At 39.8% G+C, this 144,179-nt stretch overlaps 2 protein-coding genes and 1 long non-coding RNA gene across 5 annotated transcripts; 2 read left to right on the top strand and 1 right to left on the bottom strand.

Annotated features, from left to right (window-relative positions):
• Positions 1-12,718: 12,718 nt before the first annotated feature.
• ALAS1 (5'-aminolevulinate synthase 1) lies at positions 12,719-24,394 on the bottom strand. Its single transcript, XM_081956348.1, has 11 exons — positions 24,240-24,394; positions 21,916-22,163; positions 20,435-20,647; positions 19,674-19,823; positions 19,341-19,563; positions 18,618-18,802; positions 17,167-17,346; positions 16,916-17,080; positions 15,277-15,545; positions 13,994-14,156; positions 12,719-13,085 (listed from the first exon to the last, which is right to left on the bottom strand). Exons 2-11 carry the CDS (start codon positions 22,136-22,138, stop codon positions 12,925-12,927), a joined length of 1,932 nt encoding a protein of 643 aa, XP_081812474.1. The 5' UTR covers positions 22,139-22,163; positions 24,240-24,394; the 3' UTR covers positions 12,719-12,924.
• Positions 24,395-64,379: 39,985 nt separating this feature from the next.
• POC1A (POC1 centriolar protein A) lies at positions 64,380-90,273 on the top strand. 2 transcript variants are annotated; one of them, XM_081957562.1, is made up of 13 exons: positions 64,402-64,538; positions 66,540-66,649; positions 67,067-67,151; positions 67,753-67,924; positions 68,828-69,007; positions 70,052-70,159; positions 73,786-73,901; positions 75,059-75,192; positions 77,962-78,030; positions 79,781-79,939; positions 82,785-82,844; positions 84,101-84,256; positions 89,105-90,273. In XM_081957562.1, exons 2-13 carry the CDS (start codon positions 66,647-66,649, stop codon positions 89,201-89,203), a joined length of 1,341 nt encoding a protein of 446 aa, XP_081813688.1. In that variant the 5' UTR covers positions 64,402-64,538; positions 66,540-66,646; the 3' UTR covers positions 89,204-90,273. The 2 variants fall into 2 exon arrangements, with proteins under 2 accessions (XP_081813687.1, XP_081813688.1); XM_081957561.1 differs by lacking the exon at positions 66,540-66,649 and having other exon boundaries at positions 64,380-64,538.
• An 11,330-nt stretch (positions 90,274-101,603) lies between these two features.
• Positions 101,604-116,076, top strand: LOC309385316. Of its 2 annotated transcripts, none has more exons than XR_014174204.1 (3): positions 101,604-101,689; positions 103,987-104,135; positions 116,001-116,076. It is a non-coding gene; the product is annotated as an uncharacterized lncRNA (long non-coding RNA). The 2 variants fall into 2 exon arrangements; XR_014174205.1 differs by having other exon boundaries at positions 115,994-116,075.
• Positions 116,077-144,179: the final 28,103 nt, after the last annotated feature.

The raw sequence follows: 144,179 nt of genomic DNA on the forward strand, positions 1-144,179 counted from the left end.
TGGAGACACCTGGGATCGATGGGGCAGGATGGGAGGGGCAGGGTGGGCATGGCCAGTCAGGGATGGCATTTGGGGGTTCGCTGAACTGGGCAGAATCCTAGCTAGAGGATTGCCCGAACCCGTGCAAACTCCCAGCAGCACACCCCTGGTTTGCAGAATGCATTGGAGCTAAAAAGATTCTAGTCTCCAACCTTGACAACTTCAACTCCCAGAATTCCTCAGCCAGGGAACTCTGGGAGTTGATGTCCACAAGTTGCCAAAGTTGGAGACACCTGTTCTAGGCAACACACTGTAGGAATGTAACCGGTGGTTTCTTATGTATCCAACACATTGCAGGCACTCCTCAATTTACAATCCCAATTTGGGAACAGAATTTTCATTGCTAAGCAAGGCAGTTGTTAAATGAATCATGCGGCCATTAAGTGAATTCGGCTTCCCTAGTTGACCTTGCTTGTTAGAAGCCAGCTGGAAAGGTCCCAAATGGCAATCGCAAGACCCCCGGGATGCTGCAACTGTTGTAAATACAGGCAGGTTGCCAAGCGCTCCAATGTTGATCATGTGACTGTGGGGATGCTGCCTTAGTTATAACTGTGAGAACTGGCCATAAGTCACTTTTGTCCGCGTACTTGTAACTTCAAACAGTTGCTAAGCAAATGGTTGTAAGTTAAGGACTACCTGTTCTGGGTTTGTACACTGTATTGGTCCTTATTGTAACATTCTTAGTTTCAGCTTAGCAGCCTTTAAATCCAGCATTGTGTCTTCAGGAGAACCCGGTTAAAACAAGCCATAGCTTAGTGTCGTGGGTAAATTCAAGCAGTACATGTAATTCAAAGGCAATCAGAGTTATTAATCTTTATAAACTCACAAGACTCTAGAAAGAGTGCAGAGAAGAGCAACAAAGATGATTAGGGGACTGGAGACTAAAACATATGAAGAACGGTTGCAGGAACTGGGTATGTCTAGCTTAAGAGAAAGAAGGACCAGGGGAGACATGATAGCAGTGTTCCAATATCTCAGGGGTTGCCACAAAGAAGAGGGAGTCAAACTATTCTCCAAGGCACCTGAGGGTAGAACAAGAAGCAATGGGTGGAAACTAATCAAGGAGAGAAGGAAATTAGAACTGAGGAGAAATTTCCTGACAGTTAGAACAATTGATCAGTGGAACAGCTTGCCTCCAGAGGTTGTGAATGCCCCAACACTGGAAGTCTTTAAGAAGATGTTGGATAGCCATTTGTCTGAAACGGTATAGGGTTTCCTGCCTAGGCAGGGGGTTGGACTAGAAGACCTCCAAGGTCCCTTCCAACTCTGCTATTGTATTATTGTATAAATGTGCCTGGTTGTTCTTATATTTCATGTGACATAAGCCAAACAATGTTGGGGCCGTGGTTACACAAATGCCATACAGATAGTCCTTGACTTACGACCTCAACTGAACCCAAAATTTCTGTCATTAAGCAAGACATCTGTTAAGTGAATTTTGCTCTGTTTTATGATCTTTCCTGCCACAATTGTTAAGTGAATCATGCAGATGCTAAGTTAGTAACCCAGTTGTTAAATGAATCTGGTTTTCCCATTGATTGCTTGTCAGATGGTCACAAAAAGGGATCACATGACCCCAAGACACTGCCACTGTCATAAATATGAGTCAGTTGCCAAGCATCTGAATTCTGGTCACGTGACCATGGGGATCCTGCAATGGTCGTAAGTATGAAAAAAGGTCATAAGTCACTATTTTCAGTGCCGCTGTAACTTTGAATTGTCACTAAACAAACTGTTGTAGATCGAGGGCTACCTGTATAGCCTGTTTTAACATTTCATTGGTTAAGAATAAATAAAGTAACACCTATATAGGCATATAAACTATAGAAACTGTTTTTCAGGTCTGGTATAAGGTGCTATATTTTGTGGCAAGAAAGTGTTGGAAGAAATGTCCTTCTGGGTTCAGTTCCAAGTGGGGAAAAAGACACTGGAAACATGGAGGCTGCTTGGAAAGATGGTTTTAATGGTGGACAGGACCACACGGCTTTAATTCCTGAACACAAAAGGAGGATCGCATGCTTCCAGATGTTGGGTGAAGAAAAGAAAAAGAGTGAGATGCTGAAAGTCTCTGGTTTTATGTCCTCTCTGGCTTTTGATCTTGATCTTGTATTCTGATTGGTTGTCAGACTCCCATGGGGCCATGCAGGGACAACTCTTTAGGCTGTGCTTTGAGTCCAAGTTTGGTTGCCTTGCTGGCTGATGTAATTTTCCCAGGTGCCTTGTGGTGAGTTTCTATAGGAGGCTAATCATACCTTTGTTATGTAGGATAGACTAGCTCAGGCTTTAATGGCTCATTGAGAAAGTGGGGAGGAGCAGGAAGCTGCAGGGAGCTAAGCAGGTAAAGACACCTTTACTGTCAAAGGACATGGTTTCTCTGATCAATTCAGTCTTTTTAGTGCCTGGCAAAGAGAAGCTCCCAAGAATCTCCCCCAACCCCCCATGCAACTCAAGAGAGCAGTTAGGCAAATAAATAATTCTTTACTGAATTGCCTTGTACACCCCCCACACACATACATACACCCCGCAATTCATCTCCCTTAAAAAACGGCTTTGATGGGCCTCAAGGCAGGAGCCATATTTTGCAAACCGATGTTTCTTTTCAGGAAGTCAAAACAAGGAAATAACATTAAGAGGATAAGCATGCAGAGAGTAGAGGGGGAATTCCCCTGCTATCATTTGGCAGGATGTGCTTATCACAGAGGTTTATGGACCTTTGTTGTAGGGCACATCTACCTATTGCTCAGGGAAAGGATGGGTGCCCGTAAGTGCAGTCAGCAAACAGTCCTTCCAGGCTGCTTTTAGGAAGCCATTAATTTAATGGATTTAGTTTAATGGATTTAAAGAGCCGTGATGGTGCAGTGGTTAGAATGCATACAGGCTAACTCTGCTGACTGCTAAGAGATCGATCCTAGCCAGCTCGAGGTTGATTCAGCCTTTCATCCTTCCAAGGTCAGTAAAATGAGGACCAGATTGTTGGGGGCAATATGCTGACTCATAGTACTGTAATGCACTATGAAGAGGTATATACAGTAAGTCTACGTCCTATTGCTATTAGGGTTTTGCAAATATGCCTGTATATATTTCTATATTTGCGTAGACGCTTCTATATGTGCCCATTGCGCTAATGGTTAAAGTGCATTGAAACCAGGAAGAAAAGATTAAAGACTGTTATTCAGGCACAGGTTTCACTGATAATTTTGAACCACTCAGTCTCAGCCTAATCTATTTTACTGGATTGCTATTTTGAAGAAAATATGAAGAGAAATTCTTGCCTCTGCCCTGACATACACTCTCCCCGTACAACACTTGAGTGAGAAATGAAAGGATAAAAATGCAGCAATAGGTAATTTGCAGACTCCCATTCCTCATCACTTAGATCTCTGTAGACTTGGTAGGATGTGGAGTGAATTTAATCTCTTGAATTGAAGGGCTGGATCCAGAGCTCTGCAAATGATTCAATCTATTCCAGTTTGTTCTGGAGACTAGATAAGCTGACTCTATCTTTGAATCTAGAAAATTTCTAGAGGAAGGACTGTTGATTTCAAAAATGCAATACTATTATTTCTGATCAAGACTCTCTCTGAAATTAAACTGAGTTCAAAACTATATCAGAAATTATATTTTTTTTTAATTTAAATTAATGATTTTTATGAATTAGAGAATAAAGAATTGAAATAGCTGTTAATGGAACAATAGATAATGAATAAATACAAGGTTTTTTTAATGTTACTTCTTTGAAGCTAATACATGAAGATTTTTATTTTCAACCTATTGGATTCCTCATGGAATTTATCAGAAGGGATTTTTTCTATTGTTGGTATAAGACAGTGGTGGGCAACCTTTTTTTTCAACTGAGCCAAATCTCGCCAAAACCACGATTGAAATTTACTTTGAGAGCCACATTTTTAAAACCGAAAATACATAGGATGGTACACTGTTTTTAGTTTCAATAAGTTTTTATTGAGAATATTCTGCATGCAAGTATCCACATAGGTCGGGAGGATACAAATAACACAACTAATAAAACAAAAACTTTAGAACGATATTATTTATCGATAACGTTAAATTCCGTAAAATTTGCCTTACAATGTAGAGAAAATTACATCCTGACATTGACTGACAAAGTCACAACCACTAATGTGAACATTGGCCTTGCATTTCCTTGGATAGTTTGAGTAAGTCAGGTTTGTATGTTGTTGTTTTTAATTTCATCTCTCTCTCCCACTTTCTTTCTTTTTTTCTTTTTCTCTCTCTCTCTCTCTCTGGCTCTTTGTCTCTCTCTCCCTCCCTCCCCCATCTCTGTCACTCTGTGTGTGTGTGTGTGTGTGTCTGTCTCTCACTCACTCTGTGTTTGTGTGTGTGTGTCTCTGTCTCTCCCTCTGTCTCTCTCCCCTCCCTTCCTCTCTCTCTGTCACTCTGTGTATGTGGGTGTGTCTGTCTCTCACTCATTCACTTAATCACTCACTCTCTGTGTGTCTCTCTGTCCGTCTATCTTTCTCTCCCTCCCTCCCCCTCTCTGTCTCTCTCTGTCTCTGTGTGTGTGTGTGTCTGTCTGTCAGTCTCTCTCTGATTCACTCCCTCACTCCCTCTCTCTGTTCCTCTCTCTGTCTGTCTTTCTCACTCACACACACACACACACACACACACACACACACACTGTGGTCACCTTGTTGAGTGTTCCAATCACATTTGAAACACTCAACAACTGGCCTGCATTTATGGTATTTTGCAGCATTCTGCAGTCATAGGACCAAAATTAGTTGTCACTCGCCCGGGCTTTTGCAGAAGCTTCCCTCCGAAGCCCGAGAGGAGGGAGGGGAGCGGGCACCCGGCACACAGAAGAGCCGCATTAAAGGGTGTAAAGAGCCGCATGTGGCTCCCGAGCCGCGGGTTGCCCACCACTGGTATAAGAAACCTGAAGGTATATTAACGTATATGATTGGTTATGTTTGGTTTTGGTTTATTTTAGAAGAATGTTGTAATATATATAAATAGAAGTCTGGATAATTATTTTCAAGTTATAATTATGTTATATTAAATTATATTCCAAAACAGTGGAACCCGTTTTTTGAGAAGCTTTAGTTTCATTGAATATAGAATAATTATACTGAAGGTGAAATAATGTTACTATAGGGAATTATACTGAAGGTGAAATAATGTTACTATAGGGAAGGAGGAGCTTCCAGGGAAATGGCTGCTGACTTCTGAGCTCCGTATGTCTACGGAGCTCTCTGATGGGGGAGGGGATGCCCCCGGCCCTCTTTCCATCCTGAGGGTCGGGAATTAGGGCAGCGACCACCCTGGCTTTCCGTAGGGCCTAAATTGGCCCTCCAGGGTGGTCGAACAGCCAGAGGAGAAAAGGAGAAAGCACCGGCTGGAGCCGAAATGGGAAGCTGGAGGCGGAGTCGGAGTCGGAGCTTGAGTTGGAGGCCGAACTGGAGGGTGAGGATCGTCTGAAGGCCGTTCGGGGGCTGAACGTGGCTCGAGACGCTGGAGGCCGATAGAAGGCCTGCGGGAGGGCCGTAGGCCAGCCGGAGCAGCGCCCGGGCCAGGACCAGCAGCGGGGGGGTCGCCGAAGCAGGGGAAGGCAGGCTACGACGGGCTAGTTCCTAAAGGTCTGTGCTGGAGCCTGGCAGAAGGAGGGAGACCTGTGGCACGAGGGGCAGGGTGGGTTTTTGCCCTGGAGACTGGCAGGAGGCTTAGTGCCAGGCAGGCAAAGGATTCATTGGCCCCTGCCATCTGCCTGCCATGGCTGTGCCCAGGTGCCCCTCGTTGACCATCTGTAACCATCTGTAACTACCTGCCCACCTGTTATTTTGACTATTTATAACTGCTTCCAGCTGACTGTTGTGCGTGCCTGCTTGATTACCCCCCACCATCTCTCACCCCTGCCATCCTATTGTTCATCTACCCACCCCGCTTATCATCAAATATCATCAAGTATTTATTTAGACTGTCTGCCTGTACCCACACCACAGACTGCCTCCTGGCCTCCATCTACTTACCATCTACTTACCATCTACTTACCATCCACTTACCATCCACTTACCATCTACTTACCATCTATTTATTACTTGACTTACCATCTGACGTGGAACCTGGCTTGTTTACTCAATTTAACACCGATAGCACCCTGGCCCTGTTACAGCTCTCTCCAGCATATATTCGAGGTCAGACTTGCTCCTACTGCGGGAGTCCCCCCTCTCGCAGGTATGGCCCTTTGCCCACTCAAGGGCCCACCTTAATGACGGGTTCGTTAACCCAGAGAGGTGGAGGAAGCGAAGACTCAGGGGGTTTTTAACTAAATGTTTTTTATCCATTTTAGGGGGTTCCAGGGTGGGTGGGAGGGATAATCAGGCCAGGAGGGGGACTTTTGCCAGGCAAACAGGTGAGGTCAAGGGGGGAGTGAGCGGATTGGGGGGGGGAAGGGAGAATGATATTCCAATAGAGGGTTGTTTTATTCCAACGGTCGTGGGGAGGGGTGGGTGCGAGGATGGAAGAAAATCTCGTAGTCGGTTGGGAGACCGTGGCTGTTGGACACGCCCGGTCGCTTGTACCAACCCCCGCAGTCTAGGTGGCCAGGACCTACAGAGCCAGGGCCTGAGGCTGATGCTCTGCAATGCAAGGTCCGCTGTCAACAAGGCCCCCCTCATCAATGAGTTGATCTCGGAGGGGGAGCTGGACCTTGCAGGGATTACGGAGACCTGGTTGGACCACGAGGGTGGTTTACCCCTCGTGGAGATGTGCCCACCAGGCTACTGTGCATTTCATCAGCCGCGGGCCCTGGGTAAGGGTGGTGGGGTGGCGGTAATTATACGGGAGACTCTGGAACCGAGAGAGTTCACTGTGCCACAGATACCCGGGTGTGAGTCCCTTGGTGTGAAATGGGGCCCAGGGAGGCAGTTGGGCTTGCTGATTGTATACTTGGCTCTTTGCTATGCATCAGCGGCCCTGCTCGAGCTCCTCGAGCTGATCGCAGAGACGGCGGTTGATACCCCCAAACTTGTGGTTATGGGGGATTTCAACCTGCCGTCGACGGGTGAAGCATCTGAGGCGGCTCGGGAGTTCATGGCTTCCATGACAGCCATGGACCTGACCCAATTAATTCAGGGCCCCACACACGAAGGTGGTCACACACTGGACCTGGTTTTTGTCTCTGGACAGTGGACGAGTGATCTGGGAATAGGGGATCTGGTTATTACACCCCTGTCATGGTCAGATCACTCATCTCTCCGGCTCGACTTCCCTGGCGCTACCCCCCACCGCGGGGAGGCGGAACCAGACTGTCCCAGATGGTTCCGCCCCAGGCGACTGATGGAACCGGATAGGTTCCAGACGGAGCTTGGGCCACTTTCTGTAGCCCTGACCCGCTCCCGGATGGAGGACCTAGTAGCCGCATGGAATAGGGCGGCTGCTGGGGCCTTGGACCGGGTAGCGCCTTTGCGGCCTCTCCTGCGGCAACGAACCACCCTGGCTCCTTGGTTTACCGAGGAGCTGAGGGTGATGAAACACCACAAGAGACACCTAGAAAGCAGGTGGAGGTCCTCGCGCTCCGAATCTGACCGAACACAGGTAAGAGCCTATTTATGGACCTATCTTGTGGCACTGAGAGCGGCCAAACGCAGACACTGTGCCGCTCTTATTGCGTCCGCAGATAACTGCCCTGCCGCCCTGTTTCGGGTGACCTGCTCCCTCCTATCACAGAGGCCGCAGGAAGCCCCTTTGCAGGGTAGAGCAGAGGAGTTTGGGGAATATCTGCAGGACAAAATCGCTCAGATCCGGAGTGGATGGGCCCCCTTCAGTGGACCAGGGGAGACGTCGGAGGCAAATCTTGAGGCACCACGCTGGGAGGAGTTTGACTCTGTTGCCCCTGAGGATTTGGACAGGTTACGTGGGCGACTGCGAGCCACTACATGTTTATTGGACCCGTGTCCCTCCTGGCTTGTACTGGCATCCTGGGAGGTTACACGAGACTGGCTCCTGGGTCTTGTGAACGCTTCATTGGAGGAGGGGTCCTTACCGGCCGCCTTGAAAGAGGCGGTGGTGGGGCCCCTACTCAAGAAGCCTTCCCTGGACCCGGTGGAGCTAGCTAATTATTGTCCCGTCTCCAACCTTCCCTTTTTAGCGAAGGTTGTAGAGAGTGTGGTGGCACAACAGTTCCCACGTCACCTGGAGGAAACCGACTATCTAGACCCGCGCCAGTCCGGCTTCCGGCCCGGTCACAGCACGGAGACGGCCTTGGTCGCGTTGGTGGATGATCTCTGGAGGGCCAGAGATAGGGGCTGTTCCTCTATCCTGGTCCTATTAGACCTATCAGCGGCCTTCGATACCATCGAACATGGTATCCTATTGCGCCGGCTGGAGGGGGTGGGAGTAGGGGGCACCGTTTTGCAGTGGTTCTGCTCCTACCTCTCCGACCAGACGCAATGTGTGTTGGCAGGGGAGCAGAGGTCGACCCTGAGGCCGCTCACTTGTGGGGTGCCGCAGGGGTCGGTCCTCTCGCCCCTCCTGTTCAACACATACGTGAAGCCGCTAGGTGAAATCATCTGTGGTTTTGGGGTTGGATACCATCTGTACGCTGATGACACACAGCTGTACATTTCCACCCCAAACCACCCCAACGAGGCCGTTGAAATGATGTCCCGGTGCTTGGAAGCCGTTTGGGTCTGGATGGGGGACAACAGACTCAGACTCACCCTTCCAAGACGGAGTGGCTGTGGATACCAGCGCCCCGGTTCAACCAGTGGACTCCATTGTTGGCCATAGGGGGCGAACAATTGACCCCCGTGGAGCGGGCATGCAATTTGGGCGTCGTCCTTGATGCCCGGCTGTCGATGGATGACCATGTGGCAGCCGTGGCAAGGGGGGCGTTCCGCCAGGTTCGCCTGGTGCACCAATTGCACCCCCTATTGGACCGGGACGCCTTACGCAGTCACTCATGCGCTGGTGACGTCTCGCCTGGACTACTGCAATGCTCTCTACATGGGGCTCCCCTTGAGATGCACCCGAAGACTACAGCTAGTTCAGAATGCGGCTGCGCGGGCTATCATGGGGAGGACCAGATACTCCCATATAACACCACTCCTACGCGAGCTGCACTGGCTGCCTGTGGTTTTTCGGGTGCGTTTCAAGGTGTTGGTTACCATCTTCAAAGCGCTTCATGGCACGGGACCTAGTTACCTGCGGGATCGCATCTCACCTCATACATCCCTGCGACCAATCCGCTCCCACAGGGAGGGACTCCTCCGGGTGTCGTCCACCAAGCAGTGTCAACGGACGGCGCCCAGGAGTAGAGCCTTCTCTGTGATGGGCCCAACCCTCTGGAATGACCTCCCCCCCGATATCAGAACTACTACCGACCTCCACTCCTTCCGACAGAAACTTAAGACCCACCTGTTCCAATTAGCTGGCTTAGCTGATTTATAGTCCCACTTTCAACCTCCTGGCAAACATCTTATTTTGGGGTGGTTTTTAAGGGTATTTTTAATTTTTTATTCGAATTTTAATCTATTATTGTACAGTGCATATCCTACCTCCTCCGTCTACTTATCTATGTATATCTATATTTTTGTATTCACATTGTTTTTAATATGACTGTACACCACCCCGAGTCCTGTTTAGGAAAGGGTGCGGTCTATAAATTAAAGTATTATTATTATTATTATTATTATTATTATTATTATTATTATTATTATTATTATTATTATTATTATTACTACTACTACTACTACTACTATTCAAAAAAATTGGATTCCCAAAATGTATAATTTATTCATTCTTTAAAAGGTTACTATATCTGCTAATAAAAAAATAACTACCACCCCCTTGGCATACATTTCATATTAAATAAGAATAAACCACATTTTTAAAAGTATTTAAAACAAGTTTATTTTTATTTTTTGTTTTAGATTACAATTTTATAACTAATGAATATGTAAATATTACTCATAATTTGTTTTTTATGTTTTGCAATAATTCCTTAAAAAGCTTTACCATTTTCTCTGGACTTTGACAGAATTAAAGTGGTGATAAAGGCATCTGATTCACTTTATTAGAATTTTGAACAAGTAAGATTTTGTGTGGAAGAGAGATTAATTATTAATCATTATTTAATTAATGTTTAGAAAGTACATGTATTATGTTGTAGATGCTGCTAGTGCTCTAAACATGAATTCCTTGCAAAGAGTATAAAAAAGTACTGTACAGAAAAGCCTATTGTCGCAGTTTCCACTAGGGGGAACTTTTATATGAAACAAAGCTACAGATAATTATAGAGTTCTGAAAAATTCTGAAGTGCAGCTACAGGGCATTCCTGTAGCATGGCCTGATGGCTGGGGAATGCTGAAATTCAAGTCCACACATCTTAAAATTGCTAAGTTTGAAAAATAAAGGTTTAATTGTTATAAAACTATCAATAGCGGAACATACTGGATTCCCTGACTTTTACCATCAGCAACTTTGCATCGTTGCTACTAGCCTGTAATACCTTCTAACAGTAATAGAAAAAGTAGAACAGTAGTAGAGAAGGTAGAAATCAAATATATTCCAGCTTTTTCAAAGTCTTTGTTCCACCTTTGTGTAATATAATATCATGGATATTAACATATCAATGATTTAGAGTGGAAGGAGAAATAGAACTTTTGAGGAAGGGAGGGATGGAACCAAACACGTCTGAGAGGCAGAGGACCCATGCCCCACCCACCCTTAGTGGAGAGCTGTAGAGTGAGCAAAGATACAGTATATGCCTATAGCCCACCATGCTTTTTAGAAGAAGGAAAGTCCCTGAAGAACATAGCAAACTGTACTAAGTCAAGGTTTCTTCCTCAGAATTGAGTTATGGTGCTGTTGATGAGGGGGAAGGGGAGCAAGAACAAAGTTAACTTTGGATCCCCTCTCCCCTTGTTTGAAAAATTTGAATCCACAAAAATTGGATAACATTGAAGTTCTTTGATAAGAAACCCCAATTGGTAATTGGACATCAACAGGTGAGGCAGATATGACATTTGCATTCCAGGGCTGCTGTGGAAGCAGACATTAATGAAAGGATATAAAAGGGATGTTTCAAATCAGAAGGTTAGTCCCATTTACCCAAAAATGCTAGCAAGAAAATATGTCCTCAGTGTACTGTAAAAAGGATGAAGCGCCATGCCAATAATGGCTTCTTTTTCTACTCAATTCTGCCAAGGGCAGCGGGCCAAACTATTTCAGCTGCAGGTGAAAGCTGTATGTGCCAGCTATTTTTCCTTTTGTTTAGCTGCAGCAGCAGGTGCCAAAAAGGCTGAAGAAAGAATTTAAAAAAGGATTGTGTAAGCATACAAAACATATGTTAATATGTACTCTAGTAATTCAAAATAAAGTTCAAGGTCCTAAGAGTTGCCAGATTAGATTAATAGTTATTATGGATGCATCACAACATACTTAAGTCTGTAGTCGTTTGCACAAGCTCACACACATTCACACACTTTACTTATATGGATGTAATTCCACTGAACTCATTGAAGCTTATGTTTAAATAGATATGGAAGTCCATCAACTTTCCTTGGGAGACTGGTAATCTAACAGGCAACCTACAGGACTATCAGATAATATGCTTCTTCCGCCTTGTTCAAGTATATGAAGTTTGGGCATTTTACTAGATTTTAATAAGGATCTAACTGGTGAAAAAACCAAGTAAGTATTACTGAAAGGAACAACAGTCTACCCTATGTTCTAACAACCTAATACCTAATTAAACTTAAGTTTGCTCCTTTACTATTCTTATTAAAATACCTTTATACCTTTCACCTCTATTTCCTTTTCTTCAAACTTTTTCCCTTAGAAATACCAAGTTTGTACACTTTTGATGGCTTGTAATAAAGGCATTGTCCAAATATAGATTTTGGAATTGCAATAAATAATCACAGATAAAATAAACAAGGTGTGAATGTTTTTGCCAAATAGAAGCAAGCACAGCATGCCAAGCCATAAGCCTGGCTTAGCAATCAAGATAGAGCCCTCTTGGAATCTAACTATGGCTTCATTATCTTACTTCATCTGTGTAAAGTAAGACTGTTATGTACAGACTTCACTCTATCCATGTCTTGATTAAGGGACTAATTAGCTGCATCTAGTCAGAGACAAAACAAGATCATGAGGAACCTGTGGAATGTTAAGAGGGATGGAGCTAACCTAATGTCCAGGGGGAGAAAATTCCACAAGTGGAGGGGCACCCTGGCAGAGAAAGCCTACCTTCTGGGACTTGCCAAATGCAATTCCCTGACAGACCAGGATCAGTGGTATGCCTTCTCTGCCAGATCATACATATATTTGTAGTGTTTTGGACTTGAAGTACAAAAAAAAGTCCTCTAGTCCTTAATAACTAGCCAATGTTTCTCTTTTGTTTTTCTCCTTTCAAAGCACTAAATATGTGGTATTTCGTCTGCACTCTGTTTTACCTCTTGCTGTAAGTTGGCACATGTCCCCCTCAAAGTGTGGCTGCATACAGCTAAAATGTACAATGAAAACGAACAAGTTCTCTCATCTCATTTACTTTACATCATGGCACCATGTTACTAAAAAATGAAAGGACGAATGTATTAATTAACATGGATCTGTTATATATTTCAAAATTAATAAAAACATGTTTTATATCTATTTAGACATTACAATGGGAAATGTGATTATAAAATAAAGAATTGGCAAACATCATCTTAAACTTTATTTTCCACAAATTTATTCAAACCATAGAGTAAGATGCACATAATAAGCTATAACATGCACTATATTGCCAAAAGTATTCGCTCACAACTGCTTCTGATCATGTGGATGGGTGAGCGAATACTTTTGGCAATATAGTATATATCTTGAATATCTGACTTCTAAACATAGATGAAGCTGCAATTTGTTTCAAGCAGTAGCTGACACAAGTTTACTCATTCCACTGAAGTAGGATCTTTCTCTTTCACTCATAACTTCAAAGTGCAAGGGTCGACTACAGAAGTTACACTCCGCTGTGGAGTGGGGTTTCAATTCTAGGCCCACTTCCTTCCAGGTATTTAGCAGGTTGTCTACAAGAAAAGAAAAACATAGTTGACAATTTAAAGAAGTTTACTTTCTTCCTCAATTGTAAGCTTTAATTGGTGAAAATATATTAATGAGAAAAATCCAGCAAAACCTAAAACACTGGTTTTGTTCTTTCAGTAATAGATTCACTATTGTCTTAATACTGAATGAGTTAATTGCACATAAAGATTACTTTTAAAGAGTTAAGTCCTATTACCATTTAAGCATGTATGTTTGTGTGTGTGTATGTGTGTCTTAGTTTTCTCCTAATAAAATCTTAAAATAATTCCAAAATCTATCATCTCTTTACCAAACTCTTTCTCTAGAAATTGAAAGATTAAAACATGCTAACATGTTTTGCCCCCTTCAAATGCTTTATACAGCCCTAAAACACAAATATGTGCTTTGGACACTTGTGGCTTACTTTACAGAGGCAGGAGATCCATAGCCTACCATCACAAGGAGGCATATTTGATTGAAGGCCCTTCTAAAATGAAACCAAGCAGTATTGATGATAATTTGTCTTAATCACAGAAAGAGGAAATTATTTAAACAAGTGCAGCTAAGCTAGATCCTTATTACTAGTCATAAAAAGTACTTGGTTAACAAAATCATTGATTGATTTTTCTTGTTGCTGTATATGTTATTTATAATTTTATGTGGTTTTTTCCCCTTGTTTTTCAGTACTTTTAGCTTGCTAGAGTTATGACATTTGAGACAGGCAACTATATCAATTGAATGACTAAATAAATTCAGCTTAGAAATTGAATGGTTGATACTGATCTCTTTTTACAGCTGAGAAATTGCATATACAGGCCGGCAACATAGCACTTCCTTTTTCTATATGAAGATGTCTTCAGCAATGCATATTCTGGTCAAGGATAACATCTTAAAGCTGGGTTTTTTCACTCACCTAAAAAATAATTCATCATTTGTGGAGTATGATGTGGTGTGGGGGCAATACGTAGTAACTCTTCTCCACGTGGCACAGTGGGATAATTTATTGCCTGGACATAGATGCTATGTTTGTTCATCATTTTATCACAGATCTCAGTATTTTTAGCAGCATCTGCAACCTGAAGTTAATAAAAGATCAGATGAGTTTCTAGGCTGAAGGCACAATTTCTTTTGACCAACTATAACTGTTCCTGAAAAAAAGTCAACCATTACATGGAACAAGTTTACTTCTCATAACTGTATCTAATCTTTGCTAATGAGATATAAACTATATAGAGACAAAAGAAAAGTGGTTATGGAAAAATGACAAAGAAGGCAAGAGCCAGAGGGAATTGGAAGAAAAGAATGGAACTTGTCTTGCCATCATCATAGAGGGAGTTCTTTCAGTTATGCAGCCCCAATATATAATTCACTGTAAGGAAATTTACAGCCTTGATGCCCTCCCTGTATTTTTATGGTATAAACTCTTGGGAAGAAATATTTTGTGGCAAACTGCTAAATATTAGATGCATGATTTTTGGTGGGGAAAAAGGGTATGCCCCCAAAATGACAGGAGAAAAAAGTGGCCCCATTCTATTTTGGTATCATTTCGGCATGCTATTGAGCCTCAGTTGACAAAGTGATGTGTTGTTTTTTTTTACAAAGTACAGCTCTCAGCTCCCCATGTTCAAGTGGACAAAGATGCAACTACCAACAAAAAGCTTTCTATTCTCTCAAAATGTCAGTTAATCTTCACCATGCTAGGCATTTTCCCCAAGCTCTGTTATTGGAATAATCCATTTGCTCTGGAAACAAAACAATTCTTCATTAACAAAAACAGTTTGGAAATCAAATAAACTTCCATCAAAAACTGTTATCACCTAATGATTCTTGAAAAGGTTTATTTATTCAGTCACCATCAGCTATTTAATGAATCCTCCCCCATCCTTCTATCATTTCTTCCTCGATATACCTGTCTGTCTCCCGTTCATATATCAATAAATAGTTATACACAAATACACACACATCTATATATGCATATATATCCTATATATGTCTGGACATCTTTCCCACTTCACTCTGCCTACGTACTCCTATTTATTTTTGCAACAGAACTAGCTACACGTGTATTAGGTTTAATACACAAAGTTTAACAAAAAGCAAAAAATTATGATCTTTAAAGATATGTCTTTCCTCTATGCTACAAATTGCCGATGCTTCCAAACTTTATTGTAAAATGATAGTATGCTAAATATTTACCCTGATAGGAATGATATGACTGGGACAATGCACTACAGGAAGCCCAGCATCCATCAGCATTTGTCTCATGAGTTTAACATTACGTTGGTGTTGTCGGCGGAGGACTTGCCCCTCTGTACTTTTGAGTGTTCTCACAGATTCTAATGCACCAGCTAAAAGCATGGGTGGTAAGGAAGTGGTAAAAATGAAGCCAGCGGCATAGGAACGGACAGTATCTATTAAAGAACTCGTACTGGCAATATAGCCTCCCACACAACCAAAGGCTTTACCTGGAAGAAAAAAAAGTAAAGTCTCAGTTCTTGGCATCTCTCAATCAACACAAATAATACAAAAACTGTTATCTTAAGCAGTACTCTTCTAGTATCAAATCTTCTTGCAGGAGGTACCTTTATCATACTGCCATCAAGTACCCGAAAATAAGACCTCCCCGGATAATAAGCCCAATTGGACATTTGAGCACATGCGCTAAAATAAGCCCTCCCCTAAAATATTTAAATGCATGCGCAGCCGGTTCCTGCCATTTCCTGGGGGGGGGGAAAGGGGGAACATGCCCCACATGCCCCTGCCATCCATGCAGAATGACCTTACAGAGGTCGTTCCCACAAACCCTAGTTACTACGCCCCTTCTCTTAGTGGCAGCCACAAAAAGAGTGGCAGGCCAAGCAATGCTAGGGCTGGCAAGAGTGTGCCAGAAACAGAAACAGAACCTCTGGCCCTCTCTGGATCAGCTGATCCGTGGGCCGAAGTTAAGGGGTCTCCTGCACCTCAAAAATAATAAAACCTCCCCAAAAATAAGACCAAGCACTTATTTCGGGGGTCAAAAGAAAATAAGACCATGTCTTATTTTCAGGGAAACACGGTATTTCTGAACTTATTTTCTATACCATAAAGTAACACCTTTAATAAACCTTACTACATTCAAAATAAAGTAATTTAAAGCTTTCACTTGAAGTTTTGGTACAGGATGAATTCTCCATACAAAGATAGCAATTGTTCACTAAGTAAATTGCATGGAATCTTAGATTTTGTCATCTATAACCAAAATTAGGAAATTGTTGTATAATGTTTTGTCATCTCTAAAACATGTTCTCATTTGCTTACTGTCTTTTGTGCAAGATCCCAAGAATGCAAACATACCAAACTCCACTTGTAAAGCAATCTACTGGGAAAGCATACTTAGGGTAAACCAATATCTCTCAATTGCAAAATAAGAGCAGATGGAGTTGATTACAGTCCTTTCTCTCTCTTGCATAATACTGTCAATTCACAGTTCCTTTAAATTTAAACGAATTAAATTAGTTTCCCTTAGTTCAAACCATGCTTTGTTTGCATTAAAGATTTGCAATATATTTTACCTGTAGAAAATACCGCTTTCTACTATATGGAATTACCAGTTCTGTTCCTACCAAGTGCCCTTACATAATTCCCTCCTCAAATAAAGACCAAACCTGTCTTTAAAGATCTAAAATGAAAAGCAGATTTTTGTAAAGTTAATTTTCAAAAACATTGATCAGAAGATAGGGTCGTTAGATTTAACCCAAAATCAATTATCTCTGAAGATTTAATGATTATCCATCACTGTTTTGACTCATTTTACTTATCCTTCAAACTAGATTTCAGCACATATGAATATACTTACCAAGTGTTCCAGAAATAATATCCATCTTATGCATTATTCCATCTCTGTCTCCAATGCCACCACCATGTGTTCCATAGAGTCCAACAGCATGTACTTCATCTACAAATGTAATTGCTCCGTACTCATGAGCCACATCACAAAGCTCTTCCAATGGACAAACTGCACCTAAAACAAGGTTATATTTATATTTTGGTTTTTATAATCATCATTTCCAAAGTTTCAGTAACATGTGCCTCAGACATCAAACATACCATCCATTGAATGAACAGTTTCAAATGCAACAATTTTTGGAATAGATGGATTAGATTTTTTCAGGAGCTCTCTAAGGTGACCAACATCGTTATGCCGAAATATATGCTTTGGCACTCTACTGTTTCGAATCCCCTGAATCATGGAAGCATGGTTTCCTGAATCAGAGTAAATTTCACAATCTGAGGAAAGGAAAAAAAGAAAAAAAAAGAATAAATGCAACCCAACAGTGTAAAACATTACATACTGATCTTCTTAACTTGGATACTTATTGATTTTACAAAATAGAACTGGGGCAACTGGTTAAGCCAGTTGGAAACCAGATGATTCCAAGTGGCAACTAATACCTCATCCCCAGTAACAACATGAATCCCTCTAGCTATGTATGCAATAAAAATCATGAGGCAAGAAAACTCTTTCAACTCCCTCAAATATTGGAGCTACAAGCAGATACTAGTAAATTGCTCTTACCTAACATGGATTTCAATTTTTGTTTTTGGGCAACAATTACACAAATCCAAGTTGTCATTTAAAAAAAAGGTGGAGGCTGATAGCTAGGGTAGGTATATATCAATGAAAAGATAAAATTTATGCTATTATTCTTATGATAACAATGCTTTGGAGTTAAACTGCTGCTGCTATGACATGTTTCCTTGTTTTATGAAATGTTTTAGAAATCTAACTCAGCATGATGGATTCCATCAAAATTAAGTTTTTCTTGATTGTACGGATTTTAGGAGATTCTTACAAGAAAAATACTCTATTTTATTAAAGGTAGTCATAAGCATGTAGTCAGGTAAGCATACATCTTGTTTTTTAAAAATAGCTCCTTATGAAGAGTTAGCAAAAAATACAGATAAGGAATTACCATCTACCCTTGATGAACTGTTAAAATGACCAGTTATGGTTTTGAACCAGCAACTATTCTTATTTGCAACAACTGCATTTAAAAGGAAATCAATGCAATTACCAATATCAATTACCAATACAGGTAATCCTTAACTTACCACCATTCATTTTGTGACTTGTTAGAACTTACAATGGAACTGAAAAAAGTGACTTATGATCATTTTTCACATTTAGCACCATTGTAACATCCCTTGTAGTCATATGATCAAAATTTAGATGCTTAGCAACTGCATGTATTTATGACGGTTGCAATGTCCTGGGATCATACGATCATCCTTTGCGACTTTTGACAAGCAAAGTCAATACGGAAACCAGATTCACTTAACAACTGTGTTGCTAACTTAATATCTGCAGTGATTCACCAAACTGTGGGACTCAAGGTTGTAAAATGGTCAAAATTTACTTAATAACTGTCCCCCTAGCAATGGAAATTTTGGGTTTGATTGCGGTCCTAAGGTGAGAACTTACCTGTAGAAGAAAATGCTATGGAATTGTTAGGTTAAAATATTTACCTTGTAAAATAATAGGAAAAATTGGATCTTACCTGGTAGCATTTTAGCTAATGTGAAGAGTGTTGAATCATTTGCTACAAAGCAAGAAGAGAACAAAAGAGCAGCATCTTTTCCATGAAGATCAGCCAATTCTTTTTCAAGATCAACATGAAATTTGCTGGTTCCCGAAATATTTCTTGTGCCTCCTGCTCCTGCACCATGTTGTTTCAGTGTTTCCCTGTGAGAAAATTCCATCAGTGGCACCACTTGGGATAACATTATACTTGCAATTTAGGTTTATGCTATTTCATATAATTATTTCTAGAGTACTTAATTATCAGATTTTATCCAAGATTCCAAAATATTAACGAACAAGTAATCAATTTGATGAGTTTAATGAATAAGCCTCAAAAATAGGTTCTGTCTCAAAAAAAGGTTTTACTGCTTTTGGGACCCACAGAAACTTGGGTTTAGGATGACTGGTCATACAAAACTTTTACATAAATAAATATAGCTATTCTATTTTCCACTGGACCTTCGAAAACCAAGGGGGGAAAGGGTTGCCTTGAGGCAAGATGGGTTACAATGAATTTAATAATAATAAATAAGACAGTATTAGGTACGAGAGGGATCCTCAAGATTTATCTGACACAGTACTTCATAACCAAAGAGGATCTTCTAGAAAGTAAGTCATCTAGTCACCTTCTTAAAAATGTTTGTGCAAAATTCTACACAACACTAATTAAAAACATGTTATTTTTACTTAAAATACTTACATAACAGCTCCACAAACTCTAGGGTGGCGACTCATCCCAAGATAATCATTGCTACACCAGACAGACACTTCTTTCTTGTTGATTAAGGATTCTGAATAATCATCTGCCAGGGGAAAAATCTGGGCTCTTCGATTCACAGTTTTAAACACACGATATGTATGATCTTTTTTCTTCTCATCAATCTTCTTCTCAAAAAACTGATCATATTGAAAAGTCGATACAGCTAAAAATGAAAATACTAAAGTGAAATATTATTTCTATTTAGATTTAGCAAAACATTGAAAGTTGCAAGTTTTGATTAATATTAGTCAGTTCAACAAAGCTAATCCTTACACTTTGGCAAGTTTTCCTGCAGCAGATGAGATACCCTTTCTGGCCTCTGCTTCAACATTATGTCCTGGAATTTCTTCAACAAGCCATTTTTCTTTTCACCATCCATCTGAGCATTAACCTCAACAGTACTTTCTGGTGTTTGGGTAAATTCTATACAATAAAATATAGTAACATTAACAACTTAAGAAGCCATTCCGGAATAGTTGAATTGTTCAAAAAGATTTCAAATACAGTATTACCGAACAGTTCTATGTTACATTTTCTATGTGTAAAGCCTGTTTGATAAGTATACGCTATTACAGGGTCTTTCATGGGCAACAACTATTTTATGTGCCTTTCATTTAGGATATGGTAGATGATAACATTCTATCCTATGCCATATGTAATTCATTCTGATTGTAACCTATTGCCATTCAATAGTGCCATAAAGAAGCTTTGTTAATTAATCCAGGTGAATATTAAATTTCAGCTAACAAAAAATCTAAGCCAAACAGAAAAAAGAGCTCAATGATATTTTAAAATCTGAGTTAAAAGCCCTCCCTTTGTCAAATCAAAGTTTGCTGCAATTATTAGCCAAGGGAAGGTATGTAGAATGAATAGATGAACAACATGGGATATTAGCAGAATTACTATTTGAAAAGTGTTGCAAATTTGTATCTGATTTTAAAAGTTTAATAATTTCTTCTCTTTAAAGCTGGTTACTACAACTATCTTTTTGTATGTTGTATAAACAAACAAACACTTAGACTTTCACTACACACCTTTTCTTACAGCTTGCATTTCTTCCACATCCTCCTGGAGTTCCCTGCTGGCTTCACAGAAAACATTGTTTCCTTCACTCACCTGAGCTGCCAAGAATGGGCATTTACTCACAGGAGCTTGATTAGCACTTGGGCTACCAGCAGATGGTTCACTTCCAGAAATCTGGGGTCTGCTTTGGTTTTGCTTAGTCACATCTGTAGAGTTTTTGTTCTCTGAATGGAAGAAAAAACCATTACAGAACAAAATATGTGAAGCAGTCGTTGAACATATTTCTTATGCCTCTGTAGTTTGTGTAATACTGCTTACCATCAGGAAGAACGTTCTAATGGGAACATTATGTATGTTTTTAGTGTCTTAAATACAGCTTGTGTGCACTGCATTATTTAAGGTCCCTTAAGTATCAAAAAGTAAAGATGGATTTCCTTCAAAACTATTAGCACTGAAGGTATTTTCTACTCAAAGCCTTCCAAAGAGCAGGTTTAAGTTATCCAGAAAAACTCTATATCTTAGACTATGCTGTCCGCTATTTTGCTTCCCTACAAAAATATGTTTATATTTATTGTCTAACAGCACGTTTATTGAAAACACAACTTCATTTCACTATTTGCATTTTAATAACTTGAAAAATTCAGATCAGCTAGACTTCCCATTAGCTGTTTCGACAATGCATGCATATAATTGTAGCCAACAAATACGCAGAATCCTTTGCATGCTCTGTGTTTGCTCTGAAGAAAATTGTTAGATAATTATATCTACCAGAACTTATGAGAACTATGAAGTTCAAACAATGCAATGCTGAATTTATAGCTTCTAGAAGTTTCCTTCCTATCAGCAGGTTTAGAAGTCTTATTGCATAATGCACTAAAAGTATACTGTAGTAGTGCTTAAAACAGTTATTGAAAATATTTTCTACAATAAAAACAAAAGCTTATAAACAATTCTTTTTCCATTTGGGGTAGCTACAGCATACTGCTGTACACAAGGTCAACTTTCTTTACACGCTATTTTCCTAGCTTTATGTTTTTCTTCACCTCTGTTCCTAGTTTCTGCTGGATGCAAAGTACAATATACTTTGGCCTTTAACTCATGGAATGATGTTCAAAGTTTAAATAGGCTGCCACCTTTTCCAAAAATTGTCAGATAGTCTTAACATATGAAATGTTATTTTCAGAATTATTATCATCAATTTATAGATTAAGAAATAAAGTATAGCATGCTTCAATGCAGTGCTTATGTCCCAGATTACTTCTAAATGGAATAAATTATTAAACAATGTATACAAGCACATTTTCCCCATATGAGGCAAAAGATTTTTGCAAGATCGAATCTGGGTTGGTTACTGGGATCAGAGGCTTACTCTTCTTCAGACCCAGATTTGATCTTACAATATTATCCTGGGACATGTATAGTTGCCTTCATTCGTCAAAAGATTTTTGTTCATGGCAGATCAAATTAGTCAATTTAATAGGTCTAGACTTACTCTCCTTGGCAGAAGTGGATTCTTCGGTTTGCTGGCAGTGAGTTGCTGAAGTGCTTATAGCTCTTGAAGCAGGCTTGGTCGCAACTTCCATCATTTTGGGGCAATTTTGAGCATAGAATAGAAGGGATTTTCCAGCTTTCTGCAAGAAAGCCTGGGATACTCTTGACAGGAATGGGCAACGACGGACAATGGTTTCCATTTTCAGAGGTTTGGTTGAAAGCATAAAATAAATCTGCACCTCATATACCCTAAAATGCAAACAAAAAATGTACACAATTGTTTATTTTTAAGTGAAATGCTTGTTTTTTTCATATGCAGTTTATCATATTTAGAAGGTACTGTAACAAAATAATTCACTCACAGAGCTTTGGGTCCATTTGAAGCTTTTATGCATACATGAGATACATTACAGCCTACACTACATATCTACAGTTAAGTCTTGGGGAAAAGCCTTTCTTTTGCAATAACGTCTATGTGTGGAGCAATCTTTTCACAACTGCAGCAAGTTAGCAAATTTAGTATCACCACATAAAATTATACCACACTGAGTATACGAATATCTGGAAATATTGATATACAAATTTAGAATTATGTACCTCTTGTATTCCTCTAAATACAAATATGTGGTATACTGAAAAATATATTGCAACATAAAGTTTTTGCTAAGTAGGTTGTTCTGCACCAAGTTATTGGACTACAGCTTAAACCTTGAAAATAACCTTTCATCTATTGGCAGGGGCAGGCTTTGTATACCTAAAGTTACGCTACAATATAAGACTTTGAAGTGTTAATATGATCTTGGAAGCAGAGTTTCTGAGATCATGAAACATTGCAAGGGGTTAATTTATAACATAAGATAAAGGTAAAGGTTCCCCTCGCACATATGTGTTAGTCATTCCCGACTCTAGGGGATGGTGCTCATCTCCATTTCAAAGCTGAAGAGCCAACGCTGTCCAAAGACGTCTCCATGGTCATGTTGCCGGCATGACTAACGCTGAAGGCGGCCGGAACGCTGTTACCTTCCCACCAAAGATGGTCCCTATTTTTCTACTTGCATTTTTACATGCTTTCAAACTGCTAGGTTGGCAAAAGCTGGGACAAGTAACGGGAGCTCACTCCGTTATGCGGTGCTAGGGATTCGAACTACCGAACTGTTGACCTTCCTGATCGACAAGCTCAACGTCTTAGCCACTGAGCCACCACGTCCCTGCATTATACAATTATATAATATAATTTATATGCATTATATAATTTAGGTTATGTTTAATAAATTCACTAAAGGAAGAAAAAAATTATATCTGCAGAAGAACTGGACTGCTGACTTTTTTGATCGACAAGTCTTAGCCACTGAGCCACCGCATCCCTTATAGCATAACCTATGGTTATTTAACAGCATAACCTATGGTTATTTAACAGCATAACCTATGGTTATTTAACAGCATAACCTATGGTTATTTAACAGCATAACCTATGGTTATTTAACAGCATAACCTATGGTTATTTAACAGCATAACCTATGGTTATTTAACAGCATAACCTATGGTTATTTAATAGCATAACCTATGTTAAATAAAAAAATGGAAGTAAAGAAAATTAGAGGCGGGAATGATCCAAAACTAAACTCAGGTACCCTACACTGACTGTGTGAGTGCCTTCAAGTCAACCTTGACTCCTGATTACTGCCTGTCCAAGTCCCTACAGTTTTCTTGGCAAGGTTGTCAGAAGCCATCTATCATTGCCTCCTTCCCAGCGCTGAGAGAAAGTGACTGGCCCAAGCCACCCAAGCTGCCTCAAGGCAGGACTAGAGCCGGCGTTTTCTAGGTTCTAGCTAGCGCCTGCTGCCTTTAACCACGATCCCAAACTGGTCCCCAACTGCTCCATGAGTGCTTGAAAACCCCTAAAGAGGCTTCAACCCAGCAGACCCCGAGATGTCCCTTCTCCCTGGGACGCAGCCAGGCCGGATCGTTTGGGATTCCTGGCCAAGAAGAGAGCGCCGATCTCTGTGGCGCCTCTTTCCTTTCAACCGAGAGACAAGGGCGGGGAGGGCGAGGTTTCCTCCCGGGGACGAAGCCCCCTCCGCCCGTCTTCTGCCGCCGCCCCGGCGATTCAAAGACGCTGTCCGCCAGTTCCCGGTTAAACCCCTCCGGCGCCTCCGCTGGGCGGCCTCGCACAAGGTCAAAGCGAGGAGAAGCCGCCCCCGAGCCGCCGCCCGCCGCTTCCCTCCTCCCGCGGCTACCGGACCCCCAGCCTCCCCGAACTCCAGGCTGTCCTCGCGCTGGCGGTCGCGCGCGCGCGCGCTCCTCCCTACCCCCGCCGGCCCTCACCTGCCAAACCTTTCCCGTTCTGAGAGGTTCGCTCGGAAAGCTTATGTATATAAGTTGAGCGCAAGGGCGAATTGCGCAGGCGCGGGCGAAGATGCGTCCGGCTGGATCTTGGCAGCTGCGCAACTTGGAGCAATCTGGCAAGAGAGACGGAAGTAATTCGTCCCTCTGTGAATGTATCGCTCCGCGGCGGTAAACAAAAAAGAAGACCTTTGGGTCTCCCACCGCGCTCTTAGCTCGAGATGGTGGCGGGTGTGCGGCGTCGCGGGGGGAAAGAAGGAGAGGGTTAAACCCCTCCGGCGCCTCCACTGGGCGGCCTCGCACAAGGTCAAAGCGAGGAGAAGCCGCCCTCGAGCCGCCGCCCGCCGCTTCCCTCCTCCCGCGGCTACCGGACCCCCCAGCCTCCCCGAACTCTAGGCTGTCCTCGCGCTGGCGATGAGGGAGAGGGAACGCATCGCGTTTCGTGGATAGGTGGAACTACTGCAGCCCATAAATAATGTAGAGTCGGAGGTGCTGATCTCTCCAAGAGAGTGATTTTGAAGGGAGAAAGGCAATTAGGTTCTATGTCTGATTATCTCTCTTATTTTCCAAGCTCAGAATATGTGGATTTCGTACATATAAAACAAGTTGCTGCTTTAATGGTCGCTTTGCGACCTCTTTACGCCTCCCCTCCCTTTTTCGGAAAGTTGCTCCCAAAATAGGCAGGGGTAATCACGCGACTGCACCGAACCGTAGCACTGAAGCCAAACTAAGACACGGAGCAGCCCCGACCGGTTGCGTGGAGAGGTTGCGCAAGTTCCTGGGATGAGTTGTGTGCGTGGGGGATTTCCCCTCCTTGTCGGCGTCAGTAGCGGGAAGGAAGGAAGATCTTGGAATGATGCAGTTTAGGCCCATGTAGGAAACTTAGAAAACTCACATGAGTAGTATTTCTTTTCTAAACAATAATTTCTCTTATTTAAAAAAAAGGTCCGTTGGATTCAAGCTAACGCGCTTGGAGGCAAACAGGCTTATTTTAACCTTTATTCCAGTGGTTCCCAACCTTTTTTTGCCCATGTCCCACCTAAGCATCTCTAAAATCCTGATGCTCCCCCTGTGACATATAATTCTTATTTTACTCCAAAAGTGAACTCTATTCACACGGAGGAGGCCATTAACCTGATTTAAACAAGGCTCAAATTTCCCATATTAAAAATCAACCCCCCCCCCTCTGGGAACCACTGCTGCTTTATTCCTAGGAGTGTGAGTTCTGTTGTCTTTCAAGTTTGGGGGGCGGGGGCGGGATTCCGTCTTTCCAAAGGGCAAAATAGTTCCCTAGAATCTTCCTCCTTTCTGTTAATGAGGATAACAGCCTCGGAGAAAGAGGTGAAAAGCGCAGCAGATAGTCAGGATGATCTAGATCGAGTTTGACCTGTTGGTACTCATCCTAGGTTGGGAAGGAGGAGCGATCAGAGCTGCCAATCTTCTCTGCCTTTCTGGAAAACCTGTTCTGCAATCTCAACTCTGCAGTAGTTTGCATGGGAAAATCTGCGTTCCTACCAATGCCTGCTGGGGAGGAAAGGTTGTGGCTTAAGATACTCCGTGAACCCCTAGATCATTAAAGTGATCATTAAAATAATTTAGCATGACCTGTGAACCCAGCCAATTGCATATTTAGTGAAAGGCTTAAGATAATAGAAAGCCAACCTACACATATTCAAATGTGTGTGTGCTGTTTCATTAATTGTTTCAACTTTTCAGAAAGAGATTGGTTGTTGTGAATGGGTTAATGGGTTCGTATCTCAAACTCTGTATCTTAGGCATTTCTGAAAAATTACAGAAAAGCTGTTTTCTCAGCTTGCCAGGGTGCAAATAAAGGTGATCTCCAGGGCTGAGAAGCAGGGCTCTGTGGTCAAATCTCCAAGCCTGACAGATGATAGGGCAGCAATCCACAAAAACTCTGATACTGTTTGTGAGTGGCAGTGGTGAGAGGTATTCATTACCTGTGCTTGTTGTGTTGCTTATATTTTTACATTATACATTAGCCTTTGATCACCAAATGAAACTTAATCAAGGTTTGCCCCAGGGCAGCAGAGGCAGACTTCATTTTATTCTTGTAGGCCTGATAATTTAAGTTTAAAACGTGAAAGTATACTGTATTGGGAAGCCCTATCTCTTCGTTTTAAGGAAAGCAGTTTTAAAATTTGAGCCTGAATGTTTTGGTCTTGGTTTTCAATAGCTGAAAGTAAAGTAATTTAAAAGTTTAGCTAAAAATTTATTTTGGCAGCTGTTGAACTTCCTTTCAGAAGCAAGAGGGGCAAAACAACTTGAAAGCTAGCAAGTTTCAAATATTTCTTATAACAAGGTATTTTTGTAAAGCAAAGAGAAATCCTTAAAAGGAACTATAATATATAATTATTTTTGAATTACTGTGGTAAGCAAGACAATATTGAGAAGTCCGAGCTCTGAAAGGTATTCGCTTTCTAACCATGGCCATATTTATTTTATGCTAATAGTGGTAACCTTTCCCTTCCTCTATTTGGTTCAGAGTTAAAATGTGGCTGTCTGTCTTCTAATAAAAGAAAGTGGGCAGGGAACAAACAGGAGTAGGCGTGGCTTATTTCCTGGTTATTGCATGTGAAAGATGCATGATCTCAGTGCTATGATTCAACAATTCTGAAGTTTAATAATTCACAACAATAAATATATACAATATAACCAATGAAAACAAAATGACTCAGGATATTGGAAGAGTTCCTGTTTCTTAAACTGTCTGCAACTGCATTGCTTTTTTCTACATTCCGAGGTATACGTATTGTATTTTTATTGTTTATTTTTATCCTGCCTTTATCATTTTTATAAATAACTCATGATGGTGAGTGTATCTAATGCTCCTTCCTCCTCCTATTTCTCCCACAACAAACGACAAAACACTGTGAGGGGAGTTGAGTTGAAAGTGAGGGAAAGAGAGTCAGCCAGCCTGCTTTCATGCCTAAGGCGGGAACTAGAACTCACTGTCTCCTGGTTTCTAGCTTTGTGCCTTAGTTTGCTACATCCAGTATGATTTTAAAAATAGTTTCAAATTGGTTTTTATGTCTTAATTAATAATGTGCACTGGACTCAATTAATTCTGAGTTGAAATGCACTTTTTTGTGTTGCAGAAAGGCAGATACGTTTGCACAAACACGAAAAAGCAACAACTCAAATTCATTTGCTTGCATTTACTTTTCTTACCCAAGTGAGGAGAGGAGTTGAGTGGTTTGACAGCCCTCAAAGGCATTCCTTGTATATAAAAGGTAGACTTCTGTCAGTCACAGTGTTTTTTGGGAGGGATGTTGAGATTTGGGCTCTGGATTGTGTTCTTTGTTAGGTTTGTAGAAAGATTTGATGAACTTTGATGGAGCCAGGAATGATGTATGGCTTATGTACTTTTCTGATATTTTATTTCTCTATTCAAGCTTCTCAATCATTTACAAGAATTTCTCCTACCATTTTATAGCACATTAAGCAATTTTACCCTGCATTTCATATGCTGCCTGGCTATCTAATCACAGGACTTGCATACAAATTTACAGTTTGCCTTTCTTCCTGGAGGTCAAGCCAGAGCACATAGCAATACCACTTGAAACTTTGAGGGAGGGGGGAGTTATTTTGGATGCTTTTGATAAAGTTGCACAAGATGTTGCTATTTTATTGTGGATTGAATTCTGCCTCAGTTATAGATTTTACCTATTGTCGTTTTTCTGATGTTCGTTTTGCATTGTGGTTTTATGTGGTGTTTGTTATCCAGCATTGCTAGGGCAAGATGTAATAAATAAGGAACATTTTGTACAAAATGATATATGAAATCTAAAACATGAAACATGGTCATGCTTTTACTAGAAGGAAATACTGTACTGAGTTTTCTCTGTAGGGATGTGTGTTTTTAACAAATGCTCTGTTCTGCCTTCAGACTTTGGCATATCTCTGGATTATCATGTTTAGCCAAAAATAAAACAGGTTCTTATTTTCTTTTGACCCCCAAAATAAGTGCTTGGCCTTATTTTCGGGAAGGTCTTATTATTTTTGTGGTGTTGGAGGCGGCGACCGTGATCACCTCATGGCGGCTGCTGTGTTGCACTGCAATGGCAGCACAACACAACCGCTCATCAGATGGATGCTTTTCAATCAAAGCACCACTCAGCTGCAGGAGTAAACGGCGGTAGGTAAGGAGTGGGGCACGAGGCATGTTGCTGGGCCTGCCTCTCTTTGAAGCGGCTTTAGTGTGACAGAAGGGCCGCTGTGGCTAGGGTTGCAGGAGTGGCCATTAGGTAAGGGTGCGTGGGGCATATTCCCCCCTCCCTTCCCTCTCCCCCCAGCCTTGCCTCCTCACCTTGTGTTATTTGCGTGGCAAGCAACCAGGGGAAATGGCGGGGACCGGCTGCGCATGCATTTAAATATTTTTGGGGAGGGCTTATTTTTGGGGAAACGGGGTATGCTTGTTCTGGGGTTGGATAGGCAACTTTGGGAAGAATCTCCTCCAGTAGGAAGCCATTCAAGATGTTCTGGACATCATAGTCATGATAGAACAGGACTATTTTATCTTTGGACTATGTCAGGGAATCCTTAAACTGCTTTCAGTATGAAGGATGAGCTTATGAAAACTGATGAACTGCCATACAATGGCATGGTGCAGAGGCAGTTCAGCATGATTGACACAGATTTCTCTGGAAAATTCCTGTTGTGATTCAGTGATTCCCCTCCCCCCCGCCACATTCCTAGCTCTTGAGAACTCTCCAACAAGCCAGATGATACCAAGGGGACTGTGGCATTATTTGGAGAAGATGTGGGTTGCAATACTGTCCTCTTTAGTTTGTAACAGTTCTAAGCTAAAATACAGTAGAGCTCTCTAATGAATTTGTTTCATACAATTTCTGTGCTGATCCAATCCTAAGAAAGAGAGTGGGCAGCTCACATGGCTTGAATGTTCCCCTAGGGCAGGGGTGTCCAAACTTGGCAACTTTAAGACTTGTGGACTTCAACTCCCAGAATTCCCCAGCCAGCTGGCTGGGGAATTCTGGGAGTTGAAGTCCACAAGTCTTAAAGTTGCCAAGTTTGGACACCCCTGCCCTAGGGTCAGAACTAAGCAAGTCCTAAATTTTATTGTTGGTCATTTGACACAATTATATTCAGCAATCCTTCATAAAGAGAATTCATTTATACTTGCACAGCTACAGCGCTCCATTTTAAAGGTTACAAATTGCAGAGTTGGGGTTAGCTTGCTATCCCCCGTTTTTCTCCAACTAGATGTTGCATCCTGGGGGCTCCAAAAGATTGGATTTACCATTGTGCATTTACTTTTTATAGGGGTCAGGGTTGGATTGTTTTCCTCTTAAAACTTCAACATGGCTATTTACAATTCTTGGATGTAATCAGAAAGATAAGAAAAATATGCTTCTTTCAAATAAATGGCCTGTGCAAGTCCCTTTTCCTAGAGAGGTCAATTAATTAATAGAATGGCCATGCTCAGTGGCCTACCAGCCATCCTCTCATGTTTCCCATGGTATTGAAAGACATGGGACCTCTTAACAATAGTCATAATATCTATTAATCCCAATTAGTAATTTTATTCCATTGTTAAAACATAAAAGTGTATTGTGGTTATTGCACATGTACTGTATGCATTCCCTCTTCTTCCCTATCCTTCCAAATTCATATAAAATAATATCTCATTTCATAGATTATTTTGACACTAGGATAGGTAATAACATCAGCAAGATGGGATATTATTAGCATGCTGTAATTGAGTAGCGGCAGCTACAGTGCTCTGTAGTTAAGCTTCTCTTTCAGTAAATATACTATTCATTTTATCAGAGACATAGATCTACTTCATGAAGAAACAAACTCTAGGCAGATCCTTTCATTTCTACTTTATGAGCTCCGGTGATGAAAGGATGGTGCAGTATAGCTTAATTGGTTTAATGAGGCGTACCTTGTTGAATGACTAGTTTGAATCAGAAACAAAGCATATAGGCCGCACTTTGTGGCAAAGAAGCCAGGCTAATGTAAGACCAATAGTGAAAAAAGGCAGAAAAAAGGCTAATTAATTTAAGTTACTTTAAGACAGACATGGTTGGCTATGTGCCCTAGATTCTTAGCTGTGCATTTAATGGAAGTCTTTTAAAATCTGTTTTAGTTTTACCATTGATATAATCTGAAGGTAGCAGAATTATAAACTTGGACATCATAATTATAGAAAAACCTTTGTATGTTGCTACTACTATTATTTATTAGATTTAATATAGCATATATTTTATTGAAAGAAAATTTAACATTTTAATTGTTTGTTATTCCAATTTACTGTTAAAAACTACTTTTACCTGTTCCCCTTTTTCTATGTTCTAAGGGTTGGAGGTTGACTGTTAAAAATTGCACAGATATTTAGGACGTTATTGAACCAATGTTAGGAAACTTGCAGTCATCAGCACATTCATTTGAGAATTAAACTCACTGAATTTCATTTCATTTCATTTCATTTTCATTTCATTTATTGGATTTGTCAACCGCTCCCTCTCCCCAAGGGGACTCGGGGCGGTGTACAGACAGAATAAAATACATTATATACAACAATTACAAAACCCCATAAAAATAAATTAAACACAAGTCTGTACAATAGTGCAAAGATTAATCAGATTAAAACCAAATTAAAATACCCCAAAATTTACAAATGATGTCATCATCATCATCATTTTAGCCATTGTCTATCCACTGTGGGATGAAGGCCTCTTCAGCATGTTTCCAACCTATACAGTCCTGAGCTCTCTTTTGCCAATTGGGGCCACAAGACTTGCTGATGTTGTCGTTTAGGTCTCTTTCATGGATACTTTTTATCAAGTGGGATCAATTCTGTGACTCCCTTGGTCCACCTGCCATCAGTTCTTTTTGCTATGTAACCAGACCATTTCCATTTCAATTCTTTTACTCTCTTGATGGTGCCGGGCAAGTATCTTTCCATGGCTTGTTGGGGCACTTGTAGCTTTTGTATCGATTGTGAGGTTAGTGTTCATGATTCACGGGCATATGTTAGGACAGGTAGTACACAGATGAAAAACTTTTCAGGCATTGGGGGAGGTTGCTCTTGAAAAGTATGTTTAGCTTGTCGAATGCCTACCAATCACTTTTAACAATGCTGTTCAATTTTCTTTATTGTATCATCTTCCATTGAGATCCATTGGCCATGGTATTTGTAGTGGTCTACTATGTATAGTTCTTCTGCAGATATAATTTTTTTCTTCCTTTAGTGAATTTATTAAACATAACCTAAATTATATAATGTATATAAATTATATTATATAATTATATAATGCAGGGACGTGGTGGCTCAGTGGCTAAGACGTTCAGCTTGTTGATCAGGAAGGTCAGCAGTTTGGTGGTTTGAATCCTTAGCACCACATAACAGAGTAAACTCCTGTTACTTGTCCAAGCTTCTGCCAACCTAGCAGTTCAAAAGCATGTAAAAATGCAAGTAGAAAAATAGGGACCATCTTTGGTGGGAAGGTAACAGTGTTCCATGCGCCTTTGGTGTTTAGTCATGCCAGCCACATGATCACGGAGACATCTTCAGATAGTGCTGGCTCTTTGGCTTTGAAACGGAGATGAGCACTGCCCCCCTAGAGTCAGAAACAACTAGCACATATGTGCGAGGGGAACCTTTACCTTTTAAAATTGCATAAATGATCACAAGTGATGTAATATCAACATAAAATTAAGTTGAACTGCCTCAGCCAGGCTACATCAGATGCAATGGAGGTGTCTAAAATTTAAGGGATGACTCTGGAGAAAAATTGTTTTGTGGCATCCATAATCTGCTAGACATTCTAAAATAGATTTTCATTGAATTTAAATTACCTTAGATTTTATCCAAAGTTACAGTACTATTTCATATATGTGTGTGTGTGTATGTATGTATGTATGTATGCATGCATGCATGTATGTATGTATGTTGCATTTGTGATTATAAATAAATAAAGGGAGACTAGTATAGATCTATTTCAAGCTACTTAGCTCTCATCAGCTAGCCATATCCTTACTGGGAATTGAACCTGGGCCAATTCTCAGTAAGGGTATGGCTAGCTGATGAGAGCTAAATAGCTTGAAATAGATCTATACTACCTTTATTTATTTATAAGCACAAATGCAGCACAAATGTAACAAGGCAACATAAAAAATGGCTTTCTGCCTGGATGGCTCCTAGGGTGAGCCAGTAGACAGAAAAGGGAAGCAGTATGCTCCTTCCCATATTTGGGCATACCAGGGGTTGGGACACCATACATACATACATACATACATACATACATACATACATACATACATACCTACATATGCATATATATATAGTGCATCCAGATTAAAAAGGAAAAGAAAATACAGACGTTTCAAATAAGGTAAAAATTCCATGATGAAAAATCTTGTTACTGCAGTATTAACACCATAATGAGCAGTAAAGGTGTAATTATAGCAATACTGGTGAGACACACCTGTTTTCTACCATCACACATATCCCTGATAGTTAAATGTTCCTAAAATACACAACTTTTCTAGGCATTTCTGAAAGGATTCCAGTCACTTTAGTGGTTTTTGTAACAGAAAATAGTTTACTTGTCTCAAAGGTCCATGGTAATAATCCGCATGTGAATTCTTTAGTGAATTAAAGGAAGTGCTAATTGTTTCATAATGCTGCTTACAAAACAAATTCCTTGCCTTAGAGATTTCTAATAGCATTGAAAAGAAAAACCGTTGACACTGTTGCAAATGATTGAAATTCATATGTATTGTATGGATACAGTGAAAGAAACAAATATTCAGTGGTTACCACGTCAAGAAAAACAGAATCATAACTACACTACTAGATGTTTAATTAGTTATTCTCTTCCCAGAAATGGACATCTTTTGGGTGGCCGGGATTAAATTTATAATAATTTTGTCTGGGGAAAGGAGGTTTGTAGTCATTGGGAAATCGTGCAGGATGGCAAGGTTGCATAGCACATATGGATGGAACTTGGAAAAGAGATTTAAAATACACTATTTGTGCACAACTCTCACTTCTGCTTGATGAAAGATCACGCCACTACTGATTTTTGATGCTTGTACTAATGAAATGTAATGATGCAATCATACTTGGACTTTAGGGAGCTCAGAAATAGGATTCTGAAGAAAAATAGGGCCTTGAAGCAATAGACTGACTACTCATCGAAATTGCTAATTGAAATAAATAGCTTCTGACTCCATTTTGCAATTTATTTGACCGCCTATCTCCACCATGTTTTATTTTCTAGCTCAATCGTTGCACAACAAGATATAATTAATATAATCTATGGTTTTCTGGATGAAGAACACAGACCTTTATCTGCTTAATTATCACTCTGGATTCATAAAGAGCAGGCTTGAAGGGTTGAGTCATCTTTGAGCACTAATGCCTGAGCAGCAAAATAATCAAATGTTACTACATCCTTCACATCAGATCCCAAATGAAAAGTGGTTAGACATGTTTGCTCAGTTTGGATGGTTTGCCTGCAGTATCAATTATATTGTCTTTTGACTGAAGATGCTGTAAGATGCTGTCAAGTTGGAATCCACTTACTGCATTTTTCGATCTGCATTAGAAATTACAGAAGGCCTTTAATCCAGACTCAGTCATTCCTGTTGTCCTTTTTTGGGGCTGGGCAACACTGCAGATTCAGCATGTGGGGCATCTCATACAGTATAGCATCGTTCTGTGACTTTTTAAACCAATTGTGACTTTCCTGGAACTGCATGGCTATTATGGAAAAAAATGTGCTACACAACCCTGTCAAAGTTATTAAAAAAGAATGTTTCCATATTCATTAATAGTTCTTTCTTAACACCTTTCCTTTAAAATACTGCAGTACAAAATTAAACTCAGTATTCATGATACAATTGTTTTTGAAATGTGCAAATTTCGTGCACATTTTGTTTTATCTCCCCAACAATACTAAGGATATCTTTGTTTTTACATTTATGGTTTTGGTTTTGCACAATCCAGTTTACTTTGTACAGTATACTCCCCAAATTCAGAAGAGCCTTATGTTTAGCTGGATTCAATGATTTCCCCTCAGCTGTCCTGGCAGGGAAATATAGGAAAACTCCATATAAAAGACACTGTGATACGGGTACCATAGAAACCACAGCTCAAGCTCTTCTGTATTGTCAGTTCTACAGGGACATTTGCCATCAGTGGATTACCCCTCTTTATTTAAATTTCTGGGTCAGTCTATGATTTTTATTTGCACTGTCTGTTAAACAATCAAGACAAATTTATTTCTCTAAAAGTAGCCAAATTTTACTAAATTATATGTAATTGTCTCCCACAATTGTTCTTGTTAGGGGATAGTTTTGTGTTGTTCGTTTTTGTTGAATGTACTTTCATTGGTCAATGACCAAAAGAAAGGTTTTCTTTTCTACTGTTTGCTGATATGAATTGTGAAGGAAATAAAATGTTTTATTTGACAAAATAACCTAATGTATATTGAGAGGAAGAAATATGTATCTGAAACAAATGGAACATGGCAAGAATGAAGAAAACAACAAATTTGTTTGGATTATCTGTCTTGCTGGATGCTAAACATCCCTGAATTCTAAGCAATAAGCAAGCAATCATAAAGTAATAATAAATCATCAATGCCTATCTCTCAATACTATAGTATTGATAATTAGTCCCTAGTAAAAGATTCTTCACAATTTCAACCCTTACTCAGCTGGGTGAATTTTGTCCAGTCACTCTGGACAAACTCACTTCACAGGGTTGTTTTGTAAAGAAAACAGGGAAAAAAAAGAAATATTGGATATTGGGTATTGCTTTCAAAGGGCTAGAAATAATTCCAAAAGTCATTCTCTGCAAGCTCCCCTTATCATTTTTAAATGCTTATAGTATTTAATTAAGTAAGCAGGTAAATAGATGAAGTTCTATGATGGGGAAATTAAATCTGCTATTTCATCATCAACTTTATTCACTCATCTATTGCCAGGAGAACAGGCAGATCAAAGCAACACAAGATAATGGATATGCTAGCAGAGTTTAAAATAAGGACACATGATTTAAAATTGACCTATTAAGAAATTGTCCCATTGCAATTATTGTAGTTGCATAAGTGCACAATCCTCCAGCCACTCCTTTTTAGTCCATGCATGATGTCCCTAAGATGCTAGAGTAATGGTAGTGTTTGCACTTTTTAAACTTTCAGGAATGCCATTTGCTTAAGAACACTGATATTTTTGTCAAGGGAACCAGGTTAGCCGGTACCAATAATCGGCTGTTTTGTTAATTCACAGTACAAATGTATATATATGCTTCAGTGCCCTCACCTTTGACGCATTTCACATAGACCTTAACCTTTAAGTGCCCTGAGAGTGGTTCTTTCAAATTCCTGGTGACCCATGGATCAAAACAAAACAATTTCTTCCCAGGATATTTATTTTGAATATGGCATAATTCATTTTTACGAAGTTCCATGAGGGATTGTTTTCTAAGTCCCTGTGTTCAAATAATTATAAAGTGTTGCACCGGCTTCATTGTTTTTCTTACTAATGTTTCTTACTTGTTTTCAACACATAGTTTTTTTAATTAGAAGTCATTTCTCTAAGGCATTATGTGTTGACCATAATTACAGTTTCTCAGCCTTGCAAGAAATGGTTGAAGTCCTTATTAATGCTTAAAATCCCTCTTAAATGCAAGGGAAAGATCCCTTAGATATGTCTGCTGCCGGAATGAAAGCACTGCCTGTGGTTAGATAGAGCTGGATCAAAAGTTTTAAATCAAAACAACTCAACATTGCTGTTCCTGGAGTGTAGATGACACACTATATTTCTCTATTAAATTCTTCAGTTTATGACTTCTCTTAGCTAAAAGACTTATGTGAGAAGAGGAAACCCCAGTGTAGTCGTATGTTAATCCTGGGCCTTTGATTTATTGATTGCATTTATAGTTCACTTTTCCTCTGAAAGCACAGGGTAGCACAAATTAAGAATTCTCCCCACATTTTATCCCCAGAGCAATAATTGTGTGAGAAAGACTGAGATACAAACTCCTAACTGTTTCAAAATTATCCAGTGTACTTGTGTGGCCCATTATGGACTTGGATCTTGGTTTCTTAAGTCTAATGCCAACATTTCAACCTAAAATGAAACCTGAAGTGCCTACACTTCAGGTTACATTCCTGTGCGTGAATGGAATGATGATTTCATTCTGTCACACACAGAATGAAGAGTTAGATACAGTATTATTACCAAACTATTGTAAAATTTAAATTTACAAAACAACAACAATTGAACACTTTAAACACCATGATATGTTAGTACTGTAACTGTTTCCTTCTGCTTCCTGAATATGCTATAGCTGTCCTGAGATTTCAGAGCAGAAGCAAGTAGGAGCAAAACACATAGGCTTCCTTGTAACTAAGGGACAAATTAAACCCCACACTTGCCAGAAAGGAGAAGACCAGATAAGCCTCCAGAGGAGAAGAACTGCAGGGGACTTTCCTCTTCTGTCCTGCCAAAAAAAAAAAAAGTTTCTCCAACTGCGAGTTGCTTTGGGACTGTGAAATCAAAGCCATCAGCCAGAAGAAGAAAAATTCTCGATTTAGTTGTAGCACCCTGTTTTTTAAATAGGGCTGAACAGTTAAGAAGAGTTAAGACAAGAATTCTGTTGTGCTCAGCAATACTTTGTGACCAAGCAATAATGCTAAGTCAATTAGGCTACACATTTTGTTTAGATAAATATTAATTCAGGAAAAGAACATTATTCAAACATTGAGTAAATTAGTAACACATGTCTGAATTCTTAAGTTCTCTAAATAAAGCAACTGGAGCAAGTAATGTTCTACATAACAGTGTTGCTCTAGAGCAGGGGTGTCCAAACTTGGCAACTTTAAGACTTGTGGACTTCAACTCCCAGAATTCCCCAGCCAGCTGCTGGCTGGGGAATTCTGGGAGTTGAAGTCCACAAGTCTTAAAGTTGCCAAGTTTGGACACCCCTGCTCTAGAAAATACAAGAAAGCAACATTTGATGAGCCCCATGGCAGAAGGGTTTGAACCTTCCCTCAATTTGATTGCATATTGTAGTCACTCCAGAGGTTGACATTTTCTGTCTCACAAAACATTTGATTTGACAGGCATGCCTAGTCACAAGCCTACTATTTAACAGCAAGTAAAAGTTACTCCTCCTTGTAGCTATTTTTATTTCTAAAGAATATTTTGAAAGTTTTAAAAAACCTCCAAGCATTTTAAATTCAACCCTCAAGTGACACAATGAGTCTTGCTAGTGACAAAGAGGAAGTACGAGTTGGAAGGTCAGAAATATACTGGTTAGGCACTATTGAAACAGACTATCAGCCATGCAGGACTCTGTGTAAAAATGTGTAAAATGATTGTACTGTGGAGCAAAGGCACAGCTAAGACTTCTTGAACTAGAATTTGTCCTCTTTTTTGTTAGAAACTCTGCTTAGGGCATCCTGCCTGTCTTTGTCGCTGAAGATCAGCAATCTTTGTAGTATCTGAACTGAGCCAGCAGTCCTGTTTACAGACCATCTTGGTTGTGGCTTTCAAAGAAAACTGTGTTCTCGGAGCAAGAAAGGAAAGCCCCAAATAATTTTCAATTACATCGAGATAAAGTTGGATTCTTTTTGCTGAAGTCTTACATGCATGTGGAAACGTAGCTATGGTTAAATCTCCTTTGTTTTTGCATCCTGTTTGAATAAGCAACAAGAAATTTTAACTACAGTATACTACAGTTCTTCATGCTTCCTTATCACTTGTCCTTGCTTTTCTCTCTTGCCCAGCTACAGTCCCCCCACCCCCACCCCTAGTGGGAGCAACTACAGCTGCCCTTGGAAGGAGACAAGGGAAAGGGAAGGGAGATGCATGGCCTTGCTCAGACTAACTGCAGCCATTCCTCCTCCCCCACTTTGGACCTCAGAATGTCTTGTGCCTTGGTCTTAGATACAAGGTCTTCTCTGTGATATACAGCACATTCTGCCAAACTCTTTCGTCAATGTTCCTGTTTCCTCCTTACTGCAAAAGCCTTAAACACAAATGCTTCCCACATTGGAACACCAGGTAGAAAATCATTATTTCTCCCAAGATCACCAGAATTCTCTGCAAAATCACGTACCCCAACAAAGGACTGGGTAACCAGGAAATTCGCCACATCTTTACATGGGCCTTTCAGGCCTGCCACGAAGACCAATCCCATTGTTTGGATAAGCTATTCAGACACAAACACACACACCATCCTTGCAGATGATCAGTATGGTGTGCTTAATACTTTGAGCCTCTTGTTCAGTTTTACTGTTCATATACTGTAGAGGTGGCAAGGTAGGCTGATCCATGACAAATACTGCAACTTCTGAGCTATGATCAAGAGATGTATGGCATAATATTTCAGACAATGAGACAACTCACCTTTAAGATCTTAAATAAAACTGATGCTGGTCTTAAAGATTATCTGTAGTTCATCTGAAATATGACACCTAGGTCAACCGAAAACAAACCTTAGCTATGAAACAGCAAAAAAATGCTAATAAAATAATCATTTGCTTTATGTGGATGATCTGAAGTTTTCTGGAAAGTCAGAGATCAAAATCCTGTCATTGACAAACACAGAGAATTTTTAGCACAGACACAGCAATGGAATTTAGGCCTAGAGAAATATGCTACAGTAGTAATAAGTTGGAATAAAATCATAAACAAATGAAATTAAAATATGAAGTGGCAAAACCATCAGGCACCATCAGGATAAAGCCTACACGTGATCTCTCTGAGTCAATCTGAGAGCGAAACGGGCAGTGTTTACTTTTTGATAAATAAATCTGGGCATTTTAACAGTTGGATAACATCAACCATGGACAAGTTAAAAATGTGACTAGTAAAGAATACATCCAAAGAGTGAGAAAATTACTAAAGCTAAAGCACCATCAATACTGGGGTCATACCTGTAATTAATACACTGTTAGAATTATTAACTGGGCACAAACTGAACTGGACAGTTTGGACTATAAAATAAGAAAACTCATGACTATTCACTGTGCACTACATCCTCATAGTGATATTAAGATGTGGCTTGTATATGCTTCACAGAAATGGAGGCAGAGGTTTATTTTGAATCAAACAATTTGTTGAAGAAGTAAAATATGCATTGGATGTAAAAGAGAGCCAAGCACAAAATTGGAATTTACTAAAGGTACAGGAAACAAAAAGTGAGTATCAAAATAATGTTCTTTTGAAAAGCATTACATGGTCAGTTTCTACAAAAGGGTGACAATAGATAAAGATAAAAACCTGGCAATGGCATTAAAAACCTGGCAACTGGAACATTTAAAAAAAAAACCCTGAAAGCTTGATTTTGGCTGCGCAAGACCAAGCTATTTCAACCAATGAAATCAAGGCCTGAATTGAGAAATTGTCTAATAATTCAAGTACAGAATGTGCAAAGGAACAGTATGCCTCATACTCAGCTCATGCAAGATGGCACAAGCTGATTATAAACCACCTAACACAGTTGCCAAAACAATTCACTGGAACATCTGTAAAAAATATGATGTGCCAGAAATGAAAAATTGGTGGGAACCTAAAGTTGAAAAGTCCAGGTAGTCCTCAATTTACGACCACAATTGAGCCCAAAATTTCTGTTGTTAAGTGAGGCATTTGTTCAGTGAATTTTGATGATTTTACAACCTTTGTCACCACAGTTGTTAAGTGAATCACTGTAGTTAAGTTAGTAACACGGTTGTTAAGTGAATCTGGCTTCCCCATTGACTTTGCTTGTCAGAAGGTCACAAAAAGTGATCACATGATTCCAGCATACTGCAATGGCCGTAACCATCTGAATTTTGATCACATGACCCTGGGGACACTACAATGGTCATAAGTGTGAAAAATGGTCATAAGTCACTTTTTTCAGTGCTGTTGTAACTTCAAACAGTAATAAATTAACTGTTGTAAATCAAGGTCTAGCTGTAGTAGAAAATGAGCAGGTTAAAATATTGTGGAATTTCTGAATACAAACAAAGTCTTGGCTCACAACACACCAGATTTAACTGTCACCATTTGTCAATTGCAAAAGGGAACTCTATTTGGATTAGTTTAAGTACTTTAACACAATCAAACATCAACATCTGCCTATCCTAAGTTCTTGGGAAGGATTCAATAGGACCACAAGAATGCCAAATCAAGTCTAAGGATTTGGCCGAATCTGCAGTCAACCATAATACCGTAATATATAAAATTAGCTTGGGAAAGAGTGCATATAGGTAAAATTCTCACAACTATCAGGAGGCACATATGTATAAGATAATGTATATACATATTTTGCCTTTCTAGGTTGAACTTGCAAACTGATAAAAATAAGTAGGAATTTGAGCTTATGAATGTGAATGAAACTGAAATGGGCAGATTTGCTTTGCTATTTTGAAATACCTGGAATGATCTTATTACTAAAACAGTCCATCTGTTTTAACAAATGCACTTCCTTGTCTAAACAGTGTTACTAATCACCCATTGTACTGTAGCTTATTCCACAAGCTACAGTGAAGTTCCGGATGGCCTCCACCTCTAGTAAAATAATTTTATTCACTGAGCATATGTGTTTCTGTACTTATTGCCTTAGCACACGGAAATAAAAATATATGCCAAAATTACTTGCTGCGTGGTATTTCTCAGAATAAAACACCCAATAAATTTAACCCATTCCTGAATATTTTAAAATTGTACATAGGACAAAGTTCCCATTTATTTGATGTAGTAATTAAATATTTACCTACTGTGGAGGTAATTTACAAAATAATCATTAGATGAGCTGTGATTACATATTTTCTTGAAAAAAAGGACAAAACTGATAAAAGGGAAAATGTGAAGGACGTTTATAAGGATAAAAAAGTGTTCTTTATGATTATAACTCTGCTTTACAACAGAAAATTCAAGAACAAAACCAAGGAAATGTAACATAATTCAGTTTCCATATTTTTCACATTGATGTGAAAGATTAGTATTGTACTATTTCAGGGGTGGGTTAAGTTCTAACCTCTTCTATAGAAATCTTCCATGTCGTTTAGAACCGGTTCCAGCTTCCTCCCCCCGCCCGTCCGCACCACACTTGCCTCGCCCGCTGCTCACTGATTGGCTGGCTCACCAATCGCCCCACCCGCCTCTAATAGGCCTATCTAAACCTTAAAAGTCTTAAAGCTGTCAAGTTTGAACACCTCTGAGCCTTTTTTCCCTAAAGGGTTGCAAGGGTCTTGTAACTTGACAGCTTTAAGACTTTATTTATTTTATTCATTTATTCTTCATATTTCTAAACCGCCCCCTCTCCCAAAAAGGGACTCGGGGCGGTGTACAGTCCACACAACAAATAAAAATAAAATACAAATATAAATATAACTATAAAAATACATATATATGTAGAGGAGGTTAAAATTAACAGTACTGTACTGAAGAATAAATATGGGTCTAAAAGCCCTAAAAACAATTAGAAATTAAAACATTACCCTTAAAATAACCAGGTGAGAGTATGCTACCAGGAGTTCACAGTTGTAACATTTATAATTATAATTATGCCAGGCCGGCTAATCGGAACAGGTGAGTCTTCAATTTTTGTCGGAAGGAGCGGAGATCCAAGGTGGTTCTAATGTCGGGGGGGAGGTCATTCCAGAGGGTTGGGCCCATCACAGAGAAGGCTCTACTCCTTGGCGCCACCCACTGGCATTGCCTAGTGGACGGCACCTGGAGAAGGCCCTCCCTGTGAGAGCGGATTGGCCACAGGGATGTATGTGGGAGGATGCGATCCCGCAAGTAACTGGGTCCTGAGCCATGGAGCGCTTTAAAGATAGTAATCAGGACCTTGAAAAGCACCCGAAAAACCACAGGTAGCCAGTGCAGCTCGCGCAGGAGCGGTGTTACATAGGAGAATCTAGATCTTCCCATAATAACCCGCGCGGCCGCGTTCTGGACTAGCTGCAGTCTCCGGGCGCGTCCCAAGGGAAGCCCCATGTAGAGAGCATTACAGTAGTCTAGGCGAGACGTCACCAGTGCGTGAGTGACTGTGTGTAGGGCATCCCGGTCCAGTAGGGGGCGCAATTGGCGCACCAGGCGAACCTGGTGGAATGTCCCCCTTGCCACGGCTGCCACATGGTCATCCATTGACAGCCGGGCATCAAGGAGGACGCCCAAATTGCGCGCCCGTTCCACAGGGGGCAGTAACTCGTCCCCTATGGCCAGCGATGGGATCAGCTGGCTGAACCGAGGTGCCGGAAGCCACAGCCACTCAGTCTTGGAGGGGTTGAGTTTGAGTCTGTTGTCCCCCATCCAGACCCCGACGGCTTCCAAACACCGGGACATCACCGCGACAGCCTCATTGGGGTGGTTTGAACTTGCACACTTCAATGCCAGAGTTCCTGAGCCAACATGACTGGAGGAGGAATTCTGGGAGTTGAAGTCCACAAGTTTTAAAGCTATCATGTTTGAACACCCCTGGGGTTTTTTTCTAAAGGGTTAGGGGTGCAAGGGTCTTGTAACCTGACAGCTTTAAGACTTGCACACTTCAATGCCAGAGTTCCTGAGCCAACATGACTGGAGGAGGAATTATGGGAGTTGAAGTAAACAAGTCTTAAAGCTGTCAAATTTGAACACCCATGGGGTTTTTTTCCCTAAAGGGTTATGGGTACAAAGGTCTTGTAACTTGACAGCTTTAAGACTTGCGTGCTTCAAATGCCAGAGTTTCTGAGTCAACATTTTGGTTGCTAAGCAAGAGCGTTGTTAAGTGACTTTCACCACATTTTACAAGTTGGCCATGCCCACCAAGTCACATGACTGCCAAGCCACTTCCACTCAGTCACATGGCCGGCAAGCCACTCCTACCCAGTCACGTGCCCGGCAGGCCACCCCCACAAAGCAGGCCACACCTACAGAAGAGGTTCTAAATTTTTTTGAAACCCACCACTGTACTATTTGTATGGTAAATTGTCAAAATAAAGGATAAAAGTGGGCTTTTAATCTAAAAGACAGCTTTCTGAAATAAATGTCTGTCCTTTATAATAAAAGATTTGTGGTCGTGGTAGCTATAATGCTTTTTCAGTATTGGCCAGGTGGAATTCCCATGGCAGCTAGTATGTTGAATTAAAGCAGCTAAAAGAAAAACAAACCTAAACCCAAACCAAATTGTTAAGCAATATACAGCTATTAAAATATTATAAAATAAATAAAAAATGCAAAATAGTAGCATTGCAGCATCTGTATGATGCTAGAATATTGGGGATTCAGACATAAAGCAGTTGAGTCTCAAAGCAATAACATAGCAGTTTGATATCCACCTTGCATGGTGTCTGTGTTATGTTACAATTCCAGCTAGACTTGATTTTAGGAGCAATTCATAAATGTGACAGTAATTTGATACCTGAGACCTCTACATTATATTTTGTTTGGTATTTTCATTATCTGTTCATGTAGGTATGCATTAGATTGGGGTGTCAAACTTAAGGTCCAGGTGCCACAGGCAGCCCTCATGAGCTCCATTTTAGCTGGTGGAGGATTGCAGGAGGCTGTCGCAGCTGAAAATGGAGCTTGGGAGACCATTTTTGCTGACAGAGGGCTCGAGCACCACAGGCACCCCCTGACACGCGTGATGTCAAGCTGGCCATGCCCACCCTGTCCTCCCGAGGTCAAATACAACCCTGATGCGGCCCTCAGTGAAATTGAGTTTGACACCCCTGCATTAGATGCATATACGGTATCCTTCCTTTTCCCCCCGGAGACCAACATGGGATTTCCCTTTATTTCTAGAAAAAGAACTTGAAAAAAATGGTTTGACTTCAGAGAAAGTAACCAGAGAGGAAACAGGTCTACAAAAATATTCCCATGAATCAATGAGTAATTACAGTTTAAATACAGTGCATGTCACTAGAATGGTCCAATGATCTTTGTGCCTGTTCAGTGATCTGCCTGTTACTGTTTAATGATCTGCTACTTTAAAACCACACCTGGACCAGGCAGCTCTTCCTGGTTGCCTTTCCACAGAGGGTGGTTCTCTGACTGCCCTTCTAGAGAACTGTCCTCTGTAAAAAAAAAAAAAAAACCCCACCTAAGGCAGGTGGTTTCCTGGTCTGATTTGTAAGGCTATGCCTCTGGAGTTGTTTTTGTTTGGCCATATACATGCAAACACCGATTTGAGATATGTAAAACCTAAGCTGCATTAAAAAAAATACATCTTCCAAAGCTCCCAAACTCCATACTGAAAAGTCAGAAGCTTTAATTTCTTACTTGAAACGTGGCATGTTTCTGTAGATCACATTTTTTTCCCTCCATATGAATTTGGAACTAGTCACCCACCTTTATCTAAATCCTGCTTTTGTTCTGATATAGCAGGTGGTACCCCAAGTTCTATTTTTGGAAATCTCTCCTAGTACCGATGCTGAAAATTAGGGGTGTACTTTACCCATTTCTCTACTTGTAGAATGTCCTCCTGCTGTTCTCCATTAAAACCCATTCTTGTAGGACTTCAGTTGGGCCTATAATTTAGGATTGTAGCAGGTCTGTGGTTTATATGGTGCATCTGTTTTTAATTTATTATTTATTTATTTATTTGATTTGATTTCTAGACCGCCCCCTCTCCCCGAAGGGACTCGGGGCGGTGTACAGGTACCAAATTAAAAACCATACAAATAATCATAAATATAGTTAAAATCGAATTAAACTTTAAACCCCTGTACAAATTTATAAAAATTAAAAACTCAGCCTAAGACCACCCACGAAATTTAAAAATACAGACTGAGGTGGGAGAGCTAGAATTAGGCCAAGCCGGCTAGATTAAACATGTGGGTTTTTAGCTTCTTATGGAAGGAGCGGAGGTCCGTGGTTGTTCTAATATCAGGGGGAAGGTCATTCCAGAGGGTCGGGCCCATCACAGAGAAGGCCCTTCCCCTGGGCGCCACCCGCTGGCACAGCCTAGTTACTCATTTTCATTCAATTATTTTTTTCTTTTATTGTGTACTTCCTTGGAAAGTACCTTATACTAAAATGCAAACATAATATTTAAATTAATCAACATCTTGTTATCTTCCTGCATACATTTTCATAAAGTTTCATTGAGCACTATATTGTCTACATATCTCAAATCTAAAATGCTACATTCCTTTTTATTAATATTTATGAGAAGTAAACATTATGAAAATAAATTGACTTTTTTTTTTTTAGCTTACTTCCTTTATATATTGTTCACTGATATTTTTGTTTTTGTCACTTACGGTATTTGTTTAACTTCTGTCTTTGTTAGTTTAGCCACATAGGAAGGTATAACAAAGAACCAAATCTGTCGTGCATGGTGGGGGGTGGGGGTGGGGATTCCAGTTAAGGAAATAATGGTTGTTTGGTATTTCTCATACTAAGGAACTTCCGTATAGAATAGGATTATGATTCTGTTTCCAAGCTGCAGAGGCTGCTACCCAGAGTGGTCATATTTCTGAGAATTACAATCCCAAAGCTTACAAAATCCAAAGTCACTTCTACTTTGTATTTCTGCTTTCAGGCTGAAATTCAGCTGAGAAGGTATCTCCTTGGGCATTTGTAGTAGAAACAGTTTTAATACCAAGCAGTCCATTTTTGGTATAGATAGGCCTGGGTTGGCCATCCAGGTCCCATCAATGAATCAATCATATCTCTGTTGGTGTGCCTCCTCTTTTCAATAGCAACCCTCCTCCCACTCTGATATTAGTATGGTCCAAACTCTGCTGTCCCTTAGGAGGTCCCTGATGGCCTTATTTTTCCTACAGATAGTGGGCTGGAATATGGTGTGTATGGTTGTCAGTCCTGCCCTGGCTTGGTTGCTTTTATTGTGATTCTTGTCTGTTTCTACTTTGTTATATATTTTTTATCCTTTTGTAGACTGCATAGAATCATTTGGCAGGTGGAAATTGAATAAATAAAAGAAATGTACTAAGTACTATAGAGCGCATTTGAAAATCTGGTGAGCTAGGTTTCTCAATGTCAAAATTATCACATTAAAATAAAAAAATGATACATTCCAACAGTAAGGTTTTGTTGGCTAGTTCCCAAACAAGTTTGGCAATGCTTGACTAGACTTTTAGGCTCAAACTGAGATGAAGGCTAAATGTAGACTTTTTTAAATTGAGGGCTAAGTTGAAGCCCCTGAAAGACTTGAGCTGTGTTCTGTCAACATGACCATGTAATCTCTCCTTACAATTTAATAATAGAAGTTCTTTCTTCTACCCTTCCACAGTTTGGATGAGGGAATAAATGGGGAACTCATCAAATTTGCAGATGACACCAAGCTGGCAGGAATAGCCAACACTCCAGAAGATAGGCTTAAGATTCAGAAGGATCTTGACAAACTTGAACATTGGGCACTATCTAATAAAATGAAATTCAATGGTGAAAAGAGTAAGGTTCTACATTTAGGCAATAAAAATGGAATGCACAGGTACAGTATAGATGATACCTTGCTCAGTAGTAGTAACTGTGAAAGGGATCTTGGAGTCCTAGTGGACAACCATTTAAATATGAGCCAGCAGTATGCAGCAGCTGCCAAAAAAGCCAACACAGTTCTAGGCTGCATCAACAGAGGGATAGAATCAAGATCACGTGAAGTGTTAATACCACTTTATAATACCTTGGTAAGGCCACACTTGGAATACTGCATTCAGTTCTGGTCGCCACGATGTAAAAAAGATGTGGGGACTGGAGACTAAAACATATGAAGAACGGTTGCAGGAACTGGGTATGTTTAGTTTAAGAGAAAGAAGGACTAGGGGAGACATGATAGCATTGTTCCAATATCTCAGGGGTTGCCACAAAGAAGAGGGAGTCAAACTATTCTCCAAGGCACCTGAGGGTAGAACAAGAAGCAATGGGTGGAAACTAATCAAGGAGAGAAGCAACCTAGAGCTAAGGAGAAATTTCCTGACAGTTAGAACAATTAATCAGTGGAACAGCTTGTCTCCAGAAGTTGTGAATGCCCCAACACTGGAAGTCTTCAAGAAGATGTTGGATAGCCATTTGTCCGAAACGGTATAGAGTTTCCTGCCTAGGCAGGGGGTTGGACTAGAAGACCTCCAAGGTCCCTTCCAACTCTACTATTGTATTAGTTTGATGGACATTTTGTGGCCTTGAAGATGATTGACTCCTTGTGGTTGACAAAACTGTCATCTCTGGTCTAAAAAGCAGTTAGGTTTTCAACTATCCTGTTCTGCATTCTACAATGCTTCCCATTGGTGTGTGTCTGGAAGAAGCAGGAATCCCTGTTCCTTTTTGACCCAACAATATGACACAAAAGGGACTTTTCCCCTCCTGGCTCTATAATCGTGCTGATTGGGACCCTTTCTTTCCCTCTTCTTCCTCTTCCTCCTCTTCTTTGGTAATAGCTGGCCAGTCAGCCTCAATTTCAGATCTCTCCCACCCCTCCACACACAGTTTTTTTTTTTCATCTTAGAGGTTGTGAGGCAATAGAAAAATCTGTTTCTACACTTCTCTCCTTGGTCATCAAACTGTCCATTGCTCCTCTATACCGGACCAAGTTGCCTTATTTATCTGTGTTAGAATTGCTGACAGCTCAGTAGTTTTATTATACAACCAGTTAAAAGCAAAGAACCTGAAACCAGGTTCTTGTAATAACAGTAATTATACCAATTTCTCTTCTTAGTTTCTCCATTCATGTAGAGCAGTGTTTCTCAAACTTGGCGACTTTAAGTCCTGTGGACTTCAACTCCCAGAATCCCCCAGCCAGCATAGCTGGCTGGGGAATTCTGGGAGTTGAAGTCCACAGGACTTAAAGTCGCCAAGTTTGAGAAACACTGATGTAGAGCTTAATAATCAATAGCTGAAGCTGAGCTCTCCAGAAGCATATTGTGAATTCTAGACCTCTGTTGAAAATCATATAGTTAGTAAATCACCTGAAAAACCTGTTGGATTGAACAGGTTGATCTTGACAGCCAAAAGCAAAAACTGCATTCTTGCTGATTGAAGGGTATTGTTACAGAAGGGTATTGTTGCAGTAACTGGATTATTTTTATTTTTGAATTTCAGTTTCTTTAGAGCAGAGACGGCTTCTATTTCCTTCAACTGTGATTTCTCCGAAACCCCAGGTTTCCTCTGTATTTCTCGGACAACTGAAGAATATGCTTTCCCAACCATCTCTTAAATCCTTGCCAGATCAGGGACAATCTATCAGAGATAGTCTGTTTCAAGGTGGAAGTGAAGCCTTGAGAGGGAATAAAGTTGGGCTATGTTAATGAAAACTTTAGCCACTACAGTACTGTGATGACATTTGCGATCCTTGACATATGGTAGATTGGTGATAAAATTCAGAACAAACATATATCAAGGCCTTCATATGCATATGCAAGTACTATATGAATGTACATGATGTAAGATTTTTGTGCATTTGAGGAAGTAGATTCTAGTCCATATTTGTTTATGCCACAATCATAACGTTTTAGTTTTAAGGTACCTAAAAACTCTTTATGGATTCCAGTTTTCAAGAAGCTGCCGGTAAACATGGAAACAGGGTTTGTACGTGAGGGAAGGATTAATGCTGGAATTATTCAGTAGAAAAATAGAAGGCAAGAGAAAGATTAACTTCATAAAATCCACCTTTACTTGAGATACAGATATGGTAGTGGACTCTTTTCTACTGCTCCCTAGAAATGGCTGCAGCCGATGTTCAAGAGAACAAAGCATAGTACATAAAAGTTCATGTAGGCCTACTGCAATTTATTATTTACAAAATGGTTTTGTTGAGTATGGTTGCTGCACGACACATCCGGCTCATACTGTGAAAAGATTCTCCTATTAAGTTGTAGCTTGCTGTTTTTGACAAGGAAGCTTTCTTGTTGTGTTCTTTTCATATACTTCGCCTGTGCCAGCAGGTGGTTTTGACATTTCTTCTGTCACACTCCAGGATTTTACTTCAAGTGCCCATCAAACTGAAGCAAAGGTTAAGCAAGCATAGCTAAAATCTTGGTATGGCAGCAGCAGATGGATAGTATAAAGCAGTGACGTGCAGTCAGGTGAGGCAGGGGAGGCACCACTGTCATCATGAAAAGAAAAAAAATGTAAAAGGAAAAAGGCGAGAGCTGAGGTCAGGAAAGATAGTCCAATCCAACTTGTGTGTGTGTGTGTGTGTGTGTGTCTGAGACAGGGGGGAGGGAAGGAGAGAGGGAGGAAGGAGGAGAAGGGAGAAGAAAAAGAAAAAGAAAGAAGGAAAACAAATGCTGTCACTTTAAATTGGAACTGAGCGTGCCTGGCTGTGGATTTGTGGGAGTTGAAGTCCAAAAGTCTAAAAAAAATTTGAAACCCACCACTGTGTCAGTGCCTCACCAGCCATAAACCTCACCGCACGTCACTGGTATAAAGCCTGCAGGGTAAGGATTCTTACTTTGAATCCAAGGTAACTCATTGACAATGTAAAATGGCTTTCTTCCTTTTAGGTCAAACTTCTATATGAGTATGAAGAAGTGTACTGAGGACATATTTTAATTACTAGGCTCTACTGTGATATGTCATAATTACCAACATGAAAGTAGCTGCTTGGGAATGATGAATGTTGTGATTTGCTTGTATTAGGTAACAGGTATAATGTTTACTTATATAACATAGTGATGATAGTTTACAACTAGAGGCATGAAAACCAGAATACTTAATCCAGGCTTCTAATGCCATTCAGGTGCATAATACTTTAATTCCCCTAACACCCAGAAAGCATGAATTTGGGCTGAAAAACATTGACAGTTAATCCTAAACACCTGGAGGACAATAAATATGGGAAGGTGAATTAATTATTTCACTTTTTCTTTCTTTGCGTTCAGGTGGAAATGCTGCTTCTCCATCCAAAAGCGCACAATCTATGCATAGGGAGGGAAATATCAACAAGATTACAGGCATTCCAAGGTTATGAAACTACAACGATCCTTTGGTAGGAGAAAAAAGCTTTTCATTTAAAAAGACTGCAAGCAAAGTTTATTGATGCTGTGTATGCATGGAGGCCATGAATACTGGCTGACTGTTAGAGAAGGGACAGAAACCTACGTGAAAGGAAACTAAGTTTCCTGAAGAAAGGCATGGATGACTGGAAGTATAAAAACTGATTTCCTTATGAAGTGTTTTGTTATAGGTCTCATTGATCAGGGGCAAGTGACTTTCTTCATTGTAATATCAAGTAAAAAAAAAGAAAATGGATTTAACTCGTTTGTTGCATAATTACTTGGAAGTAGAATGATTTTTAAAGAGCAAATATGCTAGTTGCTCTATTATGTTTCCTTAACAAGCCCAATAAAAGATGGATAGAGAAATCTGTCTACTGTTTATAAATTTAAATATATTTTTTCTTTAAAATGTTGGTTTCTATCATCAATGTTGCTAGCCTCTGAAGCCATCGGCCTCATGCAGAGATTAAAAATTTGAAATAGGTTATGTTTATTTGTAATTATTACTTTATTATGCTAAAGTACTGTATTTTTCGGTCTATAAGGCGCACACACCCCTGCCCAAACTGAGTGGAAATGTCTGTGCGTCTTATAGAGCGAATATTGCTGAATCCCCGCCCACCCACCAGCCTGGTCAGCCTCAGCACAGCCTGATTTAGCATGAGCAACTGATTGGCGGTTGGATCGGCATCCCAGAATACCACTGATCAGCTGTTCCAGGCTGCAGGGATCACCGCTGCCCATTGCTGCAGTCACAGCTCATCGCCGCTGCCAATCGCCGCCTCTGCACTCCACATTTTCGTCCTCCATGTGCCCCCTTTTTTACCACCATGTGCACTGTTTTTGGCCCATTCCAAGCAGCAGAGATTGCCACTGCTGCCTATTGCCGCTGAATGGCGGCACTGGCGATCGGCAGTGATGGGGATTCCTGCTGCCTGGAATGGGCTGAAAATGGGATGTGCGGAGGCAGAAAATGAAGTGTGCAGAGGCCAAAAATGGGGCGCACGGAGGTGGTGATAGATAGTGGCAGCAATGGGCGGTGATGGCAGCAATGGGCAGCGGTGATCCCTGCAGCCTAGATCAGATGATCAACAGTATTCTGGGATGCCGATCCAACCGCCGATCAGTTGCTCATGCTAAATCAGGCTGTGCTGAGGCTGACCAGGCTGTTTGCTCTTTGCTGCATGGAGGCAAACTGCTGGGAGGCAGAGGCAGATTTTTATTTTTCTTGTTTTTCTCCCCAAAAGCTAGGTGCGTCTTATGGTCTGGAGCATCTTATAGTGCAAAAAGTACAGATAATCAACAAAACAGCATTGAAGAGATAGCCTAAGCTCAAAATTGGAATTAAAACAATTCCAAAATGTTGACCACATTCTTTTTTGTTGCCATGTTCTGTTCCCCATATCCTCAATCATCTTTTTCCTTGCTCCCCTTTCTTGAAGAAAGATATTAGCAAACAACACATACCAATAGTCCAGACAAGCAGCTTATTGTCTTCCATTTACCAAAGCTCAAGGCTTCACTTTCATCTATAGCTTTCTGTAGTCATTCCTCAGCGGATTAAGGCACAGTGATAAGCAGAAATGCCATTATTGTATTCCAAAGATGCTTATTTTTATTTTCCTCATCCTAGGTGAGAAATGGTGTTGAACTGGGAGCAGGGGGCACATCTGTGTCCACAAACGTACAGTGAAATTTGTTCGAGAATACTGAAGTGATTGAAAGTGATTTAAAAAAGAAACAAAGGTCTGGAGGAAAGGCTTAGTAAAGGCTTGGAAAAGTCAGTTTTAGGACCTTGCATGAAAATAAAGTACATTTCACTTTGATCATTTGACATAATGGAAAAAATAAACCCTTCATTTTGAAATGAGGTTCTAGAATATATTATTATTATTATTATTTATTTTATTAAATTTATAAACCGCTCCCTCTCCCCGAAGGATCTAATATTAGATTAATTTTTAATTCCTTATTTGTGGTAAGGTGAACATATTGGGTTTTTAAAAAAAACGTTGAATCTGGACTTTTGCCATGTGTATGAAGGCATAATTTACTTTTCTTCTTATAATCATGCAAATCTTACTGCAGGAAGTAAATAAGACGAACAAGATAAAGTAGGTTATAAGCTATTTTATATTTGAAAATATGAAATATTTTAGTAATCAAATACTTATATTAAATCAAATATCTTTTATTTTTAAAAAACAATCAGTATGGCTCACACATTTTAGTGCTATCTCCTAGGAGAAGATGGCTACTAACAGTGCTCTTCTGAAGGTATTGTATAAACAAAGATTCTGTATTTTTTATCAAACCGTATATGCCACTTTTTCAGTCAGGATATGTACTACCTGCCAGCAATATATGTTAGATATTCAAACTATCTACCATGGTTTCCACCAAGGTCCTCTGTTCCGGCGGGAACAGAGGTCCAATCCTATTGGTTGAGAGGTCTGACAGCTCCCTATAAAAGGGCTGCTCTCAGACCAAGCAGTTGCTGGATTGTATATAGTTGTTCTGTTACAATAAAGAGCTGTTGTTGCCATAAGCCTGTGTCTGCCTCCTCAATACCCAATCTAACAATATATTTCCCTTGAATCTTTCCTTGTACAATTAATTGAAGTAGTTAATATTCTAATTCCAAAATATAGAAAATAACTGAAAAAATATAGAAACGTTTCAAAGACCAAGCATTTCTAAGCCCCAAAAGTAAAGAAACAGAGGAAAGAAAACACTCTTAAGCATATCAACAATCTCAAGATAATCTGCATGAGTATGGCTACCAAAAAGGCCATACTCCCATTACCACCCACTAAGCCTCAAATGGCCACAAAATCTGGAGCAGTAGTTGATTAGATAATGCATTGTGTCTTTTAAATAATAAACTTTAGCACCAAACAAGGCATGATTGCATCAAATCCCTATTATATCATAGTGGATAGTTCTATTTGTAGAACAAACTAGACAACCCATGCCCCATTGGGTCATCATTTCAGCGATATTTCCTTACCTAATCAGAGACAGAATGACCAAGAATGGGCAAAAAAGAAGTGGGAGCAGGAGCTTCTACTAGCTTCAGTGAGCTTCTTTTGTGGGAATCTGCCAGGAAGCATTAGAAATCTTCTGCCTGGCTGGCTAGCTGGGGCTATTGCTGGGTGAGAGAGGATGTGAGAGATTGCCACGTTGGCGGGAAACTGTTACAGGATATTGAATATGAAGATCATGTGACCAAACAGCGCTCCAGCAGCACAACAGCAGCCAATAACACTGAAGCAGCCACATCCCCCCCCCAAATTCATTCCCTTGGAAGTCATGGGTTCCAGAATTTGGACACATTCTGTAAGTTAGCCCATTTCAGGTACTTTGGTTCAAAAATGGTTGCCCTATGATGCATTTTTTTGTCCAGTTAACAGCCATGACAAGAGTTTTAGTTAAATATATGTACCACATGTGTGTGGGGAATTACTTTCTTATAGCTTTTTATTTCAGCCAATTTCTGAAAAGAATCGGGTGGGGGAATGTAAATTGGGTCAAGATTTTGAATTTTCACAAAGCGGGCTCTTTAACCCCAGTTCCTAGATGTCTTCTTCTGGACAGACAGACCTATCGATCTGTCTCTATCTCTATTTGATATCTCTATCTCTTATATACATACATGATGACATCCAGGAACTGGAATAAAAGAGCCCCTTTGTGTAAAATAAAAATAATCTGATAAAGTTTCTCCATCCTCCAAACTGGGGGTAAGGGGGAAGGACAACATGGCATGTTTCCAAACACATCAAACATCAGTCTCCTAGTAATTTTATTTTCTATTTTTCTGGAGTACGCAAAGGGGCTAGAAATTAGTTTCATGTTAGCTGCCCATTTAATTTTTATAAAAATATATATGGCAAATCCAATAGAACCTCGATTACCATTGAGGACCCAAGATATATGAGATTGGAGAACATTGCAATTGCCATTATTGTCCTTTCAGCTTGCCACAAGATGTTGCATTGCTTGAGTATAAAACTGGAATGCTATTTTCAAAGTTATTACACGCAGGTTATCAAAGACAGACAAGTGAGCGGTTATCAAAGACAGACAAGTGAGAGGGCATCACTTGGAAGGTAAAATAAAATCCAGAATATGATGGATCTCACAGACTCAAATGCAACTAAGCTTTCAAAATGTCTAATTCCTGGCTTCTGTGGCATATTGCAAAACAAAGCAAGAATCTCTAGTGTAAACTTTTATTTCCAAGAATGCTCTTGCGTCCCAAGGGTCCCTCAGTTTGGCAGCATATCTACCATCCACCAAGAAAAAGGACAGAAATAGGGTGGAGTAATAAATATGCTGGCAAAGAATGGACTAGAGGGAGTGGCAAGTGGCATTCTGGTTAATCCTTTGCTTTCTAACTGGCATGTTTCCTTGACAGCCATTTTGTGAGTGCTGTAATTGGAAATCCAAACATTGTTTTGTAAGAACAGGGTGCAGTATCTTTCCAACAATCGATATTAACTGCTTCCCTTATTTAGGATCCTGTGTTCTGAATCATGTACCTGATAATTAAATTAATAACGTTATTGGTACTCTAGACAAATATTCAATCAGGGAGGTTGCTTAAGATGTTTGTTACACTTTGTTTCAATTCATGCTGCTTTTTCTAAAGTCCAGCACTGACAGTGATCAGTGACACACAAACTGCCCTGAAGCATTTCGTTTAAAAGAATCCATGTGCTTCATTTATTTTCCTCTTGCACAAAAATCTTTCTGGAACTTTGGTGTCATTATTTGGTATCTACCTCTAAGGGGTCCTTTTCTGTCTTTCAGACAAAGTCATATTTTAGAAACAAGCTATTAAGCAAGTTTTTCTCCTCTTGTGAATAGGTGCTGTGTGGCAAAATAACATATGTATTTCACAAAAGTGTAGCATTAATCATCACAGTCTGTATACATATATGTGGTTAAAGTCTTTTCTTAATTAAATTAGAATTTATATACATAAATATTAAATATATTTCATTATTTTTTTCTTAAAAAATGTCATCCTTTGCCTAGGATACATGCACCAAAAATTAAAAACATGATTATGTGCTATAACATGACTACACCATAAGCAACTTTCAATAAATAGGTTCTAATACCACTATAAAGTTGAAATATAAAGTAATATCAGACCATAGTGAAACAAAGTACAAACTCAATGCTCAATGTAGAACTGTAAAAGCCATTTAAAAGTCCTAAACATATTGCACTCTTGAAAGCTATAGTAAAAACAAAAACAAAATGGTATATCCAACACATTGCATCAGATTGAATGTCAGTTAAATAGAAGATGGAAAGAGATTCACACCTAAGTGGTAGTGGTGAAATTCATTTTTTTTACTACCAGTTCTGTGGGCGTGGCAGGGGAAGGATTCTGCAAAATCCTCATTCCCACCCCACTCTGGGGCTAGGCAGAGGTGGTATTTGCCGGTTCTCTAAACTACTCAAAATTTCCTCTACCGGTTCTACAGGATCTGCTGAATTTCACCCCTAAGGGGCCATAATTAAAAAGGATCAGTTTGTTAGCTCATCATCTGCTCCAATCAGGCAATCTGTTTTTTTAAATTGCATGTGGCTTTTTATGGATATATCCTGATTTTCAAACCTAATCCTAAGCTAAATCTGGATTCTTTTGGTGTGCCTGTAAACTAACTGGCAGTTAGAGGAAATATATTAATTTCCTAGTTAATAGCTAAGCTGTTCTAAGTTAACTTCAGTTTGGAAATTATCTTCAAAGGTCCCTTTATTTATATAAACATGTTGCACTGGCACTATCTTATAAGATACCCTGTATTTCGTAAGCAAGACTAAATAGATCTGTAAATTTACAATATTAAAAACACACACAGTACAACTAATTCAGATTTAATATAATTAATCCAAGATTTTTGTTCAGTATTTTACTTTAGATTGTTGTTCAGTATTTTACTTTAGCTGAATCATTGAACAGCATATGTTTGTGGGTGGAGGAGTCAAATAAATGATTTGGAAAGTTTTCCTTGTTGGATTGCAGCTATCTGCCAAAGTGGCTGCAAAATACTTGGTTTGAGATATTAGTAAAACAGGCACATTTACAGCCAGGCCTTTCAAGTGAGTTCCTGTAGCGTACAAGATTATATTAAAAGTTCATAGTTATTCCAAACATCCTTATTCCTATTATGTTTCCTTTAATTTTCTCCCCATTTCCCTTGGCTTGGAAATATACTGTGGTCTTGTCCAGTGTTAGTCATTCTGGCTGCTATCATTATATAATTACATTTCTAGGCGCACATAGAGAACAACTAATTCATCTAACCTCATTATTTTCAAGCCACTAGGGAGAAAAGGTAGAAAAGGGGATTATTTTGGATTCATTTCGAAGAAGATGAGGAAAATTCAATTGTTTTCTGCTGTGATGATTCTTTCATAGCTGTGCTGAATGTTCCTCTTGTCTGCTGTCCAATTTAAATGTGCAAAGGGAATATTTCAAAACTTTATTCTGACATAGCGCTCAAATTTACTGGACTGAAACTTGGGAAACTGAACCTCACTGAAACAGTTTACAGTACCAACCTTGCTATGTTTGTCTCATTCTGCCAAAAATTGAAGCAGATGCAAGAGTTTTGATGGTTTTTCATTACAGACTGTGGGCAAAGTTATTTAACATGTTGGCTGTGAATTTCTAACTACAAATTGAACTTGAATTTGTAGTTAGATCTGATCTCCAATTCCAATCAAAACAGGCTGGTTCACACAGGATTATTTAAAGGTAGCATCACGTATAATAAAGAAAATTTTAATTTAAGCTTACTCAAACTTTAATATCACAATATGAGCAGATATATACATTTCTCCATTTTATGTAATGAGATGGAAATAAGTACTACTGTATAAAGAAACAATGTATCCTGTATTATATTCCCATCTCAAAAGCACATAATAGCTGCTAGCACAGCTTCACTTTGTGCCCGCATTCACACTTATCTTTGATATATATCTGCAACAATTATAAGAACTATCTAATCTGTACAAATCCAAGAATATTTTTGGATGACTCCACTTCATGGAACAACACAATATATCCCTTATTTAATATTAGTAAGGGGCTGGAGTTGTTTCCAAGTAGAGCCGAAGGGCACAACAGATTGCAAAAAAACCTGCCATCAAAAGTGTGACCATAAATGTTTGTGCAAGGACATTTAATGCAGTTGGACCACATTATAGTTGTTCAACTACTATAGTGGACAGTTTATAGCTAAAAACCAGGAAAAGTGGCATGGTATGTTATGAAGAGCTGCATGTGAACTTCTACCACCTCTAATCAGTTCATGTGATATTATCTTGACATCCAAGCTATTTGCGTCCATGTGTCCCTGAAGGCTATGAACTTTTCTGACCTTGTGCAAAGTTCCAGCTTGGTTGAAGGGAGAGAGGAAAGGCAAACACTTGAAACCAATAGCACAGACCATGGCCAGACTTTGCAAAATCATTGTTTTCTTAGTAATAGCTTTACCGGTTTAGCTAATTTGGCCCTGTCCCTTTCAATGATTCTGATGCCCCTGAAGCTTCACAAGAGATTTGAACACACAGTGAAATATTGGAGGACATTCTTTGTTCTCATTCTCTGTAATTCCAGCAATCTTTTTTTTTTAATACAAATGTCATTACTAGGCAGAAATCCTAGAGATTTCTAATGTCCTTTTTCCAACTGCTGGTCTAAGTCTAGCAAGCTTCTGAGCTTCAATTTTTGGTGGATTAATTTACTCAAAAACCACTGAATTTTCTTGAGTCCAACAAATTTAAAAATAATTTAAAATAATAGCAGAAAGGAATAATAAAGTTACTTATATTTTGAAAATATTGCTGTAATAGAGACAATCAGATTCCTTTTCAATCTAATGTATCTAATCCTAATACATTTACTTATTGAATTTAGCACGTATCACTTGCAGTAAAATACATTCAAGCACAGAGGTTGCTTGAGATGGGCAGCTGTAAAAATTAATGAATGAATGAATACATATCCTTCTTGTATAACTCAATGAAATGCTTTGTGAAAGTGTAGCATAGAAAAGAGCTCAGCTGTAAGAAAGGCCACAAAATTCTGTGCCTAAGGCTTGAGGAAGAAAGCACCTGTTCCAATAAAATTATTTTTGGTATTCATCATATTTCTCTCTTCAAAGTTAACAGAATACTCTGTATCCCAGACAGGAGTAATTTGATTCTGATGTAAGAAACTTCTTTATATGAAATTAGATTATTGCTTTATACAGCCCAACCATATTTAGCAATATTGCTAATGAAAAATAAAATAAAAACAAAATAGAAATAGAAATACCAGGGATTTAATTTGAGAGATTTTATATGTAGAATATTTTCTCTTATATTTTGTTTCTGTATACGGAAAAACCAGTTTGACCTGTCTTACAGCAATTTTCTTTCTATACCCAACAAGAAAAGAATATGTTTTATGAACTGTCATACAAACTGCTTTGAGTGTTTCAATATTTCTATTATGGAGGAAAATATAAAAATCTGCATATCATATAGGGCCTATATTATAGGCCAATTCCTGCATGCATCTCCATTAGAACTACTGGTTCTAACAAAGATTTAGAATTTTCTATACCTCTTTGCTGCCATCAACTAGTCATTCAGACTTTTGTAATCCAGAATTTTTTACCAGCATTGAGTAAAAAAACAACAACAGTTGATCATTCCTGAAAATAATTTCCAAGTTATACAGATAAGAGACATAACTCAACTCTGAATTGGTTGTCTGAGGCTAATAAAAAAGTCCAACTGTTGAAGAGAAAAACAAACCTTCTGGGGAAAGGAAGATAATTGCATCAACTCTCTAAACTCCTACAGAGTCCTCAAACTAAATATGTCAAATAATAAAATCCTAAATTAATTTTACTCTAAGAAGTAAAGTAATTATGATAAAGGTTCATTTCTCTTAATTTTCAAAGGCTCTATGTGTGACATCTTGGCTATTAATGCCTTAATATATATCAGGCGTATGCAATCTTTATGCTTGCCTGGGCCTAGAGCAGGGTTGTCAAACCGTAGGCCGGATGCCTCACGTGCTGGCTGCGCCCACACGCAGTTTAGTGAAGGGGAAAAAACTCCCAATACGTCATGTGACACCCCTGTGACAATGTGAGTTTGACACCCCTGGCCTAGAGAGAGAGAGAGTGAAAATGAATTGTCTTGGACTGCATATAAAGTGCATATAACATAGTTAATGTCTATAAATGCACATAATAATGCACGTGGCAGTCCTGCACTGCTAGTAATGAGGGTTGGACATATCTGGTTTATTCAAATATGGATCCAATAGTTAGGTGGAGAACTATTTAAATGGCAATATTCCCAAAAACCAAATTTCAGAGATTTTTTTTTTTAAAAGAAGAAAAAATACTGTAAGATCATCTGTCAGGTTGACTTTATTTGCTTATGATTTTCCTTCTCAAACAGCTCATGATTTTTAGCTTTCATTTCAAAATGTACTTCTATCTCACTTATTTACATTTCACCCTTTCCCCCATTTTTCATAGTGACAGAAAAATTATACCTTCATGTACTTTGCCATGTTGTAACTATTGAACAATGATGATAATTTACCCTTTCTATGTAATACTGCTTTTTGCACAGTACCAAGAAAAAACAGTCGTACAGAATGTTGCTTTGTCAGTATTGTACCGACAAAGTTGGGTTAAGTCAAACATTGCTCAAACTAGTTCTCATGAAAAATGAGAACTGGTTTTGCCTCATGAGGTATCCAGATATGTAGAGGATAAAATAATATATATATATAGACAAAAGTGACACATATCAATAATTCTGTTCATTTAGGAGTTAAAAAAGAATATTAGTGTGCAAGGTTCTTATATTAATGACTAAAAAAATGGAGATGTACCACCTCCCAACTTTCTTTAAAAAGTTTTTCTTTAAAAATTCAAAATGGCCTAACCATTATATATATATAATGTTGTATTTGTGCTGATAAACAAATAAATGGAGACTAGTATAGATCCATTTCAAGCTATTTAGCTCTCATCAGCTAGCCATACCCTTACTGGGATTTATATATATAGTGCCTTTTAGAATAAGGCTAGAAGCATTATTCACAAGAAAAACAAATTATAAATATATTAGTAAAATCTCCTTAACTCTCAATGCCTTCAAAGGGACATCTATGATTTTTTGAGGGGCAATCATGCATAAGTGATTCCCCACTGCATTCTTCTGGCATATTTTTTAATTTCTCTGTGTAGTTTATGAGCCTATTTTTCACATCAAATTATAACCTGATCTGACTGCATTGCTTCTGATTCCAAGCAGGCAGTCAGGTGCTGCCACCTGCTGAAGAAATCTATAGATATAACATACTCATTATAAATAATTAGAGCCTATCACCACTGCCATGTTCCAATTATATTCATCTAAATCAACATAATATTTGCTGCTCCTATTGCTTCTGTTTTACTGCCCAGATTATGCAGGATGCATCTATAATGCAAACTGGCTGGGGAATTCTCGGAGCTGATAAGATTGAGACACACTGGGTTAAATCTTCTTGCTTTCTTACTCTTCCCTTTTCCAAATGTCATTAGTTTATGAAGAATCATGACCATTAGCCAATCTTGGACTCCCAGTTTGGAGTCTGATGGACTGGAAATTGATTTGATGCTGTCAGATGTGAAGGAAAAAGAGCCCAGTTTTGATGGAAAAAGCAGGAAAAGGCGTGAATACAAGCAACTCAGAGATAATGAAATTGATGAGTGATGGACTGAACTTTGGAGAATGGATTTATTATATTTAACCACACAAAACCTGACAAGAGCAGCTGTGTTTTTGCCTAAAGAGAAACATTCTGAACAATGGTGCTGCAGAAATATTTACAACAGAGGTTTATGATTCAGGAGAATCAAAAGTAATTGTTGAGAAGTTCTCAATTAAAACCTTAAGGAAAAGTTTATTATTATTAAACCAATGAGGATATTTTGTCCTGGACTGATCAGAGATAATGATGGAGTTGATCAAAAGCCATTGTAGAATTTCTATGAGATAATTACATTAGATTGTTAATAGAAGATTTTAAAGTTTAACTTTGTTGTTGGGTTACCTGTTATATATATTCTGCTTGAGGCTGTTTTCCTATGGCAGGAAGACGGGCTGCTTTCTGCCTTTTTAAAGATTTTTCTCCATTTTTCCTTCAGGGGAAATATTCTATCCTGCCTCTTTTTAATATTAAGAATAAAGAATATTTTAATTGGGGTGTGGGGGATGTTCCTACAGTATGTAGTAGAACGATGTGCAAGTGGTCAACTTGGATGCAAATAGATGTAGAAGTTTATATATTTTGGGCCTGATTTGCATGGGGAGGAAGTAATTATTGTTGTAATATATTTATCAGTAAATATATTGATAAACATTATGTTATTATATTATGGGGATAATATATGAATTATAAAAAGAATCATAGCCACTCTTGACAGTGATGTGAACACAAGTTTTGACCTATGTCTTCCTGCTTTAACTCACACAGCAAAACAAGAAAGGATGAATCTGCTCCCAAATTTAGCAAGGTTGCAGGTGTGGTGAATTTTGAAAGATGGCTTAAACTGCATTCTGCTTTTATACTCTTAGGGGAATACAGGTTTAGTGATTTCAGAACTCCACACTGCTACAAGCCCAGGGAACAGATAAATATATAAGCTTTCTGATTTATTTCATTCTCAGCAGTCTTTCAAAATCCAGCACCTGTGCCAGCCATAAAACACAGTAGTAACCTCCCACCTATGCCAGTATTTTTCTACAGGGAGGGAACAAAGACTAGTAGTGGAGGAAACTAAGATTTATATGCAGAGGGTATGCCCACAGTAACCCAAAGAGGTCAGGAGGCACTGAGCTCATTTGTTGGTGTCAATTTATTGGTTGCTTTCAGTTTAAGGAAGATTTTACTGGCTCCTTTCAAATGGAGACTAGCAGTAAACTAAATAGGTGGAGGATATTTAAAAGACAATGCCATACTATGAAATGCAGCCTTGTTGCTCTGTTCATATGGAATGCTTACTTTATTAAGCAGAGTTTAAGCTGCAAGAAGTTTCCACCAGAATATTACAAAACTTTACTGAGGAAAAGCGGTTCTACAGCGGAACCAGTTATCTCAAAGAGATGATGGAATTCCTTTCACTAAATGTATCTAGGCCAGCATTTCTCAACTTGCCAACTTTACAGTGGATGGACCTCACCTCCCAGAATCCCCTAGCCTCTCTCCTTGATTAGTTTCCACCTATTGCTTCTTGTTCTACCCTCAGGTGCCTTGGAAAATAGTTTGACTCCCTCTTCTTTGTGGCAACCCCTGAGATATTGGAACACTGCTATCATGTCTCCCCTAGTCCTTCTTTTCATTAAACTAGACATACCCAATTCCTGCAACCGTTCTTCATGTTTTAGTCTCCAGTCCCCTAATCATCTTTGTTGCTCTTTCTATATCTTAAGGTGACCAACCGTCCTCCTTTAGGGAGGACAGTCCTTCTTTTGTAAGTTCTGTCCTCCCTCGAAAAGTGTCCTCCTACATGTCCTCCTTTTTGATATTTGAAGGCTAATCTGTTGCGTTTTATGTGACGTATTTTATTAAACAGTTTTTAATGGTGTTTTTTTTACTTCATCACAAGTATATTGAACAGATATTGAATCTTGTGTTGAATTTTTATCTAAAGAAATGCTAGACATTAAAATAGACGACAATTGTCTCTTTGAAGAAATTAGAAGAATGAATGTATATTTAAATTCTGAAAAATTAATACAATGGGAAAATCAACATGTTGAAATTGATAAAAGATGGGTGGATATTTTCAGCCATTTCAAAAATGAACATATTCCATGTAAACATTTATTTATACTTGTTCAATTTATGTTGTGCTGCCCTAGAACATTCAGTTGAAAGAGTTTTTTTCAATTGCCAATGATTTTTGGACAAGTGAGAAATCGAGATTGAATGTTGATACTCTAGCTGCAGCACTTGCCGTAAAATTCAATATGAAGGATATTTCTTGTTCAGATATTTCCAATATATTGTTAGAAGATGATTTTATTTATTTATTTATTTATTTATTTATTTATTTATTTATTATTCATGCTTCTAGACCGCCCCCTCTCCCAAAAGGGACTCGGGGCGGTGTACAGTCCATGCAAAATATATCAAAATACAATAAAAATTGAATATGTACAGTTGGAATGGAGGAGGTTAAAAATGGAATTAAAAGAACTGTACAAAGCAGTATATATAAATATAGGTTTTTAAACCCCTAAAACACACACAATAAATTAAAAACAATACCCCTAAAATAACCAGTTAATAGTACATTTGCCAGGAGGGATAGTTGTAATTATGCCAGGCCTGCTAATCGGAACAGGTGAGTCTTCAATTTTTGCCGGAAGGAGCGGAGGTCAGTAGTGGTTCTAATGTCGGGGGGGGGGGGAGGTCATTCCAGAGGGTTGGGCCCATCACAGAGAAGGCCCTACTCCTTGGTGTCGCCCGTTGGCATTGCCTAGTGGACGGCACCAGGAGAAGTCTCTCTCTGTGTGAGCGAATTGGCCGCAGGGATGTATGTGGGAGGATGCGATCCCGCAAGTAACTAGGTCCCGTGCCATGGAGCGCTTTAAAGATGGTAATCAGCACCTTGAAACGCACCCGAAAAACCACAGGTAGCCAGTGCAGCTCGCGCAGGAGAGGTACATTGACAAAAAATATTAATTCAATAGAAAAGTACTCATTTAAATAATAATTAACAGGCATGTAAGCATAATTACAATATAAAATGTTGCCAATGTTTTTATTATGCATATATCATATTTTAGTGTATTATTGTTGCAATGAATAAAATATTTCTTTTCTTTACGATATATTTTTTCCAATTTATTTGTCCTCCTTTTCATTGTAAAAAAGTTGGTCACCTTAGCATTTTGGACAATAAAACGTGTTTTGTCCTCCCTTTCACTGTAAAAAAGTTGGTCACCTTAATATCTTTCTATATATCTTTCTATTTCCGAAAAATGTCTCCCTTCCTTCCTGTTCTAGAAACCGAGTGGGAATTAATTTCCCCCTGGCTCTGACCAATATTAAAGCGCTGCTTCCGAGTTGGTCGCTTTTGCGTCGGCGGAGAGTTTTTCCCCCCTCCCCTTTCCACGCCGCCTTCCCCTTTAAGGCAGGAACGCCGTTACTAAGGCGGTCGGAGGAGCGGGCAAACTGAATCCCTCCGGCGGCAACAGTCGGGGCGGCCCTTGGTTCCGCTGCGGCTCTTGGGGCGCCATGGCCTTCCCTTGCCTGGTAAGGGCAATGCTGAGGGACGCCGAAGCGATGTCGGAGTTGGCTCCACCGCGCTGGCAGGGAGAAAGCGGGGCTGCACTTGATATATGGGGGAGAGCCGGTGGGAAAATCGAAGTGGGGCCGACCGGAGGCAGCAAATCTGCAGAGAGCGCCAGGCGCGCCGATCTGCCAGAAGCAGAACTCGCGCTTGGGCCGCTGATTGGAGCCAAATTAGGCTGTCTCAGCCCCCAATCGTGGGCTGCTGCCTCGGCGCAGAAAGGGGGGGGGGGGACGATGATCCTGAAGTTGCGCCACATCAATCTGGATCCCGCTGACTGTTAACGACTAAATTTCCTCCAAACTAGGAGAGACTCAGCCTAGGAAGAGAGGAAAAGGCTCTGGGCGGAAAGCCCCCTCCCCTTTGCTTTACCATCTTCTAAGGCTCTGGAGGATTTAAGTTAGCTTAGCTGTGCTTGCTTGCCGAATACCAGAATAACAGAGTTGGAAAGTATCTTTGGAGGTCTTCTAGTCCACCCCCTTGTTGAGCCCACCTGTCCTATGCCTGGAAGGACGCTCCCCCCCTCTTTTTATTAGTAACAACTATGTGGGTGCAGGGAGTGAAGATTTTGTCTTTAACAAATCCCTCTGCTAGATTTGTCTTCCTCTATTTCTATGCATCTTTATCAATATTAAAAATGTAACAAGCCCTTCCCTTCTTTTCTCCTACATCCCTGGAGGGAGGAATAAATATCAGGAGGCTACTCAGGTAGAATAGTGACAGTTGTCAAAAAATGGATGCAGATTATATGAAAAAATATTTTCTGAATCATAGATGTTTTCCCCTTTTTCTATTGAAATATGATAAACATTATCAAGTACCGTAATTAAATTAACATAACTCCAAGCTGTATAAAGAAAAATGATATGCAAAAATGCAACCCCCCCCCCCAAAAAAAAATTTAAAATGTAAAACAAAGAAGCAGGATGGTACATACACATTTACCATATATAGGTAGTCCTCATGTTATGGTCACAATTGAGACCAAAATTTCTGTTTGTAAAAATTTGTTATGTGAATTTGTCCCATTTTATGGCTGTTTTTGGCCACAGTTGTTAAGTGAATCGTTGCATTTGTTAAGTTAGTAACATGGTTGTTAAGTGAATCTGCATTCTCTGTTGACATTGCCTGTCAGAAAGTTGCAAAAGGGGACCATATGACCCTGGGACACTGCAAGCGTCATAAATATGAGTCAGTTGCCAGTGTCTGAATTTTGATTACATGACTATAGGGATGTTACAATGGTCATAAGTGTGAAAAATGGTCATAAGTCATTTTTTTCAGTGCTGTAACTTTGAAAGGTCACTAAATGAACCGTTGTAGTCAAGGTCTACCTGTATGTAAAGTAGTGCCATATTATAGTCTATTGTTATTGAGGTAAACTCTAAATACATCCAAATTTGATAACATTGTGATTCCTGCCTTTGATGTCTCCATATTTTTATTGTGATTTTTTTTTCTAAAGTGGCAATTGAAGATATCTTCTTAATTCTCATGTCAATTGTTAGGGCATCTAGTTTTTCCAATGTTGGGCAATTATCTATACCTGAATCATAAATTATCCCCATCAATTTGCTTTAGATTTTATTGTAGATTTTATTGTAGATTTATGTACAATAAATCATGATCATAATTGCTAAGACACCTTATTTACACTGCTTTAAGCTTCAAAGAGTTTCTGTTCTTTGATACTGAACCATTCTCAAAATGGTTAAAGAACAAGCTACCTAGAAACTAAAATATAACTACTTTATATATGATGACAAAGATCTTCATAGAAGCTATTCATTTTAACTCTTTCCTTAATGTAGTATACAATCCTAGTTATCGTTGTGCCCATATTATGCTTGGAGTCAAAATCTGAACTCAAACATTGTAATTTGTTCAACAGACTAGTATGATTGGAGAATCCAAATGAACTTCAAAACTAACAGATATTTGTTATTTTTCTCTCTTATATTCAGACAATGATTTTAACGGCATCCGTCTATAAATATCTGATATTGATTCTGTGGAAGGAAAGCTAAATTCTGAATTGGGTTAATTAATCACATTAAACAAATATTTAAATATGGTAGGTTGGGGTTTTTTTGAGCCATGAAGAGACCACAATGTTTTGTACTATATGTTTAGAGCAATGTCTATGTATTTTCTAAAATTCTAAATTATAGCATCTCTTGTCGTTTCCTAAGAAGGATTGTCAAGTATTTAATGCTCTGCTCCATTAGTTGTGGGGCAAAATCAACATTGTTTTCTAAACCTGAATCTGAAGTAGTTGATTTAATTTTCATCAGAGCAAAATACAGTTAAAACTCAATGAACATAACTTATTAAATTAAGAATACAAAACAGTTTAGTACTTCAGAATACAGAATTTGATTCTTGGCATGTGTTCCCCCCCCTGCATTTCCCATCATAAGATACATGAACATTTATGAATATGTTTGCATTCTTGTTAAATAACATTTGTTTCAATATAACATTTATATAGGAAGACCCGACTTTGGAGAGGAATTTCAAAGGCCACCGGGATGCAATAACTAGTGTGGATTTCAGTCTAAATAAGAAACAGCTAGGTAAGTTACTCTCTGAGCACCATTTTATTCAGATTTAATTCCTACAATAAGCATAATGATGTCTCCAGATTACTTACACAAACACACACGAACACACACACACACACACACACACACACACACACACACAAACATTTCATTTAACTTTAAGGGAGGAGAGCAGTCTGCAAATATGTTAAGCTTAGGCACAAAGTCATGTTTCAGAAAACTGAAACGATATTACAGATTATTCTGATTTTAATAAAGGGTAAATTGGAGGTGCCTCCTAGTTTAGGGGTTCCCAGCCTCCGGCCATGGCCCATTACTGGGTTGCAGCCCATTCAGAATCAGGCAGCAGAAGCGGCAGGTGACACACATGTGCCGCTTGCGCAAATGGAGCTGCGCCCACCTAGTTTCACTTGGAATGACACAGTGGCTTTTCATTCTTCATTCTGTTTTTTGTCTACTTCTAAGAAGAAACCAGAAGTACATTAGGAAAATCTCTTGAACGGATAGCTTGATAAAACTGGCAACTCATTTTTTCCACTGTCTTTGTAAAATAGTTGATTTATTTCTAGTCATTTACAAATATAATTAACATATTTTTTAAAATTTCATATAGTAAGTGGCTCTATGGATTCTTGTTTGATGATCTGGAGTATGAAACCTCAGATGAGGGCCTATCGCTTTGTGGGTCACAAAGATGCAGTAATGTCTGTTAATTTTTCACCATCTGGCCATCTGATTGCTTCCGGTTCTAGAGATAAAACAGTTCGTTTATGGGTTCCAAGTGTGTAAGTATAATAAATTTTACTGGTTACCTTTTCTTTCTAGATTCCTATCCTTACTTAAATAGAAAAATATTCATTTATGTCCTCTAATCCATGATGCAACCTGGAAAGATAGGATGAATTTTTAAGATTTTTTAAAAAAGATCTACAGCAGTCACTTTTTCAAGTGTATGCTGAACTAGAAATTTTTATGTGTTGTTTGCTGTTTGTAACTATGGTAAGAAGATAAATACATTATTTATTACATGAAAATCTACTTCAGTATACACTGAGCTGGCAACTTGGTACCTGTGTTTGGAATAAATAAATAAATAAATAAAAGTTGGCTAAATAATAGTTGGCTATGGGACACACAATAAATACCGAAATATTATTTTTCTGAGATGAAATTATATGTTCCTGATTGTGATTTTTTCTCATTTGAATACAGAGTTTTTCAGTTTTCAATTTGCTCTTGTTCATATGTCTTTTTTCTTTGTATATGAAAATGCTTAACATGATGTTCTACTTTTCTTTGTTGCTTCAGTTTTAGTAGGTCTCTGTTTTATTACTCCAAGTATTAATTGATTATTTTGCACAACTATTAAACTAATCACTTATTCTATTTATTGAAAAAGAACTTTCTTTCTTTCTTTCTTTCTTTCTTTCTTTCTTTCTTTCTTTCTTTCTTTCTCCCTCCCTCCCTCCCTCCCTCCCTCCCCTTCCTTCCTTCCTTCCTTTCTTCCATCCATCCATCTATCCATCTATCCATCTATCCATCCATCCATATTTGGTTTGCTGTACTGGATAAATCTAAATTCAACAAATTTCTGTTAATGCAAATGTGTACATTAAAACAAATGTGTACAAATGCTGAATGATTTAGAAGTTAGCATAATTTTTTTGTGTTTGTTTCCCTAAACTAAGCAAGGGAGAATCGACGTCGTTCAAGGCTCATACAGCAACAGTCAGAAGCGTTCACTTTTCTAACGACGGCCAGTCATTGGTTACAGCCTCTGATGACAAAACAATCAAAGTATGGGCTGTCCACAGACAAAAATTCTTATTTTCCCTGAATCAGCACATAAACTGGGTTCGTTGTGCTAAGTAAGTCTTTTTTTTTTTAATGATTTTGTGATCATGTATAGCAGGGCTGTCAAACTCACGATCCACGGGCCAGATGCGTCATGCGCTGGCCATACCCATGGCCAGTTAGCACATTGGAAAAAGGTCGCGATATGTCAGGTCACACTGCTGTGATTATGCGAGTTTGACATCCCTGATGTATAGGGTATATGACAACAGCTGTGTTCAAGTTGCTGAGGATTTAGATTTTCCTCTAATATATAGACTAAGGGGAGACAGAAAAGATGTGAGGGCAGGAAGTCTTTAAGAAGATGTTGGATAGCCATTTGCTTGGAACGGTATAGGATTTCCTGCCTTGACGGGGTTGGACTAGAAGACCTCCCAGGTCCCTTCCAACTCTGCTATTGTATTGTATTGTATAATATAATACACTTTTTTCTGAAGGCCTTTAAAAAAGCTTTAACTGAAGCTAAATACTATCAAACTTAATAGGTTTTATTTCGAAATAGGTATGAAGAAAATGTCACTGCTAACTTGTTTTCTTCTCCTTTTAATTCTTAGAATTTTAGATCATACAGGAGAAATGGGAACATTTTTACAAAAATAAAAGCTCTGATTGAGAATGTATATTATTATTTTTTGATATATTAAGAGCGGTCAAAAAAACATAGAACTCCATTGTTCTGGTTATAGAATAGGTAAAATAATAGCTTGCCAGAGAAGGAACAGGAAAAAAATGGTTCTCTGATTTAAAACAGTCTCATTAACTATTAGAACTGTAACAGCCCCGCTTTTGGTGCATGTATATGGGAGTTCTCCAACTATGTGGGAAGGCCTTCAAAGTGGTCACAGTGAACTTTGGAGAGGGTCCAATACCTCATTGTTTTAAGCAGTGGTCTTGTATGGGGCCTTTTGTTGCTTGTGAAACATCACTGAATGGTTCACAGAGCCCCTTATAACCAGGTAATATTGCCACTGTTCTAGTAATTTTCCTCTTGAGAATAACTCAGATATAATTTCCATTGGCTATTATTAAATCCGCTTCAACAAATGTCTTTGCTGCAGATTTTCTCCTGATGGAAGATTGATTGTATCATCCAGTGATGACAAAACAGTCAAACTTTGGGATAAAGCAAGCCGAGAATGTATACATTCTTTTTGTGAGCATGGTGGGCAAGTATCAGTTATCGTTCATTGGGGCTTGTCTTATATTTTTTTTAAGCCTATAAAGAAATATCTCTTAAAAAAATAAGAATGCTGTACCATTTATTTAAGTCAGGCAACATACCAGTTTAACAATTAATTATTATGTTTTAAAAGTGGTGTTTTTGTAATGAATTTTATGTACTTTGCTATATTAAAAACCAAAGCAGTGGCCCACAAGCATTATTACTTAAGTTAACTTCTAACAATTTCTACAATCTGGAACTGCTGGGCTTTTTCTTCCACCCACACTTGATGAAAACCCTGGTTCTCCCTAGCCCTTTCAAACTGTTGAGTGACATAAAAGGCACTTGGGGATAAAGATAATAAAGGTAGCTTGGAAGAGGTACAATTAATCCAAAAGATCAGTGAGCTGAAATAAGAAAGTGACTAGAAAAGCTTCTCAAAGAGTATGGAATAATTTTCTGTGATTTATAGAATGCTGAATATAAAGTTTATAATTAGAGTTAGCATTTATTGAGAGAATTTCACTGAAGACTGCTCATAGAAGTACCCTTTATTCCAAGCTGTTTTCATAGAGTTACATCTAAATTTCAGGGAGTTTATGCAAATACTGTAGTAGGAGCCAATCTGGGTCGGTCACCTGGACCAGAGGTTTAGTCTTCCGAGCTTTTGAACTCATGCTGGAGCCCATCCTCAGGGAGCTTCCCTAAGAGAATTCTGCTAACAGATTCTGCTAGAGAGAGGTCCCCTGAGGATTGTCTCCAGCACTAGTTCGAAAGTTCAGAAGACTTAACCTCTGGTCCAGGTGACCAACCCAGATTGGATCCTGCAACATTATCCTGGGACACATATTTGTCTTCATTCATGAAAAAAATGGAGTCTTGTACAACCATAAAAGTGCTTATTTGATTTAAAATATGTATAACCTCACGTAATCACACAAGATTCTGTCAAACCCAGCTAAACCCATAACTTAGGGTGATCCTTGCTTCTGTCCTCAGTGAAAGTTACTAGACTTCGTGCAGATCATTGATTCGGGGATTCAGTTTGTCCTAACGCTCCCATGAAATGGGAGTTACTTCTACAGTTGTTAGAATCATTGTGGTTATATAAGACTCAACATTACAGCTATTGCAGTGACCTGATCAAACACCTGACTTTCTAGTTAACTCTTGTTTAGGTTTCTAATGAAAATACGTAGGGTAGGTAGAGAGCACCATGTAACCATGAGGCTCTTTTGCAGTTCTAAATGGGAAGCAAAGCTAAACATGTATGAACTAAGTGCTGGACCTTGGTTTAGCTATCCCCTTGCATTGAGCCTTATAATAATAATAATAATAAGTTTGAATTTATTAGCCGCTCCCTTTCCAAGTAGGACTCGGGGCGGCGTACAATGGAGCATATAAAACATAGAGGATGTATAAAAGCACATAGACATACATACAAAACACACATACACATACACGGACACGGACACGGAGGAGGTAACAAATTACATCATATAGACAGTTAAAAATCAACATTAAAATACCCCAATTGTAAGAACCCAATATGCAATTAAAAATTTAACGTTTAAAAGACAATTTAAAAAACAGTTAGGAGGAATAAGAGAAATTACGATTGAGCCAGGCCAGATAATTGAAAGAGGTGGGTCTTCAGCTGTACACGGAAGGAGCGGAGATCGGAAGTAATCCTGATGTCACGGGGGAGGTCATTCCACAGGGCTGGGCCCATCACAGAGAAGGCTCTGCTCCTGGGTGTCGCCCCCCGGCACTGTTTGGCGGACGGCACCCGGAGAAGTCCCTCTCTGTGTGAGCGAATTGGTCGTAGGGATGTGTGGGGCAGGATGCGATCCTGCATGTAACTAGGCCCTGTGCCATGAAGCGCTTTAAAGATCATAATCAAAACCTTGAAACGCACTCGGTAGACCACAGGAAGCCAGTGCAGCTCGCGCAGGAGAGGTGTTACAGGGGAGTATCTAGTCCTCCCCATAATCACCCGCGCGGCCGCGTTCTGGACCAACTGTAGTCTCCGAGTGCATCTCAAGGGAAGCCCCATGTAGAGAGCATTGCAGTAATCCAGGCGAGACGTCACTAGCGCATGGGTGACTGTGCGTAGGGCATCCCGGTCCAATAAGGGGCGCAATTGGCGCATCAGGCGGACCTGATGGAACGCCCCCCTTGCCACGGCTGTTACATGGTCATCCATGGACAGCCGGGCATCTAGGAGGACGCCCAAATTGCGCACCTGTTCCATGGGGGCTAGTTGGACGCCCCCAATGGCCAGAGATGGAAGCACCTCGTTGAACCGGGAGGCCGGAAGCCACAGCCACTCCGTCTTGGAAGGGTTGAGTTTTAGTCGGTTGCCATCCATCCAGACCCGTACGGCCTCCAGACACTGGGACATCATTTCGACGGCCTCATTGGGGTGGTTCGGGGTGGAAATGTATAGCTGAGTATCATCAGCATACAGATGATATCCCACCCCAAAACCACGGATGATCTCGCCCAGCGGTTTCATATATGTGTTGAACAGGAGAGGCGAGAGCACCGATCCCTGTGGCACTCCACATGTGAGTGGCCTCCGGGTCGAACTCTGCTCCCCTGCCAACACACGTTGCGTCCGATCAGAGAGGTAGGAGCCAAACCACCGTAAAACGGTGCCCCTGACTCCCAGCCCCTCTAGCCGGTGCAACAGGATACCATGGTTGATGGTATCGAACGCCGCCGAGAGATCTAATAGGACCAGGATAGAGGAACAACCCCTATCTCTGGCCCTCCAGAGATCATCAACCAATGCGACCAAGGCCGTCTCCGTGCTGTGCCCGGGTCGGAAGCCGGACTGGCGCGGGTCTAGATAATCATTTTCCTCCAGGTGACGAGGGAACTGCTGTACCACCACACTCTCTACAACCTTCGCTAAAAAAGGAAGGTTGGAGACTGGACGATAATTGACTAGGTCCGTTGGGTCCAGGGAAGGCTTCTTGAGCAGGGGCCTCACCACCGCCTCTTTCAAGGCGGCCGGTAGGGACCCCTCACCCAACGAGGCGTTCACCAGGCCCAGGAGCCAGTCGCGCGTAACCTCCCAGGATGCCAGTACAAGCCAGGAGGGACACGGGTCCAATAAACATGTGGTGGGTCGCAGACGTCCACGCAACCTGTCCAAATCCTCGATGGCAACCGAGTCAAACTCCTCCCAAAGCGGTCCCTCAAGACTTTACTTTATGAAGTAAAGAAGCTGCATGCCTATTGTGGTGATGTACCTTTACTCTGCTGCAAGAAGGCAATGCCTCCTTGGGATGAGTATTGCTCATGCCTCCCTTCAAGGAGATCACATCAACCAACGGAAGTTTCTCACATCTGAAAATGGAGAAACAAAAATGTTATGACCCTTTCCGTAGATTCTCTACTTCTAAAGGGGTAAGGCGTGTACTGTCACATACATATTTTTAGTGGGATAATTCCTTGATGGCTTTGCTTTACCGGGAAAGTTTAAAAATTATTCACTAGTCAAGCAGCACTTTTTAAAAAAACTATAGGAAACAGAGCAACCATGTAACTTTTAAGACAACACTTGAGCAACTTTTTTTCATTTTTGGTTTAGAACTTTTCCCTCATTTTTAATCATTGCAGGTTTGTCCCACATGTGGACTTTCATCCCAGTGGTACATCCATTGCTTCAGCTGGCACTGACAACACAGTGAAAGTATGGGACGTTAGGATGAACAGGCTGCTGCAACATTATCAAGGTAAGTAACCTGTGCACTGTTAAGACTGGCTGTGCTGTCTGCTGCACATCATAATGTGATTTGATTGGGTCCAGCTTAGTGTTTTCTGTAAACTCGGTCCATTTTAATTCATGCATTAAATTGTAGTTATGGAAGCAACATAACCCATGTGACCAGTTAGCAAGAATATTTGCTCAGTTTATTGTAAGAGTTTCAGAGAACAATAAACTCCCAATAATGAAAAAAAACATGCTTCTTTGATATTTTTCCTAATGAACATTTGAAAGGACTTCATATTTGATTGCATGAAGAACTTTGTTTTGAAGGCTAAGCAGTAGGCGGACATCATTTTTATATAAAAAAATATATTTTTAAGCAATGCAGCCCCCAATTCCTTTCTGATCGTACTATTAGGTATGGATGGTGCTGTTAACTTTTAAGCAGTTAAATATTTGAAAAGTAGCGTTATTACCTATATCTTTAGTGTACATGTTTATTTCACAATGAAACTACAGATTACTACAGGTAGTCCTCAATTTAACAGCCACAATTGGGACTAGAATTTCCATTGTAAGTCGGTAGGGTCACAAAGCAAGGCATTGCTTGATCTCATTGACTTATGATGCCAATCCCAGTTTTCCCTGTTGTAGTCGTTAATTGAGTTGTAGTCATTAATTGGGGAGTAATTACCCCAATCCAAGTTATTCCAGGTTCAGTCCTTCCTGGCCCGAGTCCCAATAAGGTAAGGGACTGATTCCAACTCCCCCACCGCTCCTATCTCCCCTCTCACTCTCTGTCCTTTGGGCCCTGCAGTCTGCTTTGTGGGATGGCAAATGGGGAAACAAGTAGCCCCAGAATTGCACAGCTGTGCCACTGCTTGCCAACTCTGGGAAACCTTAAAAAGCACCAGTAAGTATTAGTTTGCCCAGCTGCCTTCTCTCCCAGTTCCCTACACCAACGGTTTGCCTTTTGCACCCAGTGCCGCATTGCCTTGGCGGTGTCCTTTTTGGACCCAGCTTCTCTAGCAAACTTTGCTGCAGTGTTTAACTTTGTATTTCTCGGGACTGCTCATTGCACCATACCTATGGTCGGCAATGACTATTGGAGTAAAATCTGCAGGGACTCCTTTACCTTTTTTTGTATGTAACATGCAAATATTTCTTTTTCTTTTTTCACAGTTCATAGTGCTTCAGTGAATTGCCTCTCCTTTCACTGCTCTGGAAACTACCTCATTACTGCTTCTAATGATTCAACACTAAAAATATTGGATTTATTAGAAGGCAGGCTATTGTATACCTTACATGGTCATCAGGTAAGGAGAGTTGGTTCGGAAGTAATAGATTGCATATGTGAATGCAATAACTATATAAACAATTCTCTAGCAGAAGTTGTTGCAATATAACTTACACATGAATTCATTTATACCTTTTACATATCTGCAGAGGTTCAGTTATATAGATGTCATTACAAAAATGCACAATTTTCAGATGGGACATTTCTGAAACACACGGAGATCACATATTGAACAATCTCAACGCTCCAGTTCTAAAGTCATAGGAAATCAACTGTTTTTTAAGGCATAGTTTGGTGTGTTTATGTTTGAACTGAAAATCAATTGATTTTAAGTTTTTTTGTTTTTTGTTTAATGCTCCAACATTTCCTCAGAATTACAGATTTTCCCAAGAACCATTTAAAAAAAATCTCGTGTAGCAGTTTGATTAATAGCATACGACATTCTAAAAAGATCACTCTTTTTTAACTTCAAGGCTCACAAAAGATCATACGTTAAAATTCTAATAAAATCAGATAGAATAAAATAATAAAAATGCGATTAAAACCCAGTAACTAAAGATTCAGTAGAGCTTTAAAAAGCGCAAAACCCATTAAACCCTATCTAAAACAGGTTAAATATGTTGGGGAACATGACTATAAAAATTAATTGCTGGGCATCAAAAAATATAAAAATTGATACCAGGCAAACTTTGCAGGGTGTGTGTGTGTAGTGGCAGTATTTCATGAAGGGACCATTGTGAGGCAGTAATTTGAGAATGTGAGGCTTTGGTAAAGGAACAAGAAAGGCTGATGTGATATGTTGTGATACCTTTTGCGGAGTATATTTCCAAACTCTTTAGGATTTCATCGGTATAATAATCAGTACTTAGAATTGTGCACAGAAATGTACCAGTAACCAGTTTTATAGGTGCTATGCCTACTCCAGTTGATTCTAGTCAATAACTCTGCAGATACATTTTGTATTAAGTGACGTTGCAGAAGAGTTTTTGAAAGGAGCTGCACGTATAACACATTGCAATATGCAGCCACACTGCTGCAGGCTGTCAGGAAGCAAAATGTGTGCCTGGCCATATGTCCTATCCCTCTTCACGTTTCCATCCCCTACAGTTTGAACAGAGGTTTGATCACAATAGAAAGGTTGAAAGATATTCTTTTAAGCATTTTGTCCTAAATGTGCATGAGCTCCTTCTGCCAAGCCAACAAAGAACCAGTATTTGGCTCTCCACATCTCTATGAAACAAAATGGAGAAGTATAAATAACCAACAAGTAAAAGAATTCATTGCTTTTCCCTGTAGCACTATTGCACAAAAACAGTTAAAAGGCACAGATGCAGCTAGGTACCAATGGGATTTACATGGGATTTCAACAGAACATGCACTTCCCAGTTTATATCCATGTTCACAAAGATAAGGCATGTCCTTATTTGGGGGAGGGGGGTTGTTTGAGTTTTGGAGGGGATAATTCTTTGAAAAAAGCATAGTGTGGATCTTTGCCACAGATCCTATCATTCTATGGAGGCTCTGTTAATGATAGAATGCAGTCTTTTTTTATCTATAAGCTCTAATTAACCATTGATTTAATGTTGATTAAAGTTGTACATTTTTATCTATGATACTTGAATCTAACATTTCTGAGACTGCCTGTTCTCCCAGTTTTCATTCCTGTGTACTTGGTAATCTATCGTCTGCATTATAGTTGACTTTAGCAAATTCTCCATGTTGTTAGTAGGAATATGCTAGAAAGACTTGGGGGTATGTTTTTGTACTGCTGATTTTGTGCAGTATAATTTACTAAATGTCATCTTTCTAATGCATGAACTGTAGCTAAATCTATTATACTAACAATAGATAAAGTAGGTTTAAAGATTCAAGGATTAATAATTAAATGTGAACTCTGCAAATTATATTAGTCAGTTGGATTAAGACCTTGTTACATGTTTATGTCACTTTGCATGTTCGTACAAAAGACATTGCTTGGCTCAAATATGGTTTATAATCTAACAGTTGATTACTTCTCTGGGACACTTAGTCACAGGAAAAGCCCAACATGTCTTAAATGTACTTTGACGTAATACATTTCTGTACCGGAATCAGTTGCCAGTTGATTACATAGAGAATACTGCTAAGTTTACATTGCTGTCTTTAATTATAATGGTGCTTACTTTTCAAACCAGAAAGCTTGTTAGGGAGATGGAGTTTAATTGCTGACATTTACAGCTACACAATTTGATATATTCTGACTGCATTTTAAGTACAGTATCTTCATTTATGGAGTACTTTTCCCATAAACAAGGCTTGAAATGAATGCGTAGATCCATTGTTGATACGTGATTGGTAGGGAAAACATGCTTCATGATTCATGTATCAGTCATCTATCATCTACTAGAGAAATTACTGCTGTTCAGTGGGATGGTTGCTACTGTTGTGTAGGACTTAGAAAGAAGAGTGATCTAGGAACACTAAAGACTTCCTGGAGAAAATCAAGCACAATTGTATTCATCTATTTTCATTAAAATGCCAAATTTTCAAAACAAAATGATCTCAAGGCAATTTATAAGATAAAATTAAAAAGAATACAATGTAGACTACCATTAATGAAAACAGCACTATTTTGTACATATTATTTATATGCACAGTTTCTATATCGATCCAATCAAAACCAATATCGTTGTTCAAATAGCTTGGTGTGGGTATTGTAATAGGGAAAATATGCTATCCGCGTAAGGCTTTCACATGGATATTTAGTACTTCCAATCTATACTAAACGGTTGTTATTTTAACTTTATAGGGACCAGCTTCCTGTGTTTCTTTTTCAAGAACAGGAGATTTGTTTGCGTCTGGAGGCTTTGATGAGCAGGTACTGCTTTTGTAAATAACCCTGTAGCAAATATACCTTTACGGCAGAAATAGAGTGTGCTCACAAGTGTGTGCTCACAAGCTGTTTGATTCCAAGGCAAAAAGGTGCTTTGGAATGCGTGAGTGTGCTTATATAGTGCCCTAATTTCAGTTCCTTGAAGCAGTTGTGCTGTGCTCACTGAACCCCAGGAAAAGATGCATTTGGCTTTGGGAGTTGCAAACAGAGGTTTCATGCTCAGCAATCTAATTGTGCCTTCAGTAACTCTCTTAGAGAGCGCATCAGGGAATAGCCCAATCATCTGCTGTTTTGTAACAGATTATACCTGCTGTGACAATTATTTTGTGAATTGGCAAGAAAGCCCTCCATTCATCAACCAGTGCTTGTGAGCATTTGTGCCCTACTCTGAAATTAGAAGATGTGCCCATGGATTCAAAAGAGTTGGGAATTCTGTGGAGTAGACACATGGAAAGGGAGGTCTTGTCTTTAACCATTGATGGTTTAGAAATGTCAGTGTTAAAGCTCCTCCTTTTATTATTAGTGGTTCTGGGCTTTCTTGGGAAGAAAGTTCACATATGATGAAATGAATGTTTTATTAGCTTAAATAACAGCAGCAGCAGCAGCAACAACAATGTTTAGTATTTTCTCTCTGCTCTTTTGTGTATCAGTGGTGTGATGTTATTGTGCGCACGAATAACATGTAAACTCCAGGTTGCATTCTGAATTTTCAAATGGGACAAAGAAATGGAAATGAAATCAAAGGATTTATTTTTCTTTTTACATTGTATATATTAAGTACAGTATATTTGCTTTGTGTGCCTTTAAAATATTTACATACTTTATGTGGCAGATATAAAAATGAATTAAATCTGTGTGCTTTCCCCCCATTACGTTTGAAACTTCCTAAATAAAAATTATTTAATCATATTAAGAGAAAACTGGAATTGCTGATAGCGATGACGCCTTAAAGTAGTACGCCAGGCCTACAAATTCCATCATTTTGATGCTATGCCTGGCCTTCTGCTCCAAGCCTCATGGCTATCAGTTTATTCCAAGTCCTCAACTCTCAAAAATAATTTGTTACCTCAGCACAGAAAATGTAAGGTGAACTATTTCTGTCTTTATGATGGAAGCATTGAGTTTCCCATTATTTCTTATGATATGTTTGTTATTTTAGGGCATCACCTAAAACAAGATTAATCTCTTAAGTACTTATGTGGTGTTATTTTTACATAGAAAAAGCAGAAATCCCAAACAGCCAGTATTTGGAAGATTTTGCCTTCTAATTCTAGTGACTTTGGGCTTTGCACACCCTGCAGTTTTTCCTTTGAGAATGCGGATGAGCAGTAGTCTGCATTTCTAGATATTCTCAAAGAAATGTTGTCTTGTATGGGGAGGGCACAGATAAGCCCTTGAACTTAATTATGCTTGTTAAAAACTAAATTAGCACTCTTAACAAGTGGGGAGAAGCAGGGACTAAGAATGAGGCAGAAAAGTACTTTGAGATTTAAAAAAATAGCAATTACACATCTACCATGGTTTTTAATATAATATTGAAGAGACTCTTAATATCAAATTCATTTAGGATATCAGATTGGAATCAGTTTGATAATCTTTTAAATCCATTTCTGTAAAAACTTGAATTATAATTTTTAAAGTGAGTGAAAAGTGGACTAATTAGTTCACTCCCCTTTCTGGGAAAGTTAGTCCTATAATCCCCAGTCTGATTATGTTTACAATTTTACTTTTGTAGGTAATGGTTTGGAAGACAAACTTTGATGCTGCTGATTATGGTGATACAGTACAAACCCAGAAATATACTATGAATGCAAATGCAAATGCTGGTGATTATGGTAATAATCTGAAAACACAGAACTCCGTTATGCATATGAATGACTGTTTTAACGGTATGGTAAGTTGATGGAATTGGTATTCTAGATTTTTCTCTTCTGGTTTGACACAACAGTATATTCTGCATTCTTACATATTTTTTTCCCCTTCTGTTCAGTGGTGTGCAATTTTCAGAATCTTTCTGAACAAGTCCCTGGCAAGGTTTTTCAGAAATGGTTTGTCATTAGCTCCTTTCTCGGGCTGAGACAGAGTGACTGGACCAAGATCACCCAGCTGGCCTTGTGCCTAATGCAGAACTAGAACTCATGGTCTCCTCGTTTCTAGCCTGATGCCTTAATCACTACACTGAACTGAGATAATAAGATTCCTATATTTATTTAATTCAGTACAGGCAGTGCTCGGCTTACAACCATCATTGAGTCCAACATTTCTGTTGATGAGACGCTTGTTGAGTAAATTGTTACTATTTTACGGTATTTCTTGTTAAGTGAATCACTGCAGTTACGTGAATCGCTGCAATTGTTAAGTTAGCCACATGGTTGTTAAGTGAATCTGCCTTCCTCATTGACTTTGCTTGTCAGAAAGTTGCAAAAGGAGATTGCATGACCTCAGGATGCTGCAACTGTAATAAATATGAATCAGTTGCCAAGAGCCCAAATTTTGATCGCATGTCCATGGAGATCGTGCAAGGGTTGTAACTCTGAAAAATGGTCATAGGTCACTTTTTTCATTGTAGTTTTGAACTAAACAAATGGTTTTAACTTTGAACTAAATGAATAAATCAAGGATTACCTGTAATTCAACCAGGAGGTGGGCTGGCCTGAGAAAACGCAATTGGCCTATTTTTTAAAAAAAAATAAACTTAGCAAGGTCTTTGTTTGAAGAGCAACTGAAGTCAGATTCTTCCAATCTTAATTTAACACTATAACCAATGTGTTACATTATATCGACTCTCATCGTGTTTGCTTTTTCCATATATTTGCTGATAATCTGTCAGAAGTGATGATAATTCATCCTCTGAAAGATCAGGAGTATTTGAAATAGAAGTGGATTGATTTTGATAACTGAAAGTTTTTAACTGCTGTACAGCTTTAGAAATTTTATTTGAGTTAAAATAGATGGATGCTGTTATTACAAGGAAAACACTAAAAGTAGCAGAAAAAAACTCATGCGTTAGTGGATAGAACTGAGAAGACGTGTTTAGCAATCTGATTCTCGAAACATGCTGATTTTTCTTATTGTGATACACTGCCATTGGGAACCATGAAACCATATTACAGTGATCTAATTCTTAGATCTATTTGAAAGAAATGTCAACATAGAACATAGGTGCTCTGTACTTTCAGCTTTTTTTAAAAAAACATATCCCTTACTTAGCTTTTCACACATAATTATTTGTCCCTGATAATTATCATTAGTTTACAGATAGGTTTTAAAAAATAACAATGCAGTGTGTAAAATAATAAAAATAATTGATAGGGCAGGTTAATAATTTTAGAATGTGAAACTATATGAAACATTCAAAGGCAAAGAGTAAAGAATATTTGAATCTGAAGTTACCAAAGATGCTTTGACTCCATTCTTCATTTACCTGTCAGCTTTCTACCTGAGAGAAAAGGTGCACCTCCTGGGTCTTGATACTACAATAAATGGATTTAATGCCTAGCAGATAGATTTTGTAGACTTCTTGTATGTTACAGTGAAGAAAATATGTGAAATATTTTAATATTGGATAAAAGAGCCACCTTTTGGTGAGCTGAGTGGCAAACAAATTTAATAAATGAATAAAATCATTAGAAATTGTTTTATAAGATTATTGTTGAATTTATGCTTTTGTAAAGAACACGTCTTCTTCAGTTCTCAATGCATTGATGCTTTTAACATTATTTGTAGATACATTGTTTTGTCTAATTTGGCCAACTTAATTAACAAGACTATTCGGTGATGGATATATAATAAAAATTTCAAATAAAGACTGTTTTTTATTCCAACTGTTTCAATTCCAATACTTTAGTAGATATTATAAACAATAAGGATTAATAGTGGCTGATAATTGAACTAACACCCATTTCCCTATCTTTCCATTTAATATTTTTCTGGCTTTGATTCCATCTACTATTAGTATTAAACATTTCATTGTGCTGAATAAATTTTGAACTGGAACAATGAACTAAAATAAGTGTCATCTCTTCACCAGTATAATTGCATAGTTTCTCTTCCAAATAGTTCATATGTAGATTTTTTTATATCAACTGTGGAGCTCAAAAAGTGCATCTGAAGAATAATTTTATGGCCAAACAGCCACTTTGCTGTTATGCAAGTGTAAACATTTCCTTGATTGAAGATCTAAAGACATCAATTTCCTTCAGTGAATTTGAAGTATGAAGTTGGAGAGGCTTTGGTTTGAAGAGATCCAGAGGAGACAACGGGAGTCCAGTACGGGTTATTTAAAATCAGGGCTCTTGATAAAACAAACAAACAATAGCTTATCAAAACGACTGCACTATAAACAGAGGAAAAGACCAGTCAGGACTTAAATGATTGTTCATCTCATCAAAGTGACTCTGGGTGGCTAATAACTAAGCCAACAAGAAGACAAAATAAATAGCTGACACCCAAACAACCATCAGTACAGCATTTAACTTTGACCCCCATGCTTGAGAACACAGTGATGTCTTCAGGGTCTTGGAAAAGTCCATTAGGGTCAGAGCCAGTTTGACCTGGGGGGGTGGGAGATGATGTTACACCAGGCAGGCCTGCCAGATGATATTCTTTAATTGATTTGTTAAAGTAAGGGATGGTATAGGACTTGAGATTTGGGGAAAGCAGATTGAATATCTGGATGCTTACAGTGAAATTGCAAGCATGTAGAATAACACAAATTCTTATCAAATGTTTGATTGCAGAAACCAATGGATACGGGCTACAGTGAGCAACAAAAACCTGGAAATTACAGACATGAAAAGGTAAGTCAAATTGAAACTATAGTTATCAGGAGACTATTGTTTGTTTATAATATGTTTTAAAAGTATTTTATAAAATTAAAAATATTTACAATACAATATTTTAAGAGTAAATGGATCTTCTTTTATTAGATGAGAGCCACATACATTCTTTGGACCACCGAACATGGTCAGGGCCAGGACAAAACTAAATTTAATTTAACTTAATCCAGTTTATAATTTCTCCCTCTCCCTCTCTCCCTCCTTCCCTCTCCCTCTCTCTCCTTCCTTCCTTCCTTCCTTCCTTCCTTCCTTCCTTCCTTCCTTCCTTCCTTCCTTCCTTCCTTCCTTCCTTCCTTCCTTCCTTTTCATTATTTTCTCTCTGGGGATATGCCCAAAGTGAAAAACAAACCTATGTGAATTTTCCTTCCTCTACTGGATCTCATGTCCCATCAAGGGTGGAGATACATAGCTGGTTATCATCAGAATACGGATGAAAGCTCACCCTCAAACCGATAAGACATATTTCTCATATTTGTATACAGATTATCCTCAGTTACTGATCACTTGTTTAGTGACTGAATTTAGGATGGTGCTAAATGTGTGGTACTTAAAACCAGACCTTGAAGTTTGAGTTGTCCAGCAGGTGCTTGGCAATTAACTTGCACCACTTACACTTGCAACATCCCATGGTCACCTCATTGCAATTTGCAACCTTCCCTGTTGGCTTTCCACAAGTAAGTCAATTGGGAAACCAGAGTGAAGGTTTTAAGTCACTTTAAGTCATCCCAGTAAGTTGCTCCTGCTTTTGCCACTTTCCTGCACACCATTCCTCCCTCCCCATCTGACTGCCCTTTTGCCTGACTGCAGCAGCCACTTGCATGTCTTTCCACTTTTGGCACACCCGCAACACACTCGTGCCACAGCAGTCACTTGCCTGCCTGCCTGCCGGCTTGCAAGCTTTCTGCCATTGATTTTGCTCCAGGTTTTGGCTGTTTCAATTCCTGGCAGTCCCCAGCATGAGTTGCAGGTAATAACTGCCACCATCTTCCTCCAGCAACAAGAAGCAAAAGATCTGTAACAAAAACAGCTTCCTTCTTCAAATCTTTGTTCCCCAACCATGGGGGTTGAAGGCAACATCGGCACAACTCTTTGGTTTAGGCACCTGTTCTTCTGTGCCCTAAGCTTCTATGCACATGTTTTTGCCAATTTAAATGTGTATGTTATGACAGTGACAGGTCTTTTGTTTCATTACCTTCATTGCGTCTCTCATACTCCAGCAACTGGGAATAGATTCTGGAGATTTCCCAGTTAGACCAAAAACTCAAGAAGCCGGAACGGCAGAATTAGCCCAAAGACAGCAAGTTCAGATTGATGAAATTGGGCTTACCAGTACTCTCCAGCACATCGTGGGACAGTTGGATGTTCTCACTCAGGTAGGAAAGACTTTGGCATTTTGATGAAGTGTCATAATATAAATAGTTTTATAACAATGGAATCATGCTGTTATGGAAGAATCAGTGTGAGGAATATGATGAGGAAACTTCTGGGTAACTACATGTGAAAATTAAGTCGTAAACAGAAAATGCTTGTATACTTGCCTTGCATTGTAATGGATTAGTGAGGGAAGGCAAAGCAGAATTTTCCTGATTCACAGCATTTTTTCTTTCTTTGCCTGTAAGTTGCGAATGAGCTTGTGTGCATAATTTATAGCTAGCAACTTCCTGGTCTGGCTGGTGTCAGCTTTGATACTAGTATCCAACCACTGTGACCCATGGTGGCCTGGTTTCCTTTTACCCCTAACTTTTCCAAACATAACTGCTTTTTCCAGTGAATTCCCCCGCATGACATGGCCAAAGTAAGTGAGATGCAGTGTCATGATTTTGCCTGCTAGTGTCATGCCCAGTTCTTGTTTGTTAGTCACCTTTGCTGTCCAAGGAATAGGCGGGACCCTTCTCTAGCACCACAGCTCAAATGAGTCAATTTTCTTCCTGTCTTGCTTTTTTAAGGCCCAGCTTTTGCAACCATAGATAGCTATGGGGGACACAATAGAAGAGCGGACTAACCTGTATTTGGTTGCCAGGCTAATGTCCTTGCTTTTTCACATTCCACTCATGTTCGACATTGCTATAGACCCAGTGCAATGCGATGTTTTATTTCTGGGCTGCATTCGCTGTTTTGAGCAGTCCCTCCCCTTCCCAGTGTGGTTATTAAGTAACCGTGCTGGTCATTAAGGAAAGCATGGGGTGCCTCAGGGATGGGGCGGGCCATGGGACAGCTAGCACAGGCCCAGGCCTGCCTGTCCTGGGCTTTCGCCACCCCTGAAGCACTCTGTGCTCTGCTTCCTGCCCTTGAGGGTTCCTGCAAGACGTGGACCTACGTACTTCCCACTCCACTCGGCCCTATGGCATCCTACCAGGGGTGGGTTCCTGCCAGTTCTAACCTCTTCTATAGAAGAGGTTCCACAAATCTACCCTGCCGTTTAGAACCGGTTCCAGCTCCCTCCCCCCACCCATCCGCACCACACTTGCCCCGCCCATCACTCACTGATTGGCTGGCTCACCAATCGCCCCGCCCGCTTCTAAGAGTCCTATCTAAAACTTAAAGTCTTAAAGCTGTCAGATTTGAACACCCCTGGGGATTATTTTTCTAAAGGCTTAGGGGTGCAAGGGTCTTGTAACTTGACAGCTTTAAGACTTGCGTGCTTCAATGCCAGAGTTCCTGAGCCAACATGACTGGAGGAGGAATTCTGGGAGTTGAAGTCCACAAGTCTTAAAGCTGCCAAGTTTGAACACCCCTGGGGGTTATTTTTCTAAAGGGTTAAGGGTGCTAGGGTCTTGTAACTTGACAGATTTAAGACTTGCGTGCTTCAATTGCCAGAGTTTCTGATCCAACATTTTGGTTGCTAAGCAAGAGCGTTGTTAAGTGAGTTTCACTACATTTTATGTTGGCCATGCCCACCTAGTCACATGACTGCCAAGCCACTCCCACCCAGTCACATGGCTGGCAAGTCACTCCCACAAAGCAGGCCACACCTACAGAAGAGGTTCTAAAAAATTTTGAAACCCACCACTGCGTCCTACCCAACCCCTGTCATTAAATGCACATTTATCTTTAGAAGAGTTCCCTTGTGTGAGGGAAGGAGGATAGGCCTCTATGTGCCTTGGCATCCCTGGATTCATAGCTGCATCCAAAAACGGATGCTATTTTCAGAATGGCTGCAATGAATGGTGCCTGTTTTTGGCCCAGAGCCACATGGCCTAGGGATGGAGAAGCTTTTAGTTCAGCCAGGACAGTGACATTAAGAATGGCTATCTGCCTGCTTTGGATGTGGTTAGGTATAATCCAGGGGACTTTTGAATATTACTGGACATATGTAAATGCCATCCTGAAAAAAAAAGTTGTAAAAATACTGATGGTAATGGAGAAATGATATTCTGATTGTTTTATGTAGTCCTTTTATTCATGTACACAAAAATACTTTACTTTTGTGTTTATTGTATGTAATGTTTATTATCTGCAATATTTAAAAAAATAATAATCTGCACCATGCTTAGTAGCTTTAAAATGATTTTTGACTTGAAAACTTTGCTTCATTACGCTTGATGGCCCCAATCTTTAAGATATTTTGGGTTGGGTAAGAGTTTTTTCTATATTGTTCTTCCATGGTGACAAATGCCGGAAGAAAAGCTTTGTTTCAATGAATTTGAAGGTGTGTCAAGCAAGAGCTATATCGTACTATTAGCACTTCTTGTATTAGTACCCTAGGATGAACAGCAGAGGGATCTAAACACATACCACATCACACTGAAGCAGCGTCACTCCTCTTTCTAATCTGTCTGAACCATATAGCCACAATCATTTTAAATAGGTGGTGTTTTTTTTAACCAGTCATAAGGCTTAAAAGAGATTAAGGAAATGAATCGAACCATTACCAGATTGCTTAATCCCATTGTGTAAAACTCTGCATTATTCAGCAAACCTGGTTGCATAGTATTTTCCCAAACTGTACCTGGTCCATTTCCCTACTACAGCTAGTCATCAACTTACAAATGTTCTTTGAACAATGGTTTGAGGTTACGATGGAGTCAGAAAAAATGACTTATGATCCTTCCTCGAATTTATAACCATTGCATCATCCCGCAGTCGCATGAATGCAATCCTGGGACTTGTCATACTCCTCACATTTATGATCATTGCAGCAGGTTGCAATTACAAGACGGCTATTTGCAACCGTCTCAGCCAGCTTCTGACAAGAAAAGTTAATTTGTTGCAGTGGACTTGAAGATTTGCTTAATAACTATGGGATTCACTTAGCAATCATGTGATTTGTTTAATAATTCTAGCAAGAATGGTCATAAAATTGGGTCTCCACGTGATAACCACTTAACAATTGCATTGCTTAGTTATCAAAATTCCAGTGCCAATTGTTGTAAATTGAGGATTACCTGTAGGGATTTATGGCGTTCTTGTAGCAGCAGATACTCAACATGTAAGTAATAGGAAACTTACTCCCATTATTATTTTGCCTTCATGACAGTAAGATATTCTAGCAGATGCTGTAAATTGCTAAGAGTGTAATAATTTGGTATCTAATGAAAAATGATAATCTAGTTTTCCTAGTAATATATATGAGCCTGGCTTTATTATGTGCTAGACTTTTGCAAAGTGAGCCAATTTTGTCTAGCGGTTAAGGATCAGACTAGAAGTTGGGAAACCATGAGTTCTAATTCTGCCATAGGCACAAAGTCAACTGGGTGATCTTGACCAGTCATTCTCTGAGCCCCGGAAAGCAGATAGGGGCAAGCCAATTCTGAAAATCTTGCCAAGAAAATTGCAGAAACTTATACGGGCAGTTGCCAGGAGTAAAAAAAAACTAACTCGAAGGCAGGCACACAGAGACAAAAAAAGACGCAGAAATTAATCCACTAATCTTCTCATAATTTTCTGTGGTCAGCAAAAAAAATATATCTTGTCTATAGCTTCAAAATGGAATTATTTCTGATATTTCTTTGCAAGCAACAACACATTTTCTCTCATTAGATACTTCATTGCAGACATACAAATTATTGCTCTACCACCGTGATCTTGAATGTATGTTACTGCTGTCTTTGGTGTCAGCCAGTCACTTATACTTGTGGGGATGACAGTAAAGTTTAATTTACAATATTTTTATTTATTTATTTATTTATTTAATTTGATTTCTAGACCGCCCCCTCTCCCCGAAGGGACTCGGGGCGGTGTACAGGTACCAGATTAAAAACCATACAAATAATCATAAATATAGTTAAAATCGGATTAAACTTTAAACCCCTGTATAAATTTGTAAAAATTAAAAACTTAGCCTAAGACCAACCCGTGAAATTTAAAAATACAGACTGAGGTGGGAGAGCTGGAATTAAGTCAAGCCGGCTAGATTAAACAGGTGGGTTTTGAGCTTCTTACGGAAGGAGCGGAGGTCCGTGGTTGTTCTAATATCAGGTGGAAGGTCATTCCAGAGGGTCGGGCCCATCACAGAGAAGGCCCTTCCCCTGGGCGTCGCCCGCTGGCACAGCCTAGTGGACGGCACCCTTAGGAGTCCCTCTCTGTGTGAGCAAATCGGCCGAAGGGATGTGTCCCCATTCTTCTCCTGCTTCAAGAAAGCTCTTAAATTGCAAAGGAAGTCACTAAATTTCTAAAAGGGTCTCTCCCTATACTTAATGAGCAGAGAGTTCTTTTAGATTGGGGTTGGGTCCAATATTGTTTAATGTTTTAATACCTACACTGGAGAAGCAAAACAAATATATAAAAGAACAAGCTTGTTCTTCCTGAGGCTGTAAGATCAATTAATAGGAGAAGCAAAATTGGAAAAAGGACAATTCTCCATCCTTCCTGCTTGCTGGGCCTTAATGTGGAATTAAGACTATATTTTCTTTTCATGTTAGCTTTCCCAAAGGTTAAGATTAATAGTAATGAATTATTTAACAAATGATATACTTTTCTACTTTGGATAATAATTTCCCATTAAATTATAGAGAAATTTGATATATAATGTGGCAAAATGTTTTTTTCTGCATGACTTTTGTTGAATTTTTTGCTTTTAGTAATTTAGTCTATTGCACTCCTTTCTTAGAAAAACAGCCCATGGTATCCTTAAATAAGATGGGGCAGCATAGCCTAATATTACAGATATTTACTCAGATGTAATTCTCACATGAATCTGACTTGTTCTAAGTAGTTACATAGAATTGTTGTGTTATGCTAACCCCATAGCACATTCTGTCATTATCTTTCTCATTTTGCAGACTGTGTCCATTCTAGAACAAAGATTGACATTAACAGAAGACAAACTGAAGGAGTGTCTTGAGAATCAACAAAAAATTACTCAGAGAAAAACTACCTGATTCTCCCTCAAAACTGATGAAGACATTTTGTATGAATGGTTTTAAAGTGAAATTTATTTTATTAGAATAAACTGTATAGCTAATAATGTTTGTAAATACATTTTGGTTAAGATTAAACTTTCCTTTCTTATTAAAAATGGCCAGATGTGTTGCTTGGCTTTACTGTTCTGATGTCCAAGGTTTATTTAGCGAAAGTATTTCAAATCTAAACAAAAATGAAATGAAAGCAGAAATGGATATTCTTATTTTGAAACCGATTTTTTCGAACTTGAATTAGACTTGTTGAAATATTGTGCGTGGGTGCATTCATGCATATGAATGGGAGTTTTTCATTAAAAAAATAGAAGATGTCTCAATTGTAAATGTGCTGCATAAAGTTCAAAAAAAAATTAAAAACCCCATGATTGGTGCCTTGGGGAGATTCTGCTTGAATCTCAAATGACAGAAGAATATCTGAAATATTATTTACATAGAGAGATCTATGGTTTTTACCTGCCTTTCTCTCTGTTTGCTTTTTCTCCCAGGAATTCTAGGTGTTTTATTTATTGGAGTGTCCCATCCACCACTTCTTTTTATTCCCAAAATAAGAAAACTGGGGTAGGTTGGGCTGAGAAATGTTTAAAGTCCTCCACTGAGCTTCTGTGGCTGGGGGTGGTTCTGAACTTGGATCTTCCTGATCCTGTCCCACTTCTAAATGAATACACCATGCTGATTCATATATATATCTGATATTACGTTTCTCTGAAAAGAAAAGAGTACACTGCTATTGTATTTTAATGTTAATTTGAACATTATTTTTCTGCTAATCAGACCTCAGAACCTTTAGTAAATTTTCTCTATTGTCTGTTTCAGATCTGTACGCTTGTTCCTAGTCATAGACTTTGTTTGCCATAACTGCCTATGCCGTACTTCTATTATTTACAAATGGTACTTGTAATTACTTTTCCCCAAAACATTCATTAATGTGTTGTTTTTAAAATATACCGGTAAGAATATAGAAACTGCTAGTAGAAACTAAAATAAGAAAAGAAAAAGAAGGTACAGAAAAAATAAATAAGAGAAATAGAAAAGAAAAAAATAAGAATTAATAAAAAGAAATGTATAAAGAAATGACTTCTCGCCTTCATCATAAGAATAAACAATTTTAATAAAATACCTTCTTTTAAAATACAAAAAAGTGATATTCTTCCCATATCCATCTCTAATCTGGAAACAAACCCATAAAACATCATAATTTCAATGCTAATGTCAGCAAAAATCCATTACCAGAGATACCGATAGCAACATATCTATTTGAGCCTTGATCAAATAAACCAACTTTATATTCCTTCCTTTTATTTCTAACAATCTTGATCTTTTGATCTTTATTCCTTTCAAATAAGGTCCTAGAACTCCCCCCCCCCCATTTTTTCGTCCCTTCACACAAAATTCTTGAAAGCTTTAACAAGTTTCTTTTGTAGATCCAACATAAGAACAACATCCAGGTCACTCTCTTGATTTATCATTTATAAATGGCTTTGAATTATTAAGACATCAGCTGGTTCTTTTCTGTGTCCAATATAACATTTTTTCCATGTCATTCTTGTAGTCTGTCATTTTAAAATCCACTTTTAGTTGCAGATAAGGACACATAAAGTGATATTTCTATACTAGATATACAATAACCTTTGTGGCCCTTCTGCCTATGGGGGTATTTTCATTTGGTTCTGAATATCCATACATTTGTTCATTGAAAGGTCTGATCCAAATCATCTTGCTGTACTAAATGGCTGGGCAGTATTTCAAATTTGCATTAAGAATAAGCCACAGGTACTGAAAAGTTCCAAGCAATTTATACCCAAGTGAGAAGCCCAACCAGTATAGCTGTAACCTATGGAATTGAAGCGCTCACCAAGTTTTATCGAGGTTTGCTTTGCTCTCTTGGTTGCCCATTGAGTAACAAAGTTGTAGATGAAATAGCAATAAACCTGATAGTAAGAGTGCATAGAAAGAAAGCTGGTGATCTGCTATCATTACTTTGACAATCTCTTGACAGTGCTTTTTTTTTTCTAGGTTTCCTCTTTAAGATAAGTTCTGTTTCATTTTTTTTATCAGTCTGATCAATACAGCTTTCATGCATTATGGTCACAATTCTAATTAGTACTCACAGAGTTTGTTTACATATCTTCCCAAACTGTGGTTTAATTATAGTTTGTTGAATCAGCCATAAGGGTCAAACAGCAGACTAAATCTAGGGTCACATTGCATTTTGACTTTGTGCAATGTGTGAATTCAAGTACATCAGTAGCTTCAAATAATATTCTTAAATAGGGGAGGATCACAAATCTACTTATTCCTTGCATGTAACTTCATGAAACAGCTGCATTCCTCATCTTGCAAACTGCTTTTTCAGGAAACAACTCAATCGTTGTCTGATGCAAATTCCTGGTTAAGTACTCTATCCATATATACAGTTTAGGAAATGAGTTGTGGCTGGTTCTGGAGCAGATTACAAAGAGTTAAGGGACTTTTTTTGGCATCTCAGAGGCCAATACTAAGCCAAGTTCTTAAAACAGCAGTTTAATTTGTTGCCATTAACTTTGCCAAACATATGACCTCACTAAAGTTTTTAGTAACAGCTCTTTTCATTTGGAATACTCCCTAGGGCCTGAAGCAAAGGAATATTTTTGGCTCTTGTGGGCATGGAACATGTTAAAACGTACTCAAATACAGTGAAAAAAAAGCAGTGTTTAAGCAATGCCCACTTTCCTTCCTGTCTAGGAGTTTAAGCTAAAGCAATGTTGTGGTTAATTTGTAATTATATAGGGCTGTATATTTCTTTCCATATGAAGGATGGAAAAAAGCTACATGTCAGCGATCCAGCATGAAATATAGTTTCTCTGCTCCCATTCTCACAACGACAATGTAATCTGGTAGTAAAACGAAGCCCCATTTTGTATTAACTCTAGTGCCCTCTCTGTGGGCACATAAGCCATCACCCCAGTTCAACTCTGCCGCGCATGTCCGTGTACCTCCTGCCGGCCAGCTGGTCTTCAGGTCTCTGCTCCGCATATGTAGGGGTGGGCGTGCAGGGTGCACGAGGGGTGCATGTACAGGGAGGGCAGGTGTATTGCATTTGGGGGGGTCGGGCACGCGCTTTGGGCACTCAGTCCGGAAAAGGTTAGCCATCACTGTTCTAGTGTCTTCATTCTTTATCTAAGCTAGCTTTTACTTTCTCTTATTTTAGCACTAAACGGGTATTTAAAATTTATAGCTTTAGTTGATGCATTGATTGATCTCACTTCCAACTGGTAATGGGGAAAAGGCCATTCTGGCTTATCATGGAAACATACTTTGATGTTCAATGGCTGATTGAATGGCCGCCCTTGTCCAACTCAAAGGGTAGTTGAAATTCCAGAAGTTGTTATTCCACTATTTGGATGCCATTAAATTGTGGAAAAGTGGAGTAGGCAATATGATCATCACAGTTATAATTAACCATAATTTCACTCTTGGTTACAGAACATTGCCTTATAATTAAAGAGAAAGCACTGAGAGACATGTTTGCATTCTTGTTCTATATCCGCATATGTGACATGTCACTGTGAGCACAACTATTTTTAATTTCCATATGCCTCCGTGGTTCATTCTGATAGGGATAACCAGTAATTTTGTACATATGTAACGTGCATGAATCGGTTTCAATATACATTTCCAAGAATGGATAAGAATAGCTGTTTAAATACAGAGTTCTTGTTCATTTCAGTTTCCCATTTTCTAAGTCATCCTTAAATTCTGGGTTTAACATAGTTTTTAAGTTACAAAAATTCCTTCCTACCTTTGTTATTTTAATTCTGATAAAAAAAAATGTACTCAAATAAGCATTCTGGGTGAACGATGAATCATATGTGTTTTAACAATGTGGGCTTGCCTAGAAGGAGCAAAAAAGTTGATCCAGGCAACTATAGTGTGGAAATTCCCTCTAAACCTTCACTATGGGATTAGATTTATAACGGGTATGCTTTATAGTGGCTTCCCCAGAATACTTATAGAGACAAACATTACCAAAGATGGAGGCAAGAGTAACATTCATTTTGAGCAGATCCTAGGTAGAGGGCTAAGAAACACTGGAAGTAGCTGGACCTCATTGCCATTTTACTCTCTTATGGCATTCTGCAGCAATAGTGTGTCAGGGAAATTTAACATAGGCACAATCAGAAGCCTAGCATTGCTTAGAGCAGGAAGGCTGGATTTGGTATTTACTACTGGGACTCTTCCAGGTCATTCGCTCTCAACAGGGACCTACCTAACATTGAATGTGTTATTCTGCAAATGTAAGTTAGAAGGGTTAAATTGCTCCACTGGGCTCTTTTGTTTCAATCTGTAGTTGGGGAAGAATGTTCCTCTCCTAGCATCTGCTTAAAATCTTCTCTCCGGGCCGTTCCAAGCAGAGAAAATAAATCTGCATCAGTTCAAGAGACCAGGTCCACACATAACTGCATGTGCAGTTGATTAGTTTCCATGGCTAACAATAAACTTGGAATGCTCACTTCATTCTCACAAAGAGTAGATTTAAGTCCCTTTTCCTTGATTATGCCACTCTGCCCTTGCACCATTTCTTCTTTAGTTTCTCCAGTGTGGTGAAGAGCCACCGTAATAATTTCCCCACATAAATGGTTTATATGTGTAGTTTGACCATCGAAAGAGTTAACGGGGTAACTGCTGTGTGGGTTGCTTGAATGAAGTTCAGCATTGCTTCACTTCCCTTTTGCACTCCCTCGGTGAGTATTTTTTTAACAGCTGTCTGGGATCTGTTCCATTCAGACTTCCCCTAGTGTGGGCCTATGAAAACATGCAGTCTGGTACTCTCAGTAAAGTTTCTATTGTCACACCCTTTACGGGAAAGAAGGAAAAGAACTTAGAATGCTTCCATTTAATATGTAGAGTATCTTCTGCTTATCCTAGTTGAATGAAGGCAGGGCAAATCTATCATTGTCTAACGCACAGAACCTTCCACAACAGGGGTCCCCAACCCCCGGGTTGCAGCCTACTACCGGGCTGTGGCCTCGTTAGAACTGGGCCACATGTTAAGGGGGCCGGTGTGCATGCGCATGTAGCTCAACTCTTGCATGTGCAGCTCAATGTTCTGACCTAAGCTTCAGAAAATCACAAAGGAAACTACTTGTCCCGACAAAACCACTTTTTATTAAGCTAATGTGAATTCCTCTCATTCACATCCAGCAAAGACCCGGCAAATAGTCTTTCAAGGGTGAATTTACAACCACAGACCTTATCAGGCTTGGACAGCTGCCAGGCCAATATCTTCCAAACGCAATGCTGTACAAGAAAATACTTGGCAAGGAGTTTCTTAGAATCACAAACAAATCTTCACATTAATTAAGCAAACTAATTGTCTCCTGCAAACTCCATTCCCCTTTCACTCCTCTTTATTCGCTATGAGAGGGGCTATTCACCATCCACCTGTGCCTTTACTCCCGAGTTGGCCCTTGCTCCTTAACTGTTCCCTTCTCCTGGCAACTCTGCGCATGTGCACATCGGGAACAGGCTCCAGTTGTTCTTCTGCCCCTCTGATCCCCACCTCTGAAGGAAGTTGATAACTGTCGGACAGCCCTGGCCGCATCTCTGCCTCTGATGCAGAGCCCTCATCAGAGCCTTCCCCAGACTCCAGGACTGCCCCATGTTCCTCCCCAACTCCTCACTGTCTGAGTCTGCCACCAGCTCTGCTGGTTGGCCCCAACACTCAACTTGTGTAAACAGCAGGCTGGCACGCATGTGCAACTCAGCTTGCATGCATGGCCTGGGTCCCCTCTCCCCCCCCAGCCAATCCGCCAAGCATGCGAAGGTTGGGGATTGCTGCCCCACAACATTTGAGGGTCTTTGCTATTGAGCTGCTTAGTTGCAAATATCTCTGGAAATACAAACGAAGGAAAGAGCAACTTATAGCATTGAAGCAGAAATTTTCCTTCTTTCTTTTGTAATAGTTGTTAAATAAATGTAGCCAGCAGTAATTTAAGAGAATATGAGGACAACCAGCAGCAAGGTGGATGGACTCACTTACAATGGTGATGGGTGCGCTTTTGAAATACCTGAAGGACCTGGGTAGGGATTGTCTTAGAGGCAGATTGTCATGGAGAATAGCTATTGGTTGCTAAACGTTGACACTGATTTAATGGTAAATATTCAGCAGCAGTCTACTGATTGCTACTAGTGTGTCAGCAGCTGGAATTTTCCTACCAGGCTGCTGGTACACCAGTGATGTCATACCATCCATTTGCCTCTATTTATGATACTTAGTAATTCAGGTTCAGGATCATATTCTGAACTATAACAATGAACAGCATTGGCCCCTTGTGTGGCTGAAAAAAATGAATTATTAATGTGGTCATATAATAAATGTATTACAGAAACCTTCAGCAATAAGCTAGCATGGATCTCGGTTAAATTACCAGCTGGAAGAGCCGACTTTTTTTGAAGCATGTCGGGGAGGAACACCAACCAATTCAGATTTTGTGCAGTCTGAGGAAAAGGCAGTCTTTTCTTGTTATTGCCCCTTAATAAAAAGAATGCTCCCTTTCCGTTCAGTAGATAGCTACCAAGCTGGCAGGAATAGCCAACACTCCAGAAGATAGGCTAAAGATACAGAAGGATCTTGACAAACTTGAACATGGGCACTATCTAATAAAATGAAATTCAATGGTGAAAAGAGTAATTACATTTACTCTAAACTACATTTAGGCAACAAAAACGAAATGCACAGGTACACTATAGATGGTGCCTTGCTCAATGGTAGCAACTGTGAGAGGGATCTTGGAGTCCTAGTGGACAACCATTTAAATATGAGCCAGCAGTGTGCAGCAGCTGCCAAAAAAGCCAACACAGTTCTAGGCTGCATAAACAGAGGGATAGAATCAAGATCATGTGAAGTGTTAATACCACTTTATAATGCCTTGATAAGGCTACACTTGGAATACTGCATTCAGTTTTGGTCGCCACGATGTAGAAAAGATGTGGAGACTCTAGAAAGAGTGCAGAGAAGAGCAACAAAAATGATTAGGGGACTGGAGACTAAAACATATGAAGAATGGTTGCAGGAACTGGGTATGTCTAGTTTAATGAAAAGAAGGACTAGGGGAGACATGATAGCAGTCTTCCAATATCTCAAGGGTTGCCACAAAGAAGAGGGAGTCAAACTATTCTCCAAGGCACCTGAGGGTAGAACAAGAAGCAATGGGTGGAAACTAATCAAGAAGAGAAGCAACTTAGAACTGAGGCGAAATTTCCTGACAGAACAACAGCTTGCCTCAAGAAGTTGTGAATGCCCCAACACTGGAAGTCTTTAAGATGATGTTGGATAGCCATTTGTCTGAAATGGTATAGGGTTTCCTGCCTAGGCAGGGGGTTGGACTAGAAGACCTCCAAGGTCCCTTTCAACTCTGCTATTGTATTGTATTGTATTGCATTGTATTGTATCCTAGTTCCAATTGATGTTCCATGTTCTTAAAAGCTACACAGATTACACTTACTTCCTTGTTAGGAAAATCACATCTGCTAATTAAAAAACAAAACAAAAATATAATTGGTTTATAATTCCTGGCTGTGGAAACTCCTAAAAAGCAAAACAAAATAAAAATAAATGAAAAATAGAGACCTCTCCCATTCTGGAGGAGCTCTGGGGACTGTAACAATTCTCAGGTTTTCTGAAATCGAAACCTCAAAAGCAGTTTTGGATTTTTAGACTTGTGCAATTATAAAATTAACTGATTTATTTGACTTTTAAATAACTTGTAAGATGATCACGCTATTAACAGCTGATATTGATTTTTTTAAAAAATTGAAAGTGGTTTGAGAGGCAGCAGCAATTTTGGATAATTTAGGAAATATGGATTGTAATACAATCAGTCCTTGAATTACAACAGTACATTTAGTGACCGTTCAAATTTACAATGGCACTGAAAAAAGTGACTTATGACTGTTTTTCACACTTACAACCATCGCAGCAATCCCATGGTCACATAATCACAATTCAGATGCTTGGCAAGTGGTTCATACTGATGACGGTTGCTGTGTCCCTGGATCATGTGATCACCTTTTGCGAATTTTTGACAAGCAAAGTCAATGGGGAACCCAGATTCACTTCACAATCATATTACCAATGTAACAAATGCAACACCATATGCAGACCTGCACATTTCCTTCTACCTGTAGAAAACTCTATATAAACTGTGTTCATGCATTCTGCTAAACCACAAATCTTCATTTTTCAAATATGAATAATCCCAATCACATTGTATTGTAATGTGTTATATGAATCTGTCTGTCAGGGTTCCAAGTAACACCCCCAACGAAAGAAGATGCTGAGGCTTCAAGTTCTTCAAAGTTCCATTTTATTAGAGATGTCATATCGGCACATCTGGGAAAGACAGAATCTGAAAGTTTTCAGGTTTTCCAACCTAAAAGAAAGTTCAAGTCCCTGCCCAGCACCTACAGGTCCATCACATGGCCCAATCAATTTCCAACTGGAGACAACCCCCAGTCACTCCCATCCAGGTGCAGGCCGAATGCCCTTGACTCCCAGAGAAAGGAATGTTGTTATGGCTAATCCTCCACCACTCCTTGTTATCCCCCTTCCTATTCTCCCAGGTACTAAATGTGGCAGTCCTGAAGTTCCAACGACAAAGATGGCTTCCAGGGCTGACACTGTCTACCATGGTAAACTATGACGTGACTTGTTATTTTTGGCTAAGCCTGTTATATGAACGCAGCTAATATAGTTGGATAACCATTGTTAGGTAAGCTCCCCGTCAGGAGAGCGAGTGTGCAGAGAAGCGTAATGAGAGTGGTGTGGAAGAACATGCACAAACCAGCATACAGGGACACCGAGCAGTAAAAGTAATAGTATTTTACTTATGTGGAAAATAGAGGTATTCAGAGTTCAATTTACACACGGTTCAGTCAGTCAGTTATCAATGTTCTCAGTTAAGGAGTGATCCATCGAACACAGCCCAGTATCATATAATCAGTTCAGCACACAAAGTCGCTAACAGTAGCAAATCTCACAGTAACTCACGATACACCTACAAGCACTATCCACCGATCAGCATCTAACAAACAGAGAGCTAACAGTCATTCTGGCTCCCTCTTATGCAGTGGTGGGTTCCTGCCGGATCGCACCGGATCGCACGCTCCCTTTCGGCGCTAAACCCGGAAGTACGGTCTTGTCCCGCCCCTGGCGACGCGACGACGCTTGCCTGCGCTCCACCAGCTCGGCTGGGAACGGAGACGTTTCCTCAGCGGAGCGGAGCGCCTGAAAGGGACGCAGGCTCAGCCTGCCAGGCTGCCACCACTCCACTGAAGACATTGCTGAGCAGAGAAACGTCTCCGTTCCCAGCCGAGCTGGTGGAGCGCAGGCAAGCGTCGTCGCGTCGCCAGGGGCGGGGCAAGACCGTACTTCCAGGTTTAGCGCCGAAAGGGAGCGCGCGATCCAGGTTTAGCGCCGAAAGGGAACGCGCGCGATCCGGTGAGATCCGGCAGGAACCCACCACTGCTCTTATGGCTGCTTGAGGTAACAGCAACCAATCCCATTACAGCAGTACTTAAGGAAACAGTACTACTCTCATGGCTTAAGTATTGCTGACCCAACCGTTAGCTTACATTCCTAACAACCATGGTTTAGAAGCTTAATGTATTTCAGAAACAAAACTGTTATATAAATTGCTAATAGGTTTACCTGATGGTTGTTCTACTTTTTTTACAAAGCAAAAATGGTTCAGGTAAAGTTAAATTTAAATTATATATTGCCTCCAGCTATCCCATAATAGTGTAAAGATAAGATTCTTTGTTACTATGTCGTGCTATTGCTAAACAGCACTTTGCTGCATTATCAAAGCAGTATGTACATAAATATGTATGTGCACGTGTGTACATATAAAACATATAAAAACAATATCTAAAGTATGGCTTCAACATAAACTTGACGTAGTTGAAACAGTATTTGTGGGAGGAAGGCTAAGATTTGAGAACATATAATAGGAACGATAGATCACACTAATTGGGGAAGAGAATTCCAAAATGTTGCAGCCACCATAAAAATGGCCCAAGCTCTGCTAGATTTGTGATAGGCTTCTTTCTGAAGTACCACATTCAGAAGGTCGATGTATATAAATCTAAGAACACACACCAGAAGATTACTGGCAGATTTTTCTGCCAAAGTGTCAGGCCTATCAGGGGGATGATCAAGGGAAAGATAATCATTGTGTGTACCTTAAAAAAAAATCCAGAAAGCCCATCCCAAAAATTTCACGGCCCCCATTCAAGGACAACAAGGTCAAGGTGGGGGCTATTCTGATTTTTCTTCTCATGCCTTCTGCTTTCCCAGAGTTGAACAAATGTCTTCTTTCCCTCCTCTTTCTCAAGAGCTGAATTACCTGTGTTTTTTGGAGTATAAGACGCACCAAGGTTTTGAAGAGGCAAATTTAAAAAAAAAAGTTTTTGCACTCTGCAAACCTCATCAAAACAACTTCTTTTTTGTGTGTGAAAACAGGTCCGTTTTTTTTCCCCTCAAAAAAAAGGGCATGAATAGCCCTTGGGAGGCTTGTAGAGTGTTTTAGGGAGAGTGGGGGAACGAGAAAAAAAGGACATTATGAAGGACAAAAAAGGACATTATGAAACTTATAGAGTGCTCCTGAGGGAGGGCAAAATTGAGCAAAAAACAGCCCATTTTTTGCTCATTTCTGCCCTCCCCAGCCCCCAGGAGCTCTCTGAAAGCCTTGTAAAAGCTATGCATGGCCATTTTGGTGAAGGGGTGGGGTTTCAGGAGGCAAAAAAAAATGCTGTATTCAATGTATAAGACGCACCCAGATTTTCAGCCTCTTTTTTGAGGGAAAAAGGTACGTCTTATACTCTGAAAAATATGGTAAATTCCTCTGCAATAAATGGTCTAGATCAGTGGTTCTCAACCTTCCCAATGTCATGACCCTTTAATACAGTCCCTCATGTTGTGGTGACCCCCAACATAAAATTGGTGTCTCGGTTCCTAAGACCATTGAAAATATGTGTTTTCCGATGGTCTTAGGCAACCCCTGTGAAAGGCTCGTTCGACCCCCAAAGGGTTGTGAACCACTGATCTAGACAGACAATGACCTGGCCTTGGTTTTTTAATCTTCAGAAGACAAAAAGCCATGAGTCAGTGTGTGTATCTGGGCATGTCCATTATTTATATGTATGAGCACAGATAGCCCTTGACTTCAGTTTTGGGACATTTGTCAATGTGAGGCAATCTATGGCCCATTTTTGTGGCCTGCAAAACATGAGACTATATCTCTGAAATTCAGTGGCAAAATGGTATTTTTGAACAATGCAAAGTTTTCCTCTTTCTGGACCAGAATAGGAGGACTTGGGCCTAGAGGACTGGCAGTGATGTCTGTGAAGGTCTTACTTTGCAAGCAAATGGCTGAGCAGAAAATTAAAGATCAGATAAGACCTTTGTCCAACTTCCTAGTATTGCTTTCCTATTTGCCAGACCATCACAACATCCTCCTCTATGGTACAGAGAGTTGGTTTTGGAAAAGGAACATCTTTTTCCATGCTGTCTGTTTGGCTTAGCAATTGGCAGCACTAGCGTGCCAAACAGCATCCCTGGCTCTTCTAACTCTTTCCTGCCTCACAAGACAGATTAGAATTATGGGTATAGCTTGGATTCTTTTCTCCAGAAATCTAAAAATACTAATAGTGCTTTGACAAGAATGTTGCACAACAATAGCAACTCCAGAACACGATCTCTGAAGTGAAAAAGATGGAAGCATTCGGCATTACTCACCATGTAGGAATGGTGAAGATAATAGAACTTACTGAGATGGTGAAATTGAGTTCTTTGAGCAGAGAAAAGGCAATATCTACATATACTGCTGACTGGAAACCCCTTTTAGATTTTTTTTTGTATGAATCCAGAAGAAATGAACTAATGGTTTATGGTTTTGATGTTTCGACAGGATAGATTATAGAAAAAGGAGAGATATGATGCGGTCATAGGGTAAGAGGCAAATTTATGGTCGTGCTTATGACCTCTGTTAATATTTCTTTGTATCTTTTTAAAATTTCTTTTCTATTTTTATTTTTTGCACTTTTAGCTTTCTCTTTAATTCCTTTTCCTACTTTATATTAATTTATCGTCCTTTAAAAAAAATATTTAATGAAAATTACATTTTAGAAAATAGCCACTATAGAAAATAATCTGGCGTAAGAGAGAGATAGGAACACAGAACAGTGTGTGTGCATTGTAAATGACTCAATAATTAGCAGCCAACCTGAACTCCCCCAGCAACTGTTCATACCAATTTCTAAAGGACTGCAGGAGGCTTAGCAACCTCCAGCCTTGTGTCTATTTGAAAACTCTGGCTGAACAATCAGTTAGATCAACTGCCATTTTCTATTAAGTGCAATCCATACACTTAGAAGTGAGAAGAAAACTCTGGAGCCAGCAATCTAAAGGTTTAGATATTGATCTATTTTACTTACGAAATTACTTTACTACTGCACATAATTCTTTACCTAGCTGTTTCACCGTCAGCTTTTAGAAGACTGATATGCTGTTTCCAATGGGAGGGATCATTTGACTGTAGCTTGATGTGGAGATTTTGTTCCCAATAGTAAAATTAATAAAGTAAGCCATCCACAACCACCTACCATACTAATGTAAGCACTGAGATACATTAGACAGTACCCTAAATGTTTGGTATTTAAGGAACATCAAATGAATATCTGGTCCAGAGTGAAGGCAGGAATCCCACAAATATTGTAAAATAGCAGGTCTTCAAGCTTTCTGAGAGGTGAACAGAGTTGAGACCCTTCAGATCTTGACCTGTTTTATGTTCCAAAGGAAAAAAAGCATTAGATTAAAAAAACCCAATTGATGGTATGTGGAGCAATGGCATGCTGCCCAGTCTAATGGGTCAGCTAGGAACAATACCAGCGAGGCAGTCCCTCAGGAAGTCTGGCTCCATGCCATGTAGGGCTTTATAGGTAATAACCAGCCCCATGTATGTAGGGCTTTATAGGTAATAACCAGCCTCTTGAATTGCACTCAGAAGCAAATTGGGAGCCAGTGCTAGTTGCAGAACAAAGCTATAACATTAAAACAATGCATAATTACAATATTACTCTGTTATAAAGGACAACATGCTTTCAATATGAAATAAACGTTTCATATATAAATAGTAGGTGAGAGGAAGGAAGGAAGGAAGGCAGGAAGGAAGGAAGGAAGGAAGGAAGGAAGAAAGGAGGAAGGGAAGGATGGAGTGTCAACTAAGCTTACCTGAGGGCAGGGAATGGGAAAGGGGGTGAATTTTGTTCTTGTTGAGGGCAGGCCAGTAACAGAGTGCCCTTCCTCCTCTTCCCATCTCACTCCTATTCTGTGCTCTCCTCCCTCATTCACTTACTGGTCCCATCAACTCATACATTCACCCCAAACATATAACCAAACATATTCCAAACTGCTGCCCTTGCAACAGCCCTTGGACCTCACCTCAGGTAGGTTGTATCTACTCCTTGGCACTTGGCAATCTTAGATACTCTGTCAATCCCAGTGCTCTCCACCTGTTCCAAAGGGGAACAAGATGTAACAAATTCTGAGGTGATAGACCATAAGTACCAAGAGGAAGCCAAAGGCCAGCATCCAGCCCTAGTCCAGAGGATGACACCCACAGGATCTGGGAGGATAGCATAGATCTTCCGGTGCCAAAAGCACCACGGAGGCTAGCAATGCCAAAAACTTAAATCCGAGGTTCTCCAACCTTACAGCCAAAAAATGCTGCTATTTATGCACTAGGGACTTAGTGAAATGTTATACTGAAAGGTTATTTTCTAGAGAGTTCTATTTTTTTAATTAACATTTTAATTTTGAACAATCTGCTTTTATGAAGCATCTGTATCACAGCAGGTAACAATAATTTTGGATAAAAGGCAACTGGAAAAATGTCCAATACAAATTTCCATAGAACAGATTTACTGGCCTCTATCCAGTCATCTGCAGGCAAAGTTTTTGATAAAAAAACATGATATTGATCCACCTGCTTATTTTAAGCATAATAGAAAGAAAACTAATTGGATTATTTTTATTTGGACCTGACTTGTTGATTCAATATTTAAAAGGAATTCTATATTGAATGGAATGATCAAGGAACGGGAGAAGGGAAGATGGAGTAGAAGTTAAAAGCTGTGTCTACTGTCCTCAAATTTTTAACAAAAGTTTTATGTATGAATTTGAAGTATAAACTCTGTATTTTATGTAAATGTTTTTGCTTAGAAATTTATTTTTAAGAAGAATATGGGGAGCCTAATACTTGCTTAATTTGTACCTAATGAAGACTGAGTTTGTAATAATATGAATTATTACATCTGAAAAACATTTTAAAAATACTTCCAATTCAGTATACTGACCTCCATTTGTTTTTGTTTATATATATATATATATATATATATATATATATATATATATATATATATATATATATATATATATATATATATAGTTTCATGTCATACATGCCTTTTAAAAATAATTTTGTATTAATGAAAAAATAATGATTTGCCATAGAAGAAACCACGTACAAGCAGTACAATTAGAAGTGTATCAAATAAAACTACTTGATAGAATATCAGTTTAAAAATTTAAACTGGTTACATTTTTCAAATGTGAATGTAAGTTTTCAAGTTTTGACATGTTAGAGTCCTGGATTTCACTAATAACCATGATGATTAGTGCACAATTACTGCTCCTTGTACCACAGAGCATCAAGCAACGCAAAACTTGAATCAAACAGTTCTAAAACTGAAGATTCTATTTAAGACCCATGGCTCCTCCTAAGTCTTCAAGGATGTTGGGATTGTCACCATACTGGGAACTGCAGCTCCAACACCTATGGAGAAAAATGTCCAGGTGAGTTATTTTATTTTATTTTATAATTTATTTATTTTATTTATTTATTTTAATAAATTTATTAAATTTATTTGCTGTATGAAAAGAGGGATATAGATAAATATAGATATAGATATAGTTATAGATAGATATAGCTAGCGAGCTAGCGAGCGAGAGAGACTTGGTTTGTGTGCTTAAGTAGCAACTCTGACTTCACAGATATCTGGTTGAAAGAAAAGCCAAAAAGGCAGGAATACCTAACTGTCCGATTGTTGCCATGGGTTGAAGCATTGGAGGTGAGCAGAGCTTCCAGGAAGAGGAATAAATGTGATTACAGATGTGTATGTTTCAACATTAACACCTTTCCTCTAATTTACTTTCTGCCTTGGGAAGTAACACAACATACCAATAACATCCACAATTCCTATGACAGGAAAGGCAATATTTTGATGGAAAATGCAACATGCTTCTCAATTAATACAACAGTTTTTCAAGCCTGCCTGTATTATTTAGTTCAGAAATCTACAGAAACTTTCCCTGTAATAACTATTATATCTTTTAAGCAAATCCAGTTTGCTTAAGCAGTTTTAATCTTGGCTCCAATGCAACCTAATCCCAGTAATGTCAGGCTACCAAAGCCCACCAAGAACAATTGCTTTATGCAGTCAGAAACTGGATTGTAGTTGCTATTAAATCAATTATCAATGCCACACCAACTTCTATACACTATAATATGTAATTGCATAATTTAAGTCTTTAATCTTAAAAAAAATGGTGTGAGTGGATATTCAAACCCGTTAGTTGATATTCAAACTCATTCCCTTCCCGAGAGATATTGACATGTGATGTATGCTAAGTTTCACTAACTGAATGTGGGTGATTTGTTCATTGTCATCAACATATGTAGGAAGCTAGAGTGCATTTCGGGAATAGTTTGCCTTTCAAGTTCTGTAATTCACATAGCAAATTGCTTTTTTTGGGGGGGGGGGGAAGGGGGGTTATTATTAAGTTATAGAGATGCAAATATTCTCTTTCTCTCTCTCCATACAAATGACTCACACAAAAGATGTGCAATAATTACCAGAGACACTAACACATAAATCTAAAACATAATTGGAATCCTTCAAAAGGGGAATTTTCTTCTTGTGATGGAGAACTTTTCTGGAGTTAACAAACCACAAAGGTCTACATTCTAATTGGGGATCTTGGAGGAATCCTACACTTTTGACTTTTGCATAGTTCCCATTTCATGGGAACTTCAGTAGAGAGCTCCCTCCTTCCCTGAGTTGGCTCTGCGGCTTCTGCAACTAGATTGTCCTTGCTATTTAATCAATTAAAAACCACATCATGCTCTCCACCATGCCAGATGGCTGCCTCCACTGCCAGTAAAAAGACTCTTCCTTCAAAGACTCAGCACTTGATTAACTTGGCCATATATATGAGTGTAGGATGGAGCTCTCTGTGTGAATGTGCTTAGAATCTGTTTCTCAACCCATTACGATCACCCTCTACCTGGGTAAGAGGTACTTAGGCTGGAATGTGTACCTTTCTCTGCTTAGAGTTTGCTTGCCTGTGGTTCAAAAAGAGAATCAAGTTGCAACCTGTCTTCCTTGTACAGACCCAACTTCACCTCAAAATTTCCAGTATATAAGCAATAGCAATAGCACTTAGACTTATATACCACTTCACAGTGCTTTATAACCTTGTCTAAGCGGTTTAAAGTGTCAGCATATTTCCTCCAACAATCTGGGTCCTCATTTTACCATCCTCGGAAGGATGGAAAGGTGAGTCAATCTTGAGCCAGTCAGGATCGAACTGCTGGCAGTCGGCAGAGTTAGCCTACAATACGGCATTCTAACCACTGCACCATCACGGCTCTATTCTCTAGCATAACAAATCTAAACCCCTTCCCCAACACTACTTACTTATCTACATACTTATCCAGCACATATCTAGTTAGAGGACATATTTGGAGAGCCTAACAAATTTGAAAGCCCATCTGCAAATAGAAATGAGTAAATCAAACAGTCCTGCCTAGCAACCTCTGTTTTGCTTCCTGGACAATGTGACTCTATTTCCAATTAAAAGAGTGTTCTAAGTGCCAAGTTAGGGGCTGATGAAAAAAAATTGCTGGCAATGGGCATAGAACTGTAGGAGACAAATAGATGATGCACGTGTGTTCCAGCCCTGTGCCTACAATTCCATCCAATTTGGTTATTTCTTCAGTATTTTTTTTTTCTCTCCAGTGGATAGATCTATCAACATTAAAAAGGAGTTTTACCTGTGAAAAATGCAGGTAGTCCTCGACTTACAACTGTTCATTTAGTCTCCGTTCAAAGTTACATCATCACTGAAAAATGTGGCTTATGACCATTTTTACACTTTTGCTACTGTTGCAGCATCCCCGTGGTCACGTGATCAAAATCCAGGCAGTCGGCAACTGACTCGCATTTAGGACAGTTGCGGTGTGCCGGGATCATGTGATCACCGTTTGCAACCTCTTGACAAGCAAACTCAATGGGTAAACCATTTGCCAACTGCAATGATCCACTTAACAACTCTGGCAAGAAAGTTGTAAAATGGGGCAAAACAACAAATGTCTCACTTAGCAACATAAATGTTGGGCTCAATTGTGGTCGTACGTCGAGGACTACCTGTACACATCTGTGTCTTTAGTGAGGAGGGAGAAAAAGGTGGGGGGTAGAGAAATGTGACTGATGTTTTGCACTATGCATTTACTGAACGCTTTCTGCCTGTAAAAGGTTTTAAAAAACTTGAAAGCTGGCCATTATTAATATAACTTCAGGTCTAATAAAGGGATTTTCTAAGTACAATGTTTGATCTTCTGCCATCATATTTTGCCAGACAGTGGAATCTCTTGCAAATAGTTCTTATAGAAGATGCATTGGATTCTATATTATTCAGGCAACCAAGACACATATTGTAGGGCTGGGTTTTAAAATGAGACACAACTGGGCAAACTTTAACCCTAGTTTTATTGCACAGTTTCAGTTCTCCACATATTCAAAAGAATCCTAGAGAATTCCCCAGAAATGTGGAATCAAAGGGGAGAAGTGCTATAATTTATTTAAATGTTACTCATGTTTTACATTTTAAATATATTAGTGAAGTAGAAGAACATCTGTTAGATTGGGTAATGAAAGGGGAGCTGGCCAGCGCTTCAGCCAATCAGGTCTCTCTCTCTGTTCCCGCCTGAAAAGAGAGGACCTGACTGGAAACTACTATTGTCCTTGTAACAACTAGAGGGGGGAGTATCTAACACCCTTTCCCTCTAGGATGGAACATCCTAACGAGTGATGTAGTCACACAGGTAGGCGGGCCTCTGGATCGACCTGCTGGACCTACGCAGTTCAGATGGTGGGGTTTCTCCACGCTGGGCGGTCAGACCTGTTGCTTCTCCGGACTCGTTGGGTGGAAACTCCTGGAAGCTTTTGGAGGCCTCGGCTGGCACCGTCGGCGGAGGACTCGCCCATGCCCGTCGGAGTCAGATAAGTCCCTGGGTTCCTCCGTAGTGGTCTGTGGGTGGTGCGGCTTGGCCTGTGATGGTGTTGGTGGCATTTGCCGGAGTGGGGAGTTCTCTACTCATCCCCGGAGTTGATCCATGTGCCTCCTCCAATTTCGTCCGTCCTTGAGCCTGACGGAGTAGGATCATGGGCCCGAAACTCCAACGATGGTTGTGAGTAACCACAGGATCCCCCCTGTGTAATTGTGGGTGTAGACCGGGTCGCCTATGGTAAATGTCTGGATCTTTCCCGTGGAGTCGGGAGGCATGTCGGAAGAATAGTTGGAGTGCAGCCGGTCTAAGTGGGACCTGAGTCGGCATCCCATGAGTAGCTCCGCTGGGCTCCTGCCGGTGGTGGTGCTCGGCGTGATGTGTTGGACCAGGAGGTAGTGGTCTATTTGTGTTTTCCAGTAGCCTGGGCTCATTCTGCTTAAGGCCTCCTTGGTAGACTTTACCATCCGTTCCACCTGGCCATTGGACGCCGGGTGGAACAGGGCGACGAGGGTGTGTCGGATTCCCTGTGCCACTAGGAACTCTTCAAATGATTTGGCCGTGAACTGTGGGCCATTATCAGACACGAGCATGTCAGGGAACCCGTGGGTCATGAACAGCCTCCGTAGTTCCCTAATGATAATGTCTGTGGTGGTGGATGTCATCAGGACTACCTCCAACCACTTTGAGAATGTGTCCACAACTATGAAGAAGGTTTGCCTGTGCAATGGCCCTGTGAAGTCTATGTGGACTCTGGACCACGGTGCTTGGGGTCGTTCCCATTCTTTTGCGGGTGCCTCTGGGGGAGCTGGCCTGGACTCTTGGCATGGTGTGCATGTAGCCACCCACTCCTGAATGTTTCTGTCCATATTGGGCCACCACACATAGCTCCATGCCAACGCCTTCATTCTTACTATCCCAGGGTGACCCTTGTGGAGAGCTTCCAGCACGGCTACTCGCAGCTATTTTGGGATGACCACCTGGTCCCCCCACAATAGACAACCCCGGATGGCGGATAATTGATCGTGTTTCATGATGAAAGGGTTGAGTTCTGTTTCCACTGGTCCCTTGGGCCACACCCTCCACACCCAGTTCAAAATCTGCTTGATGATGGGGTCTTTTTTGGAATGGTGTGCGACGTCTCTGGAGGAGATGGGTCCCGAGTCTAGGCAGTTGATCAGGAGCACCACGGCCTCGGGTGTTGAGTCGGCAAGCAGCTCCGGTATGGGGCATCGACTCAGTGCGTCTGCGTGCCCCAACGTGGTGCCCGGATGGTGGATGAGCTGGTATGAGTATGCTGCCAGGAAGATCGTCCAATGGGTCATGCGGGGGGAGAGTGACACAGGGGTCAGGCGCTACAGTAGTCCCAGTAGTGGCTTGTGGTCCATCACCAGGTTGAATTCCCTGCTGTACAGGTATTCGTGGAACCACTTGACCCCCGCCACTGCGGCCAGTGCTTCCCGGTCCAGCTGCCTGTAGTTCTGTTTGGCGGCGGACAGCATCCTTGAATAGAACATGATGGGGGCTTCCGTGCCGTTTGGTATCCATGGCTTAGGACAGCGCCAACTCTGAAAGGGGATGCGTCACAGGTCAGCACCAGTGGCAGGGTTTGACTGTATTGGACCAGGAAGGAGTCTGCTGATAAAAGTCCCTTCACCGCGGCGAACACCTTGGCTTCAGATTTCCCCCACGTCCACTCCATGTTCTTCGCAAGCAGGCAGTGTAGTGGTTCAGCAACCATCACTTTCTGCTTGAGGAACACGCTATAAAAGTTAAGGAGGCCGAGGAACGCCTGGAGCTCGGTCTGATTTTTTGGAGTGGGGGTTTCCCCAATGGCCCTGATTTTCTGGTTGGTCTGGTGAATACCGGAGCCATCAATCATGTAGCCTAAGAACTCCACCCTGGGTACGTTTATTTTGCACTTTTCCTTTTTTAAATGGAGGCCCTTCGATCGGATTCTGTCCAATACAGTGCGAACTCTTTTTAAAAGTTGCGCTTCATTTGCGGCGGATACCAATATGTCGTCAAAATAGGGGACGACTCCTGGTATCCCCTGCAACAGTCGTTCCATGATACTTTGGAACAGCCCTGGGGCAATACTAACTCCGAATTGTAGGCGGTTGCACTTGAACGCCCCCCTGTGCATTACAATGGTCTGGGCCTCTGCAGTAGCGCCATCTACTGCCAACTACTGGTACGCCTGTGCCAAGTCCAGTTTTGTAAATATTTTCCCCGGGCCGAGGGAATGCAACAGATGTTGGACTACGGGTACGGGGCACACACTTTGCTGCAACCCCTTGTTGATTGTGCATTTGTAATCTGCACACAATCTGATAGACCCGTCAGGCTTGACTGGAGTCACTATTGGTGTTTCCCAGCAGGTGTGGTTCGAGGACTGGTTCGAGGATCCCCTGGCTCACCAGTTTGTATACTTCTTTGTCAATTTTTGGTCGGAAAGCGAAAGGCACTCTCCTGGGTCTGAGCCGAATTGGGGCCACATTGGGGTCTAGGCTAAATGATATGGGGTCCCCCTTGTACTCACCCATCCCAGAGGCAAAAACGTCCTCCCTAAAAATGGTTTCTGCGGCGTTCCCGGGGGCAGCAGCGGTTGGTGCTTGGCCTGCTTCATCTAGGGCATTGACTTCGGCCACAACCATCCCTAGAGCCTGAAACCAGTCTAGTCCGAAAAGGCTCTGGAGGTTGTCCCAATCGCCTGCAGCTTCTTGGTGATCCGCTTGTAACGGACGGTGAAAGTGCCTTGCCACACGAGGGGAACGAGGTTTCCCTGATAGTCGCGGAGGCAGACATCGGGGTTCTTGAGGTCCTCCTTTCGCATCGTGGGGATCGTCCGTTTCAGCACTGCCCATGAGATGATCGTGAGAGATGACCCGGTGTCTATCTCCATCTCGCAGAGGGCACCCTCGAGGAAGACTGTGACTTTCAGCTTCCTGGGGCGGCTGATTCGGATGTGCCTTACCGGGACCGAGATGTTCGGTTTTGGGTGGCGGCTCTGGTGTTCCTAGGCGGATGCGGTGAGGTCGGCCACTTGGTCGTCGGCCTCTGACCATCGGGGGTGTCTCTGGCTGGGACATTGTCTTCGGTTTGCCCCCTTTCCGCTCTCTCGGGGTGACCGATTGTTGTCGGGAATTCACTGCGGCACACTCTGGCAATGTGTCCCCTCCGCTTGCATCGCTGGCACGTCGCGTCCCGGAACCTGCAGGTTGCTCTTGCGTGGTTGCCTCTGCAGCTGGCACAGGGCAGGCCGAGCGACTTGAAGTTTCGCGCCAGCGCTACGCGGGTACTGCACATGCGGTGGCTGCTCTCTTCATCACTTTCAGAGCTCTCCTGCTCGACAGTCTCACGGTGGACGCGGGCGCTCTTGGTTGCCTCAGCGGGTGCATGGAAGCGCTGCAGGGTCTCGATGGACTTCTGCACTGACTCAGCTGCTCTTGCCTCGTCGAGAGCGACCTGGAGGGAGAGATTGCTTCTCACCAGCAGTCTTGCCTATAGGCTCTGGTCTTGGACCCCCATGATGATCTGGTCCAAGATGATGTCGTCCAGCTCGCGGAACTCGCAATGGGTTGTGGCTTTCCGGAGCACGGCGATGTACTCATTTATTGTCTCACCTTCCATCTGGTTCCTCATGTTGAAGTGATAGCGCCGAACATACTTGGATGGCTTCGGAGCGTAGTGCGTCTTCAACGTTTGCTGGAGGGTGGTCCAGGAGACGGCTTGTAGCAGCATCAGCATGGAGAGGTTCTTGGTGGTCTCCAGAACTTTGGGGCCGCAGTAACCCAGGAACAGGTTCTTTTTCTGGGGTTCCGGAATTCCACTGAGATCGTTCGTCTCCAAGAAAATCTTGAACCGCAGCAGATAAGCGTCCCAGTTGTCCGATGCTGGGTTGAACGGAGGTGGTTGGGCATAGGTGGCCATCGTGACTCTCTCTGGGTTCGTAATGGCTGGTTGATGCCTTCCTGCGCTCTGGGTGGAATCACTGCCTTGTGACCGAGCTCTTTGTTAGTGAGTTTCGCTCTTTTGTCTACCCAATTGCCTTCCAATCCCACCTTCGTCGCCAGTGTTAGCTTGGGTAATGAAAGGCACAAAAGGCTAAGATAACAACAGCTCTTTATTTGGTCAAGTACAGGCATCCACTGAGTGAGAGGTCTGGCAGCTCCCTTTTTAAAGGGGAGCTGGCCAGCGCTTCAGCCAATCAGGTCTCTCTCTGTTCCCGCCTGAAAAGAGAGGACCTGACTGGAAACTACTATTGTCGTTGCAACAACTAGAGGGGGGAGTATCTAACAACATCCATGGGACAAATTTAGAAATCTTGTCATCGCAAAACCATATTTCCAGATTGCACCACATAGTTGCATGTCCTTTTTAACTGAAGGCACAGATCTATTTGAAGGGATGCCAGACCAATCTGACTTCAGGATATAAAGCCATAAGGAGAATGAACAGTAGGAACTTTGAAGTCACCCAATATTTGCAGTTAACAGCTGGAGAGCAGGCTCAGCACTTCAGCCAGATGTCTCAATTACTCTTGAAACAATGCCTACTGTTCGGAAAACATCAGCACTCCCCCCCCCGCAAATCAGAAATAGGTGCCTAACATTTATGGGGGTGTTGTACTATCTTTTGTTTTGGCAAAGGGGAACTATCCAAAGAATAACATGGGATCGTAGAAGAAAAGGAGCTATCCTTGCTTGAACTAGTGCAGCTAATCATCCGATGCCTATGTTTACATAAATATCTGCCAGCTAGGTTCCCAGCATAATGCAAAGTGTTGGTGTTAATCAAGGTGTTGAACATTTATTGGCATTTAGAAAAGCTGCACATTGACAAAATTTCCATCTGTAAATTACAAAAGGTCATGCTGCTTGGTTCTAGATGTATATTATGCCTATATACTACAACATTCTATGTCATGGGGTCCTCAAACAGGGCCTGTCGAAGCCATTCATCTGGCCTGTGCAGAATCACAAGGCTGCCCCGCCCACATTCCCTCACCCACGCTTTGGCTGACTGCAGGACTTACCTTTGTGAGCCCCACAGGCTGGAACTGAAAGATAAGGCCAACAAGACGTTGGCCTGCAGAGACATTCTGGAGATGGGGGAGATGAAAACTGGGGCACTCATATGCCCCAGGAGGCAAAAAACTGGGCTGTTTTTGCCTGTTTTTGGCCTACAGAATGCTTCTGGAGGTGTGTGAAAAACAGGGTGCACAGATGCCCCAGGAGGTCAAAAAACTGGTGAAAACAGCCCGAGAGAGAGAGGCAGAGGGGGAGGGGGAGGGGGAGGGGGAGAGAAAGACAGAGAGACAGACAGAGAGACAGAGATTTGTCAAGCTTCTTGGGGCTGAGAAGAATTGCTGCAAAACTGAGTTTCCTGAAGTGAACCACTAGACTCCTAAACAACTGAAAAAATGATCTAGTAAAAAGAATATGCAACCAAAAGAGCAACATGCAAACAAAAGCAAATAAAACAACCCCAGGAGCAAAACAAATTAAAGTTTAATTTGTGTGCATTGTTCAATGGACTGTTAAATTCGTCATACCCATCTAGTCACATGACCTAGCCACACCCACCCAGTCGGTCCCACCCTCCAACAGTCTGAGGGATTGTGAATTGGCCCCCTGTTTAAAAAGTTTGAGGACCCCTCTTCTATGTTTTTGGGAAGAACAAATGAAGGTCAACAGAATTGACAGCTGTGATAAAATATAAAGAAATATAAATAAAAGTAATCAGAAATTGAAATCCAGTCATTGTCACTGTAAGAATAGTTAGCACATATATGGCAATGGATTTTGGCCGAGAGGATTTTATTTACTTGTTTATGCTATAATTGCACTAAATTACAGTAAAATCACAAAGTAATAGAATTGGGATGCTGAATGATTAAACCATCAGGAGCCATCAGAATGAAGCCTATAAATATCTGGGCATTTTACAGTTGGATAACATCAATCATGGACAAGTTAAAAAGTATGATTAGTAAAGGATACATCAAAGATATATCTGTATGGGCCATACCTGTGACACAATGCACTGCTGGAAATATTAACTAGGCAGTAGCTGAACTGGACTTTTTGGACTGAGAAACAAAAAACCTCCATGATTATTCACTGTTCTATACATCCCCATAGTGATATTGAGATAAAGATTATACGTGCTCCACAGAAATGGAGACAGAGGTTTATTTTGAGTCAAACAAACTGTCAAAGAAGAAAAGCGGGTATTGGCTGATTACGTAAAAGACAGCCAAGAACAAGCATTGATGCAAGTTGGAACTTGCTGAATATGAAGGAAACAAAACATGAATATTGAAATAATGTAATGAAAACGTGATCAAAATGCTGGCAAGCAAGAACATTACACAGCCAATTTTTATAAAAGATTGAGGGAAAACTGGATAAAGATAAACCTGGCAATGGCTTACAACATTAAAAAAAAGAAAGTGAAATCTTGATTTTGGCTGTTCAAGAGCAAACTATCCAAACTAACATAATCAGGGCTAGACTTGAAAAACCATCAAATGATTCAAAGTGCACATTGTGCAGCTACTGTACAATCATATAAAGTAGATCATATAAAGGAATCCAATCACCCAAACCTGTTATGAAAATGATATAACAACAGTTGCCAAAATGATTCATTGGAACATTTGTAAAAATTATCATATGCCAGGAATGAAAAATTACTGGAGCATATAATTGAAAAAGTAGTAAAAAAAATTAGCAGGTTAAAATATTGTGGGATTTCTGAATTCAAACTGATAAAGTCTTGGCTCATAACACACCAAATTTAACTGTGGTTGAATAGACGAAAATGTGGATAATTGGTATGGCAATATCAGGAGATAGTAAACTAGAAGACAAAAATTAAGACCTGAAAATCAAAATTGAGATTATGGCATGAACCAACCATAATGGTTCTGGTGGTTATTGGCACCATAACAAAAAAAATGTGGATGGCACATAGAAGATCTACACAGTGGCAAAATTTCCACCTGTCAATTACAAAATGCCACATTGGATATGAAGCAATATAGTTTGCAGATACTCTATGAACCTGATGTGTTTGAATGTCAATACCAGCTAAAGACTTGGCAGCTGTGACTTCACATGGTTGTTAACAAATAATAAAAATCATAATCAAATGATGTTGATAAGGATGATGAAGAGGAGGAAGAAGAGAAATGAAGTTGACTCTCCTTCCTTTAAAAATTTGCCCTTGATGAATTAATAAAATGGATCCATCTTGCAAAATGCAGAACCACTTTAGCAAGTGCTCATTTGAGGTGATATTTGAGCTATAGTCCTCCCAACCATTTTGCCTAGCATAATTCTTAGATAATAAGCATTTTGGGTTGTTAAATTATGGGAGATGAAAGCCAATGTAGCTGAAACACACCAGGTTGGGACCATGGTCTAATTGCAGCTTCAAGAGTGAAAAACTATAGTTTGACCACTTGAGGGAGCCTTGTATCCAGCCATTTATCCCCAAACAACTGCAGACTTTTCTAATCAGGTGGTTTCAAAGATTTTCAAGCAAGTACTGCAGAAATACTCCCTTCACTGCAAGTCAATGCAAACAAGATGCTCATCAGACTAAATTGTACTAACAAATCTATTTTTTCTGTCTTGGAAGATAAATGATTACTTCTCTATGCCCATGTAGTTCTGTATTGGAAATTAAATGAGATCATCATTCCCACTGTTGATATGTTTGAGTGACTGCTCAATTTCTACATCATGTGTAAATTTGTAAGGGGAAAAAAACATATTTTTCACTCCATAAGATGCACCTGACTGTAAGACACACCTAAGTTTAAAGGAGGAAAACAAGACAAAAAAAATATCAGGCTGAGCCAGAGGGAATCCCAGATAGGGGCTCTGTCATGGGCCAGCTTTGCCTATTGACTCCTGCACTGCGGAAAAGAGGCAGAAAAAGTGGGCAATGAGAAAGACAGAAGAGGTGGGGTTCAACACTGTAAAAGGACCCTGCCACCAAGAAACGGCTGCTATTCACCAAAGACGCACAGACATTTCCACCCACTTTGGGGGGGCGGGGGGAAGGGCGCCTTATGGAGCAAGAAATACGGTAATCAGCCCCAAGTTATATTTTAAAGGTAAAAGTAAAAGTTTATCCTGTTCAGTTGTGCCTGACTCTAGGGGACGGTGCTCATCTCCATTTCTTAGTTGAGGGAGGCAGACACTTGTATGAAGACACTTCCATGGTCATGTGCCCAGCAAAGACAAATTTCTGGGTAGTTTTTTTATCATCATAGATAAAGATAGAGAAAGATTCTTTAAATAGGTATTTCCTTTGCTCTAATTTATCTCATCTTCTCAATTTTCTGGAGATTTCAGCTGATTGAGGCCACCATCTTGGTATTCCGTCCCCGCCATGAACTTTCCCTGATCTAGAAGATGGATGTATAAAAGGTAAGCTCAGTTAAGATTAACACTAAAAATAGAAATAAACCACTGCCATCCATGTCAGTGGTTGTTTTCCCCATTTATTGGCCTGAAAATTAAAGCTGTTTATGTCTTACTGAGTAGCTTCTCCTTTCCTGTCAGTCATACAAGATGAAAAAAAAAATTAAAGGGGAAGAAAGTTAATATGGAATATTCAGAGAGGCATGAAGGATTTACTTCAGAGATGGTATTCAGCCGGTTCTGACCAGTTCTGGAGAACTGGCAGCAGAAATTTTGCATAGTTCGGAGCACCGGTAAAACCCACCTCTTACTGGCCCCACCCTCATCAATTCTCTGCCTCCCGAGTCCCAGCTGATTGGGAGGGAATAGGGATTTTACAGTAACCTTCCCCTGCCATGCCCACCAAGCCACACCCACAGAACCGCTAGCAAAAAAAATTGAATTCCACCACTGATCTACTTTATCTAATGTGTAGGATACTGGAGCATTGTTTCTTAACATTGACAACTTTCAGACATTAGACTTCAACTCCCACAAATTTCCCAGCCAGCATGGGAAGTGAAGCCAAGAAATTGAAGTCCACATGTTGCTTAAGTCTTAAAGTTGCTAAAATTAAGACCCCTGAATATGAGTTTAATTGGGAAAAATGGGAACACCTAAAGCAGATGGTTTTAAAAAAAAGGGCAGGAAAAGGCTGCTTTGATCAATTTTCTGCTTACCCATCATCGTTAAGTTTTCTTTTTAACTCTTATAATTCAATTAACCTTCACTCTGTTAATCCATTTAATTATTTCATAGTTGCCAAACTTGAATGGTACGTTTGACTTGCCCTGTCTTTCAGCCATGCTGTGACATTTCCATTGGAACAAATGATTCACTTTCCATCAAATTTGTTTTAATAGTGTACGTCTTTGAAAATCAATTTTAACTCAGAAGGTTGCAATCAGAAGCATTAATACCGAAACATTTCAGGCCTATGAGAGTGGAATTTTCTCCAGTTTTTTTTAAAAAAATACAATACATCTGCTTTTTCTTCATCAGTGTAAGGCAATAGATAATCCACCCCCCCCTTTTAATCCTCGCAACTGTCCTGTGTGATTCATTAGGCTGTGTGCAGGGGCATCCACAGGGGAAGTTTTAAAAATCAAAATAGCAGCCATGACCGTATGATCAAAGACCCACATTTTAAAATACACTTTGTACATGTAACAAACCTAAAAGACAGGTGTGATTTTGTTGTGCGATTTGAGCCACCATCTTGACCTTTGCCCTTCCCCCAAATGACCCCCCCTTCCCCCTCTCTCTTTCTCTTGCTCTCTGTGAGAGAGAGGGGGGAGGGAGAGAGGGAGGGGAAGGGAAGGAAGGGAAGGGAGGAGGGGAGAAGCTAACTGGTTGAAGAAGTTCACTCAACTTTATGGCTGCACAAGGATCCTCCTAAGTGTAATTCAGTAGCTCTCTGAATAGTAAAAACTATGGAAAAATTGATTTTGAGTGTTGGAGGCTGAGCTAAATGATTTGAAGGGTTTTTTGGGGGGATGGGGTTGATCCTCCTGCTGGTGGCCTTCTCAGAACTGTCTGATAAGTTGCTGACAGAACAGAAAGATGAACTGGATAGAGATACATTTTCTCATGTTCAGATGAGTTTGGATTTCCTCCCCCCCCCCCCCCCCCCAAGCAGGATGTTACATCTAGGGAAACAGGGCACCTAAGACAAAAGCATTAACTTGGGTGTAGGTTATTTACGGACTGAAGTTATGTAGTAAAATAAGGTCTTGGAGTTGAGCTCAGCTCCACTATTTTCATCCATGCTTTCAAGTACTTTCTTTCATGAGAACTTATTTTTTTTTTTCCCTTGGCACAAAAATAATATATGCCATTAGTCAATAGCCCTGGGATTTCAAAATGATCCAGCTAAGTATTCCCCAGGCCTGATAATTATTTATTCAGATCAGCTTGGCTGATCTGAAGAGCAAAAATACTGATTTCACCCGTCGGACCCATCTGGACTAAGATGAACACTGGTCCATCAACAAATGTATTGTTGAGTATATGAACAAGACATGATATATCAAACTTCCCAATTCTCAACTTTGCCACAACAGTTTTCCAAGTAGGCAGCTTGCACACTCAGCTGTGAGTTACTCAATGTGTGAGGTATCACAGGATGCCCAGGAATATGTGAATCAGCCCTGAATGTTTGTCTTCTGTGTCTCCATCCAGGCAGTAACAAGAAGCTCAGTTTCTTCAGACCTTCCGTCTCTTGTGCGCTTCTCCCAGCACAGAAGAAATGGAACCTTGTCATTCTGCTTGGAAAAAAGAAGAAGAAAGGGAATCTGAACTCACCTGAACATGAGAAAAAACCTGTAGCAGCCCTTCCACCTGGCTTTGCTGTGGGAATGAGCCATGGGCCATGAAGGGGCATTTCCCAGCTGCCTCCTGATCGGTTTCAGAGGTTACCCTCAGATATGTGTCCCCTTCCCTTTCTGAGCACTGCTTTTGCTGCAAGGAGGAAAGGGGGCAAAGACCATAATACCAACAAGTGTTGGGCAGATCCAATGGGAGAGGAAGACATTGTCTATTCCCATGACATTTTACAATTGTGTATACATGAAAGGGGAACACTTGGGTTTTCCCCTCCTCTCCATTTCCCCACCAGACAGCCCTAGCAAGGCATTATGCCAAAAGATTTCCTGGGACTTTCCGGAAGCCAGCACATCACTTTGCACCCAGTGGCAATACTAATGTGCGTAAGGCTCATTTTAAGATTCACACCTCTTCACCAATGGAGAGAAATGCAAGCTGGATTAATTCTGGCTAGGACAAGGAGGGAGAAGTGTAATTTTTGCATAGGAAAGCAACTTCCTTTGAAATGCAAATATCCCATAATTAACATTGATGGCAAAGGAATGGTGGAAAGTACCTGACAGCTAAATGAGTGCTTGCTATAATGTACATCTTTATGCTTTACTCCAGCAGTACATATTAAATTCAGTGTGCTGGCTGTATGAAGCTCTTTTCTTCTCATTGCTTTAGGAATTTCAAATAACAAGGACTCTTGTTTCCTCATCTAAGATGGCACAAGAACTGCCAACAATAAGTGTCAAAATTTTGGTTCAGGGTGGTGGTGGTTTATTTATCTTGGGATGGGTGGAGGGAAGCCATTTTCATTTAATTCCAGTGCAAGGGGATGGATTACATTCCCAAATCACCCACAATGCAATCCAGGTATGGCTTGAATGGGGGAAAATAGATGATGCTATATAAAACAGGGCTTTGAAACAGGGCCTGTTATGAACAATACAGTCTAATTACTTCAACAAGAAGGATAAATTGGAAGCCTAATTTGGAAAAAAACCCAAACAAAAATATAGGTAGATGCATTCTAACAAACTATTTGCATTCCCATAGAAAGCTTAGTTTTTGTTTTTTAGTTCAAAGTGTCCTTTAACATGACAGAGTGATAAGTTCTTATATTTAGGAAGGGAGAAAAAAAAGGTAGGACATCATGCAAGAAGGGAGTTTCATGGCCTGGAAACCCTACATTTGAGAAGCACGCATGTGTGGTCATTGACAATAAGCTGAACATGAGACAGCTGCTAAAAGGGCTTTGACAGCTCTTGGCTGAATCAAGAGTATTGTATTAAGATGTGATGTGTCAATGTTATATTTACAGACAAAGAAATAAAGGGAGACTAGTATAGATCTATTTCAAGCGATTTAGCTCTCGTCAGCAAGCCATACCCTTCTGGGATTCAAACCTGGGCTACTTACATATTAGGTAGATGTATTAACCTCTAAGCCATGGGCTCTCCTTGTTTTGTTGGCTATACCAGGGGAGAGATTAAGTGTTTTTTAATCAGGGCAACCTTGGTCTTTGTCGGTAAATATAAAAATAACACAAAAATAGTTTGTCGTGAAAGTGACTGCTGTGAAGGATCCTGGATTGGGGCTGAAAGGTGAAAGCAGAAGCAGTATGCTCCATCCCATATTTGGGTAGACCAGGTTGCCCTGATAAAAAAACAATTAAGATATGAGGTAATTATGCCTCTATTCTTGGCATTAGCAAGACCTCACCTTGAGTACTATGTATGATTCTGAACACTACATTTCCAGAAGATTATTGACAGGTTATATGGAGTTCAACAATTGTCAATAGAGATGATACAGATTTATAGGAAAACATTCAGCCTGAAGATAATAAGAGTATGGTCAGATATGATGGCCATATTAAAGTATGCTAGGGGAAGCTATAGAGAAAGTGGCCATAAAAACTAGGATCAGAAATAACAAATATATATTACAGATATCTAGAGTTCATTTACATATAGGCAAAACTTTCTTGATGGTAAGGCCTATATAACAATGGCATAGTCCTGCTATGGAGGTTGTGAATTCTCTATTTCTGGGATTTCTTAAGAAGAAGAAACTGGCTTCTACTCCTGGATGGTTTAGTTGTTTTTCCTATCCATTGCAGAAAGTTGGACCATGATCCTCGTTGTCATTTCCAACTCTACAGTTTACAATTCTCATCCTCAGTGGGATGAAAATTAATATCTGGCCAAATCTTTCCTTTTTCATTCATGACTATCTCTTTCCTCTTTTTGCTTTCTCCATCTTCATCTTCAGGGTTATGAAACTAAGCCCTTCTTGACTTGTAAAATTCCCAATGGATTATTAACTGGTCTATTAACCGGATATCATCCACTTTCCTAATGAGTATTGAGGTCCATTCCCTCATTTCCTCTTCTTTCTTCTTCAGCAGCTAGTCTTACCAGCTCCTTAATTATCCAGATAGACTCCTAAAGTACGTAACATCTTAAGGTCAGTATCATGGCTATTTGTCTACTTTTGCAGATGACATGTCTCTATTTGGAGGCATCCTCTATTTGAAAGTGATTCAGTCCACAATCTATTCAAAGATAAATTCAAAATAAAGACAGCAAAGGTTTGGAAGTTGCTCATCTAGACTTACCAGACTGAGTAGCATGCAGATCACTGCACACTAAGCTACCCAAGCATTTCATCCCACCATATGACATTTGACTCATTTATGAGACTGTCTACTCCCCAACTTGTGCTCCTGAAGCTATTTTCCTTCCATATTTTTCCTACCCTCCCCCCTGACTGATTTTATGTCAGTTGTTTTGCCGTTTCCACATATAAACAAGTAAAGTCTGCTTGGTCTTGTAGTATCATAGTCCTTACAGGTAGGAGTGATTTCAAAGTTCAGCTACACTGATAAATATAGGGACAGAGTCTGTTTTCTGGCCAGTGAATGGATCTGTAGCCGTTCCATCCCCTTGATTGCTCTGAAGAAACAAGAGAGAAACAAATATAATAAGAAGGAAAGCAACCATGATCGCTGGAGTCATGGGAGTCAGCAAAAAGTGGACTTTTAACAGAAATCTCTGAAACATGTTTTTCTGCCTGAGCTGGACTAGAGAGTGGGGATTTGTCAGCAAAAAACCCAATGATGTTTTGTTTATTCATTCTTATTTTTCACTGAACACCTATCAAGGTCCAAATCTGTGAACAACCAGATATGTAAAGGTTTTCTTTGGGTATTAACAGGCTGAAAAGAAAACTGGAACAACAGCATTCGGAGTTCTCTGTGAAATCGATGATAAACAGACGAACACAAAATGCCTCCTACTTTTCCCATTCTCATAATTTGCACATATGTGTGGCTTATGTTTATGTTGTCAACATTGTGCATACCAAGCAGAAATTCTGTTGGGAACAAATATTGCAAAGCAGTATCTGTCAACAACAAAGCTTTCAGAATGTACCTTCCTTGGATTCAGAAATATCCAGTATGATAAACTACTATTTTATATTTGTATATATATATATTGTCCATTTAGTAATTTTAATTGTTTTAATTTTGTTCTTTGACATGGACTGTACACCGCCCCGAGTCCCTTTCGGGAGAGGGGGCGGTCTATAAGCGCTAATAAATTGAAATTGAAATTGAAATTACATGGCGGTTCTGTTTCAGTTACAGTATTTATTTTAAAAACTATTATTATATTGCTAAATGTCTCCTTAAGGTGAAAGTGGCCATTATAATAGTGAGAGGCTCATTGCATCTGATGGTTTACTTTTAAGGACAGATTTACATTAGGGCTAACGTCTAACAACAATCCAAAAGTCATGCCTGCTCACCCCCCACAGACACACACACACACACACACACGTAAATATGAAAGAAAAGAGAAAATGAGAAAAAGACAAAGAAGAAAGAAGACAGAAAAAGGAAAGAAAATAAAACAACCTAAAACATAAAAAGAACAATTAAGAAATGGCTTCTGATTGTCCTCTTGGCAGTTACATACATGACTCTGGTCAAATCTCTGTAAGATTACATCGTATCTCTTTCTGTAACCATTCTCATCATAAAAAACACAAGTTATTAAATCATTTTCTTTTTAATGCAAAAGTTTATCAGGGGTGAAGTAAGTCAGTTTGGTCATTTCAGCAAGATCTGTCAATTTCACCCACTGCACTTCTGTGGATGTGGAATCTCCCGTCTTCCTGTGCATACAATAAACTTCCCTCAATAATCATATACTGAAACAATCTTCTATGATAATTTTCTAAATGTATGTCATTCAACCCTAAAATGAAGAGTTCTGAGTTCAATCGTTATTCATCTTTAAAATCCTTGATATCAAATGTGATTGAATCCCATTTTTAATATTTTTTTACATATCTACCAAGCATCATAGAATGTCCCTTTATAGTGTTCATATTTCTGAGATACATTTGAAGCGCCTTTATACATTCTAGATAATTTCTCTGGCGTCATCTACCAACAATACATCTTTTTGCAAAAATTATCTTTATGATCATAACATAATGTAAATTTCAACCCTTTGGACTGTACATTTTCCTATTGATCCAGTTGTATATTATAACTAAAATTCTTAGATCACTTTATCATGCATAATTTAACCTCATCTTCTTCCATTTCAAGTTTCAACAAAAGTGTACATATTTTAGAAATTATACAGTTATATATGTACAACTGCACTTCAAATTTTATCTTCCTTTGCTCCATACCATAAGTTTTTTATCACATTTATATCTTTCTGATAACTGTAAACAAGAAAAGCATTGACACAATGGTGAAATTCAATTTTTTTACTACAAGTTCTGTGGGAGTGGCTTGGTGGGCGTGGTGTGGCTTGGTGGGCGTGGCAGGGGGATGATACTGCAAAATCTCCATTCCCACCCCATTCCAGGGGAAGGATACTACAAAATCTCCATTCCCACCCTACTCTGGGGCCAGCTAGAGGTGGCATTTGCCAGTTCTCTGAACTACTCAAAATTTCTGCTACTGGTTCTCCAAATTACTCAAAATTTCTGCTACCGTTTCTCCAGAACCTGCTGGATTTCACCTCTGCATTGATAGCTATATCGTTCTGCCATTAATTGCTCTTTTGATTTAATTTTACATTCCTCTTGGTGACTCTGCAATACAATAATTCCTGGTACATTAACAATTTCCCTTTGCCTGTTGTTTCTCTTCTGCACAATATTTCTTGTATTAAGATCCAAAGAGGCGTTGTGTTTGCTGATTTTTATCATGCTTTCATTTGTTCAATCTGCCTTGCATGGTTACCACAGATTCATTTGTCAGCATCTAGATCTCAGGCATCACAAAAAGTCCCTGATTTGGTTTGTGAAAGGTAAAACTATTCTGGACCATCTGCTTAATCCCTGTTTTCTGCCAGCATCAGCCTTCTTTCTTTTAGTTACCCTTCTGACTCAAGTGAAAAAAAAAATGGAGCCAGCCTTTCCTCCAAGACTTCTCTCATCAGCAATGCCTGTCTTTCTCTCTCTCCTAGTTGTTCATAAAGTGCCCAAAGCTATATTTGCAACTCCAAAATATTCTTGTTGACCTATCTCCCACTTCATTTGGAAGGAGGAATTCATATAAAGTCCAAAAGGCAAAAAATGGTTAATGTGCACTTTGAGAGACATAAATCACTATCATACTGTAGATCAGTGGGTCTCAACCTTCCTAATGCCACGACCCTTTAATACAGTTCCTCATGTTGTGGTGACCCCCAACCATCAAATTATTTTATGTTTTCCGTATTTTTTTGAAAATATGTGTTTTCCGATGGTCTTAGGCGACCCCTGTGAAAGGGTCGTTTGACCCCCAAAGGGGTCCCAACCCACAGGTTGAGAACCACTGCTGTAGAGTCTCTGAATGATAAACTGTTGGGCCTAGAGAGGAACCCTTTCCAAATGAGTCCTCCTAAAGACCAAAAACATACTTTAGAAAAGCAGACACTTCCCCATGTTATTTTTTTTAATTGAAAAGCAGAGATTTTATTGAAATATGAGTGGATTTGCTGTAACCCCATGAAGCAAATGCATAACAAAAGGACAACAAAACAAATGTTTGTTTGCACACATAGATCATAGGAATATATTCAAAACCGAGAGGCGCAAGCGTTGTTTGTAATTATTGCAATGTCTGGTGTGCAGAGCAATGTAAATCAGAGCCAAGTCAGTTATGTATCTTCATAAGTTGTTCCATTCCAGCATTTTTTCCCAAGAACATAATTACACATAACAGGAAAAATGTAATTATAATACAAATGTTAGACATATTTTTTCACAATAGATGCCTGGTAACCATTTCTATAATGTTTTGCTTTGCTTTATTTATTTGCCAGTAGTGCTAATATACTTTTTTAAAAACACAATACTTATTTATTTGGTAGATGGGCTCAAGGAAGCTAAAAAAATACAAATTGAAACAGAATCTAAAAAGTGAAAAGTATAGATTAAATTCATCCAAGAACTAAACATTTGGCAAAATATTTATGGAGTTTGTTGTTGTTAGTTGCAAAGTCTTGTCCGACCCATTGTGACCCCATGGATGACTTTCCTCTAGGCCTTCCTGTCCTCTACCATCCTCTGGAGTCCATTTAAACTCATGCTGACTGCTTTGGTGACTCCAGCCAGCCACCTCATTCTCTGTCGTCCCCTTCTTCTTTCGCCCTCAATTGTTTCCAGCATTAGGCTCTTCTCCAGTGAGTCCTTCCTTCTCATTAGGTGGCCAAAGTACTTGAGTTTCATCTTCAGGATCTGGCCTTCTAAAGAGCAGTCAGGGTTGATCTCCTCTAGGACTGACCGGTTTGATCGCCTTGCAGTCCAAGGGACTTGCAGGAGTCTTCTCCAGCACCACAGTTCAAAGGCCTCAATTCTTTGGCACTGAGCCTACCTTTCACAGCCACACATTGCAACTGAGAAAAACATAGCCTTGACTATACACACTTTTGTTGGCAGGGCAATGTCTCTGCTTTTTAGTATTCTGTCTAGCTTTGCCAGAACTTTCCTCTCCAGGAGTAAGCATCTTTTAATTTATTGACTGTAGTCTCCATCTGTAGTGATCTTGGATTTACGGAGTTAGTAATCTCTTGTTACAATTAGTGATCAGAATTCCACTAAAAGAAGTAAAAATTAAAATTGACAAATTAAAGGAAAATAAACAGCAATAATTAAATTATCAGTAAGACTTTATTATGTTTTACAAACAAAATAACCCCCAAAATTGGCCATCTTCAGAGAAACTGGATCATATTGGTCAGCTAATAATGACTGTCCATAAAATAAATCTACCTGACCCACAAATGTAGGTAATAAGAAGGACAAATACATTTAATGTAATATAGATATTAAATGCTAGTGTGTCTTCAAAGGGGGCATGTGTCTTTGACCAACTATAGTTGGCTGCCTTGTGGTCAGATGGCGGCAAACAAATTCAGTAAATAAATTTAATAAATAAATAGTGGTGAACTGTAAGAGGTCTGAGATGATGTGACAGCAGATTTGGTACAGTAGTCAAAGTACCAGACTAGAAACTTTGAGACTGTGAGTTCTAGTTCTGCCTTAGGCATGAAGCCAATCCTTCTCTGAGCCTAGGAAGGGCAAAGTTTGACTGAAATCTTGCCAAGAAAATTGCAAGGACTTGTCCTGGCAGTTGCCAGGAACCCAGACTGATTTGAAGGCACTTAAAAGAAAAAGAGATGAAATGAGATAATTTTCTCATTAACCTTAGCACAAAATGGGTAAACTCTGTTTACGCAGGGAAAGTTTATCATGCTGTAGCTGAAACCAGTACATATATGGAAATTAAGCAGTCAACCTTTTTGCTCCAGGAATTGCAGTTGGGAAACTCCAGGAGTCTTTTCTAAGGTTATCATTTGTGATTAAGAGTTCAGATATATACATGTCTGTCGGTGGAGGCAGGATTGGAATGTCTTTTCCATAGACACAGCCATTTAAATAAAACAACTCCATCTAACACTGATAGCTGTTGCCTGTCTTGTGTCTCTTATTTTGGGGGTCCAAGGAAAAACATTGGCTATTTTGCCTTTCTGAGCAGACAGGGGATCATCAATGTAGGACATTGATCCTGCCACCAGCAGAACAAGGAAAATGCCTTAAGAAGCTGAATACAGGTGCAAAAATGGCTTGGTGATTTTTGAATTCCTTTTTTAATTGCCTAAAGATGAGGAGATGGTGGGATATTCTATTTTAGAAGCCAAAATAAACCAGGTGGTCTTGACTAGTGGACATTTGGGCCTCTCTTCCTCTGGCAGCAAAATGTCTCCTGCGAATCCTGGATCTCGTGGGCATCTTGAGTTGATGTTCTTGCTTAATGGGACTGCTAAAATTCACACCCAAATTTGGCAGCTAAGAAATCCAGATCATCCCTAGTCTCTAAATGAACATTTCTACACAGGAAATAGCTTGCATTCTTCATGTAAGAGTACGCTGTGAAGGATTACAAATTGCAAAATATTTGAGGAGGGGAGAAGCATATTTTAATTGTATTTTCCAGGTCTTACTGGTTCTTTCATTGTTTAACATTATTTCCTTTTGTTTTTGCAGACCTTCTTCCTCTTTTCTGAAATGACAAATTAACTCAAGTATAATTACATTAGGATGTATTTTAACTCCAAAATAGAGAGATGAATGCATTGTACAACTGAAAAATGGCATCAGAACATTACAAGCATAGTGAATGGAGGTACTTTTACACATCTTCAAAACAATAAGGCAGTTTGTTATGCCTGAAAGCAAAATCTCTTCCATGTCCAATTTGAAGTAAATTAGATTAAATTAATTGAGATTTAATACTGAGGAAATGACCTTGGTTTCCCACAGAAGATGAAAACATTCTTCCCCATCTATGCACCCAGAGCGAATATTAACTGGTTGTGTCAATGATTAAGTAGTTTTATTGGGATTGGGTATTTGTGAACCCAGTTATTTTGGTTTATAAACCATGGCTTATAAACCATGGTGTAGTTTATTCAACAAATCATTGTTGTATTCACCATATGGACCACATACACAGAGAATATTATAGTGTTGTAAGAGCTCTCTTTCTCTCCCCCCACTCTCTCTAGAGGCAGACCCTAGTCTAGAAAGGTCTGTCTTCTCATCCAAAAAATTTCAGCTGGTAAATATGGATTCAGACCTCGATTGCATCCAACCTAAGATGAATATTACTGGCATGACTGAAATGTATTTTTGGAATCAGGTAAAGGTAAATATTTCCCCTGTCCAGTTGTGTTCAACTCAAAGGGGATGGTGCTCATTTCTGTTTCTTAGCTGAGAGAACCAGCATCGTCCAAAGATGTTTCCATGTTCACGTGGCTGGCATGATTATGTGCTGAGATGCATGGAACACTGTTGCCTTCCCACTGAAGTGGTAACTATCTACTTGCATTTGCATGCTTTTGAACCTCTAGAATTCTTTCTCAGTCTTCCATGGTGATGGGAACTGTATTCTTCTTCCTGGAATGTAGATGTTCCTTTAATAAACTCTGTTCCTTCGGTTGTGTTGGGAGAGTTCTTCCTATTTTCCAGTTAGTGTACATAGACGGCAATGCTGAATGGATGTTACAGTATTGCCAGTTTTTCCCCTCTTAAAAGTAAATGCCTTTTTTCTTTTATGACTTCCATCTTGGTCAGTTTCCTTTCTGTCAGAGTTCCAAGTAGCACCCCTAATGAAAGAAGACTCTGAGGCTTGATTTTCTTCAAAGTTCCATTTTATTAGAGTTGCCATATTGGCACATCTGGGAAAACCTGAATCTGAAAGCTTCCAGGTTTTCCTCACCCAAATGAAAGTCCAAGTCCCTGCCCAGCATCCACAGGTCCATCACATGGCCCTATCAGGCACCGTCCCAACTGGAGATGCCACCATTCCAGATACAGGGCAAGATGTCTTTGATTCTCTGAGAAAGGAATGTTATTTTGACTATATATCTCCCATAGTCCATATAACCCCCCCCCCCCCGGCTCCCATTTTCCCACAGCATTCATTGTGGCAGGCCTGAAGGCCCAATGCAAAAGATGGCTTTTAAGGTTTCCTGTATGGGTAAATCATTAGTCATCAATTTGTTCCATACTGAATGAACAATAGGGACCCGCTGCAGTAATACGCCACATGTAGAAACTCATAGGTTCAGATCCTGGCATCTGTGGTCAAGCCAAGGAAAATTTGAACCTGGAAAAAAACTCCTGTTATAAAAGCTGCTCCCGGAAAAAAAGGACATAACTATTATAATAATATAATAATGAGCCCACTAGAAATGTAAAAAGTTTTAGGAGTTATGATGAAAATAACAATCAGAGCTGGTAATAAACCAGATCTGAACATTGCATTAGAATATATATTTATCTTGCATTTCTTCTTCACTTGGGAATTGCTGGGTAAGCAGACTTCACTGTGTGTCAAGCGATAAATCACACTGAGAACATTCAGCCATGTGGTCAGCTGTGTCATCATTGGTGAGGAAATTAATCACACACCATTATCCCAGAAGAAATCCAAGTAAGCATTAGCTGCTAAAATTCTGAGAATGTTAAGAAAAGCCTGTTGGATCATGCCAAAGGCATTTGATCTATGCAACATACTTGCATGAATTAAGGAATTAACCCATTTTTTGAGTTTGTTCAATGTACTGAACAATAATCTAACCAAATTCATAACACACTAGCACTTCCAATCCACACCCCTCACCCCAACACCCCATTTAAGCTTACATTAATCAAATTTAGCACATTGTTTAAATGCAGCCATCACTTGGTTAAATTTGTTATATGAAAATAGCATGGTGATTACATCCATTGGATGCAATGTTACATCCATTTACACTAGAATGCAGGTCAAATGAAAGATCTCCAAACTTCACACTAAAAATTTAGAAATTCATATATGTCCGAAAGAGAATATGAATCTGCTTCTTGAATGACTCTCCATTAATTCTATTTTAAAAATGTATTTTGATCTGACATCTACCATACAAACTGATCCTGCCTAGTATAGACAACTCCATCAAACTTTGTTTGATGGAATGGAAGAATTGCCCATAAATATTTGGGGAAGTTTTTTGGTTATAGGTACAAAAATAGTCAGAATTATCAGCTCCAGCATGTTATACAACAAAGGTAGATAGGTAGATGATAGATAGATGATAGATAGATAGATGGATGGATGGATGGATGGATGGATGGATGGATGGAAGGACGGACAGACAGACAAGAGATAGATAATGATACATAGATGATAGATAGGCAGACAGAATAGATGATAGAGTAGATAAATTTATTTTCTCTCTCTCTCCCTCCCTCCCTCTCTCTCTTTCTCTCTCCCACATCCATCCATCCGTCCTATCCGTGGTTAGCCTCACACTGGGTGCCATAACAAAAATTCTTGTATTACACTTAGAAAAACTACTCATTGATAAAATATCTATCACAATTACAAAAAGCCAATCTGCTTGAATCTGCACATACACTACACTGATATATTATGACATCTTAGGTACTGGGGAAGAACTGGTAGCTGGCATTTCACAGTATTGTATACAGTATATAAAAATGAAAACACAAGCTAATTGTACCGATATTGTAGGGTCTTATATTTCTTTCATGACATTAAATATATAATCTTTGCAGTGGAGCTGAAGAACATAGACACGATTCTTTGCAGCAAGCCACGGGAGATTCCTGCATAAGATGGAATCTAATGGCTACCAAAGACAAAATCCAGATGTGAACAGCTCACTGAGAGCTGTGTGATTGTGGCTTTCTTAGATATTAATAGCAAGACAGTCACCGGCAGAGAATGTATATCAACATATTTTCTATCAACACTGATTTCTATGGGAATGCATATTCAGATACATAAATACAGAAATAAACCCTTAGCAGACCCCTTTGGAGCAGATTTCTGATGCAATGGGCATTTATCTCATGCTATGTCCTGGAAATAAATAAGTCCATTACATGCAAAGTGGTCCAGAAGAGGCCCTTAAATTTAACTTGAAGTATTTTAACATGTGCATCCTTTGTGTAATGAGCTTATGTTGTAATTTGCATAATGGCATCATTACACAAATAGTGTTAATTACCACAGAGGAAAAATGTTTGTACTTAATGGATATTCCGGGCTAACAGGCATTCTTGTCCTTCCAATTAGTCAATTAACTATTTTTATTTATTTTTTAATAGTAATTTTCTTAAATATTACAATTCAGAATTAAATTATGCATGGCTACACAAATCTCCTTATATTGTCTAACAGCACAAGGGAAGGGTTCCACATAAATACTGTATCTAAAAAGAAGGGTGAAAATGAATATCTATCTTTTTCTGGTTCCTGTAAATAATGGAAAAGTAGCAAAGAATATGCTACTAACCTTTACTTTTGATGTGGACGATTTCTGTAAGCTGCCTTGAGTTGCCATGTGCAAATAGGTGGCAATATAAAATTTCTAAATAAATAAATATAAGATTCATTTTATGAATTTCAAAGGAAATTAAACCTATTTAATACATCAAACACATACTGTCTCTATCCGTGATAGTGATCGCGTGCCACAGGCGGCAGGCAGAGCCATATTTGCTGGCACCGCAGTCCTCACCTCCTTCTGGAGGGCCGGGGGAAGCCGTTTTCGCCCTCCCTAGGCTTCAGGAAAGCCTCCAGAGCCTGGGGAGGGTGAAAAACAGGCCCAAACAGGCAAACCGGAAGTTCATTCCCAAACTTCCGGTTGGGCTGTTTTTGACCTCCCAAGGCTCCGGAAGTTTTCCTGAAGCCTGGGGAGGGCAACACACTTGTTAACACATTTGTTTTCTTTGTAGACAATATTCTTCTGTTTATTTCTAAACCTCACGCTATTATTCCAGTGTCAATGCAAATGATAGATAGATGCCTTATTAAAATAGCATGTCGCTCCTGCAGCCATCTTTTCTTTTGGACCTTTGGCCTGCCACACTTTCTATTATTCTACTATGCATTTTCTATTATGGGAAAATGGGAGGAGGGATTGTAGGAATGAGATGCTATGTAGCCAAAACAAAATTCTTTCTAGAAAGCCGAGGTCAACCTTTGTCTTTGCACCTCTGCACCTGACCGGAACTGGATGGGTGGAACTGCCAGTATGGCAGTGGAAGATTGGACCATGTGATGGATTTTGGGGTGTGGGGGCAAGATCTTGAATTTTCAACTGGGTGGGGAAAACCAGGAAGCTTTCAGATTTGGGTTTTCCCAGATGTGCCAACATGTCTCTCTTAATAAATTGGAACTTTGAGCAATATTTTGCCTTAGACTCAGATTGACTTTTGGATGCTATTTGGAACCCTGACATTGCATTAATGAACTGATTCAAATCGGAATTGATGCCAATAGGTGAAAAATTGTTTATTCCATTTAAGGTATATTAATTCTTTATTCATTAAGTATTTAGCTATGGGTGTGCCAAAAGATATAACTGAGATATAACTCAGTTAGTAACATGTGACATTAATAAAATATATTAAAAAGTTTTCTTCAGTTATGGTTAATGGGAGTCATTAAACCTCACTCTTTGAGAAAAGATGAATGTCTCAATGTCAAAATGAATATTGTTTTCAGATTAATTTACATTCTGAAAGGAATTCCTGTTCAAATATCTGGAATATATTTTCAGAGAATAAACTGCTTAGAACATTTTTATGGGGTTCTTCATTTCCAAGAATATCTTTACAGAAAATGTAATTACGAATTAATGGCAGAATTAGCTTTTCTGAATCTGGAGCTATATCATCAAGCTTATCTACTATCAAGTATTAAATACTGGAAGTGAAGAATTGATGTTAATTTTATGATTTGGGTAACTTTGGAGTACACATACCGGTATGTTGAATCAACCTTTTGTTAATTGGCCAGTATTAGAATCTCAATACAATGGAACTCTACTATGCCTGGAAACAATTACAATATGTCAGTTAGAAAGCTATGGAAGCTAATATTTTAAAAACAGATTTGATGCTTTTTCCCCACGCTAGATTTATTTTATGAAGATAGCCAACATTAAAATTGGGGAAAAAGATAGTGATATGGAAAAGTTGGATGAAAGTTGGGATCTTGATTTTGGACCTATTGACAGATGATGAGGATGAATTTTTAACATACGGTGTGCTAAGAGACAAATGTCATCTATCAAATGAAAGTCAGTTTATAGCTATCTCATCTGTTGATAACATTATTTTGGACCAGAAGCATTTTCAGCTTCAGAGACTCCCAAGATACAAGAACAACTGGTTATCATCTGTTGATAACATTATTTGGACCAGAAGCATTTTCACCTTCGGAGACTCCCAAGATACAAGAACAACTGGTTAAATCTTTTAAAACTAAAAAACAAACAAACTACTATTAGTTTCTACAGATATTTGTTATGATGAATGGAATGAAGAATAAGAATTTCCTCTATTGCCAAGACAATGGGAGAGCATCTTAACTTCTATATCTAGATGTCAATAGACCTTAAAGTATGATTCATACAACAAAAGTAATAGAGAGAATTAATTGGAACATAACATTTTTTTGGAGATGTAATTAAGACAATACTTCTTTAAAAATGTGTCATTACGACCTATACTTATTGAGTTTTCAGACAAGGTAGAGGACTACGGTAATTAAATATGAATGTGTAACAAAAGCAAAAAATATTATTCAGAAGAAAATATTCTCTTGAATTACATACTTAGAAGATGGAGTTTAACAACTGGATAACATAAATGGATTCTAAATGGTTTTATTATAGCTAAAAGATTGATTCTGCGACATTGGAAAGATAAATGTATGGCCCCATGTATTCAGTGGATTGAAGACTTGATTATGCTTGCTATCTGTAAGCAAATTGCCTATAGATGCAGACTTTGTATGGATATTTATTTATTTAATTTATATGCCACCCATCTCACTATCAATTGTCCTGTTCTTGCCCATCAAGTCTCTTACAGCCTCTGGACACTGGAATAGGACATCAATAGTAGCTCCTTTAGTGCCAGATGATGTAAAGTTGGGCATCATCAAATAGTGATGATACTGCGCCATACTGCATCAGTAGGCTGACATTTCATTTCAAGATGGCACTTAGCCATCTTCAATAAGATCATGAAAATGACAGCCGACTGATGCAATAAGGGATGAAAAGTTGCCTCCCTTATCAACACTGCATAGGCCTCACATGGGCACATACCCACGCTTCATCAGATTTGCTTCCAACTTCCTCCTCCAGGCATTTCTGCTCCATTTCCTGGAGTAGAAGTTTCTCAGAAAACTTAGTTGCAAAGTAGAAGTGGTTATTTGTGGTCAAGCCTATCTGGTGCCCAATATACTTCCTGTTGCCAATTATGCACCAGGCATTACGCAGAAATGTTTGCACTTCAAGTATTATTTGGAAATTAGTTGGATCAATCAGCTGGACCAGGCGTGAGTTCCGGTTCGCTTGTGGGAGTGCCGCGCGTGCACGCACGCTTCACATGGACGCTTCACACGCATGCACAGTACAATTGTTCTGCGCAGGTGCAGAAGCAAAAGACAAGATGGCAGCGCCTATGGCGCCACCCAGAGAACCAATTTGGGGGTGTGGCAGTTCCAGCAACCCAGGCCACCAAACCACTACCGGTTCGTCCGAACCGGTAGGAATCCACCACTGAGCTGGACCATCCAAATGGATCCCACTATTCCATGGAGTCAAGTGTGGCTCTCTAGTGTAGCTGAATGAGGTTATTATCTAACCATAGCAATAGGGTGAGCTGCTCAGAAACAAAATCAAGGTACAAAGTGTGTCTGCTGACATGAGTTTCAAGTTTACTTGAACTCCTGAAACTTGTTGAAGCAGTGGCACCAAGTTCAGTTGGCAAGGTGGCACCAAATTCAGTTCTTCACCAGCCACCTGGAAACCAACAGATTGGACGTGATCCTGCCAGGCAGCAGAGTTGTCAATATATCAGCAAATGGTTAATCTAGGGCTGTAGATCTACTGCTTTATCCAACACCAAATTATGGATGATGAAGGTACCATGTTGCAGATAAACTTAGTATTAAGCCATAAGCATCTATTCTATAGCAATGTTTCTCAACCTTAGCATGTTTACGTTTTGTGGACTTCAATTCCCAGAATTCCTCAGTCAGCATGGTGGCTGGGGAATTCTGGGAGTTGCAGTCCACAAACCGTAAAGCAGCTAAGGTTGAGAAACACTGGTGGCTATCTGCCTTATCTCCCTTAATCCAACACTTTTGGAGATCCAACAATTCAACATCTTTGCGATTTCCAGCCCTGCCTGCCACCTATTGTCCTCAAATAATTAATATAGAATGTACCACCTTATTGTAGGCTGTTTAAATTGCAAATGCTTCCTGTTTAAATTTCTTAACGTTATTCTTTTTAATGTTGGTTGCATGAGTATCTGTGAATCCCACATTAAAGATGGTAGAGCAATTTGAACTTGTGTATGTATTCAGATCATATTTAGCGAATACAATCCTGGATTCAGAGTTTGTATTTTCAATTTTGTGCAATATTTCCTAGGTTAAATCTAGTACAGGTAGTCCTTGACTTACAACATTTCATTTCATGCCCGTTCAAAGTTACAATGGCTCTGAAAAAAGTGACTTATGATCATTTTTCACTGTTACGACCTTTGCAGCATCCCCATGCTCATGTGATCAAAATTTAGATGCATGAACTGGTTCATGCTTATGACCATTGTGGCCTCTTTTTGCGATCTTCTGAAAAGCAAAGTCAATGGGGAATCCTGATTCATTTAACAACCAGGTTACTGATTTATCAACTGCAGTGATTCACTTAACAACTGTGGCAAGGAAGGTCATAAAATGGGGCAAAACTCACTTAACAAATGTCTCACTTAACAACATAAATTTTGGGCTCAATTGTGGCTGTAAGTTGAAGACTACCTGTATTTCCATTCACATCTAGTACCAATTCATGCGTTGCACCTTAGTGATGAATGAAACCGGAATTCCATTCAAAATTTCTCCACTGCTTTATCTTTAGATAAGATAGATGTTCATTCAACATTCCTTTCAAATATTTGGAGAAAGAGCTTTCACAATAAATAGGCAGCCTCCTCTTTCCTGGAAGAAGAGTTGAAATGTTGACTTCGTACCTTGGCATGTTTTATATGCCGTCCTTCTTGTGTAGGGAGTCATGATCTTTTGTCGCCTATTGAGTGTTTGGATAGTAGTCTACTGGAAAATTGTAGGATCGATTGTTTTCATCTGGATGGCATCTGTAAAAATGTACATTGTGCAGGAGGAAATCCTGCAAAAAGATAGAAAAGATGTAAGATTCAATAGAGGAAAAATGTTACTTGAAACATTAGGAATAGTATTTTAACCATAAGAGCACTTTTTGCTCTTTAAAAAAAACTGCATGCATGTAGAGACTATCATTTCAAGGAATTTTGAAAATGCTGGACACATTTTGGTAATATAGACTCTAGTATCATAAATTGCTGAGGAACTTAGTCATCATTTGGGCCAATTCTCTGCTTTGTGCTGTTCCACCATCCCTGACAGATACTTATCCAGCATCTGTAAAATATCCCAAGCTGAGGAATACTTTTTTTCCCCTCTCCGGAGGCAATCTGTTTCAAATTGCTCTCACATTTGGAAGTTTCCCCTAATGCTGAGCCAAAATCCAATTCATTGATCTTAGTTCTGCCTTTTGTGGGTACACAACAGAAAGGAGGAGGAAACATTTTGTATCTCCAATCTGGAAAATGTGAATAATACTCGGGTAGCATTACAATCATTGAAAATTTATTTCAAATTCTTAATTTCAAAAGATTTAGAATTGCTTCACTTCTTTAAAGAAGGCCAAACTTTTTCAGACTTTTTCACAAAACTGAAAAAAGATGGCATTTGTTTATTTTTATATTTGGAGAGGGCCCAACTCCAAATGACCGTGGATTACTTACAATTATGTTTAAGAGCAGAAAGCTAAATAAAAAGAACCATGTGTGTCCAGAACCACATGCCCTCTCCCCAATACAATATAACACTTCTTTAAACGTTTTCCTGTAAGTGGATTACTTAAAGCAGTAGCATCTTCCTCACTCAGAAGCCTGAAAAGAGTTAGGCTTGTTTAATAAATAGCAGAGAAGTACTGGGCTTGTCTTCGCGTGAGGTCCAAAGCATCTCCTCCAATAATTTTTGAAGCATTCACAGACTTAGAATTTAGCTGGTTGTCATTAATTTCTCCCATAATCGTTAATGCAACTCAGATGTAAGTAGTTTTCTTTAGATTAGGATCAATAAGCCTATATTTGCTTTTAAAAGAGTATTGGGTACTGTAGCATCTCCAGGTTTTGAATCTTTTTTTTTTATAACAAAGTTTTATTGTTTTTTTTAATATTTTACAAAGGAAAAAGGTAGGGGATAGGTTACAAATTTTGGCAACTGCAGTGTGCGGTAGGTGCGCCCCCCTCCATACTCATAGTATACATTTGCACATAGTTCATTATTAGGTATTAACATAATAACATATAGTCAGCATGTAAGTTCAGTTAATGATTTCGATCAGTTTATGTCAGGTGTATTTTCTTACTCATTTTTGTGATCTGAGCTTTCTCGATGTTGCCCCATCTCCCCCCGCCGACAGAGCTCTGGCCCCTCCCGTGTCCTGTGTATCTGGTGGAAGATCATCAGGTTTTTCTAGGAGTAGTTTGTTTTTTTCCATAAAGGCCTGTGCCTCTATGGGTGTATTAATTCTAACTCTTGTCTCCTCCCAGAATATTAGCATACCTTCAGGCATCAACCATCTAAACCACACCCACTTCTGGTATAATTTATTCGCTAATTGCAAATAGCTTTTTCTTTTTTCTCTTATTTTCTTGGGGATCTGTTTCAGAATGGTTATCTCCTTATCTTTGTATGTCAGGGCTTGCCCCCTTTGTGTGCTCAGAATCTCATCTCTTGTGCTTTTTCTAAGGAATTTAATGTGTACCTCCCTGGGAACATTGTGTGTCCTAGCATAAGCTGAATTCACTCTATAAACCAGGTCTATTTCCCACCCCATCTGTTGTTTCTCTTTCTGGATGTAGTCAGCCAAAATGTTTGTCATGATGTCCCTTATATTTTCATCATCTATCTCCATCACATTTTGAAATCTAAGATAAAAGGACATTCTATCAAACTCTATTTTCATCTGCTGGGAGTCAAGTTCTTTGTTTCCCTTCTGCATCCCTTCCATCCCTTCCCTCATCTCAGCCGCCCCACCCTCCAAAAGGTCCAATCTCTGTGAGTTCTTGTTAATTTTGGCCTGGTTCTATTTAATTTCTTCTTTCATCTCCTGCAGTTGTTTCTTTATTTCCTCTTGTCCCTGTATAATTTGCTGAAACATTTGTTGAAACTCCATCTCCGGAGGTTTAGGTTGCATCAAAGCTATTATCATTGATTGTGTACTAGGACTGGAGGTTGCAGATGTCGGGGCAGAGGCAGCAAAGCCAGGCTTTCCAGGAGGTGGTTTTTTAGGTGGCATTCTTTATACCATAAAGAGTTCAGTCAGTATAGAGAATGGTCAGTCAGAAAGGCAAGGCAGCTAGGAGAGTCCAAGAGACAGAAGGTCCAGGCAGAAGAGAGTTTTTGTTTCCACTGGCCCTGGCAATAGAGCAAAATTTCCACTCCAGGGAGTTCAAAGAACAGCAATCCACAAGAGACTTGTCTGAGTAACACGGAGACAAAGACCGGAAGCCTGAAGTTTCAAAGGTGGAGTCAGATTTCACATTTCATAAAGACAGCGGAAGTGTGCCATCTTGCCCTGCCAGCTTCGGGTTTGGAGACAACAAATAAAGTTTTCAAAGTTTAATGTTCAAAGTTTCCAGATCATCATTGTTTTAAGGTTTAAGTCCGAAAATTCACTTAGTAGGGGCGTGACATCATTGGTTGGCTCTCCCCCTCCTCCTGCTTTCCCTGGGGCTAAGAGCTAAATCGTTTCCAGCCGCCTGTCCAAGGGAGGGGGGAAATCCCCCTCCCTCCAGCCGCGCCTCTCCGATTCACGCCGAAAGTAGAGTTTAAACAGCTGACTTTTTTGTTAAAGTTGATAAAGTAGTTAAAAGGAATGGAGGAAGTTCACGCCTCACCGCACAGCAGCCGCATCCTTCTAGTCTCTGTTTCTCCGGACGGCATCGTAGCGAAGACGCCGGAGCGTCTCCCCATCGTGCTCCCCGGTGCCTGGAGCGAGGCGGGGGACCTCCCGCTGGCCACCGCCGATCCAGGGATCCCCCGCGGTGCCGCCCCTTCTGCAGGACACCTCTACGGGGCGTCTTGTGCCCCCCAAGGAGTGGGAAGCCCACCGGGGGAGCGAGGGGCGAGCAAGGCTTGCTCGTCGCCGTCGGCCGCCGGAACCGGAAGTCTCTCCAGGTTTTGAATCTTGATGTCCTTCCAAAGATATGTGAGATATCTCCAGAGGTGGGTTCCTATCTATTCGGTCCGGTTCAGTTGAATAGGTAGTAACTCCAGTGGACACATGACTGTACTGGTTCTATCTTTGGCGGTGCCATCTTGATTTTTTGTTCGGCACATAAGCAGAACAATCCTCATTGAAAAAAAATGTAATTTTTATTCCTTTTTGTAATGTTGTGTGCATGCGCAGATCGTTTTAAGTGCAAATACCCATGTGCGTGGAGTGCATGTCTGGTGCAATTTTTTGCAAATTTTTCGTGCACATTTTTTTGGGTGCCAAACTGGTAGTAATGGAGGCCAGAACACACTCCTGGATAGCTCCCTAGTCACATTTTCACCCCATAGAGGACAGGTGTCAAACTCAGGGCATCCGATTGCCATCACGTGATGGTTCGTGATGTTTTTCCCATTTGCGGAGCTGTGGTGGGCACAGCTCTGCAAATGGGCCTGCGCGTGACACATCTGGCCCACAGGCCGCCAGTTTGACACCCCTGAAATAGAGTGTTGCACTATGGTCAATTGTACCATTAGTCAATGGTAGTCAAAAATCAGAGAGAGTCCAGAAGCATCTTTTCATTAATAATTTTTATTAGTTTCACAAAGATTTATGCCTTTCAATGAAATGTTAGTCTGGAAGCTTACTATTATATTTCTTCCAAGTTCACATAAGGAGTGGTAAGGCAATCATGACTTATTGGTGCATAGTTCCAGTAGTTGGTTCAGAGGCAAGTAGGCAGCTCTGAACAGATCTGATCCTTTGGATGGCTGGTTTTACCTTATAACCCACTTCCAACACAGGGAATCTTATTGTATGGTCATTATTCCAGGCATGGTTGTCACCCACTTCACTCTGTTTGATAAACAAGAGACTATCCTGTGCTTCAAGAGTATATATGATCTTAAAATGAGCACAGGGTTAATATTCTTTTTAGACCAGGGCTGTCAAACTCCAGGCTCGGGGCCAGATCTAGCCTATAAAGTGCTTAGATGTGGCCCATGGGGCCAGCCTGGAAACAGTGAAAGACCCTTTTTGCTGCCTGTGCCAGTGAAAACAGCTCCCGAGCTCCGTTTCTGGCTCCAAAGGCCTCCTGAAAAATGAAGCTTGGGAGGGCCTGTTTTTGCTGGCAGAGGGTGGCAGGAGGTATTCGCAGTTGGAAATGGAGCTCGGGAGTCAGTTTTTGCTGGCAGAGCACTCAGGCTGCCACAGGCATCCCCAACATGAGTGACATTGAACAGGCCACACCCACCCTGGCCCCTGAGGTCAAACACAACCCTGATGCATTCCTCAATGAAATTGAGTTTGACACCCCTGCTTTAGACTGTAGACCTGAGTAAATACAATGTTTCTCTATATTCTATCTATCTACTGCAGTCCTGGGTAGTTTACAGTCCCTCGACCACATCTGGCCCCCTGGTTGTCCGTATCCAGCCTGCATGAGCTCAATTGGAAATTAGAAATAAAATAAGTATATGCCATTCACACCATACAACTGCACTGCTTTTATTTTGAAGGAGACTGCTGGTTCCCCCCCCCCCCAAATGTATGTATGTGCGTGCATGCCTACACATTTTTACAGCCCTATTGGTTTGGCCCTCCACAAGAGTTCCTTGGGGCCCTTTGGGAAATTGATTGCCCACCCTGACCCTGACCTACCATTTAGAATACTTGAAATTCAGCAGATGTATGAAAAGTTGACTAAGAAAAGAAACAGAATACTAGATATTGTATAATACTAGAAGAATGAACCATCTTCACTCATTGCAACAAGGCTTCTATCTGAAAAGGACATATGTCATATCACTTGTATTGCTCAAGCATCCATACTGTCATGGTGAGAAGCCAATACTGGGCATGATTAATTGACAATATAATCAGTGATTCATTTGTAGGCCCCACCCTGGTTTTGAGCGCAGACTGTGTGAAATGAATGCCACAAAATAAATTACTTAAGAGTCACTTCCTCTTCTGACATGTTGAGGAGATATACAGACTGTTACGATTTGAGAGTTGCTTTCGCCTTTTCTCAGCCTAATTTTGGGTGTGACCACATCAACGTTAAACATCTCCAAAAGTAAAGGTAAACAGAAGCCTCAAGAATCTGGGTGAACAGGAAAGAAACTATCTGGCTTATTGAACCCAGGTTCAGCCATCACTAAACACTAATATTCAGGTTTGTAAGCCTCATAAGAAGGATTACCACTCAGTGGTCGAGCACACATTTTTCCACGGAAAGTCCCAAGATCATCCTTGGAAGCACATATTAAAACAGAATCATGGTTACCAGATCATGTGAAAATTCTTTACTGTTGGACAGATGAGACAGTACTGAACAATATGCACTTGATATGAAGCAATTATTAGTATTTCTAAATTTGATGCATATTGACATTTGCTATTGTTAAAATTTATTTTTTTCAAAAGTTTCAGCACATATCATTATAAAGATCATTTATGTTCCCCTCACACATATGTGCTAGTCGTTCCCGACTCTAGGGGGCAGTGCTAATCTCCGTTTCAAAGCCAAAGGGCCAGCGCTGTCCGAAGACGTCTCTGTGGTCATTTGGCCAGTATGATTAAATGCCGAATGCTCACGGAATGCTGTTACCTTCCCACCAAAGGTTGTCCCTATTTTTCTACTTGCATTTTTATGTGTTTTCGAACTGCTAGGTTGACAAAAACTGGGACAAGTAATGAGAGATCAGTCTGTTACATGGCGCTAGAGATTCGAACTGCCGAACTGCGACCTTTCTGATCAACAAGCTCAGTGTCTTAGCCACTGAGCCACCGCATCCTCTTTATGTTTGCAGATGACCAAACTGCATTGAGGTACCTTTTATTTACAAACCAAACAGAACATTTCCTTGACTAGTCAGTAAATGTCCAAAACAGACCTCCCAATATCAGTGTCTGAATTGTTTATCTACAGCTTTCAACCCTATTCTTTAATAAAATGATACGCTCATTTCTATTATTACAAACAGAGCACAATATCCAGCTTACCTATCTGCCTCAAGCAGATGGTGAATAAACTGCTGGATTAAATCTTTATGAAACTTCAAGTCGCCTCATTGGTTATGGTTAGTTTTCTTTTCTTCTTTTATCTGGGTTTATCGCCCTAAACCAGTAAGAGCGGGAGCCAGAGGACAGGAAGTTTATTTTCTTTAGATCAGGGATGCCAAACTCAATTTTATTGATGGCCGTATCAGGTTTGTGTTTGATCTTGAGGGGCCAGGGTGGGCGTGGCCAGGGTGGGCGTGGCCAGCTCAGCGCCACTCCTGTTAGGGGTACCTGTGGTGGCCCGAGTGCTCTGCCAGCAAAAATGGGCTCCCAAGCTCTGTTTTCAGCTGTGATGGGCTTCCTCTGCCAGCGGAAATGGAGCTCGGGAGGGCCGCCTGCAGTCCTCTTGAGCTCTTTTTTCACTGGCAGAGGCACTGCAGGCCGGTCTTTTACTGTTTCCAGAGAGACCCCGTGGACCGGATCTAAGCACCCCATGGGCCAGATCCGTCCCCCAGGCCTTGGGTTTGACACCCCTGCTTTAGATGGTCATAGGGCTATCTGGGAGTTGCCTGGATACTTCATGAAGTATCTTCACGATGAACCTATCCTTCTTTAAGTACTCCATTGTTCCATTATTAGTCAGGGTAATGAAGCAGGCAGGAAGATTGCCATTGTTGAATTATTGTTATTGTTTTAATGTTTTATAAGGTGTTTTATTGAATGATTGTAAGCCAGAGTCACTTTTGGCTAGATGGACAGCATATAAACTTAATAAATAAATACAGAAACAAATAAATAATCAATATTCTTCATCTCAGTCTTGAAATGGGAGCAGTGGATCTATTAAAATCATGAGGCTGATGCCCAAATTGGTTCCCTGATCTGTCATCTTCTTTTGACAACATGAATTCTGTTGTTCAGAAGAGAAGCTTAAGAATTAGGAAACCTGTATAGTGACATGGTGGCTCAGTGGCTAAGATGCTGAGCTTGTCAATCAGAACGGTCGGCAGTTTGGCGGTTCAAAACCCTAGTGCCGCGTAATGTAGTGAGCTCTTGTTACTTGTCCCAGCTTCTGCCAACCTAGCAGTTCGAAAGCATGTAAAAATGCAAGTAGAAAAATAGGAACCACCTTTGGTGGGAAGGAAACAGTATTCCGTGCACGTTCGGCATTTAGTCATGCCAGCCACATGGCCATGAAGACGTCTTTGGACAGCACTGGCTCTTTGGCTTTGAAACGGAGAGGAGCACTGCCCCCTAGAATCAGGAATGACTAGCACATATGTGTGATGGGAACCTTTACCTTTACCTTTTAGAGTGAAAGCAAGATGGGTTTTCACCATATGTCAAACAGGGTCTATAGCATGAGCCAAAACAAAGAATAGGTCACCTGCTGCCTTCTAGATATGATGAACCTAAATCAATTAATTCTGGATATTAGTCCCTTAGTAGCTTTTATGGAAATTATAATTCAAAATAACTTATTAATTTACTAATTTCTTGTACTTTATTTAGGGTTTTCCAGACTGAGGGATTCACTTGGTTCTTGAATTCCAAAGTGTGGATACAGGCAGGGAAAAAATAATTGAATACATTGACAATGAAGTGATGAATAGTCCTGCCTATTAGGATCAACCATCAATAGTCAAGAAAGACAAGCATTCTCCCTCAGACTATCACTTGATAGAGTAATTGTGAATGCCTTGGAAAAGATGTGCAGACATTTTTTTTCCTTGTAATAACCTATGGAAACTAAAGTTGAAGTTTGAAGAAAGTATTGCCAAGTTATCAAGGAAATCTAGCCAAGGAAACAAATAAATAGCCCATAGAACAAATCCATCCAGATTTTTCACTTTAGGCAACCAATTTTCATACTTTGGATACATTATGCAATGATAATGGAGAATTCTATAATGCCAGGAATGGTGGAAGGAAACAGAAAAATCACTACTTAGTTACAGTAGTGATGAGTTACTGTTGGAAGATCTGAAGGAGAAGGTTGATTAGGATCAGGATCAAGTTGGAGAAAGTCTATCAATATGTATGCTAGGACCTTACCTTGATGCCATATATTATAATATATCTATAATACATATATTTATCCCTAAGAACCAACATACTCAAATTACATGAAAGCTTAAGGGTTTGCATTTAGCACAAGGGCTTCAGTTTTTATGAATATGGATTCCCTTTTGGGAGAGGGGGCGGTCTATAAATATGAATAATAAATAAATAAATAAATTAAGCCATGCAGAAAATACATACTGTAGATGCTACAGTAAATAGCTTTCTCTTTCACATATACTCAGAAAAACCACCCACT

The sequence above is a fragment of the Natrix helvetica genome, assembly GCF_964273705.1.
Source record: "Natrix helvetica genome assembly, chromosome: 1".
NCBI lineage: Eukaryota > Metazoa > Chordata > Lepidosauria > Squamata > Natricidae > Natrix > Natrix helvetica.

What these genes read in the sequence shown, in the direction of transcription:
- POC1A (XM_081957561.1), top strand. An exon ending in TCTTTTTGTGAGCATGGTGG is followed by an intron (nt 70,160 to 73,785) that starts GCAAGTATCAGT and finishes TAATCATTGCAG; the next exon opens with GTTTGTCCCACATGTGGACT. An exon ending in ATGACTGTTTTAACGGTATG is followed by an intron (nt 79,940 to 82,784) that starts GTAAGTTGATGG and finishes GTTTGATTGCAG; the next exon opens with AAACCAATGGATACGGGCTA.
- ALAS1 (XM_081956348.1), bottom strand. Translation starts at nt 22,138, where the DNA reads ATGCTTTCAACCAAACCTCTGAAAATGGAAACCATTGTCCGTCGTTGC. An exon ending in ATCCACTTCTGCCAAGGAGA is followed by an intron (nt 20,648 to 21,915) that starts GTAAGTCTAGAC and finishes TCTTCCATTCAG; the next exon opens with AGAACAAAAACTCTACAGAT. An exon ending in ATTAGCTAAAATGCTACCAG is followed by an intron (nt 17,347 to 18,617) that starts GTAAGATCCAAT and finishes TCCTTTCCTCAG; the next exon opens with ATTGTGAAATTTACTCTGAT.